The sequence below is a fragment of the Sciurus vulgaris genome (genome assembly GCF_902686455.1).
Source record: "Sciurus vulgaris genome assembly, chromosome: 14".
Classification (NCBI taxonomy): Eukaryota; Metazoa; Chordata; class Mammalia; order Rodentia; family Sciuridae; genus Sciurus; species Sciurus vulgaris.
The window spans coordinates 99,024,627-99,167,415 of record NC_136475.1 but is presented as its reverse complement, the minus strand read 5'-3'; the positions used below and the strand labels follow the sequence as shown (position 1 = coordinate 99,167,415).

At 46.6% G+C, this 142,789-nt stretch overlaps 4 protein-coding genes across 6 annotated transcripts; 1 reads left to right on the top strand and 3 right to left on the bottom strand.

Moving 5' to 3' along the window:
- Positions 1-7,775: 7,775 nt before the first annotated feature.
- On the bottom strand, positions 7,776-9,276 carry LOC306644365 (serine/threonine-protein phosphatase PP1-beta catalytic subunit-like). The gene is given in 4 exon segments (XM_079111241.1): positions 7,776-8,231; positions 8,233-8,262; positions 8,264-8,977; positions 9,140-9,276. Coding segments are annotated over 4 exon segments (984 nt in total). The 5' UTR covers positions 9,191-9,276; the 3' UTR covers positions 7,776-8,042.
- Positions 9,277-49,570: 40,294 nt separating this feature from the next.
- Positions 49,571-79,198, bottom strand: SH3YL1 (SH3 and SYLF domain containing 1). The gene is given in 13 exon segments (XM_079109838.1): positions 49,571-49,946; positions 51,337-51,393; positions 61,596-61,656; positions 62,173-62,335; positions 63,471-63,599; positions 64,586-64,698; positions 72,493-72,557; positions 74,513-74,626; positions 76,328-76,438; positions 77,089-77,160; positions 77,163-77,190; positions 77,194-77,214; positions 77,218-79,198. Coding segments are annotated over 13 exon segments (1,179 nt in total). The 5' UTR covers positions 77,272-79,198; the 3' UTR covers positions 49,571-49,755.
- A 7,743-nt stretch (positions 79,199-86,941) lies between these two features.
- Positions 86,942-100,989, top strand: ACP1 (acid phosphatase 1). Of its 2 annotated transcripts, none has more exons than XM_079109837.1 (6): positions 86,942-87,078; positions 92,348-92,421; positions 92,660-92,773; positions 97,867-97,928; positions 99,775-99,880; positions 100,016-100,989. In XM_079109837.1, the coding sequence occupies exons 1-6, from the start codon at positions 87,036-87,038 to the stop codon at positions 100,091-100,093; spliced, it is 477 nt and encodes a 158-aa protein (XP_078965963.1). In that variant the 5' UTR covers positions 86,942-87,035; the 3' UTR covers positions 100,094-100,989. The 2 variants fall into 2 exon arrangements, with proteins under 2 accessions (XP_078965963.1, XP_078965962.1); XM_079109836.1 differs by lacking the exon at positions 92,660-92,773 and adding an exon at positions 92,509-92,622 and having other exon boundaries at positions 86,943-87,078.
- A 1,204-nt stretch (positions 100,990-102,193) lies between these two features.
- On the bottom strand, positions 102,194-110,630 carry ALKAL2 (ALK and LTK ligand 2). 2 transcript variants are annotated; one of them, XM_079109803.1, is made up of 5 exons: positions 109,747-110,630; positions 108,367-108,420; positions 108,210-108,290; positions 105,435-105,500; positions 102,194-102,722 (listed from the first exon to the last, which is right to left on the bottom strand). In XM_079109803.1, exons 1-4 carry the CDS (start codon positions 110,003-110,005, stop codon positions 105,436-105,438), a joined length of 459 nt encoding a protein of 152 aa, XP_078965929.1. In that variant the 5' UTR covers positions 110,006-110,630; the 3' UTR covers positions 102,194-102,722; position 105,435. The 2 variants fall into 2 exon arrangements, with proteins under 2 accessions (XP_078965929.1, XP_078965930.1); XM_079109804.1 differs by lacking the exon at positions 108,367-108,420.
- Positions 110,631-142,789: the final 32,159 nt, after the last annotated feature.

The following is a 142,789-nucleotide window of genomic DNA, read 5'->3' as shown; positions in this document are numbered from 1 at the left end:
TGGAATTGCATTGAATCTGTATAGCACTTTTGGTAGTATGGCCATTTTGACAATATTAATTCTGCCTATCCAAGAACATGGGAGATCTTTGCATCTTCTAGGGTCTTCCTTAATTTCTTTCTTCAGTGTTTTGTAGTTTTCATCATAGAGATCTTTTACCTCTTTGGTTAGATGGTTAGATGGATGCCCAAGTATTTTATTTTATTTTTTTGAGGCTATTGCAAATGGAGTTGTTTTCCTCATTTCCCTTTCAGCTGTTTCTTCGCTTGCATATAAAAATGCTTTAGATTTATGCATGTTGATTTTATAGCCTGCTATTTTGCTGAATTCATTGATGAGGTCTAGAAGTTTTCTGGAGGAGGTTTTTAGATCCTCTAAATATAGAATCATGTCATCCACAAATAGTGACAGCTTAAGTTCCTCTTTTCCTATTTGTATCCCTTTAATTTCTTTGGTCTGTCTAATTGCTCTGGTTGGAGTTTCGAGGACAACGTTGAATAGAAGTGGTGAAAGAGGACATCCCTGTCTTGTTCCCATTTTTAAAGGGAATGGCTTCAGTTTTTCTCCATTAAGAATGATGTTGGCCATGGGCTTAGCATAAATAGCCTTTACAATGTTCAGGTATGTTCCTACTATCCCTATTTTTTCTAGTGTTTTGATCATGAAGGGGTGTTGTATTTTGTCGAATGCTTTTCCTGCATCAATTGAAATAACCATAGGATTCTTATCCTTAAGTCTATTGACATGATGGATTATGTTTATTGATTTACGAATATTGAACCATCCTTGCATTCCAGTAATGAACCCCACTTGATCGTGGTGCACAATTTTCTTAATATGTTTTTGGATACGGTTTGCCAATATTTTGTTAAGGATCTTTGCATCTATATTCATCAAGGATATTGATCTAAAATTTTCTTTCCTTGATGTGTCTTTTCCTGGTTTGGGTATGAGGGTGATATTAGCTTCATAGAATGAGTTTGGTAGGGTACCCTCCTTTTCTATTTCCTGGAATACTTTGAGAAGTATTGGAATGAGTTCTTCTTTGAAGGTCTCGTAGAATTCGGCTGAGAATCCGTCTGGTCCTGGGCTTTTCTTGGATGGTAGATTTTTAATGGCTTCTTCTATTTCATTGCTTGATATTGATCTGTTTAAATCATGTATGTCCTGGTTCAGTTTGGGGGGAGCATATGTCTCTAGAAACTTGTCAATGTCTTTGGTAGTTTCTATTTTGTCGGAATACAGATTTTCAAAGTAGCTTCTCATTATGTTCTGTATCTCAGTGGTGTCTGTCATGATATTTCCTTTTGCATTATGTATTTTAGTAATTTGAGTCTTCTCTCTCCTCTTTGTTAGTGTGGCTAAGGGTTTGTCTATTTTGTTTACTTTCTCAAAGAACCAACTTTTTGTATTGTCAATTTTTTGAATTGTTTCTTTTGTTTCAATTTCATTGATTTCAGCTCTGATTTTAATTATTTCCTGTCTTCTACTACTTTTTCTGTTATTCTGTTCTTCTTTTTCTAGGGCTTTGAGCTGTAATGTTAGGTCATTTAGTTGTTGACTTTTCATTCTTTTCTGGAATGTGCTCCATGCAATGTATTTTCCTCTTAGTACCGCTTTCAAAGTGTCCCAGAGATTTCGATATGTTGTATCGTCATTCTCATTGACCTCTAAGAATTTTTTTTATCTCTTCCCAGATGTTTTTTGTTATCCATGTTTCATTCAATAGCATATTATTTAGTCTCCAAGTGTTGGAGTAATTTCCCTTTTTTATTTTGTCATTGATTTCTAATTTCATTCCATTATGATCTGATAGAACACAAGGCAGTATCTCTATTCTTTTTTGCATTTCTTAAGGACTGCTTTGTGACATAACATATGGTCTATTTTCGAGAAGGTTCCATGTGCTGCTGAGAAGAAAGTGAATTAGCTCGTTGATGGATGGAATATTCTATATATGTCTATTAAGTCTAGGTTATTGATTGTGTTATTGAGTTCTATGGTTTCTTTGGTTTTTGTTTGGAAGATCTATCTAGTGGTGACAGCGGTGCATTAAAAAGGTATATTAAAGTCACCCAGAATTATTGTGTTGTGGTCTATGTGATTCCTGAAATTGAGAAGGATTTGTTTGATGTACAGGGATGCTCCACTGTTTGGGGCATAAATATTTATCATTATGTCTTACTGATTTATGGTTCCTTTAAGCAGTATGAAATGTCCTTCTTTATTCCTTTTGACTAACTTTGGCATGAAGTCCACTTTATCTGCTATAAGGATGGAAACCCCCGCCTTTTTACTGAGTCCATGTGCGTGGTAGGTTTTTTCCCATCCTTTCACCTTTAGTCTGTGGATGTCTTTTTCTATGAGATGAGTCTCTTGCAGGCATATATTGTTGGGTCTTTCTTTTTAATCCATTCTGCCAGTCTATATCTTTTGATTGATGAGTTTAGGCCATTAACATTCAGGGTCATTATTGAGATATGATTTGTATTCCCAGTCATTTGGCTTATTTTTGGTTTTTAAGTTGGCTTGGTTTCTCCTTTGAGTGGTTTTTCTCTAAGGTAGTTCCTCCCTTTGCTGACCTACATTGTTATTTTTCATTTCCTCCTCGTGGAATATTTTGTTGAGAACATTCTGTAGTGCAGGCTTTCTATTTGTAAATTCTTTTAACTTTTGTTTATCATGGAAGGACTTTATTTCATCTTCAAATCTGAAGGTTAGTTTTGCTGGGTATAGGATTCTTGGTTGGCAGCCATGTTCTCTCAGAGCTTGAAATATGTTGGTCCAGGCCCTTCTAGCTTTTAGAATCTGGGTTGAGAAGTTGGCTGCTATCCGTATTGGTCTCCCCCTTTATGTAATCTCATTCTTTTCTCTTGCGGCCTTCAAAATCCTTCTTTATTTTGAATGTTAGGCATTTTCATTATAATATGTCTTGGTGTGGATCTGTTGTGATTCTGTGCATTTGGTGTTCTGTAAGCCTCTTGTATTTGATTTTCCATTTCATTTTTCAGGTTTGGGAAATTTTCTGATATTATTTCATTGAATAGGTTGTTCATTCCTTTGGTTTGTATCTCTGTGCCTTCCTCAATCCCAATAATTGTTAAATTTGGTCTTTTCATGATGTCTCATAGTTCTTGGAGATTCTGTTCATGATTTCTTACCATCTTCTCTGTTTGGACAACTTTATCTTCAAGATTAAATATTTTGTCTTCATTGTCTGAGGTTCTGTTTTCCAAGTGGTCTAGTCTTTTGGTGATGCTTTCCATTGAGTTTTTAATTTGGTTTATTGTTTCCTTCATTTCAAGGATTTCCATTTGTTTTGTTTGAGAATCTCTATCTCTTTGTTGAAATGATCTTTTGCTTCCTGCAGTTGCTCTTTCAGCTTATTGGTATTATCATTCATTGCCTGCATTTGCTCTCTTATCTCATCCTTTGCTTCGCGAATCATCTTAATCATGTATAATCTGAAGTCCTTTTCTGATATTTCTTCTAACATACTGTCATTGGATTCTATTAATACAGAATCTAGATTTGTTTGGATCATTTTCTTCTCTTGTTTTTTCATGTTGTTCATGTATCTTCCCCTCTAGCAGTGCAGATCTGGGGTATTGCAGATTTCCCCCTATAGGCTTATAGTGGCCCTATAGGTTTCCAAAACCCTTTCCTTAAGGGGAGATCAATATTAGCCCAAATCAGACACTATGCAAATCTAGACCAAATAGCCCCTATGGGGTCAATAACAAAATTGTCATAATAAACAAAGTGAGTTCAAATATTATCTCCGGTAAAACAAACAGGTTTGCACCAAGGTCTGCAGTTTCTAATGGAGGACAAAAAGGATGCAGAGGGATGTAGAATGTGGCTGTTAATGGGATAAGAAAAGAATATACAGAAGTTCTAGAAAATAGAAAGTGTGAGAGTGTAATCAAGAGAAATCAGATGTTAGCATGCAAAAAAGGGAGAAAGAGACTCTGAGGGAACAGGTAAATAAAAGGAAAAGAGAGCAAGAAAAGTAAAGAAATAAAAACTTAAATTTTTTCAATAAGGAGAAAAAAGAAAATCTACAGTATAACAATCATATAGTAATGAAACCTCCCAGAGTTCAGTAGCCTGATGCATGAGACGTACCTGACAATGAGCTTCAAGCCCCCAGCAGGCGTCTCAGGATGGGTTTTGCCCCACTTAAGCTACCGCTTCCAGGATTATCCAAGATGTCCGCTCTGGCTTCGAAATGTGTTGGTAAATGGGGAGCTGCAGCTCAGCATGTGGCCATGGGCAGCAGGAGGTCCTGGAGGCGGGATGTGGTTGGTCAGGCAGGGGTCCTGGAGGTTGGGTGTGTTTGGTGTGGTTGTGGGATCCTGGAGTCCGGGTGCAATCATTCGGTCTGGGGTCCTGGTGATAGGGCACAGTCAGTTGGTCTGGGGGTCCTGACGGCAGGGAGCAGTCAGTCTATGTGAGGGCCCCAGAGGCAGGAGTGATGGATCGGGCTAACGGATCCTGCAGATGGGGCTCAGTCATTCTGGCAGGGGTCCTACGGGGCCTGGCTGTTGTCTCAAAATGGCAGCAGCCACGTGTAATCAAACCTGCGGGTACTGTCACAGTGAACGTCCAGGCAACAGCCAGTCTATGCCTTTTGATTGATGAATTCAGGCCATTAACATTCAGGGTTATTATTGAGATATGATTTGTATTCCCAGTCATTTGGCTTATTTTTTTTTTTTAACTTGACTTGGTCTCTCCTTTATTTGGCTATTCCTTTAGGGTAGTTCCTCCCTATGCTGACTTACATCATTGTTTTTCATCTCTTCCTCATGGAATATTTTGCTGAGAATGTTCTGTAGTGCCAACTTTTTATTTGTAAGTTCTTTTAGCTTTTGTTTATCACAGAAGAATTTTATTTCATCATCAAATCTGAAGGTAAGTTTTCTGGGTATGAGTTCTTGGTTGGCATCCATTTTCCTTCAGAGCTTGAAATATGTTGTTCCAGTCCTTTCTAGCTTTTAGGATCTAGGTTGAGAATTCTGCTGATATCCATATTGGCTTTTCCCTGAATATAATATGATTTTTTTTCTCTTGCAGCCTTTAAAATTCTATCTTTATTTTGTACGTTAGGTATATTCATTATAATGTGCCTTGGTGTGGATCTATTGTAATTTTGTACATGTGGTGTTCTGTAAGCCTCTTGATTTTGATTTTACATTTCATTCTTCAGATTTAGGAAATTTTCTGATATTATTTCATTGAATAGATTGTTCATTCCTTTGGTTTGTATCTCTGTGCTTTTCTTGATCCCAATAACTTTTAAATTTGATCTTTTCATGATATCCCATAATTCTTGGAGGTTTTGTTCATGATTTATTACCATTTTCTCTGGTCAACTTTGTTTTCAAGATTGAATATTTTGTCTTCAATGTCTGAGGTTCTGTCTTCCAAGTGATCTAACCTATTGGTTATGGTTTCTATTGAGTTTTTAATTTGGCTTATTGTTTCCTTCATTTCAAGGATTTTTTTTTTTTTTTGAATCTCTATCTCTTTTTGAAATGGTCTTTTGCTTCCTGCATTTGCTCTTTTAACTTGATTGGTGTGATCATTCAATGCCTGCATTTGCTCTCTTATCTCATTTGCTTCTCTGATCATTTTAATCATGCATATTCTGAACTCCATTTCTGACATTTCTTCTACCATGCTGTCATTGGATTTTATTGATGTAGCATCTAGGTTTGTTTGGGACACTTTCTTCCCTTGTTTTCTCATACTGTTCATGTATCTTCCGCTCTAGGAGTGCAAATCTGAGGTACTGCAGTTTTCCCCCATAGACTGATAGGGTCCCTGCAGGTTTCCAATACCTCACTTTGAAGTGAGAGATCAATATTAGCAGCACACTATACAAACAATACGTATCCTTAACTCAAATAGTCCCTATGAAGATATTAACCACATTGTCTTAATAAACAGAGATTATGAGTTCGATTATTATCTACAGCTTAGCCAATAGGTTTGCAATAAGGACCACAATTTCTAATGGTGGACAAAGAGGATGGGGAGGGGTGTAGGATATAACATTAATGAGATAAGTAGTGTGTCTATAGAGGTACTATATCACAGGAGTAGTGAAAGTGGAATTAAAAGAAATTGGTTGTTAGCATGTGAAAAGGGAGAAAGTGTCTCCAAGGAGAAAGATAGAAAAGAAGAAAATAGAGAGGATGAGAAAAATATTAATAAAAGAAAAGTAGGAATAATAGTAAGTATAATAGGAATAATCATAATATTACTACTAATAAAAAATCTATAATAAAATTATACAGTATTGTTCAAACCTCTGAGTCTTTTTTTTTCATATCAATTAGACAACTTTTACTAAATGAGAAAACTACATTTAAAATGTGCTTTAAAACAAAATGGAATTAGGAAAAAAAGACATATGCATTTTAAAGAACTTTTGCACTGTGCTGAAAAATCAAATATTTCTTGCAGTAATACAATGTGCCAATTCATAAAATGTAAGTTAACAGAATTCTCAATTTAACATTTTCAAAGACAATATTAAGATCAAAAATTTCACATCTATGGTAGCATGTATTAGAAGGGTATTATAGAAGGGTATTATAAATATGATGTCCATCCCTGTGAAGCTTACAAATTTGACAATGCTCAATAAAAGATTTTAGAATCACATCCAATGAATCACAAATCTGTGTCCTGTAAGTTCTCCTTCTAAAATCTTTATGTTGCCTTTTCTACTCCTTGCCATTTGTTAATTCTAACCTTTAAAACAAAAACAAAACAAAACAAAACAGGAAAAGAAATGCTGCAATAAACTCTTGATCATGTACAGAAATTATTGCTACTATAGTTCACTACAAGGCATATCTATACAATATCATATGACCTTTGATTATGAAAAACCAGAATAAAAATCTTTAGTGACACAGCCTTACAATCGTATACAACATTCACACAGCAATATTAGACAGTGAAGCACCCAATACCCATAGTTGACAATATGTCCCACTGACCAGCATCCATTTAAATACATCCTTCGTACAGAGGGAGGAAAAGAGTGTCAGCTTTCCAAGGCTTGTCAAAAAAGGATTCTCATGTTCTGTGGATCTAAAAACAAACAAACAACAACAAAAACCCCAAAACAAAACTGATGCAGGTGAGGGTGTTATCAGGAAGTTAGGCATGCCAAAAGGTGTTTCGTGCGAATTAAAACCTAAAGCCAAGGTACCACATAATCACATTACCAACTAGTTGGGTGATACTATATGAGCCTTATCTTAAAATTAAATGAAATGCTACTGCACAATAGAGCATCAATAAGTTAAAAATTAGAGTGCACAAATCCAAATCAGTGGCAATTTCTGTAAAAAGCAAAATATTCACTATCAGCTGTATGTCTGCCCAAACGGTTTGATTAAAAATTACTGGATTGGATAGTTTGCATATTTTTAAAAACTATCAATCTCTAAAATTTCTTTTACTGTAATGAGGCATACGTTTTCCTAGTAAGATCAGATAGGTACATAAGTAGATAAGTAAAGGAAAATAATAGTTGGCGAATGTCTTTAAAGCTCTTCCCATGTTTCACTTTTAAAAATGTTTCAGGAAAAAAATTAAAAGTAGTTGCCATTATTCTAGCAAAAACAAACAAACAAAACAAGCCCAAAATAATTAAACAACCAAGCAACACTAAAACCACATTACACAGATGGATCATCATGCTTTCATCTGATTTAACTATCACATCTAGTTTAACTGGGATGCTTTTCAACTTTAAAAATTGTGATACATGAAGATGTAACTTTAATGGATAATTTTGAATTTGGATTTAACTTCTTTTGTTGAATATTATAACAGAGTATACTTATTACAATACAGTGTAGCACATCTTTCTATTAGAAAAAAATTTAAGATCCTTTACCCTAAAGGTGTGACATCATAAAGGGTGTCAAATGGCTGGATGGTTTTACAGTGCACACTTATATATTATGAAGTATGTCCTTAACAAATCTGATGGTTTCTTTATAGAATTCCTTTCTTCACCTTTTCTTCGGTGGATTAGTTGTTCGAGGTGGAGTGACAGGATGTCCAGAATTCAGTCCACCATACTGGTACTTAGCTTTCTTTTCAGATGGTTTCAATATCTGAAATGAACACATCAATGTTTCATCCACACTCATCATTCCACCAGCATTGGCAAACTCACCACAGTAATTTGGGGCTGAAAAATAGGGTTACCAATTGTCGTTTAGCAAAAAAATTCATACCCATCTTCTACCACCTGAAGAGCTCTACAAATCAAGTCTAAATCATGACGATTCAGAAATTTACTGACTACATCAGCTCCAAAAGTAAAGGAAACACCACGATCATTTTCTCCCCAGCCTTGCACATCCTTATCTGGGTCAGACCACAGCAAATCACAGAGCAAACCTGTATCAGGAACATCAGTGGGTCTCATAATTCTCCGAATCTGCTCCATAGATTGCAGGTCTGGTGATAGTCCTCTATGACAACAGAAGATCTTCTCATCCACAATGGCAGCTGTAGGCAGACAGTTAAAACAATCAGTGAAGGTCTTCCACAATTTAATATTAAATCTTCGTTTGCATTCATCATAGAATCCATAAATGCGATTGATGCTGGCACACTCATGATTTCCTCTTAAGAGAAAGAAGTTCTCTGGATATTTGATTTTATAAGCCAATAGCAAACAAATGGTTTCCAAAGACTGCTTTCCTCTGTCCACATAATCTCCTAAGAAAAGATAGGTGGCTTCTGGTGGGAAACCTCCATATTCAAATAATCTCAGTAAATCTGTATACTGTCCATGAATATCTCCACAAATTTTCAGTGGTGCTTCCAATTCCAAAAGAATAGGCTGGCTGAGAAAGATTTCACGAGACTTGATACATAAGCCCCGAACTTCTGCTTCAGTCACCTGCACAATCTTTCCTGGATGACATCCTCGTACTGATAAACAATGAATACAGTGATCAGTTTTCTAAAATATAAAATAATAATCCCAAACAAGTCCTGCATCTCACATGCTGAGTCATTGGGTTCCATCCTCAGCATACTATGCAGTTTGTCAGGCGGGCTCAAACAGCATTTATAGTCACTGTATATTGTTCACCTCCAGCAGGCGGGTGATGAGGCTGTCCACGTTCAGCTCCCTGTCCGCCATCTTGTGGGCACCAGCTCTCCTTCCCGGCCCAGGGAACAAGGGCTTCTCGGCGGCAGAGGCTGCGGCCACCGGCTCGGTGTTCTCTCACCAGCGCCGCCGTCGGCCCCACCCACAGCGCCACCCAAACCTCTGAGTCTTAATAGCCTGATACCTGGGAGGAACTTGATAATGCAGTGGCCCATGAAGATTGCTCCTCCTCTAGCCTCCAGGTGGTATATAATTCCTGCTAGTGGGCAGAGGCACCTCCACGTGTTGACAGATGCCAACTGCAGCATGGGTGCAGGCTGGGGCCGGGCTGGACTGGGCCTGCTTCTCTGGGCCAGGCCCCGCGGTGTGGAAGTCTGGCAGAGGTACTGGGCTGGGCCTGGTGTCTGCCTCTGGGCCTTGGAGTCCCTCTGGTCTGGGCCTCACCACCTTCACTGTCAACAGAAGTATTACTCACAAGTATCAGTCGTTGTCTTCCCTGAGCTAGGACAGGCTGATGGTCAGATGTAGAAGTTCAATTGTCATTTGGGGATCATTTATCCTTGTCTTCCTGGGACAACCCCAGCTGTGCTGTTGCCCTGAGGTAAATGCTCATACTGCCCTCTGCTCTCAGAAGCGTCTGGGTTTGGATGTGTGGCCACCCTAGTCATACCGCCCATGCTAACCAACCATGTGACTTTGTGCAGGTTAATTAACTCATGAGCTCCATTCCCCATTGATAAAGGAGGCACTTGACCTGTGCAGTGCCTCAGGTCTGCCTGGCTCTGTGTGATGACTTGGAAAGGCACCGGCAGGTTTGAAGGGTAACACTTCTGGGTGTTCCAGGTGTAAAGAAGTTTGCAGAAAGACTTCCTTAGAATCAAACCAAACCCAAGTGCCGCTGTCTGTTTAGACTACGTGCTGATGCTCCTGAGCTCTGCATGACTCATCTCTCCTGTGTATGCCTGCCAGAACATCAAGGCTTTCTCAACAATATATTTCATCCTGTGTAGGTCTTTAAGATAGACAGACCTTACCTCTTTAGTGACTTTAAGCTGGGGAAAGAGGTAGACAGTGGAGGAAGAACAGGAAGAAACAAATCAGAATTGTCAGCCAAATTGTTAAGTGGGTAGCTGAAGATCCCTTCAGTAGCCAAGGGCAGGTGGAGACTCCATGGAAGGAGGCTGGCTGTGTGTATTCAGAACACGACTTCCAGCCCAGGTTTCTAGCATTGGCCCTCAAAACGGGCACGAGGGATCTATTTACTATTTTCAACATTCTGAAATACCAGTTGGTGTTACAGCTTTCTCAGCATAGCAAGAGCACAAATTTCTGTGCTTTTAGCCTGTTATGTGACTTTGTCATGACAGTGATGGAACCTGAGACACAGCCAGACTCCAAACGCCAGTGAAGATGTCTTGCCAACAGGAGACTCAATGCTCTTATTCTGTGCACTCTAGCAAGACGAGTCTAACCATGCAGACTTCATGAGGAGGAAAAAGGCTTTGTCGAGCGTACCTGAGAGTGCCCTGCACTCAGAGTGGTGTGGCGCATGCGGAGACTGTGGAGGCAGACACAGCATTAGGCAGCAACCCGTCTCTCCACCTGTGTTCTGTGGCTGTGGTTCACAGGAGGGTGAGGGCATAGCTCAGCTGTGATGCTCTTCCCTCCCATAAGTGTCATGGCCTTGCCTTTTGCAGCATCTGCCAGAGCACTCGCTTCTTGTCCCAGAGTCTTTAATGGCTAATTGCAGAGAGTCCTTGGGTTTCGCTAAGCATTTTCTCATGATGCAGGCACTACATACAAAATCTTTTCGTTTATTTGTTTGTTTATCTCTTGTCATTTTGGTTTTGTGCAGTGCTGAGGACTGAGGCCAGGGCGTCCTAGGCAAGTGTTCTACTGCTGAGTTGCACCAGCCCTACAACGTGCTGGTCACCTTTCTACCAGTTGTGGAAGATGGCGTTTCTTGTGTATTGAATCTGACAGTAGAAGGGGGCAGGGGTGTGAGAAACATGGATAGCACACTCTGCACAGATGGCATGGGGTGGCCTTGCAGGCAGCACAGCGGAGGCTGGGTGGCACAGGACCCAGGGCTCCTGAGGCATCTCATGAGGGGAGCCACACAGAGCTAGGGATTGCTGTGGGTCCTAGAGCAGCCTTGTTTAAAGCTCTTAAGGGGCTCTTGCTGAGCCTTGGGAGGAGTGCTGCTCCCCTAGCAGCTGCAGAACTATGCTGCAGGAGATGCTCCTGGGGATGCCAGGGGGCAGGCCCTGCTTGAGGCGAGCCTGGCAATTCTCCTCTTCAGCTGTTCGGTTGGTTTGTGATTGAGGTTGCATATGAGAATTTTGAAGAACTGAGAACATCTACGCTAACAAGCTCCACTTAAGTTTTCTTGATACATCACTTCTCCAGCTCCCTGGAGAGGAAGTGCATGCTGCTTACTTGTGCCCAGTAGTCAGACAGTTCCTTCAGGTCTGACCATAGGCCTGCTGGGGGAGGGCAAGGCCATTCTGTTGAATGCCTCTGGACATTCAAAACTACAGCATGGGGATTCGATACTTACTGAACTCTCACTGGGTCAGGGCTGTGCAGCTGAAGGAGACATGGTGCAGCTCAGACAGGTCATGGACGTCCACATCCTTTTCTCTGGTCTGCTGTTTATCTATCTGAATATGCATAGTTCCTCTCACTACTTCACAAATGAGTGGAGAAACTGATGAACATTCCTTTCACAAAGCCATCGACCAGCAAGAAGACTGCTCTCAATTACTTCCCTAACATTTCCTCTCACTATTTATTCACCACTCTGGATCTCTTCAGTTATCTTTCTTTGAACTCTCCCTGTTTTCTCTTCTCCTTCTTATAATTACTCTAGGGCAACTCTGAAGTTCATCAGAAAGCAAGGAACAATGGGGAAATAGGATTCTTGGGCACAGAGAGGCTTCTGAGTCACTGAGGCCCTTCCTGGCTGGCCACAACCTGCGAGGTATTCCAAGGAGCTTTCCCAACTGCCCAGTGGGTGCTCAAGACAGAACCTCAGCTCACAGCTCCTCAGGGGGTTGTGGCAATCTAGACAGAATGACAAAGTGGCAGATTGTTCTTCCTTAACAACCACTCCTTGTGCTGAGGCTTAGGTTCAGTGTTTCAAGTGGTGACATTTTAACCTGAGCAAAAGAAAACACGGGTGTCAAATTATAGTCAGGTGCTCACGATTCTCCCCAGAGCTTGGAGTGTTGTCCTGTCAATCTCAATACCCATGACTTTGCAGGAGAAATTGACAGTTGACGTGCTGCCTGGACTTGACCTGGCCAGGCAGGTGAGGTTGCTAGAACACAATAGCCCACCTCAGGAGCCTCACGGTTTTGCCTGGGGCTGAGTCAGGCAAGGACAGGGCACTGGGACAAGGGCAGTGGTGTGGCATACATGTGCTGGTGGCCACTGACAGGATAGCTGTGTGCACAGGTCAGCCTTGAGCAACAGGTATCCCTGTCTGAATCACAGCCTAGATGATTCCTAAGCCAGTCACCAAGAACAGGTTGTTAATTAAGCAGAGACTAATTAATAAATCACCTATGCCAAGGTACATTTGCAGAGATAATTGCAAAATCGGATCATTTATTTTGCTCTTTTAAGGAGAAAGTTTATTGATTTTAAAGGCCTAGTTGTTGGGAAGCCTGGGAGAAGCAGCCACATGGACACACTGGCCCCAGTTCCTGGTTCCAGAAGACAGTCTGATTCAGAGGGCTTGGGAAAGAACACTGGTTTTGAAGCCAGAAGTTCTGGGGCCTAATCCTGGCTCTGCCACTTACTAGTCATGTGGCCAGACTGAAGGAAGGACTTCTCCCCAGCACAGTATCTGGCGACAGTCCCCCTCACACGTACACTTCACAGGGAATGGGAAGGGCATGTGTGGGGGTCTTTAATGGAGTGGGCAGCTGCTTTTCCTTCTCTAATGCATGGCCTTTCCCCTCACTCACAGATCTTGTCTTTCCCTCAGTTCCAAAACCATGGGTCCCCAGCCAGTGAGTGTGTTTGGAAGCCACCGAGGGCGGGCACTGTGTCCCCACAGCCTCCAGTTGCTGGGGGGAGCTCGTCTAGCAAGAGTGTGGAACTCACAGGCAGTGGTGGAAGTGGTCTGAGGGCTTGCTCTCCCAGCTGAACAGTGGACCCTGCCTTTGCTCTCAGTGCCCACTGTTTTATGCTCGGGTGCTTGGGTCTCCAGGGAGACTTCGTTACAGGTGTGAGGCTGTGCTGACCAATTAGAACATTCCACTTTCTAAGACATGGGTGAGATGGCAGACCTCCCAGTTACCACTTTGACTTCTGAGGAACTCTGAGGGCTGTGCAGGGCAGGTCCTGCACAAGCATGCTGCAGGCTCCACTCCTCTGTCCATCCCCCCGTGGCCTTGCAGCAGTGGGGTGAGATGCCCGCAGGGTCCTGAGTGGCACTATGGCCCACAGAAGGCTGGCAGACCTGGAGTAAGCAGGGTCGAGGAAGCCCTGTGCTCCTGCTGCCTCTGGCTTCTCTAAATCCCTTTCTGCAGGAGACCTCAGGGCAGTGTGGAGTCCTTCAATTACTTTTCTGTGATAATGGTGCTATTCACAGGCAGATAGTAGGAGAGAGAGAGTACGTATACACAAACACATGCATGACTGTCTGTGACTTCCAGTGTGGACCTGTGTCATCCTCCCAGGAAAGGGGGGTAGCATAGCACCATGTCCCTCAATGCCTTTCTGTTTCCAAATACCTCGCCAGGTCCAGGGGCAAGTCTGTGCCAGAATGCCCAGATACATATTGCCTCCAAGGACACTCAGTAACTCAGGTTCCTCTCATTATGCTGGGAATAAGGGCAGATTAGTGCTATCCAGAGAGTTGCTTTCTTGCTGGCATGCCAAGTTCCTTGGGGTGCTAGGCACATGATGGTACAGAGCAAGCTGAGCTGCTGCTGCTGCTGCCACCTAACCTGCCAGCCCCTCCTTGTGGTATGGGGTGTGCAGCAGAGCAGCACGGAGGGGTAGGCCTCCCCCAGCCTGCCACCCAGGGTGGAGGCTCCAGGAGGGTCAAGAGACCTCACTCGCTGGTGAGGTGCTGCAGGCACAGTGAGCTGCACCTGGACCTCCCGTAAGCACTTCTCAATAACCCTGTATCTCATATCCTGTCTCCAGTCCTCTTGGCAACCTACCACACTGCCCTAGCGCACAGGGACAGAGTGGACACTGGGGTTCCTTACCCCCAGCCCAGGGCTGCACCTCCTCCCTTTGCTTGACTTTCCAGTTGCCCTCCCAGGTGGGAAGGTTGCCCTCTTGACTCTGATGCTGGTTGTCACAGCTCAGCCTCTCTCAGGTTTCCTGCAAGGACCCAGGTACTGGTCTCTCCTATTGGAGGCAGCCCTCTGCCCTGCTCCAGGCTCCCCTTGGTGCTCAGAGTCAGTTCATCCTTTCTGTTCCAAGGCTCCAGCAGCCCCCTGCTCTGCCATGCCTGGGCGTGAAATAATGCTAGTGCCCCTCACCCTTCAAATCCATCCACCAAATTTTCAAATTCAAGATCAGTGGACAGAAGTAAACTGGCTCTTGTTCTGCCACTGTTCAGCTATGGGACCAACATATCCCACAGCAGCTCTGCCTTCTGAGGTTACCAAGCCCAGAACTTGACTGTCATCCCAGGGAGACAGCAGTGTCAGGAGTGAGGGGTGGGGAAGAAGAAAGACTGTATTCAGTGCTGAACACGAGAAAGGAGAGGTTGGCTCCACTCCAGGGGTCAAGACACTGCAGACACAGCATAGGAATAATGAGGGAGAGAGAGAATAACAGCAATGAGGGCAGGGATGTTCATGCCCCTTCTGGTAATGGGTGGAGAACATCCAGGACCTCGGGAACCACCTCTGCTCACTCCTTTCATGGTCTGAATTTCCATTTTTGGCAGCTGGTGGGTGTCTTTAGCCTCAAAGTGGAGGGCAGAGACTAGGCAAATCTGGGTCAAGTCAAGCCCACATATGGTCTTGCACAGAGCATTTCTCCATGAGTGCACCCAAGTACACAGTGGTGTAAACCTGGCCCAAGGTCAAAGCAGGGAAGGGACAGTCACAACATGAAGACGGAGATGTTTATGAATGTCTTCCTGCCTTCCCTGGGAACCCGTGGCGATCCTCTGCCTTCCTGTGCAAGGTGTCTATGTTTTTTGGCCCTTTTTTCTAAAATCATCATTATTCCAAATTTATTGCAGACAAAATTGAAGCTCAAGGGGCTTAGTTATTTTAACAAGTCCATGCACCATAAAATGAACAGGAACAGAACTGAAGTTTGGCCAATGTTGTGCAAAAGCCTCAGTTTCCGTTCCACCAGATATGCCTCCCAAGAAGGTGATTCCTTTTGTCTGGCTAGCTCTTTGTTGGCCATCAATGACAGGCAAATGTCAGGACAGTGAGTTGGCTCTGACATTGCTTGTGGGGTCCCTTGGTCCCAAGCAAACAGTTTTTCCCTGTGTATCTGAGGGACACCCATCTTGATGCTCCCAGGTATGAACATTCAGAATGTAATAGAGCTTAGTTTGCTCACCCTGCTTCTGCCTCAGGATACCTCAGTGGTCCCTCTACAAAAATAGACATATTTTCTGGGATTTTTTTTTTAGGCATTTATTTGCAGATATTCTGTGATCATATGGGTGAAATAGCAGGAATATAGTTTACCAAAATCTTCCACTGTCAAAAGAAAACAATGTCAGACACTTGTTAAAGGTGGCAGAAGGAATTTATTCAGACAACTTTGAGGAGGAGAGACCCTCAAAGGCAGAGCTCAACTCCTGCTCAGAGAAGACTGAGGTTTCTAAGCAAACAACAGAGATGACTGAAAGGGGCCCCATGGGAATGGAAAGTTAGAGAAGGGGCAACATAAAGTCGCCCAGAGCACTGTTCAGCATGGGCTGGGACAAGGACTCTTGGTGTGCACCTCCTCGACTTCTGGGGCCATCACAGGCCCGCAGTGCCCAAGCAGCTCAGCAAGTCCCCTGCACTGCATGAAGTGAGAGTTCACACCCGGATGCTGGAATCTCAGAGGCACCTGGTCCCACTTTCCATTGCTTCTGCAGCAAACCTCTGTGACTCTGGGACTTGGGGAACATGAGGCATGTGGCCCTAGAGCAGGAACAGGAGCACACAACATCATACAGTCCTGGAGGCCAGAGCCGGAAGAGCAGTCTCCCTAGAGTCCTCAGCTTTCCCAGAGGCCCTGGCTTGCAGCCCTCCCTCTCCAGAGCAGCAGCCTGGCCTCTTCTCTACCTTGTCTTCCCTGGCTTCCACCCCTGCACCTCTTCCTCTTGAGGACCCACTCAAGACTTGACACTTGGCCCTCCAGTCCTGCAGTGCCTTGACTTGATGGCCTCTGGGAGTCCTTTTGCCATGAGAGGCCACACCTTTACAATTCCAGGGCCTGGGACACAGGCATCTGTGGGGGTTTTGTCCTTCTGACATATGGTTATGGACATATGACAGATGTTTGCAGCTGCACTTCTGTGAGATGAGCCCTGACCTCAGCACGTAAGGACTCTGTCAGAGGGGGGCGCTGTGGGAGGGTGGGCTGGCAGTGCTCCGACAGCAGGGCCTCCTAAGGGCGTCCACACTGCCCTACAGCTAGGTATGCTCCCCATAAGAGAGCCACCTGCAGGAAGATGTGCTGGGCCCAGTTGATGGTGTGCACTCTTCCTGTGCTAAGGCACTTGGGAATAACTGTCCTCTAGCCTGATTAGGTCCCTTCTGGTCTGATATTGTCCCAACCATGCCATGAGATGAGATGCACAGCCTTGAAACCCAGAGCCTACGGCAGCTGTGACCTAGAACTACATCTGTTCTCTGCCCAGGTTCAGCTGCCCTGGGAGGCCTCAGGGTCGGTGGCAAGTCTCAGGATGGTGGGAGCTTGCAGCCTTGCTAGCTGCCCACTGGAATGAGGTCAGCAGCCTCTGCCAGGTGCTTACACCCACATGTCTCTCCCGTCCTTGATCAAGGCAGCCTGAGAGAAGTGTGGGGAGCAGGAGCACAGGGCTTCTTCAACCCTGCTTGCTCCAGGTCTGCCAGCCTTCTGTGGGCCCCAGTGCCACTCAGGATCCTGTGGGCATCTCACCCCACTCCTGGATGAGAGGTACTGCAAGGCCACGGGGGAAGGACAGAGGAGTGGGGAGAAGGAGGACTGCAGCAAGTATGCGGAAGGCGTGCCCCACTCAGCACTCAGCTTCCTCAGACATCCAAGCGTAACAGGGAAGCTTGTCATCTCGCCCATCTTAGAAATGAAGTTCTAAGGCCTGACCAACAAGGCTCTCTCTGACTGCGTAGGCTGTGAAGAGAGCGGTGCCCTGTGTCACGGCTCGGATGTGAGGTGTCCCCACAAAGCTCAAGTGGGAGGCGATGCAGGAAGGTTCAGAGGAGAGATGATTAGGTTGTAAGTCTTCACCCAGTCAGTGTATTAATGCCTGATGGGGTTAATCGGAGTGGTGGGGTGTGGCTGGAGTAGATTGGAATTGGGGTGTGGCTTTGGGGTATATATTTTGTATCTGGAGAGTGGAGTCTCTCTCTCTGCTTCCTGATCATGTGAGCTGCTTCCTCTGCCACGCTCTTCCGTCATGATGTTCAGTCTCACCTCGAAACCCAAGGAATGGAGCCCACTTTCTATGGACTAAGACCTCTAAAACTGTGAGCCCTCAAATAAACCTTTCCTCCGCTACAATCATGCTGGTCAGGTCATTTAGTCACAGCAGCGAAACAGCTGACTAAAGCATCCTGCCACTGGCTTCTACAACTGTGAGGTTGGAGGGAGCCCAGCAACCTGCCACTTGGGTTAGGGAAAAGCCACAATTCTGGAGGGAAGGTGGAGTCTGAGAAGCTGCCAGACACACTGCTGGGCCCTGGAAACTGAGGACCCTTGGGGAAGGTGCAGGTTGCAGTGAGCCAGAGACATATGGTCATCAGAACTTGCACTCTTTCCAGGTGGCAACAGGTGTCCAGCATATGCCAAAACCAGCAGGGGCCCACTGTGATGCCAGGCATTCGTTTAACCAGAAATTCTAATCTCTTCAAACATTTAAAAGTCTTCCCATAGGTGCATGTTTCCGATAGCAAATGCAAGGCAAGTAGGTATCAAAGCAAGGGCCTAACTCAAGATCAATTGGCCTTGAGCACTTAGATATTCGGCTTCTGAAAACAACGTAAATAGCTATGACAAGACATTTTTAAAATGGTTACTAGATCTGAAAGAAAACAGGTGAGGAACTAACTCACCCAGGTTTCAGTGGGGAAATCTGGCCCAGCAGAGGGCTTTCACAATTTGGGTTGAGAGGAGCGGACAAAGGTGTGTGTGTGTCACCATGGTCTCCCAGAGGAAGGTCCTCCAACCCCTGGCCAGTGATCACCAGTTCACCAGGAGATAAGCAAACCAAACAAGAGGCAAAGAGCTTTGTTTTGTGAGGAGTGTGAGCTGTAGCCCAACTTCCCTAGGAAGCCACACAAGAGCTTGGGAGAGAGCACACTTTCCTAGCCAGAAGAGTAGAGGCTCTGAGAGAATGGAGACCAAGATAGCAGAGATTAACTGTCATCTTAGTATAAATTTAAACACCTATATGAGCAGGTAGAGCAAGGTTCCATTCTCTAGAGGCAAATGTGCAACAGTGGGGTGAGTGCAGAAGGTGGATCTAGACCATGCCTCACCTCTCTTCACCTGCAGGACATTGGGAACTCCCTGGGCTTCCTCTCTAAAAAAAGAGAGCTCAGATTTCTGCACCTACTAGTGATACCTGAATACTCAGAATCCTTTGACAGACATGTTTCTGGAAATGCACATTCCAGTGTGTGAGGTGTCAAGAATTCACAGGTGGCCACCACATGCTCTTGCCCTCTGACCTTCGGGGTGTTGTTGAGTGAACAGGTTTGCTCCTCCATGGTCTCCTGTTTCCTCATGCTTCACTAGTGCCCTTAGAATCCCAGTCACCTATCTCACTCCCTAGAGGTTTCTTTTGGTTGTTGTTGTTGGTTATTAATAATTTCCTGTGGCTTCTTTATTCCTGAGAACAAGTCCAATTGCAGGACTTGCCCATCATCTCAGAAGAAGCCTTCCTACAGGTGAGCACTGTTTATTCTTGCTGCACAGCAAGCCTGCTTGGAACTGCATCTTATGAGACCCCAGATCACTGCCCCTCCATTGTTTTCCACTGTAGACTAAATGCCGAGGGGCAGCACCAGGGGTGGGGGCCACCGACTGCCTCGGCAGCCAGCTCCTCTGCACCAGAGACCCTGACAGTTTCCTGTTGTGTTTGCAGCTCCCCACACTTAAACCGTTATTCCACCCCAGAACTGTCTCAGTCTTGATATTATCCTAGATATTCATATTTCAAGTGTATCTGCAAGTGATTCTTCTAATATTAATTTGGTGAAACTGTTAAATCTAATATTCATTCCTTTCTTCAGCACGAGGACTATAGATGTCAACTGTTCATACACGCAGACAACCTTTCATAATCAGTCAGTATAACCTGAAAACCTCCACATTACCTTACCTGTTTATACTCTAGGACAGCCACTGCTCTTGGCAATCTACTCCATGTCAAAAACTGGTCTGGGTGCTTTGCCTCCTGTGGCCTGGCACACATTAGGCATCACTGCGCTGAGATGCAGTTAGCCCTCGTACTGTGCACTGTGGAGCCTTCCCTGAGGGCCTGCTGCCATGCCAGAAAAGTCATCAGCCTGTGCATCCGAGCATGTCAGTTCCTGTTTGCGCGTCCCCTCCCCCTGCTGCCCTCCAGGCTTTGGGACCTGACACTGTGTGGGTGCTAACATGCGTGACACGGTGTTTTCCATTGTGGAGCTGTGGAGAGCCTGGGAGAGGACAGATATGTTATGTGCAGTGCTAAATAAACAGCCAGTGGTGGACTGTGGCCAAGAACAAGTGAGAGCCATTCTGAGGAGGTCAGGGTCCCCAGGCCCAACGGTTCTGTGAAGACACCACAGAATGCGGCCAGACTGTGGCCCCAGGGATTGCACAGGAGAGCAGAGAGGGATGGGGCCGCAGTTCCAGCAGTGAGGCGAGGGAGGGGTGGTGAGTTTTCTGCCTCGATGCAGAAAGTGCAGTCCAAGAAGTGGGGAAGTGGCATTGCGTGGCTCAGGTTCTCAGGAACCACGGATGAGCGGCCACATGGTTGCCTCTGGACAGACAGCTTCCAGTCTGAACCTCCATCAGCAGCACATGCACTCTCTCTGCCAGAGGCCCCACAGTTACTTTTCTCTTGTGTACCTGGACACCTTACATATTACCTTGCCTGTCTGTACACCTGGACAACCGCCCATTAACTGTCCATATACACAGACAGCCTACATATAATCTCAGTGTCCTTGGGACACCTGCGGGTCACCTTACCTGTCTACACACTAGAACAAACTACACAGTATCTTACCTGCTTTGATCTTAAGAACATTTAATTTGTAACACAACCTTGACACAACACTATAAGTTGCCATTGACAACGACCAATAACAGTGCACCAAGACCATGAGATCCCCTAGGCATGCAAGTAAGTGTGAGAATGGTCTTGCAGGTGGCCTTGTGTCCACTGGGCTTTTAATGATGGATGTTTCTATAGATAAGAAGATGAAATGGCACATGCCTAAAATCCCAGCTGCTTGGAGGCTGAGGCAGGAGGAGTTCAAAGCCAGTCTCAGAAATTTAGTGAGACTCTGATTCTAAATAAAATATAAAAAAGGGCTGGGGATGTGGTTCAGTGGCTAAAGGGCTGGGAATGTGACTCAGAGGTTAAGTGTCCCTGGGCTCAATCCCTAGTACCAAAAAAAAAAAAAAAGAAAGAAAAAGAAGAAGAAGATGATGATAGATGCTCAGATGGTGACAGGTAAGGAAGGCCTGGCAGCAGGAGCAGCTCCAGGACAGATTCAGGCTTAGAGCTAGGGGTCGATGCCATAGGCCAGGTAAACTCAGAGGAGCCTGGCAAAGGGACAGGCAGCCCTGACTGACCTGGGATCCAAGGGCAGCAACGAGGATGACTTAAATAACATTGATGTGGCACTGACAGAAGCAAAGGACTGGAGTGGGAGGTGAGAGGATGTGAGGGGACAAGCTCCGGGTACTGTGTCGCTTTCTTATGGTAAAGTTACTAATATATTAATGTAATGCTGGAGAGCTTCACTGAAGGACATAGAACATGCATATGGATAGGACAGTTTTATCTTCTTGGAAGATATGAGCCTGCAGTTTAAAGTTTAGATTACAGAACTATTTTTGGTCAATGGAGAAATCATTCCAAAATCACAGGACCTCTTACCTTCAAAGGAAAATCGGGAATCACAGGGAGGCATTATCCCAGGAAATGGGGGAGTTTTGCCTGGTCTACATAGTTTTCATCATTTAGTAAAATACATTGGTAGAACGAATCAGTCTGAACTCTGGCACTGTTATCTGCAAGGACGATATGGAGCCACCTGGATGTTTAGCAAATGCCACTTCCTCTTCGATACAGCATGGCTTGAGCGAGCCCTGTTGAGAGCTGCTCAGAGATTCATCCAAACACTGAAAACTCTGATCTGAAGTCTAATTTGGCTGTAACCCTCATGTTGGATTTCCTCTAAATCAGTAGTTTACCTCAGGAGGCTTTTAACAATACCAGTGCCTGGGGCCCACCCCGAATGGAGTGAAGTGGGTAAGTGGGGAAACCCTGCTGCTGCTTATCAGTGGCAGCTCTTTTGGCCGCAAACAAGGAAGGGGCTTCCCAGACCATGCTGGTTTAGGTCAGTTTTCCTGTCTGTACTGTTCACTGAGGTTCAAGGTTTTTCTTTCCTCAGTCTTTCAATATTTCTGGCAGTGGGTCCTACTATATCTTCCAGGCATTTGTAGAATTCAAAGTGTGTTCCACACTGTGAGGATTCATATTGTGTCAACACCTGGGTGACAGTACAGATATCTTGGTTTCACTGAAAATGGCTCTCCAAGTAAATTGCAATACGATCAAAGTGAAGTTGGGTATTTGGGACATTTGTTCTTGACTTGCAGATGGGAAATAATTTTCTCCTCAGCTCAGCCTGTTTCACAACTACAGCAGCCTCCCACACACAGGAAAAGCTCTGCAGGTTGCTGGGTGCTACTGGAAACAGGTCCTCGCTATCCTGGGGGAGCAAACATCTTGCTGAGATGCTGCAGCATGGGGCGCCAGAGTGAAAGAGGAGGAGGCCACTCCAGCCCATGACGGCCAGTGTCCCCTCCCCGTTGTTGAAGGGACTACTGGTGGTGAGTGCCCAGAGCAAGGCCTGGCTGCAGGCTTCTGCTCACTTGTCTGTATGGCTGGACTCCCTTTGCCCTGGACAGCGGAATGGGCAGAGCTGCAGCAGGGCTTTGTTGGGTGACTTCCTCATGCCACCAACAAACCATTCACACAAAACGCTCAGAGAATCTCTGACTATGAATCACATGTGATCTTTCTGCAGTTTTGATGGGGAAATGGCATAAACATGTGCTGCTGGTCAGAAAGCTGTTTGCAGGGAGCATCTGGTCAGGTCAAAGAAACCTCAGTGCCAACATCACTTGAGACCTGGAGGAAAAGGGCTTTGCAGAGGTCTCAGCATCAGGCTAGAAACTGGTGTAACAGGGAACTAGTGTAACATCTGGGTGGCCTGAGCCTCTAGATCCAAGAAATGATGCTGTTTTGTTGCCATGGTCACTTAGAGGCTCTGGAAAATCCAGCACCTACAACCTGCCTCAACACTCCAGACTCAGACAGATGAAAGGACAACCAGATCCCAAGGAATTCCCAAGGTGTTACTGTTGTTTCTAATAAAAGTTAGATTGGCTCTTAGTGAGCATACCCTTTCTCCTCTGGAGTTGTGTCTGCAGCCCCCAGAGGGCACAAGATGAGACACACTGATGGACTGGCTTGCTGGTCTCCTTGGGCTTGTTCTTCCATCATGTGACAAGATGCAGAAAAATTCCCCAGCATTGAGCAGGAGGACTATCAGCCTTGCAGGGACTGAAAAGGTCTCTCTGCTTCCAAGTCCTGACTAGTGTTGCTGGTAACTTGCTAGCATGGCCCGGAGGAGAAGCAGGCTGCACACGACTCGCCCTGAGTTGGGCACCTCTGTGTGGGCCAGGACTTCCATGAAGGGCATGAGGTTCGACTCTCCAGAGAGCCCAGTGTTCATGACTAAGAATAATCTTAACATACCATAAGCTGCACAAGTATGTTTTTAAATTATGGAGCCAATCTAGCAAAAAAAAAACTTTTAGAAAGAAACTATCTCCCAAATGATGTGTAGCAATGCTGCCAATAAGTTGATCCCAAGCCTCACCCTGGCACAATCTGAGAAGAGCGGCAATATAACCCTGACCGATAAAGAATACTAAGAAGCTTACACTCTTTGGTTTATTAATTCTATTTCAAAATATTGATCCAGGTGAAAGGATGCTATTTGCTTCAGATATATTTGCATCTGGAGTGCTGTGCATTCCCAGTGGTGATTCTGAACCTGTGCTCTCCAGATTCAACCTCCTGTGGCATCTCCTCCCCCTTCTCCTGAATGGAATCCCTGTCTGCCTCTCTCTCTCTCTCTCTCTCTCTTTCTTTGGATACCGGGGATTGAACCCAGGGGTATTTAATCACTGAACCACATCCCCAGCCCTTTTTATTTTTTATTTTAAGGCAGAGTCTCACTAAGTTGCTTAAGCCTTGCTAAATTACCGAGGCTGGCCTGGAACTTGTGATCCTCTTGCCTCAGCCTCCCAAGAAGCTGGAATTATGGGCCTATGCCACCATGCCCAGCTGTTAATCTTGTTTTTGACTCTGGCACATGTATAATTAATTGAATTGGCTAAACGAACCTGAATATATCAAACACATGCTAAATTAGGCAGACACATCAAAGTGGAAACAATGTTTTATTTTGCCATAAGCATTTCCCCAGAGTGAAATGCGTCAGGCCTCTGCCTGCACACTGGCTCTTTCCACAGGCCTTCAGGGTTGGCTCTGCTGTGCCCAGAGGCCGAATGGGGCCCCCTTCCCCAGGAGGGCGTGCCTGGCTGCCACTCAGCCTCCTGACCCTGCTCACCGATGTGCCCGCTGGGGGACTTGGGGCAAAGCCTTCTAGACTTTGACTTCTGCTGTGAGCTAGGGAGGACTAAGCAGAGCCCAGGAAACAAAGGCAGCCTGGAGCCCCAGCCCACCTCTGTGCTCCTGCTGCACGCGCTTTTTGGATACGGCCGGCCCTCTGCCTAGGTGTGAGTGTGAGCTGGGCACAGGCCCACCAGGTCCCCCAGGCTCTGATCCTCTGCCAGCACACCCTGTCCCCAGATCCCACGAGCTGTGCCAACTCTTCCATATGGACTCTGGGGATCCAGGTGCTCTCAGCCCTGGCCTTAGGAGTCCTTGAAATGACGAGCTACTCCACCAGTCTCTGACCAGCAGCTGCTGTTCGTCCTCACCACACTCGGGGATCTGTGCTGCTGGTGCCTCCTGCTCAGTGAGCTTTGCTTCCATTCCATGCTCCTGGCCATGCCCCCTCTCGTCCTCTGACTGCTTATGCCCAGCTCCAACGACCCTGAAATCCCCCTGTGAAGCTTCAGAACTGCTGAGAGCAACAAACAAACCCTTGCTTTGAAGCTGAAGTAGTAACTCTACATGATTTATTGCCTTGCCCGGTGGGATATGAATTCTGAAACTGAAATTCCTCTGGCCATAAATCTGCTACTTTACTTAGTGCTTGGCTTTCCAAAATATTTAACAAACCGAACCTGGGGGATCAGATGCTGTTATGGATTTTGTTAGTTATGGTCTTTGGGTAGTTAAGGAAGCAAATCAGAATTTGATTTGGGAAAGGACATTAAACTAGGTTTTCTTTTTTTCCTCATGATAAATGCAAAGAAAATGTGGAAGCCACTGTGCTTCCTGCAGATTCTGCTGCCTTGGGAATCCTCACCCTGCTGGAATATTCAGAGGTGATGAAATTTCCTATTCCATATTTCCATGCATTTTAGAACAATGATTTTTCATTTTTAATGTACTTGCCCCCTAAATATGACTGATGATGTTGAATATCACAGTAAATTTGAAAAATTCTACACATCAACAAATCAAGCTTCCACCTGCATGGCTGAAATCTGGTTTCACTGTTTCCTCACTGAGATGGATGTCTGGCAACACCAGTGAATGGACGGCTTCTTAGAGCCGTAGAACAGTGATGCTTCTTCATGGGCTGGGGGCACGCAGCCACCTGAGGCAAACCGTAGCCTTGTGGGAACGTCACGTGGACAAGTCACAGGCACTCATCATCCGTGGCTCCCAAGGGTGAAAGGCTAATCAGCAGGCTGGAGCTGGAGGGAAGCCAGTTCAACTCATAAGAGCAACACTCATCGGGAACTCAAGGCTGTGCCGTCCTCCTCTGAAAGTGCGGGTGAGATGCGTTACGTGGTGACCTCAAGCAAGTTCTAAGGAAGTGCCTGCTCCAGTTACTGATCTTCACATTCTTCACATGTATTTTGTGGAAATAAAAAGCCATGTGGCACTTGTGTGCTCCCTCTGCTGATGCTGTCTTTATGGGCTTTGCTGTATGGAATCCTACATGAAGCTTCATGCAGGTCTTAGTACCAGGAAAACTTCTGTATCTAGATGGAAGCCATCCAACTGCAGAACAAAAGCTCAGTTCACGGTTCAGAGATCTAACATTGGAATATTTCCCAACTTTAAGAAAAGTCATTACTTGGACCTGAATGTGGCAGGTTGCAGGTGTCTGGAGCTGTGTGGGGTGGCGTGCCAGTGTGCCATCTAAAGGCTGTGTCCTCCTAAAGTTGGCTAAGCCCAGTGGGCCCTTCATTATTTTATGTTGGCATGCTGCCCAGTTTTCAGGATGATTCTTAAACTGAATTCAATGCAGCTAGTTCCTTTATTCCAGATGGGCTCTCTTTAGGCATCAAAAGCATTGATGTGGATTCCAAATCGGAAACCCTCTTGGGCATGGGAAGGTGTTTCTTTTGATGCAGAAGTAGTGTCTCCTCTTAACATTACAAACAGAGCAGTGCTTGATAAATACCCTTTTAGTTGAAGGAGTGACTGACTGAAAGATCACAGTATATGCTCTTAGTTGAAATGAGAATGAGATATTTTTAATCCTTATTATGATCTCATTAAATTCTTCATGTCCTACCCAACAAGGGTCAGAGTCAGTCTGATGAGTGTTCAGGCTCATGAAGATCCATCATACCAATCCTGTGGGGACCACAACTTGTTGGCAACATGGACATGCCTCCACTTGAACACACAGCAGATCTCCTTTGATGAATGATTGGTCATAATTGCCCCAAACTGGAGGCAACCAAGATGTGCTTCAGTGGGGGAATAGACACTCTGGTACATCCGGACGGTGAAATATTATTCAGCAGTTCAGAAATGAGCCATCCAGACATGAGGAGACCAAACGCATGTGTTCAGTGAAAGAAGCCAGTCTGAAGAGGCTGCATGGGTGTGGTTCCAACTTTACAGTGTTCTGAAAGTGACAGTATAGGTACCAATGGTTGCAGGGTTGGAGGCAGGGAGAGAGGGTGGCTGGAGACTGGAGCTTTTCTTTTGCCATAACACTGCTCTGGGAGATTACAGCGTGGTAGTGGATCCATGATGTCATGCAGACTCAAGGCCATGGAGTATGCAAGCTAGCTCTACTGGAATTCAGTAAATAAGAGAAAAACACCTTCCATTTACCATTCTTTACCACCTGCTTCCTGAATGGGGGTGGAAGAATGCTCTAGACATGCAGGATTGGTTAGCTCTCTCAGTATCATTTCATAATGTTGCTTAAATAACAATCCGTCATCCCTTAGAATCAGGCAGTGGTGTAAGCTGTTACACAGTCCCTTGTCCACCTCCCTGCATGGCCTGGTGCTTTGCTGGGGCTGAGTTCAGTCAGCAAAGCACAAGACTGCATGCCCACTCAAACCCCATGGACCTCTCAGGGTTGGGCATTCTCCAGAGCCACTTGAAATTCTAGCAGTATGACTGATTCTGGACTCAATCTGTGTTTTCCCTTGAAAAGCAAAGGTTTTGTGACATAAGTGGTCTTCACACTCTGCTCCGAACTGGCTCAGATGCTTGATGTAGTGGCATGGGGCTCCCACTGAAGTCCTGCAGCAGGGAGGTGCAAGTGGCCACTCTGCTTCTAATGGACCCAGAAAGGAGAGAGTCAGAATCCATCTCAGAGGGCCAGGTCCTCACTAGCAAGACCTTGCTTCCCACCTTCTGTGGACTGAGATACTCTGGGACTAGCATGTGCCTATTTTAAAAGTGGACTTAATAATTCAGCAAGCATTGTCCAGAGGCATTCTGGACTATGAGTGAACATTTGGCTGCACTCACGTGCAACTGGGTGTGTCCACAGTCTGCAGGACCTTGGGGTGCTGCCCACTGCCACAGAAGACCTTAGGCTATGTCTACCGCTAAAGCTGTTTTAATAGCAAAACATGCTCTTCTTTAGTAGATTAAAGTTTACAAGAAAGCTCAAACGTTATAAAAGATAAGTGACCTATTTATATAATACAGTTATTTTACAGGAAATAAGCAAAACGAGTGATGATTGCAGTTCTGTCTGGCTGCTGCTGGTTCTCTTCCCCATTTTCCTTTATTCTGATAAACCCTGAGGAGGGCAGATGGGCAGTTCCAAAGGGCATATTCTGACTTGTATCTCAAGATGTCCTTTAGAATTTCCTGCTATTTCTCTTGGAAAATTCTAGAAAAGTTTGTTATGTTCTCAAACTAATTGACTCCCAAGATCTAACATTTTTTATTGACCTTTGTCAATAAGAACACATCAGTCAGAAAAGAAGCACATTTGTGTGGCCAGCTGGCTGGTGATACCCAGATCCACAGACCTGAGAAAAAGCCTGTTCACCTCTGACTGCACACATGGTGCACCTGTCAGCAGGGCACATCCTGTGATAGTCCATGAGGGGGCTGCAGGCAGGAATCGCCCCTACTCCTGTTTAGGGGCACAGAGGAACACGATGTGCATAGAGCTCCTCTCGTGGCATGCAGGGAGACAGGTGTGGGTGCTGTGTACCATCATTTCATTGATGACACATTTGCCTGGCATGAGCTTAAATGCACTGTTGCTGCTTTTAAGTCTGCATGTTGCAGACTGAGTTACTAGAGAAATAACCAGCTCATATCTTTTTGATGTGCACTCTGGATATGCCAGGAAAGAATGAAGCACCACTTTTCCCTTGCAATTTATTTCTGGAAGGCCAAGACAGTCTTCTTTCTATAGATCAGGAATCTGACACAGGTGCACACATACACACTACAGTCTTTAAGGGTCACAGGGAAAAGAAAGCATTTGCCTGGACAACTTGCAACAAGGTCTTTTCCAGGAAGATCTAGAATCATCTATGGGATTAAACTGGACTAACCAATGGAAAGGCAGAATGGAAATTTGGGGTAGCTTGCTGGAAGAGGGGCATTCCTGGTGCTCCAAGCCTGAGTCCAGTGCAGTTCCCCAGATGTGGTTAGTTGACCAGGAGTTTGGCATGTGGCTGGGGCCAGTAAGTGCTGAGGAGCATCCTTCCCCCAACTCCAGTGTCCGCAGCCCCATTCCCTCAAAGTGAAGGGCCAGCACTTGGCAACCACAGCAGGAGGGACAGCAGGCTGGCCACACAAGTCCCAGAACTGCACAGGACCTTCGGTGAAGGGGCATTTCCCCTGTCTTGACCTGGAGGAACTCTGCAGAGACAAGAAGCCTTATGAAGAGAAGGAAGCACAACCTCCCTGAATCTGAATGCCATGGAACAGCTAATGGCTGTACCCAGGCTGTTCTGGATCCTGAGACATTGAATGAAAGCTCATTATTAATGTAGTGATCCTTTCCAGAGGAACAGAGGAGAGTTCATCACAGCCAGTGCAGTTTACCAATTGTGAGACGTATTAAAGCATATGCCTAAGAACAAGAAGCCACAGTCCTTACGCTACTCCAACTGAATTCAAACAGGACTTTTGTGGGATCCGGGGTCCTTGGAATTTCCTCGACTCATTTGAAAACTGCTGACTCAGATAACCTCAGAGGCATCTAACCTCTAAACAGTTCGTAGAATCGGACAATTTTCTTTTCCTTTGCCTGACAGCCTGCCTATTTGGAAGGGGATTTGGGGCCAGAGAGCACCAGGCACCACGTCGTCAGGGTGGCGCTGCAGTGCGGAATTAATACCGCCAGAGGGCACCAGGAGCCCGGAGGAAGCGCAGGTGGCCCGCCACTGGGGGGCCCAGGTGACCAGGAAGGAACAGCAGCTTGTTTTAAGCACCTTGATTGCAGAGATGCTGAGCAATTTTTTCCCCATATATTTGTTGGTCAATTGTTTTTCTTCTTTTAAGAAGTGTCTCTTTAGTTCTTTTGCCCAATTATTGATTGGGTTATTTGGTTTTTTGTTGTCAAGATTTTAGGTCTTTGTATTTTAGATATTAATGCCCTGAGGAGCAGGTAGCAAAGATCTTCTCTTATGCCGTAGGATCTCTCTACAAGCTCTTAATTGTTTCTTTTCTTTGTGGAAGATTTTTAATTTGACATCTCACTCACTGATTTTTAGTTTTATTTCTTGTACGTTAGGAGTCTTGTTAAGGAAGTCAGTTCCTGTGCCAACATACACAAGTGTTGGGCCTCGGTTTTCTTCTAGCAGTTGCAGAGTTTCTGGTTCAATTCCGATGTCTTTGATCCACTTTGAGTTGACTTTTGTGCAAGGTGAGAGATAGAGGAAGACCTCCATTCTCCTTCTTGTGGATTTCCAGTTTCCCCTGCTCTATTTGTTGAAAAGCCTATCTTTTCTCTGAGAGTTTGTGGCAACTCGTCTAGCATCAGGTCACTGTATTTATGCGGGCTTTCATCAGGATCATGGCACCTCTTGAATCACATGCACGAGATGGCAGTGAGGGATGAGACAAAGAGTGTGTGGTTAGCCTTGGGCAATGATAGTCATGATGAGCCAGCTTGGGAAAAGGAACCCATGGGGAGGGGATGCTTGGTACAAGAGGAGTTTGTGCACATAATTAAAAATCTGGCCACAAAAAATATTCTGACCCTCTTCGCTCTTCCAAAAAAGGGCACCAGCAGAAACTTCCACCTTCTCCTTTCCTTTCTGTAACAAAGGAGCCCATTCCTCCCAGTCCCAGTGAAGTGCTGAGCAGTAAAAGGTCAAATGTCAGGTCTTTTTTTTTTTCTTACAAAAGAGTTTAAGAATACCAACAAAGACATAAGGACCCCCAAATAACAAATGATTTCTCACAGTGAAATATCTTAATTTTCACAGAGAAACAGAATGCATTTAATCTCAAATAACATTTGGTCACAAACTTAAGACATTGAAGAGCAATTAATTTATTTCTTCAAAAAACCATCAAAATCTGATCTGTACTTTTTGAGTGTGAATATTACCACACAAACTTGGCACAATATGTTTACAACAAAGCAGAAGTGAAATAATTAATTATGCCCCCATTACCTCTTTCAAAAATCTGGAAATGTAAATTTTTCAAATGGGTCTATGGGGGGAGCTAAGCTGTAGCGCACTTGGCTATCAGGCATGAGGCCCTGGGTTCCATCCCCAGTGTGCAAGTAAGTAAATAATTACCAAATAATAAATAAACCCCAACAATTGGGTAACTGAATATTTTAAAACCCTCTCCCAAACTTTGACATTTTTAGGAGAAAGCTTTCCAAGCCAAAGATGGCAGACCAAGGGCTTCTCCTTCCCTCCCAAGAACCACTTCATATGGTCTAGCCATCAGTAAGTGGGCTGGAAAGTGATTTACAAGTAATACTGCAGAGTAAGGGAACTCCCTGGCACAAGAATTCAAGGGCAGGCAGTACAGGAGCTCCTGACCTGAGCAGGCATTTCTGCCTGCCACCCAGACAGTCTGACCTCACACAGTCCCACCTCTCCCATCCCCACGAGCCACCCCAGCCTGCAGTGGAGTCAGGGTGGTGCTCTACAGTCAAGGTAGCGTTAGCTAAACCACACCTACAGTCAAGCACCTGCCTTTCCCTGAGGAGGGGAGACCCGCTCCACAGGAGTGAGCCGTCCAAACCAAGACACAGCCCACCTGTATCTGGGAAATCAATCCCCAGACAGGACTGTGAGAGAAGCTTTGAACCCACATCACAGACTCTACCCTTTAATTACTGTCTACTGCCAACTCAGCCAACAAGGCAACACCAAACGTTTGAAGGAAGGGATGAGGTGGACCCACTCGTAGAACTAACAGCCTCAGAAATAAGCACGCTTTATGTCTCAGTCCACCTATGGACACAAGTGCACCACTGTGATATGTTTTAATTGTTAGGATGTACCGTTCCGAGAATCCAAGATCAGCGACTGATCCAAAATCAGCAGGTTCACATGTTCAAGAGTTTTTGAAAACTCAAAAGAACAGAATTGATTCAGAATCTGGCAGTGATCAAGGAAGAAGCAAGGAGCGGGAGAGTCTGAGGTCATGATAGCAGCAGGACGCTCCACTCTGATCACAGTAGCAGAGCGCTGGGCTCTTATTACAACAGCAAGACTGTACATTTATTGGCTTTAAGGGTTGGGAAACATATTGAGATACCTTATTTTGTTTGATTTTAAAGCAATCTATGAATCTGAAAAATAAAACTGTTGAGAAATCTAAGACCAAACAAATGAAACTACTTGCTTGAACTCTACTTTGGATGCCTGGTGGAGAAAGGGCCAGGACTCAGGTCACCTGGACCCACCAGCTCAGTTACCACAGAGCCAAGGAGACACAGCCTTGCGGGGAATCAAGGCGGAGACAGCGAGAAGAGAGTGGCTGCCAGTATGGCGTGTAGGCAGAGACAAAGGAGGCAGCGACTAAACACAGAGCTCGTCCATGTGGGGTAAGGCACAGGAGCATGTAGCTAGAGAACACCAGGGGGACAGTCTCCAGCTGGCCCAGGGAACATCCCAACACCGAGTCCAGGAAAGATAAACTTGAAATCTTCCAGATGTGAAGCAAAGTCTTGAGGGACGCTCTGGAGACCAGTGAGTGGACCACACACACACATTCCACACTCTCACATGGACACACACGCATACAGTCATACCCACAGGCACACTCACACACACTCATGCATACTCTTGTATGAACATGCATACGCTTGCACACACATTCACACTATCTCACATGAACACATGTGTACACACACATGCACACTCACACATATGCACACACTCATGAACACTCTTGTGTGAACACACTTATACACACATTCACACACACCCTGAAGTGAATGTGCACACACTCATATGCATGTGTGCACACACAGGCCAAGGGCACACAGGGCTGCATGCCACTCGCATGCTAGAATCAAGTGCTGCTGAGCCCAGCTCAGCCCTGTAGGATGCCCTTGGCCCATGCACAAATGATCTTCCTTTCCTTTCTGCCTCTAGTTCCAGGAAGTGAGGGAACAGCTGTAGGAGAGAAAGGAAGCATGCATTGCACACTTGGAGCAGGTGCCTGGGAGCAGCTCCCCTACTCTGGTCCTTGCATGCATGAATGCTAATGTCATGAGGACAGAGGACTAGCTCCCCTCAGCAAACTCACTGCAGGCAGCCAACAGCAAACTCACACAGGCAGCAAAGGCCAGATACCTGGAAAAGCCCAGAGACAGCAAGCATCTATGCGTCCCATGGAGGCTGCACAAAGTTCCACCAAGTCCTGCTCAGACTGAGCACCTTGTGACAGAGGGCAGTGGGTCCTTGCACAGTACCCCTGAGCAGCTGCCTGACGGCCTCAAGATGGTGATTGCAGAGGATTTTCCATGCCTGGTGCCTCCTGCCTACAAACACATTAAGGTCTCCTGGCCAGTGAAGGTGAGTTGCCCTGAGGCTGGCTCTGCCTCCAGTGTGCAGAGCCCAGCTGTTCTTTCCCTGGGCCCGGAGCTTGTCCCATGCTGGGGACACCTTCCAGAGCTGCGCCCAGATGTCCCACCATTGCCCTTCAGGACACAAGCCTCTCCATCTTGCAGATGATCTGTTTTGGAAATATGTAAAAATAAAGCAAGCTGAAATTCTGTGACCCTTCTAGCAAGTTTTCAGCAGAGTTCTGGTGTCCGGAGCAGGTCAGGTTACTAAAGTCCATGGTTTTGAATATGCATGCACTTAACAAGCCCCAACTGGGTAAGAATGAGGTGGAAGCTCCCGACTCCTCTAAAGATCAGACCAGCTGCCTATTTATCCCTTTGCTAAAAGTAGGAGATTCAGGAAGAATGTCTGGAGCCCTTGCCGCAGGGTCTGGACCCGAAAAAGGTCCATGCAAAGGCCGGGGAGTGGAGCCACAAGGCTTCAGTGCTGGCTGAGTTCAGATCCACAAGCGGGGCCTTATTTACAAGCAGACCCCCTGGCCAACTTCCAGGACAGCACAACTTTGCAAGTTCTCTGAACTGTACTGAGGCAATGCAAGGCAGGGCTACAGTCTGTGCAGGTGTGGCTGCCCTGGAAGCCCAGAGTGTGGCCTCAGGCACCACTGCTGCTCTTAGAACTGTGTTTAGCTTTTGTAGATGTTTGCTAGATCTTGTTATGTAAGCTCTATGTACTGAAAGCTCTCCATTAAAGATTTTTAAATGTTGAGTAAAGTGTTCTCTGGCCTAGCTTGTAATACATATAATAATCCTGTCAAGTAATTTATTTTCTTTAAAAACAAGCCTCTTATACAAATTGTCCAAGAAATTTTATTTAGAATTTAAGGTCATTTGGAGCTTGGTGTCATGTAAACAACTTCTCCAGAACACTGGGGTCTTTGGGGGTGTGCATCCCATTGAGCATCAGTGGAGTGGGACTCACAGCTGTGCATCCTGTTGAGTCACAGTGGAGCTCGACTCACAGCTATTGGGCCAGCACATCTCTTGCTTAACTTCGTGAGGGTTGACACGCCCTTGGCTGGGCCATCAGCTCCCAGCACACAGGGATAGAGAACACAGACACATCTTTTCTTTGATGTTTGGAGCTGACAGAGGCACCCAGGCAAGCAGGTGGGGCACAGACTCTTGTGGGGCTCTGGCTCAGGGAGGAGGATCATAGAGAAGCTGTGTTCTCCCTGTGCCCTCAGCTCCTAGAAACAGAATCTCTCCAGAAGGTGGCTGAACTCCCTATGCAAAGTGGACAGAGGAAAGATTTGAGGAAGCCCTCACCAGGCTCCAGGCCCCAGGCCTTTGGCATGGCCTTTCTGAATGTTGATTTCCTTCCAGTTAATTAAAAATCATAGTATCCATTCCCCCATCTCTCGTGTGGCACTGTGCCTAGAAGGAAGCTCAACATCCAATGCACGTCTGCTCAGGCCCAGCAAAAGCACAGTGGGCTAACCCTAGAGGGTCACACACAGCTCTATGAAGCTGAGGATAGTTTACCACAGGAATCAGGAGCTCTGGATGCAGGTCAGGATGGGTCCTGTGGCCCAGGAGGCTGCACCTCTCAACAAACTTCAGTGCCCTCTGTTCGGATCATCTAGCATAGTGCTGTCCTGTATGCCTGATCACCTGTAGGATCACAACTCATGAATTCACTAACAGCTTACAGAATCAGACTACATGAAACAAACAAGGAAGCACAGCATAATGCAGGACAAACGGGTATAGAGAGCAGCCAAGGCCCTTGCTCAGTGACTCCATACTGGGTAGAACAGCAGTCCTCAGGCTGTTCCTTGGGTGGCTCCATGTTTTGTAGAAGAGCAGTCCTCAGGCTGTGCCTTTCCTGGGTGTCTCCATCGTGTGCAGAACAGTAGTTCTTGGGCTGTGCCTGAACCTGAGTTATTCTATTTTGTTAAACAGATGTTTGCCATAAGCTACTTCATTCTGAGTACAAGTGCCAAGGTGGGATGTTTGTACAATTAAACAACTACCATCTGCCCAGCACCAACATAAGGCACAAATTGAAAAATAACTTATATCCATGAACTTATCAAATTAAATTAAAAAGTATCTGGACATGTGGACATCCCAAATAACATCAGGAACACCAGACACCACAGTTTATCACCCTCTCCAGATGCAATCCCCTCACTTAAGACTCATAAAAGGAGGAGCCCTCCAAGACTGGATGTGGTGGCATCCTGACCCCATCAGTCACCTGGTCACTCACCACAAGCTGTGCCAGGAAACTGATTCCTGTCCCATCAGGCTTCAGCAGAGGGGTTTCTCTTGTCCGTGATGACCATGCACGGGCACTCCAAGCTGACACCCTGAAACTAAAAGTGAGCTGTCTGGATCATCTGCAGAACTGATTGCTAAACCCTTATCTGATGACCTACAGCAACTCTTTGACTTTGCTCATATCTCTCCCTATGCTCTTGACTAGCATCCTATAACCATGTGGCCACTTCAGCCCTTTCTTAGTCTTTCTGTGATCTATTTATATATCGTTGTATAAAGCGTGATGTTGACTTGAGAATTATAGATACTGGAAATTAAGATTGGAATAAAAAACCTGTGATTGCCCAGTTTATGACTACCAGGTGACTGCAAGCCACCCCTGGAGAGTGTTGTAGCCTGTGAACGTGTTGTTATTCAATGAGTTCCGTATTCATGTGGATAGACACAAATGTGTGTGGTCTGTTACTGGCACAACTCGCTCTCAACACAGTGAGTCCTGAGCAGGAATGGAGTGCGGGGGCCTCCCACCCTCCAGCAGCCACAGGCTGCTCTGCAAACCAGTCATGCTGTCCAAGTCAGGGAAGCTGCAGGGAAGCCCGAGCCACAGCTGCATCCCGCTTCTTTCAAATACTGGCAGGAAAATGAGAGGGATGATACACACTTTGTGCAAATCACTCTACTCTTTCCAAAGACTCACTGTCCTTGTCAGGGAATGGAAGCTGCAATGAACAAGTTTGTACCCCAGGTCTGCCAGGATTGAGCCTGAGCAAGGAGACCAGCATGCCAGTTAAATAACTCAGGAATAGAAATGTGTCTTATTCACAAGTATTTAAAAGTATTATTAGTTTTTTTTGCTTCTCATAACATAAAGTTCACAAAATCTAATTCTGCAGGATATGTGTGGCCAAAAAAAATGTTATTTGGCTTACATTGGAAGCCCTATGGGGAGTGGGCAGACTGGGCCTTAGAGCTGCCAGCCACTTCAGTTGCAGCTGCAGCAGAACCCTGGAGTCCAGGCTTCTTGGAGACCTTCCCAAAGAGCATGCTGCACCAGTAACATACTTCTAGTGGAGTGTCACAAGACAGCCGGAATATCTTCCCTGGAGAAGTCACAATTCTCTGGGCTTACCTCTGACAGGCCAGCGGTGAGGGAGTAGCTGAGAGCCTGGGGCTGAGTTCAGCCAGACCCTGCCAGGTCTTCAGAGGGGCCCCGTGCAACTCAATGGCAGTGTGGAGCAGGACCTCTGATCCTCAGAGCACAGCAAGTATACAGTGCACTAAGCTGGGGTGATTGTCATGTTGCTTTAGGTAGAATACATCCCTCCAGCCTAAATTCTTACTTTTGAGGAATGTTCACTTAGGGTCCTGAGGGTAAAGTCCCCCTCTGACTCTCCAATGGCTCAAGAAAAGTAATGCACACATCCAAAAATGCATGAAAAGCGGTGAAATGAAATGCTCACTGGGCATATTTGTTTCTACTGGTGTTGAACAAATCTGTGCAACCTGTTTAAAGAAACAATTTGGTCGGTGTTTGTGTGTGTGTGTGTGTGCACAAAGCTGTATGATGCAGTCTTTGCCTTAGTATTTAGAAACTTCTCTTGGCAAGTGGGATCTACAGAAAACTAAACACAAAGATGTGTATAGCAGTGTCTCCTGTAGCAGCAAGAATTGGAAATAAGTTATCTGCACACTAACAAAAAAAAATGGTGCAGCAGAAGGAGGAATATGGAATATTATGTGATATTACTTATGAAGATTTTTAAATGTGAGGAAAAGATAGTTTAAAAATAATATTTAACATTATAATACACAGCATAATCTCACATTTTATTTCATAAAAGACTTGAAGAAGGGCCATTTTTTTCTTTATACTCATGTATTTCCAAACCAGCTGCAAAGTATGTCCTGCATATACGAAGATTATGCAGTGATGTAGGACACTCCCTTATCTTTGTGGAGAATGAGGATGGCTTGCTGATACTTCCTTTAATAATTAAAGCAATTAACAAGACATGTCAGTTGTGCTAAAATAATTGGTAAACTGTTAAGGCTATAGTTTGCTAAAGTAGGCACCAGGGAAAAATAAAAAGAGTTTTTATGGTCATTTTGAAACAATATGTGTTCATGCCAAAATTCAAGAGCAATTACAGGAAGAGTTTATTTTTTTAAGAATATTTATAAGTGGTCTACAGAGAGAAGTTTTATTTTTATATTCTTAGAGTACAGTACACATGTCAAATATAATTCAAATAACAGTAAGTTGTTTTGCAAATAAATTGTATCTGCATGTATGTTTATAAGATTTTAAAGCAGAGATAAAGTTTAAATTTCTCTAAAATATCAACATTTCCCCTTGGAGACATTTGTATCCCAAGAGTTTAACCACTGTGGAATCTTGAGGAATTAAGAGCTCTCTTTCTCTCGACTCTCCCACAAATACTCACAGGGCATACAAACCCACCTTCACTCCAGTGCAGTATTTTGGGGAGAGAAAGAAAAAGCCTTAAGAAACCCAGATGACTCAGCATCATGGACAATACCCGAATTGATTCCTGGGTAGTAGTCCCAGGTTCCTGAACAAAACTGCAAACCAGGGCTTCAGCCCTAGGCGATTCTGCCCCAGAGAGTGGCCTCTGGGGCAATGGCGAGGAACACAGGTGGGCCTCACACAGGACCTTCCAGCTGGGCATGTGGGAGCCAGGTGGGCCTCAAGATGACTTTTCTTCTTTTTACACCTTCTCCTACTCCCATCAGACCCCAGATTGCACACCTATGTGCCACTTAAGGGAAAAAATCACCAGACTTTCATGAGTTACCTGCATGAATCCACAGCACAGATGCCTCCAGGGCAAGAACCACATCACAGAGAGGGCAGGGTCTTGAGCAGGCGACTCGCACACGAGGACCAACAAGCACACCACGCACTGGACCTCACTAACCATAGACATAGGGCGGGCGGAGCCAGGAGACCTGCTTCTCGCAGTAGACGAGTGCAGGAAACCCCAGCAGGAGGCTGTGGGGATAGTGCAACCTGCACAGGCAGGCAGGAGGGTCCGTGGTGCCCCGGCCAGGGAAACAGGCTGTGGAAGGATTTGCAGGGGCACTGAAGGTGGTGTCTGCATGTCTGTTTTTGCCACAGCCAAGTGGAAGCAATCCCAGTGTCCGCGGAAAGGTGAACAGGAAAAGAAACTGCTGTTCATGGGAGTATTACCCAGTCTTGAAAAAAAGGGAGTCCTGCCACCTGCCACCACACGTGTGGTGAGCTTCGGGGGCATCAAGCGGAATGAAATAAGCGGCCTCGAAAGGAAAAAGCCTCTTTACAAGGGCAGTTCATGTTGGTGTCTGCTCATCCAGAGGCTGGACTTTGGTCCTGTGCCTTAGGAAGGCCTAGAGTTTTCTACTCACTCCGGAGTTCACTCGTACGAAGTGTCTGAAGAAGTGAAAATTGCAGAAATTGAAGCAGAAGCCAGTGACTGCTTTGGGTTGGGAGCAGGGAGGGGGGAATTCGTGCTGATGGGCATAAAGTTCTAGAGCTCTGTGTGCAACAACGAAAACATCCTTAGCACTAGTGACATGGTTCAACTACAATCAAAAATCAGGTTAAAATGAAGGAGAAGTGTAAACAGTACACGCGCATACCTAGCCTTAGGACACGAGCACCACGACTGGCAGAAGCTTTGTGATGTCAATTTGAACAAACCACAGTGTAACCCAGGGTCCTCTGATGCCTGACCTAAACCCATGTCGGCTCTTTTGCTCTGTCTGCACCTGTTTTTATCGGCCTCCCCCCAGTCCCCTTCCCCTTCCTGGACACCCTGCAAACCTGCATCACAGCAGCTGTTCTCCAGGAGCAAGGTGGGCAGGCTTGAGGGTGCAGGTCTGTGCTGAACAGCCGGCACACTCAAGGCGTCACAAACGTCCAAGACTAAGATGGGGAGAGCTCAGGTGTCACTGCCACCATGATGGAAGGAAAAGGGGACATTAACTGGGAAAGAAGACGTTCGCCAGCCCTTGCTTTCCCTGATTTCTGGGAAGAACCCAGGCATCTTCCAGGTAGAGGCTTGATGAGCTCTGGCTGCTGAAGTGGGTGCCCAAATCCCCCGGGGTTTTCTTCACACACCAGGGGCCTCTAGCAGTTGGAACACCACTGAGTGACGAAAGGCTCTTGCTCACACTAGGGAGCGACCTGGAGACACGTCTTTCCAGGGGCAGTCGCTGTTGGTGTCTGCTCATCCGGAGGCTGGACTTTGCTCCTGTACCTTGGGAAGGCCTAGTGCTTCCTGCTCACTCCTGGGCATCAGGAGGAGAGGCCACTGGCTGCCTCATAAGCCAGGCAACAGATGACTCTGCATCTTCTGTGCCTCCCAGCGTGGCGGGCACCGGTGTGTTCAGCCCCCACACTGTCAGTGCCCTGCAGAAGCCCCTGGCACCCTGGCACTCTTCATCGGCACATGTGCCAGCAGAGGTCTGTGGAGAGCTGGCCTGGGATGTGTGCTCTGAGTCTGAGGCCTATTGAGCTCCTGCAACCGCTCCCACTTCACCAGCGCTCAGAGCAGCTGAGGGCAGCCTCTCAGTCATGGCCCCCTCCCGGGATGTTTTTCTTCCACAAACATCTGACTCTCAATGTTTCCTAGCTTTGGGGGAAATAGAGAAAGAGAGATGGTTATTTTAGTTTTTTTTTTTTTTTTTTTAACCTTTCAGTTTCTGTGATCTGTGGCTTCTGTGGTCTGTGCGTGTCCCCAAAACCAAAGGACCTTGAGCCCAAGGTGAAGGTCGGTTTACAGCAGCATCACCAAGCCTCCAGACACTGCTCACCAGCTGTGCTGAACAGCAGTGCACCTTCAAGGACTGCAAGGGGGCTGCAGGACTGTAGCTGGGTAGGCCAGGTAAGATCCTGGAGAACGGGTACTTGTCAGAGATGGCACAGCATGCTGCTCAGCTGTGAGAGGAAGAAGCCTGTGGGGCTGGTGGGGACACTCTGAGTGTGCACCCATGGCTGACCTGCCTCACAGCTGCCTGTACCTGCAGACCCCACCATGTATTGCACATGGCCCACAGATCTGCAGGCTATGTCCGCAGACCTCTGCCGGTGTGAAGACAATTACCTAAGGAGGATCATTATTTTTATGTTTTTTGCTGTCATTCTCTCTGGCCTAACAAAACATTTATTTGTATTACTCCACATACTCTTTGTATGTATGAATAACATTTACATTATTTTAATCATTACTTAGAAATAAATACACTGGTATGGCAATTATTTCACTTTTTATTATAAGCATTGCAGTATGTTGTGCCCAAGTAGCAGTTTACTGTGGTTACTGCACAGCATTCTGAAGAGCACCTGCAAGATCTGAATTCCCAGCTGCAGTAGCTGCTTGTCACTGTAATTCATGTTGCACTGAACACTATTGCAATTTCATCTCCTAAATGAAATTTCTCTGAACTTTCTTCAGGTAAACTCCCACATGTCAACATAAAGAAGTAACATCAGAGATAATTGTGGAGATTTTGGGATTGTGTATTTGGCAGGCCTGAACCACAGGAGCTGATGGGATGTGTGCTGGTTTTCCTCTATCTCTCCACGTGTCTGGGCGTGGATGATCTCTCCCCTTCCCCCAGCTGCCCAGGGGATGCAAGTGCAGGGTGTGCTTGTCTCACACCTTATTGAAGGAAGGCCCTGTGGTCTTGTCTCACACTCTACTCTTCAGCTCAGCCTCTGCTTCCCTTGTGAGCAAGACCTGTTGCAAGATATAACCAGAAAATCGGCTTTGCACTGGATTGATCTGACAACCCTAAAAGTGAACAGTGGCACATTTTTCAGAGCCATGGTTAGTCACCTAGAATCTTCCATGGGCTGGAGTCTGGCATCACTCCCTGCAGCTGACCTGTGGGTGTTGCCCATCAGGCCTGAGTCCCTCTGGATCTGCCCCAAATAGCACGAATAACACGTCTAAACTTGGGATTCATGCCGCAGTTCTCACCGTGGTCCAGAAGGGCAGGAGTTCCCAAGTCTGCCTCTTGGTCCCCATGAGGACCAGCGTATGCTCTCCCTTCTCTAGTGAATCTCCTAGTCTCAGAGAGGTCCAGTCTTCTCTGGGAACAGGAGATGCAGACAGGAGTCAACTCCAATAACTTGTTGCATTTGAATGCAGTCGTGGCCCCAGATAGGAGCTGAAGCCGTCCAGCCCGGGTTCCTTCCGGCAGCGCTCCTCTCCACAGCAGAACCCCCTGGAGAGGCCGATTGCTCCAGGGTCCTTGCTTATACTGCCCTGTACAACAACTCTGTCAAGGCCGCCTGGTGTCCACGCAGATCTGGGTGAACTCCCTCCACTTTCACACCACTCATGCCCTTAGTGGGTCTGACTGATCCTCTCCCTGTAATTGCTCTCCTGGATCCATTGCATTAAATATCAGTGTGCCCCCCAGCCTTTCTGCTCAGCAGGTCCAGAGTTGGCCCCAGGATCCAGTCACTTCCTCTCTTTGGGTACTGCAGATCCTGTGCACACACCTGCCCCAGTTGCTTGGGGCTTGCAGACCTTCTCTGCTTCTGAGTTTCCCTGAGGCTTCCCACAGGTGTCAGGGATACCCCATAACCAGAGGAGCATTGCCATATCCCCTGGTTCAGACAAACCCTACACCAGGGGAAGCTCCCCAGCCTCCCTTCCTCTTCCTTGGGAAGGTACAGATCTCCAGGGTGATTTCTCCCCAGCACATTTTCATTCTCCCACCAAGAACCCTTTAAAAATCCTACCTCTCCTTCCTCTCTCTTCCCCTCTACCTCTTCACTCCCTCCTTCCTTCCACCTCTCTTTCCCCATCTGTTCCTCTTCCTTCCCTCCTTCCTGTGCTGGGCACTGAACCCTGGTCCTCTGGGATGTGAGGTGAGTTCCCTCCACTAAGCTGCACCAGCTCTACTTCTGGCATGTGCACAGGTCTCACGTCCTGTGCCAAGGGTCTGCCTTAAGCTGCAGATGGGCACCTGGCCAGAGGGAGCAGTGTTTGCCTAGCTGTGGGGAGGAGTGTTAATGCAAAAGGCCTTCAAACCTCTCAAGGTCAGGCTGGGGAGTGCCCCAGGAGAGAAAGAGCCAGGTGAGGAGTGGGCGAGCAGTGGGCAGATGGACAGTGGGCCAGAAGCACAGCTGGGGCAGGTGGAGGGAACAGTGAGCCCAGGTTCCATGAGATGTCCACTTCCTGCCCTCATGACAGCAATCACTGTTTTTTCTCCATGTTTCACTGCTCTGGAATTAGACGTCTTAGAATGAGCTCATCCACCTTCCTTCTGAGTCCTGAGATTCAACCCATGGACACCAACTCTTCATTGAGTGTGGGTCCTGCCAGGCTGGCACAGTGAGGCAGGGATTCCAAGCTCACTTTTTCCCCAGCCTGGTCCCCTGCATTCCCACAGTTTAAAGTCTATTTTAAGTTGTATCCTTTCCCACATTCTTTATTTCTTTTAGATAACGTGCACGTAATTATGAAAATAAATTCAGAGCAAGGCTGCTTTTATGGAGGTTGGTGCAGAGTAGAACAACAAGTCTGGAGAGGGTGGAATGCAACTCCATCAGTGCAAATTCTGTGGGAAAGGGGCAACATGATCCTTCTAGAGTAATTAGTGGAGATGTGCAAAGCTCAGAGGGCAAGACTGGCAGTGGCTGGCTGGTTCTGTCCTCAAGTGTGCCCCTATGTACACTTGTCTTGTGCACTGAGACTTCTTCCATGGGGCTGAGCAGCATGAACTCTCCTGGTGCACCTTGTGGGGATCTGGAGGGGAGCCAGGTGCAGGGGACAAAGCCCCTGACACCACAGTGCGTAGTCTCTTCCCGTAGGGGAGACAGAGAGTAGGGTTAGTATTTTGAAAGTAAGGCTGACCTAGCACACAAATGAGGGATGCAAAGGTAAAACAAACAAAAGTGAACAGGAAGGATGATGCCTAAGCCCATCGAATGCTGCTACCGTTGAATGTGAAGTGGCCCAAAAGGTCCTCTGTAAATGCAGGCATACTATGATTGGAGGTGAGGTGCCCCCCAATCCCCTCAATGCAGAGACGCTGTGGTTGGAGGTGAGGTGTCCTCCAAGCTCCTGTATTAATGCAGGAAGCTCGGAGATGAAGTGGTTGGTTTGTGGACCTGTAGCCTAACCAGCCCATCTCCGAGTGAATGTGCTGACTGGGTAGTAATTGTGTGCAAGACAGGAGCATGTAGGTTACTGGGGGCCTGCCCTGAAAAGCTGCATTTTCCCTGTGATCCTGTTCCCCCTCCTCTGCTTCCTGACCCCACTCTCTCCTGTGCAGCTGTCCTCCCAGAGGCCTTCCACCATGATGTCCTGTTTCACCTTGGGCACAAAGCAATGGAGTTGTCTATTTATGGACTGAAGTCTCTGAAATCATGAAGACAAAGTAAATATTTCCTCCTCTAAGTGGTTCTTTTTGGGTATTTTGGTGACAGTAACACAAAAGCTGACTAGAACAGATGCAGATGTACTCTCCCTGGAAGGTGCACTGGACTTGAAATGCAAGAGAGAAGGCCATGGCTGCCACGGTGGACAAACTAATATAAGAGCCCCAGCTAGTGTGGCAGCTCAGTGTGGGATAAGTGAGACACCAAGTCCATGCAATGGGAAATAAAGGGAGCTGTCCTGATGCTGTGCCCTGAATCACACATTCAGCTTAGCCCCAGACACCTGTGAGGTGTTCCAAGGCGAAGCATTTCTGGGCTGCTGAGCCCCCAGGAGGTGGGCAGGAACCAACATTCCCTGGATTTCTGAAACTTAAATCCAGACACAGGAAATTGATCCATTTTCCATAAAAAATCAGGAACAAAGAAACCTGCACCATGAACAGGATACCACAAAGGAAGAACAGAGACTCAGTCTGGACTGAGGTGTTTGAAACACTACAGAGGTGAAGGAAAACCCAAGAGCACAAGCAAGAACAGAGACCAGAAAGGAGCACAACTGCAAAGAGACAAGCAGCACATGTACAAATGAAGAAAGGAGTACTGCAGCTGGAATTTAAACTCTGACGAAAGTGCTAGATGCCTGTTATGCACTCAGGAGTAAACCAGAAAGCAGGAAGAGACCTCGAAAAACTCTCCAAAACACAGCCCAGTAAGCCAAAGAGAGAACAGTGAAGTGTGGAGGGTCCCCTGAGCTGTGGCTGAGGGTCAGAGGTCAGAAGGGACCCAGGGAACTCCAGGCCCTCTCTTTCTCTCCTCACCTGGCTATTCATGCCTTATCCAGTCTCGTGGTTTCAAACAGCACACGAACACTTAGTTCCAAATTTGAATCTTAAGCCTCCAAACTCCAGCTCCTGTATCAAAACGCCTGTGCCATATTAGCCCAGGTTCTGGAGCCTGGCCTCCTTCACTCTCCCCCTCAGTCAATGGCAAACATCTTTCAGACCACAGCTGTGTTGTCGCGCCCCCGCCTCTCCTGCCCATGAGCACAGTATTGCATCTACACTCACAACAGGCTCAGACCCCAAATGAGTCTCACCACCTCCAGCCTTCTCTTCTCACAATCCATTTTCAAAGCTGCAACCTGGAAAAATCCTCCTAAAAGATATATTAGGTGATGGTACAACTCTGCTCAAATCCCCCATGGCTATCTCCCTGAAGCAAAACTCAATCTTCTCAGTGGCCTCCCACCTGTCCCTGTTGCCTCCTTAACCTGCTCTCCACACGGGCCTCTGGCTGATTCTGGATGTGAGTTGACTCCAAGCCAGGGGGGTGTCACTGAGGTGCATGGTGGGTGGATGGATGGGTGGTAGGGGACTGATCTGTTCAGAGCTGCAGGCCCTGCTGGAGCACACTTTGTCTTCCCCTGATCTACATTTCTCCATGGAGTCTGTCAGAATCTGATATGCTGCAGTCATGGTTTTATAGCTGCCTATGCTGTGTCTTTCCCCAGAAGACTTGAGCTTTATGGATGAATTTGTCTCCTTTGTTCACCTTTACATTCCCTGTACTGAAAACAGTGCTTTACACACAGTACATGCTCAATATCTAAATGATGGGGATGGGGGGGGTAGATGGATGATGGAGGTTGGTGGACAGAGATGGACAGTGGGTGGTAGGTGGGTGGTTGGTGGGTGGATGTATGATGGGTGGGTGGATAGTGGGTGGATGGATGATGGGTGGTGGGTGGATGGTGGGTGGATGGATGGATGGTGGGTGGGTAGATGATGGGTGGGTGGGTAGGTGGGTGAATGGAGAGTAAGTGGATGGATGGTGGGTAGGTGGGTGGTGAGTAGTTGAATGGGTAGGTGGATGGATGGATGGGTGAGTGGATGGTGGATGGTTGGTGGGTGGTGGGTCGGTGGATAGAGGTTGGGTTGATAGTTGGTGGATGGATGGTGGGAAGGGTAGATGGATGGGTGCAGAGATGGCTGAATGGGTAGACTGATGATGGGTGGGTGGATGGGTGAGGACAATGCCACCTGCCAGCTGTAGGTCAGTGGTATAGGACTACAAAATGTACCAGGACTATAAAATGTACTGGGCCACCAGTGACTGGTTTCCTTGTCTCTGGATTTCCTGTCTGTCTCCCTAATTCCTGTTATTCAAGAAGAAGAAATCTGATAAGTTCAGTGCAGTGTTTGTGTGTCTGCAGCTACTTGCTGCTATTTTCAGTAGCAAAATTGCTTAAACATGGGTTTTCACCATTTAGGAGAAGGATGTTCTGCGAGGCATGTGAAAGTGAGCAAGACCCAGCAGCGCAAGGTGAAGAGGGTGAGGCAAGTGGGATCAGAGCTGTGCCTTCACATCCTGGGTGTGGTGCCAGCTGCAGGGGCCAAACCAGAAGGTGGTGTTTTTCCCTACATGCCATCTTCTGGCATGAGATGTGGCATTTGATATTGGAGCCCAGTGATGAAAGGTAATTCTTTGTCTTCAATTTGCTTTTTATCTTGTTCTTATTTTCTAACAGGCATTTCTTTCCTGGATCTCCTTCTTAGCAGAATAGATAAATTTTCATGGTCTCTTCCAAAGTGCAAACCCTAGAGCATTTTGCAGATTGTTGGGCTGTGGGGTCAGAAAGCTGGGCCATTTCCCTAGAATCTGAAAGCCCCGCCCCCAGAGTCCTGGGCCTGCAGTGGCTTCGTCCGAGCGACCTCATGCCATCTGACTCTGTATCTGCAGGGACCACCAGTGGTGTCTGCATCCTCTGCTGGAAAGCAGCTGCTTAGACAGGATCTGAGGCAGGGCTGGCTCAGCCCACGGCTGCACTGGGCTTAGAGATATGCCCACCGTGGGACTCCTGGCCGTCCATGATGCCCTGTGACCCCTGAGCACTGAGGCGATCTGGAGTTCTGGGGGGGCCTCTGCTTCCTCCAGCTTCTCCTTTCATGTGAGGCCAGGAAGCCTCTGAAGAGAGGACGAGGCACTGCTAGTCCCTGGCCTTCGAGGCTGTCCAGAGACTGGAAGGCCGCAGACCTGCTGGAGGGAGCGTGTGTGTCCTTGGAGTGAGGCAGATGATAAGGGGGCTTCTGTGCTAGCGGCCTGCCCGCTGCCCTCCTCCACCCTGGCAGCCTGAGAGGTCCCCACAGCTCTCCCAGGACCACAGACTTGCCTCCTCCCTCACAGGGTCACAGTATGGGAAACCTGGTTCACGGGTGGCTCAATTTCTATCTTTCTTTAAATAACTGTTCTCGTTCGTAAACGTGCACACCAATCACACTGTGGAGACTTCAGTTTTGACTGGCTATCGGTTTGAGTCTGTTTTCCTTTTCTTCCCTCCCGTCTTATATATTTATTTATTTTTCGTGGTGCTGGGGATTGAACCCAGGGCCTTGTGCATGCTAGGCAAGTGCTCTACCAACTGAGCTATATACCCAGCCCTTATCTACATTTTTTAAATAAAATGAAATTGCAATGACTTACAATTTTGTACTTTGATTTTTAAATTCAGCAACATATAACATCTTTCCAAACTAGGAATTATTCTTCATTTTTAGTGAATAAGCTTTCCTTGTGGCCGTCCTGTGTGAGGACTGTGCCAGGGCACTGGCAGCTCTGCACCTTTGAACTAAGATGATGAAATGAGTCTCAAAGTACTGGTCGGCTGCAGTTGTCAGCTAACCCTCAGCAGAAACAGGGTTTAAATTCAAACTGTCCAACCTAAAGCCAGTTGTTTCCAAAGTGAAGCAGGTTATTTTGAAATTTACTGGTACATACAAATGAGTAATGAATATCTTTGGCACCAAAGTGGGTAATCCATGCAATTCCTAGAGAGCTTTACACCTTTCAGAGTTCTTACAAGTTCTTCAAGAACAGAACACAAAATCAAACAAGCTTTCTTGAGGTTGCAGTGAAAGATTTTGGAGTGGCATGGTTTCACCTATTGATTCTCTAGTAGGATTTACCCCCAGGATTTATTCCTTTACCACAAGGAATGCAAACACAAAAGTCACCCACGACCTACACCTGCCTCAACCTTTGTCTAGCTGGTGTCCTTCGGCAATGCACGCCTGGTACCCACAGCATCTCTTGCTGCTCCCTTCTCTTTTTCTTCCTGCTCCTGTTTCCAGGTCTGTCTCTATCTGGAAGGAGCCACTCGGCCCAGCAAGGAGAGCCACATTCCAGTCCCATGCTCTGCGCAACTTTATTTTCTTCATAGTATTTGTCAGTGTCCAAAACCACTGTAATAGCTTGTTTTTTGTCTTTCAGAAATTTATTGTGCTTCCCTTCCAGCAGGAGAGTCTGAGACTGCCTTGAATAACACAGGTGCTTCAAAAATACCTGTGGGCCAATGATAGAAGTCACCCTCAGGGTGTATCCATTTGACCCGACAGAAGGAAACTCTGGAAGAGCAGACACCCACCATGCAGCCTGGAGGGCCATCCTCTGTGACCCAGTGGAGTTCTCCAAGCCTCCCAGTCAGGTGCCAGGCCAGTGGGCTGGGAGCCCCCTCCTTCGGGGAGGAAGGTCTGGTCAACCCAGGTCGAGGAAGCGAAACGTGGAGCCCAGCAGGACGGCAGCCTTGGTGCAATCTAGTTGCAGGGAGGTGTTCTGAGCTTCATGCTGAAGGGAAGCAGACCTCTCTGTGGTCAGTGAGCTGCTCAGCACTACACACCCAGGCAGCAAACAGTGGAGCAAAGGAGAGCTTCCCAATTCAGCCTGACTTGTCCCTGGAGCCCACACAAGCTTACTGGGAAAAAGTGCCTAAGCCATTGTATCAGTTAGGGCTCTTTCTGATGCAAAGGAAGGCGGTAGTTGCTAAGTTATCGACCTCCATATGCTCAGCACTGTTCTAAGTGCTTTAGGCAGTCACCAAAGGCGGGAAACTGAGGCACAGAGCAGCGAGGGCAAGTTGTTTAGGTCACGGTTGTGGAGGCAGCTCAGGGCTTGTGACCTTAACTACCATGCTGCACGTTCTGCACAAGACAGGGTTTACCATGGTCTGACAAGCATGCTCTGTAGGGGGCAGGTATTCACTGCATCCTCCAGATGCCTGGATCCTGCCCAGAAGCAGAGGAGAGAAGGGTCCCCTTTCTCAACACCGCTTTCCCAAAAGAAAACTTAACAAGAGAAGCATAACAAACTGACTCAATCGTCCTTTTCCACCGGAGCCCTCGGAATGAAGACCCAGAGAAAACTCAAGTTTCATGCTTAGGTTCAATGGAGAGTGGTCAGCTGTGCAGGTGACCACACAGAAGGGTGCCATCTGAGGGCAAGAGATGAGGGAACCCAGTCAGGCCATCTGCTCAGGCTCTGTTGGCCTCTGGTGCAGCATCCCTTCCTCCCAGTTTTCTGCAAGACAATTTCAGTGGAATTTACAGTTGGTAACTCTGAGCCTGGCAGACCAGACCTCTCCATCTTCCCGGTCTTGTGAGGAGCAGCTTTTCCAAGCAGGCAGCCTCCCTCCCTTGGGGCCAGCACTGAGTCTGCGGCAAAGGTGGGTGAGCATATGGTCCAGGTGTCCACAGGAAAGAGCGAGTGCCCCCGTCTGGGCTCCGCAGCCCCGTGGGGGTGGGGTGGGCTGCTGCTATTCATGTTCACCAGCTCGTTTGACCCTCAAACTGTGGTCGACCAACAGGACCCAACTTCGCCAAGGCTCAGAAGTTCAGGGATTGCTCCAGTTCCCCCGACTCGAGCACGGCTGCCGTCTCAGCACCGGTCCTAAATGCTTCAGGCAGTCGCCAGCTACCCTGAGGCAGTTCTGGTGACACTGGCCAGTCAGACAAGATGTCTGCTGATGTTGGAGAGTGAACACAAAAGAACATGACCACACAGACTGTGGCTGTTGAATGTTCAGTGGTGCACACAAGTCAGTGCAAGGACTCGCGGGTCAGCTCTTTATTTATAGAGAGAAATCGCTTGCACACTGGATCAAAATTTTTCAGGAAAGAAGTATTTTAAAACCTATATTGAACAAAGCTTAGATGAAGAGTAAACCCTGCTAGACAGAAATAATATACGTGTGTGCGTTGGTAATTGTAATTGTCAAAGGAGAAAATAACAACACTTTAATTCATGGTTACATAGTTGGCTGGAAAAATGCCAGTTTGGCCATGAAGCTTTCCTTCCCACCAATCAAAATGTGAATCGGTTTTTGATATAACTGTAATTTTGTCTCCAGCTTGAAAATTCAAGTCTCCCGGCTGCTGCCCTTCAAAAGAATACAGTGCTGTCACTTCTACAGGCCGATTTGAACCATCTGAAACAAGAAAAGGCATTCAGATAATTCTTGCTTTTGAGGGGAAAGTAGCAGTGTATGCAGGTAGGACAGAAGCTAATCACTCCAGGTTTAGGGTCTGCTGCCGGGCACGCAGTCCATGGAACACGCGCACCACGAAACTTGAGTTTTTCTCCTTTGCAAAGAGCAAGTGTGTGGCAGTAACGTTTCCCAAATCCACGTAAGTCATAACTACACACTATCACATACATTGTCAAATGTATGTTCAGGAAATGTGTACGGCTATGATTGTTTGGATTCTGAATGACACATAAAATAACATTATTCATACTTTGCCCATTTTAAAGGAATGGTCGTTGCCATGGCCTGAATGTTCCCCCCAAATTCCCTCTGCCACACTCTTCCTCCATGATGGTCAGCCTCACCTCGAGCCCTGAGGAGTGGAGCCGTCCTTCTGTGGACTACGACCTCTGAAACTGCGAGCCCTCAAATAAACCTTTCCTGCTCTACAGCTGTGCTGGTGGGTCACTGAGTCACAGCAGCGAAATGCTGACTGAAACACCAAGCGCTACATGTTTTCCCTCACGTGGAAGCTAGAGTGAAGAGTGGGGAAGGGACCTCATGAGAACACAGCAGGGAGAGCAGGACGGCAGTGGAGGGGCTGGGGGGGGGGGGGGGGGAGGGAGGTCCTGAGGGTGACGTACGTCACGTCGTGTTGGTGACATGAAACCCAGCCTCACCAGGAGACTCTACACACAGGGCCTGCATGACCACCGTCTGGGCACCTGGTTCCTCGACACTGTATTTACACGAGATGGCGAATTCCTCACGGGTGTCTGACCTCGTGACCTTAGTTACAGGAGTACAGGATAACAGGACTCTCTAGACCTCACCGTTCATTTTGATCCACTCACTTCTATAAATATTTGCTTAATTCTTGCAAGGAAAACTTCTAAGGATTATTTAAGTAAGATGGGTTGAAGGGTTATTTTTACTACGGAAAATCTTAATAAGTCTTATGAAATAGTTCCCAATAATAGCAAAACATCTGAAAGGAAAAAAAATCTTAAAAATATGAAACTCATGGGGCCCAAGCCCACAGAGACGGCAATAGTGATAGCTGCAATGCAAAAACACCAAGCGTGCACTCGGCCTCCGTAGGCAGCAGCTGGCCCCGGGCAGGAGAGACTACAGGCAGGGGCGGCACTCCTCAAGCCCAGGCAGAAGCTCAGGTTAGAAGCCACTGGGAGCGCACAAGCACAGTGCTTCTTATGAAGCACTTTTGAAGGGAATGTGGACATCCTAAAAACCACAGGGGAGGGAACATGCTTCTGAGATTTCCCAATCTACCAGACTGATTAGATAGTCTGATTATGAGTATGAGTCACTTTTAATAATTTTTGTCACTTACCAACTGTCTCATGATAGCTGGAAAGCTCAGGATACAGTTTATATTCATTTCTGTTACCTGCAAAAAAGGGGGACGATTTAGAAAGGTAATTCGTACATACAGTATAATAAAGCACACAGAAAGGCCAAATCCTTCTCTTGTTGTTCAGTCATCTTAAGACACTGTACATGGTAGGAACACCATTATTCAGTCATGCTGCAAATCAAGAGGTACACCTGAACAAGCCCACGAGATATACCAAGTATCTGGTACCTGTGATACAAAACCTACTTCCAGAAGCAGCCATGAAAGACAAGACCTAAGGAAACAGGCCTGTCAGCCCATGCCAGTGACTTCTGACCATCCCACTGGCTTACCTCCAGAGCAGTTTCAGACAGCGTGCACTTGTGCTGTTGTACGATTTTAATTGCCCTCTAAAGGTCAAATAAACTTAGTTACTTTTCAACATATTTTGCACATCGATTATTTAAGTATTCATAATTCCCTGAGTAAGAAATCTGTATACAACAGTGACCCAAATTCTACTATTCCATGTTCAAGAAGGTCAACAAGCCATTTCCATCAGAACACACAGCACTCACTTCAGAATTCAGATTGCATTTCAACCTTGACGCTATTTGTCTCAAAATTTTATAGTAGTTAGTATTGTACTTTCATGCAGCATTTCCTACAAGAAAAATCTGTATGTAAATTTACTTTTTAAATTTTAAGCAAGCACGGCTTGTATAAGATAACTTCTTGTAGATTGAGTTATATCATCATAATCATTATTTGTGGATGACTGGTCAAAATCTTAAGCATATTCTGAAGTTTGTTAGCTTACTAAACATAAAAGTAAAATTGTATTTGAAAATCATCTGAACAGATGAATGAGACTTTAAAATTAGTTCATGGGCACAGGATTGCAGTTTCTTATTGTTGGAATGACACAGGCTCATCAGTTCATGGTTTGGAGGGCTTTTCAACAGACACAGGTGCTGAGGTGGTTTTTTTTTGTTTTTGATGATGGGGGCCTCACTATGTTGCCCAGGCTGGCCTTAAACTCCCTGGGATCCATGATCCTCCTGCCTCAGCCTCCCAGGTGCTGGGACCACAGGTGCTACCACCCCCATTAGGAAAAGTGGTTCATATAAAAACTAGAGAAGACTAGAAGGAGGGAATTTATAGCGCTGTAACTGAATTATTTTATAGTCCTCACACAGAAGCCAAAAAATTATTTAAAAAGCTCACATTTATTGATCATCAAACAACATATTTGTAGATAATAAAATGTAATTATAACTTTTGTTTAGGTAATAAATAGCTATGTGATTTTTTAAAAATTTATTTTTATTGTAAACACATGGGATACATCTTGTTTCTCTGTACATTGAGTAACAGCACACCATTTGTGTAATCATACATCTACACAGGGTTATGGTGCTTGATTCATTCTGTTATTTTTTTCCTTCCCCACCCCTCCCACCCCTCTTTTCCCTCTATACAGTCCCTCCTTCCATTCTTGCCTCCTTCCCACCCCTCATTTTGTGTCATCATCCGCTTATCAGTGAGAACATTTGTCCTTTGGTTTTTTGAGATTGGCTTATCTCACTTAGCATGATATTTTCTCATTCATTCCATTTGCCTCCAAATGCCATAATTTTATTATTCTTTATGGCTGAGTAATATTGCATTGTATATATATACCACAGTTTCTTTATCCATTCATCAATTGAAGGGCATCTAGGTTGGTTCCACACTCTGGCTATTGTGAATTGAGCAGCTATGAATATTGATGTGGCTGTATCTCTGTAGTATGCTGATTTTAAGTCCTTTGGGTATAGGCCGAGGAGTGGGATAGCTGGGTCAAATGGTGGGTCCATTCCAAGTTTTCTAAGGAACCACACTGCTTTCCAGAGTGCCTGCACTAATTTGCAACCCTACCAGCAATGTATGAGTGTACCTTTTTGCCCACTTCCTCGCCAACACCTATTGTTGCTTGTATTCTTGATAGTCACCATTCTAATTGGGGTGAGATGGAATCTTAGTGTAGTTTTGATTTGTATTTCTCTTATTACTAAAGATGTTGAACATTCTTTCATATATCTGTTGATTGCTTGTAGATCTTCTGTGAAGTGTCTGCTCATTTCCTTAGCCCATTTGTTGATTGGGTTATTTGTATTCTTGGTGTAGAGTTTTTTGAGTTCTTTATATATTCTGGAAATTAGTGCTTTATCTGAAGTATGAGTGGCAAAGATATTCTCCCACTCTGTAGGCTCTCTCTTCACATTGCTGATTGTTTCCTTTGCTGAGAGAAAGCTATTTAGTTTGAATCTATCCCAGTTATTGATTCGTGCTTTTATTTCTTGTGCTATGGGAGTCCTGTTAAGGAAGTCTGGTCCTAAGCTGACATGTTGAAGATTTGGACCTACTATTTCTACTATAAGATGCAGGGTCTCTGGTCAGATTTCAAGGTGCTTGATCCATTTTGAGTTGAATTTTGTGCAGGGTGAGAGATAGGGGTTTAGTTTTAGTCTGCTGCATATGGATTTTCCCAGCACCATTTGTTGAAGAGGCTATCTTTTCTCCATTGCATATTTTTGGCACCTTTGTCTAGTATGAGAAAATTGTATTTATTTGGGTTTGTGTCCATGTCCTCCATTCTGTACCATTGATCTACCTATCTGTTTTGGTACCAATACCATGCCATTTTTGTTACTATTGCTTTGTAGTATAGTTGAAGTTCTGGTATTGTGATACCCCCTGCTTCACTCTTCTTGCTAAGGATTGCTTTAGCTATTCTGGGTTTCTTATTCTTTCAGATGAATTTCATGATTGCTTGTTCTATTTCTGTAAGGTACGTCATTGGGATTTTAACTGGAATTGCATTGAATCTGTATAGCACTTTTGTTAGTATGGCCATTTTGACAATATTAATTCTGCCTATCCAAGAACATGGGAGATCTTTCCATCTTCTAAGGTTTTCTTTCTTTCTTTAGTGTTCTGTAGTTCTCATTGTAGAGGTCTTTCACCTCTTTTGTTAGATTGATTCCCAAGTATTTTATTTTTTTCCAGGCTATTGTGAATGGGGTAGTTTTCCTAATTTCTCTTTTGAAGATTCATCACTTATGTATAAAAATGCATTAGATTTATGAGCATTGATTATATCCTGCTACTTTACTGAATTCACTTATGAGTTCTAAAAGTTTTCTGGTGGAATTTCCTGGTTCCTCTAAATATAGAATCATGTCATCAGCAAATAGGGATAGTTTGACTTCTTCTTTTCCTATTCGTATCCCTTTAATTTCTTTGGTCTGTCTAATTGCTCTGGCTAGAGTTTCAGGGACAATGTTGAATAGAAGTGGTGAAAGAGGACATCCCTGCATTGTTCCAGTTTTTAGGGCGAATGCTTTCAGTTTTTCACCATTTAGAATGATATTGGCTATGGGTTTAGTATAGACAGCCTTTACAATGTTGAGGAATGTTCCCACTATCCCTACTTTTCCTAGTATTTTGAGCATGAAGGGATGCTGTATTCTATCAAATGCTTTTTTGGCATTTATTGAAATAATCATGTGATTCTTGACTTTAAGTCTGTTGATATGGTGAATGACATTTATTGATTTCTGGATGTTGAACCAACCTTGCATTCCTGGGATGAAACCCACTTGATCAGGGTGCACTATCTTTTTAATATATTTTTGTATGAGATTTGTTAAAATTTTGTTGAGAATTTTTACATCGATGTTCATTAAGGATATTAGTCTGAAATTTTCTTTCCTGGTTTAGGTATAGGGTGATATTGGCTTCCTAGAATGAGTTTGGAGGGTTCCCTCCTCTTCTATTTCATGGAATACTTTGAGAAGTATTGGTATGAGTTCTTCTTTGAAGGTTTTGTAGAACTTGGCTGAGAACCCATCTGGTCCTGGACTTTTCTTTTTTGGTAGGCTTTTGATGACTTCTTCTATTTCTTTACTTGAAATTGATCTATTTAAATTGTGTATGTTCTCCTGGTTCAGTTTAGGCAATTCATATGTCTTTAGAAACCTGTTGATATCTTTGAGATTTTCTATTTTATTGGAGTATAGATTTTCAAAATAGCTTCTAATTATGTTTTGTATTTCATTCGTGTCTGCTGTGGTATTTCCTTGCTCATTCCGAATTTTAGAAATTTGAGTTTTCTCTCTCCTTCTCTTTGTTAGTGTGGCTAAGGGTTTATCAATTTAGTTTATTTTTTCAAAGAACCAACTTTTTATTTTGTCAATTTTTTTGATTGTTTATTTTGTTTCAATTTCATTGATTTCAGTTCTGATATTAACTATTTCCTGTCTTCTACTACTTTTGGTGTTCCTCTGTTCTTCTTTTTCTAGGGCTTTGAGCTGCAGTGTTAGGTTGTTTATTTGTTGATTTTTTCTTCTTTCATTGAATGCACTCCATGAAATAAATTTTCCTCTAAGAACTGCTTTCATAGTGTCTCAGAGATTTTGATATGATGTATCCTTCTTCTTGTTTACCTCTAAGAATTTTTTATTTCCCCCCTGATGTCTTCTGTTATCCATTCATCATTCGATTGCATATTATTTAATCTCCAGGTGTTGGAGTAGTTTCTGTTTTTTATTCTGTCATCTATTTTTAATTTCAATCCATTATGATGTGATAAAATAAAAGGTAATATCTCTGTCTTCTTGTATTTGCTAACAGTAGCTTTGTGGCATAATATATGTCTATTTTAGAGAAGGATCCATGTGCTGCTGAGAAGAAAGTGTATTCGCTCTTTGTTGGATGGCATATTCTATAAATGTCCGTTAAATCTAAATTATTGTGTTATTAAGATTTATGGTTTCTTTGTTCAATTTTTGTTTGGAAGACCTGTCCAGTGGGGAGAGAGGTGTGTTAAAATCACCTAGCATATTGTGTTATGGTCTATTTGATTTCTGGAATTGAGAAGGATTTGTTTGACGTACATGGATGAGCCACTGTTTGGGGCATATTTATGATTGTTATGTCTTGCTGACTTATGCTTCCCTTAAGCAGTATGAAATGTCCTTCTTTATCCCTTCTGACTAACTTTGGCTTGAAGTCCACATTATCTGATATGAGGATGGATACTCTGGTTATTTTGCTGAGTCCATGTGCATGGTAGGTTTTTTCCCATCCTTTCACCTTTAGTCTGTGGTATCTCTTTCTATGAGATGAGTCTCTTGCAGGCAGCATATTGTTGGATATTTCTTTTTAATTCAATCTGCCAGTCTATGTCTTTTGATTGATGAGTTCAGGACATTAACATTCAGGGTTATTACTGAGATATGATTTGTATTCCCTGGTCATTTGGTTCATTTTTGTTTTTTGACACGACTTGGTCTCTCCTTTATTTGGCTATTCCTTTAGGGTAGTTCCTCCCTTTGCTGATTTACATCGTTGTTTTTCATCTCTTCCTCATGGAATATTTTGCTGAGAATGTTCTGTATTGCCAGCTTCTTTTTGTAAATTCTTTTAGTTTTTGTTTATCACAGAAGGATTTTATTTCATCATCAAATCTGAAGGTAAGTTTTGCTGGGTATAAGATTCTTGATTGGCATCTGTTTTCTTTCAGAGCTTGAAAAATGTTGTTCCAGGCCCTTCTAGCTTTTAGGGTCTGGGTTGAAAAATCTGCTGATATCTGTATTGGTTTCCCATTGAATGTAACTTGGTTCTTTTCTCTCGCAGGCTTTAAAATTCTGTCTTTATTTTGTATGTTAGGCATTTTCATTATAATGTGCCTTGGTGTGGGTCTGTTGTAATTTTGTATATTTGGAGTCTTGTAAGCCTCTTGTAATTGATTTTTCATTTCATTTTTCTGATATTAGTTCATTGAATAGATTGTTCATTCCTTTGGTTTGTTTCTCTGAGCCTTCCTCAATCCCACTAATTCTTAAATTTGGCCTTATGATACCCCATAATTCTTGTAGATTCTGTTCATGATTTCTTACCATCTTCTCTGTTTGGTCAACTTTATTTTCAAGATTAGATATTTTGTCTTCAATGTCTGAGGTTCTGTCTTCCAGGTGTTCTATCCTATTGGTTATGCTTTCTATGGAGTTTTTAATTTGGTTTATTGTTTCCTTCATTTCAAGAATTTTTTTTTTTCAGTATCTCTAACTATTGAAATGATCCTTTGCTTCCTGCATTTGCTCTTTCATCTCATTGTTTGCTTCTCTGATCATTTTAATTATGTACATTCTGAATTCCTTTTCTGACATTTCTTCTGCCATGCTGTCATTGGATTTTATTGATGTAGCATTTAGGTTTGTTTGGGACATTTTCTTCCCTTGTTTTCTCACATTGGTCAGGTATCCACCCCTTTAGTAGTGAAACTCTGAGATATTGCAGATTTCCTTTATTGACTTATAGTGTCCCTATAGATTTCCAATAACTCACCTCCTCGCCTTCAGTGGCCTGAAGTCTTGGAGGAACTTGATAATGCGGTGCTCCACAAGGAAGCAGCCCTTCTAGGGGTGGTGGCCTTCAGGTGGGGTATATTCCCTGCTAGTGGGCAGAGGCGCCTCCACTTGTTGACTGATGGTCAGTCAAAAGGGGGACTAGACTGTGGGCTGGGTCATGGCTGGTCTGGGCCTGGGTCTCTGGTTCTACCGCCCTAATGGGAAAGCCTCGCCTGGCAGGAAAGACTCACCAGTGGGGAAGTCTCACTGGACAGCTCTCCTCTGAGAAGTTTCCTTTGGTCCAGAACTACCGCCTGAGCTGGGCAGCCCTCCTCTGCAATGTTCCCAGGGGTCCGGACCTACCTCCTGGGCCAGGGAGCCTTGCCCTGCGAGTGAGTCTCTCGCTGGGCAGCCCTCCTCTGTGCCGTTCCCTGGGGTCTGGAACTACTGCCTGGTCCTGGGACCCTCGCTCTGAGCCGAAGCGTCTCACTGGCAGCCCCTCCTCCGAGAAGCTGCCTGCGGTCTGGTCTTGCCGCCCGTCCTGGGACCCTCGCTCTGTACTGAAGCCTCTCGCTGAGTGGCCCCTCCTCTATAATGCTCCTGGTTGTCTGGGTTCACGGCTCCAGTGGGGGAGTCTCACTGCACAACTCTACTCCACAAAGTTCCCTGCGTTCCAGGACTACTGCCCTGTCCGGGTAGCCTTGCCCAGTGGGAGAGACTCACCTGGCAGCTCTGAGCTGGTCCCGAGTCTCTCAATACCTCCCCTTCTTGAATCCTGAGTCCTGGAGCGACATCTAGCTATGTGATTTTTAAAAATAATTACTAAATAATGAGAATATGAATTACTATTTTCATTATAAATGTAAAGATTCAGTTGGGTCCTTCCTCAATTTTGCTGTGCATAAAGCAGCAGAAATCACTCCAAGGAAGATCGGCTGCCTACCAGAACCACTTGCTCAGGACACTGACATCACGTTCATATTTCAGAGTGGCCTTCTCTACTCAGGGCTGCAGGCAATGTCACTTAGTGAGAATCAGAATGTTTTGGGGTTTGCTTCTCGTCTTCAAGCACAGAAGACATGGCAGAAGATGCAGAGGGAGCCTGTATGCCATGCCTCAGTAGCTGGCTTGGGGGCAGAACTCTAGAAGCGAGGGTCTGGAAACTACCCTGAGAGCTGCCTGAGAGACCACACATCCTGGCTCTAATCTCTGTGTAACACGGTGGGCAGGAGCAGGGCAGACAGGCCAAGGGGTTGGCTTTAAGAAACTGACTAGAAATAATTTGGGGTGGATGATCAGACCAGCAAAATGTGTGCTAATTGTGATTTCCTCCACACTGATCTGGAAATGGAAAAGTGTACTGCAGTCATCGGAAGGGCATAGATCCATGAAAGCCCACAGGGACACACAGCACCATGTTCCAGCCATGGAAAGCACAGCAAGGCAGATGGTGACACAGGTCTCCAGGTGATTAATTTATGATTAGCTTACAAAACTGTGGCATGAACATGAATTCATGGTATAATTTCAAATAGAACTGCAAAATGGCAGAGGAGGGAATGCTTCGTAAATTATTTACAGAAAGAATAAGTATCCAGGAATTAGAAATAAAAATATCACAAGAATTCTTGGAGAATGCAATTGTGTATCAGATACAGGATACATGGTTTCCTTCATAACCATAACTAAAGCACATAAATTCATAAAAACTAGATGGTAGGCACAGTTTTATACAAAAATTAAAGCTCTCAATTAGTAAGATATATGAAAAACAAAATCAAGACACATAATAAATGGAAAAAAACTACTACAACCCAATGATAAAGCCACTGATACATAAATCATTTTCAAATATTGAGAAGGCAACAAATATTCCAAGAGCATTGATCTCCATGATATAAACTCAAAAAACTTAACACCAAAAACAAACAATCAAACAAACAAACAAACAAAAAACCCCAAATAACCCAGTCCTCAGTCTATACCCAAAATATTTAAAATCTGCATACTGCAGTGAGGCAGCCACATCACTGTTCATAGCAGCTCAATTCACAATGGCTAACTATGGAACCAACCTAGATGCCCTTCAACAGATGAACAGATCAAGAAAATGTGGTATATATACAACAATGGAATATTACTCACCTTAAAGGAGAATGAAATTATGGCATCTGCTGGTAAATGGATGGAGTTGGAGAATATCATGCTAAGCAAAATAAGCCAAACCCAAAAAACCAAAGGCCAAATGTTTTCTCTGATATGTGGATACTGATCCATAATGGGGGAGGCAGGGATGAATGGAGTAACTTTGGACTGGACAGAGGGGAGTGAGGGGAGGAAAGGGGGCAGTGGTATGGGAAAGATGGTGGAATGAGATTGACATCATTACCCTAGGTGCTTGTATGTGGCACCGATGGTATGACTCTACATCATATACAACCACAGAAATAGACAGTTATGTTCCATTCATGTACAATGAATCCAAAATGCATTCTGTTGTCATGTATAACTAATTAGAATAAAAAAAATATAAAAAGAAAGAAATGGACCAAAGAGACGAAAAGACTACTCATACACGATTAATTCCCCAACACTGGCAGTGATATGAAGAGACCTTTGACTTCACCAAGATGGGGATGAAAACTTCCAGTCTTGACTTGCAAAGACTTGGGAATGCTCCAGAGTCAAGAGCAGTAGGAGGGGGTGTGCAAGGAATGTTATGAAGACCATGTTGTGGTGGGAATGTCGTGGTGGGTGTGTGTGGGAAAGCGCAGGTTGGGAGAGCGCACGGGGAGAGCAGGTGGGGGAAAAACCTGAGGGGAGAACATGTGCAGCGGGGGTGGGGGGAGAGGAATATCCCGGGAACATGCGAGGTGGAAGGCTCAAGGTGGAGGTGTGGCAGGTGGACTGTGTGTCTGACGGGGAATGTATATGATGTGGAATATGTATATGATGCGTGTTTGTGGTGGGAAATACCAAGAACCCAGATCGGGGAGCTGGGCTGAAACTGGAAAAAACAGAGGTAACACATGACCGAAGAGGGTGGGAATGAGCTTCCTGCCCTCTGCAGAGCTTCAATGCATTTTCTATTCCTCTTCCCATTAGTAGCAGTTACATTTTTACATCAAGTCTCTCTCCTTCCATCGTCAAATTCATTAAAGGCAGAATCTAACTTAGAGTTGTGCTCCCAAACACAGTAGCACAGGTCTCTTACATAATCATTGCCCATTACGTGAAAGATCATCAACTTTAATATATTTCTATTTACAGATAACATGTGTATACGAAAAATAGAAGTCCCAGAGTGCCTATCATAAAAATGACTGATAGAGAGGTAAAGACTCAAATTGGATGTTTTATAAACTTCATCTAGTTTAAAAACCACCTCAGCAGGCCCTGAGATCCCAGGAATGGGTGATAAAGTAATATTCAAAACGTAAGTTTGAGAATATGCACCAGAACAGGTCTACGTGTTCAAAGCAGGAAGCCTGACTGTGAGGAAGCACAGGAAGCCCCACTGTGAGGAAGGACAGGAAGCCTCACTGTGAGGAAGCACAGTGGCTTCTGTGCTGCAATCAGCAGCACAGTCACTGCACAAGAAAGGACAAAATCAATAGTGAAACTTGAATGATACACCTCTTTGTAGCTTTAAGAAAGCATCTTATGAGTGAGAACAGAAGTTTTCAGAATCACAGTGGCTGAGAACTTATGATACAAAAGAGACTAGCATGTCCTCTTTTCTTTAAACACCATTATTTCTTGTATTTGATTGTAAAGTGTAACAATGTTGCTGGAAGTCTTAACAAACTACTTATTAATTACTTAATCATAATGTACTTAAATTGCAACAAAAGTATTTACCTTGGGCTGCTGCAGATGACCCCTGTGATCTTGAGGACGGCTTTGGAGGCAATTCTTTAGCCTACGAAGAATGAGAATAGAGATATAATTCTACCACTTGGTTTACACTTAGCAGCACAGAATGCTTTTGTGTCTAACAAGTCTAAGCAGCAACGTTCATCTCACGCACTTATTGAGGAGGCGTGCTAGGAGCTGGCAGGCACTCCTGGGTACAGGGACCACCTGAGCAAGCCTGGGGTGGGACAGGGGTGGGACAGGTGCCCCCGCCTCCCGTGGGGAGGGCAGTGACCTCACGCGCTGAGACAGGGGCCAGGCTGCATTTGAAAGGCTGTCATGGGACATGGTGAAACACCCACAGAGCCTGGGGACATGGGCCTGGCTGGCAGGTGTTCGGTGCCAGCAGCTAGCTTGGCAGTTCTCCACCTCAGGAAGTCTGGTCCTTAGGTGGCATGTCAGGGGCATGTGACACCTTCCCACTCACTATCATGCAAGTGAAGTCACACAGGGAGTCAGGGGGTCATGGGGCCCCACACCAGGAACAGAAGGCTCTGCAGAGGGGATTCCTGAGACCCAGGACCTTGCGCAGCTCCCTTGCTGCCCTCCTGGCGTTGATGCGCTGCGCCTCACTCTGGTACTTTTCAGTGAAGGAATCAAGAATCTCATAAAGATCTTCTGCTTGTGCAGGCCGTGGCACGTCTCCAAATAAGATGTCACAGGCTCGAACATCCTGGCAGTAGAATCTGAGAAGAGTGGGCCATTAAGAACATCACTTTAGCAGGCGTGACCTCTTGTGGGGCAGTGCACCTGTTGCTGCTGTGGGTCGCCTTTCAGGCAGCAACTCCAGCCTTGTCCTCTCCAGCTCTGCAGTCCTCCCCAGACTCACCTCCAGAGGCAACTGTCATGGATATTCTGACCCACATCCTCCATCCATGGGCACAGAAAGCACACAGACACTTACTTAAGAATCCACCACACACATCTACATGGACAGAGTTAACAAACTTCACTCTCCCCACCACCACTACTTTCCGGCTTCTCTGAGCCGCTCTAATGTGCCATGTGCTACTGTGCTCACGGCAGCTGGATGCTATGCTCTCGTCCCCTGCAGTGGCAGGTCTGTCCCTGGCCCTGGCTCTGCCAGCTAGCCCCACCTGGGTCACAGGTTGGTGGTCTGGGCCTTCCTGGGGTTCTGGAAGTAGTCTGCTTTCAGTCTCAGCTTCCTAAGTGGACCTACCTGGATTTCTAGGAGCAGTTGGGAAAATTATCCAGCGGCCAGTGAGAGAAGTAGCCTTCACCCATAAGTACTTCCAAATCCTTTTTAAAAACCAAATTGTATTTCTAATTGCTAATGATCTCCATTTGATAAGAAGGGAGGGCAAAGGCAGAGTGTAATAGCAGGAAATCTCTCACAGGGAGGCACATTTCATTTGACCTGCAAGGTTAATGCTAAACCCTCCATGGATGTTTGCAAATATACTCCAGGTGGGGTCTCCAGCCAACAGGGTGCTGTGTGGCCATCAGCAGATGCTCACAATCCTTAGGGTGCTGGTGAAAAGATATCATGTTGCAACCTTCCTTGACAGGACAAAGGACAAGTATGTGTAGGACAATGTTGGAGGCAGAAAGGCAAATGTAAGTCATGCTAGTACTGGAGCAATGCAGAGTTTTCATCTTCTGTTTCTTTTTAAAATTTTCTATAAGTATATATTACTTTTCTCTTGAATGTTTGAACATAAAATATATGTTTAGAGCCACATCTCATTATGTTTAAGAAAACACATACAGGTATTCTGTAAAATAAAGAGCTATGTCAGTTTTGAAGTATCACCTTCTCATCACCCTTTAAATCAGTTACAATCTGCAGCATGAACTTACTTGCGGTTTGTTTCTTTCCTTTCAATCAGACAGCTCCCTTCTAGAGAGATGCCTGCAAAGAGTCCCCTGGACTTGCAGTATGTGAAGACAGCTGCAGAGCTCCTCAGGGCCACATTTCCTTCCAGGTTCCTGAAAAGCATGGGCCTGTGATGACAGACAGCACTGTGCATGCAGGAGAGGAGCTCCCTTGGGACCCTCACTCCAGGGGCTCTCGCAGGGTCACTTCCTGTTGGCTCCAAGACAGCTTTGAGGTGGCCTAGAGGGAAAGAAGGGCCACCAGAACAGACAGATCTACCAGAGGGTGCCTGACAGGAGCCCTGCTTTGCAGAGGGTGTGTGGACAACTGACGTCTTCCACACATGGAAACAGTTCCAGAGAGCTGAGGAGCTGGTGCAGTGGCGCACACCTGTAACCCCAGTGGTTTCGGAGGTTGAGAAAGGAGAAGAGCAATTTCAAGGTCAGCCTCAGCAACTTAGTGAGGTCATAACCAACTTAAGTGAGACACTGCTTCAAAATTAAAAAAAAAAAAAAAAATTAAAAAGGCTGAGGATGTAGCTTGGTGGTAAAGTACCCTGAGTGCAATTCTAAGTGGAAAAAGAAAAAAAAAAAAAAAAAAAAAAAAAAAAAAAAAAAACGTGAAGTGCTTGGATTCAACTAGCACTAGATCATTTTCATTAAACTACATGCCTTTCAGATGATTTTTCTGTGTGAATTTCTTATGTATGCAATTTTTTACATTGCTCAATTAACCCAAGAATAGTGCTTCATCAACAGAGAAGGAAAATATGTAACTTCAGTGTTGTGAATACACCCACCTCCAGTGCTCAGGACTCAGAAAGAGGTGGCTCTCTTCTGGTCCTCCCTCCTTTGTCACCAGCCCTACCTTCCTCAGATCTCAAGGTGAGTGTTCTGTGCTGGCTCTTTGTGGGTGTTTTTTTTTTGTTTGTTTGTTTTGTTTTGTTTTTGCAATGACCTTGATGACCATTTCTGGCAGATGCAGAAATCATAAGTTTGTCCATTTTAATTCAAATTTCCTCTCAATCCAAAAAAAAAAAAAGTGCTTTTTAAGTCTTTACCTTTTGACATCTATTCTAAAAACACTTGACAAACCTCACCTTCCCAATGGCCCAACAGCCACAGTACAGTTCCCTCCAAGTGTCAGATTCCCGCCTTTTGCAAAAGCTTCAACAGCTCTGTCATAGTTCAGAATTATCACCAGATCCGATACCTAAAATGTGAAACCAATTTATTTTAAAAGTTAAGCTAAATATCATTTAAAATAAGGTCAATTAAAACTCAAATACCCTATGTAATGTAGTAAAATTTCATGCAAACAGAGAACAGGTATGGAAGAACCAGTGTTCTGAGCTGAGATGCCCAGAGTGCACAGGTGGCACTCTGAGGGCCCTGAGCACTGGACCCCACTCCATTCCTTGTTCATGTCAGCACTCAAGCGTGGGAGGTTGCAGGCTGCTGCTCCTGAGGCCAGGACAGGCCAATCGGGGCAGGAGGGAGGGACCAATGTGCCTTCTGATCTCCTCTGCTGCTCTCTTCAGGAGAATTGGAAAGGTTTGCATATGAGGCATCTCTCAAGAGCTCATGTTTGAGCCAGTCCAAGAGTGTGCGGAGGCGAGGTGATTAGATCTCCCCTAATCAGTGCACTGATCCTTGGGTGGTAACTCCAGACAGGCTGGGTATGGCTGGAGGAGACAGGTCACTGGGTGTGTCTTCAGGGTTTTATTTGTCCCTGGTGAGTGGAGCTCTCCCTTTCTGCTTTCTGGTGGTAATGTCCTGAGAAGCTTTCCTCAACCATACCCTTCCCCAATGATATCCTACCTCACTGTGGGTCCAGAGCTGTGGAGTTGGTGTTTATGGATGGAGATCTCTGAAACTGTGAGCCCAAATAAACTTTTCCTCCTTTAATTGTTCTTGTCAGGTCTTTTTGTCACAGCAGTGAAAAAGCTGACTAAAACACAAACCCAGGAACCTAGAAAGGCTGTGGTGGCAGGTCCAGGCGGCTCCCACTTGGTGCTCCTGGGGAGGCTGCATGCCCACCCCCAGGGATACTCAGCTGGGTGCTTGGCCACAGAAGTTCATGGTGCAGGGGTAAGCAGATTTCCATTAGCAATGCCCACTAGTGGGCATTGCTAGAATGAAAGCCAGCTCACTGCTCGCTGCAGGTCCTGCTGAGCCAAAGCCCAAGGTTAGAAAAGTTAATGCCCCATCAAAGGAACCAGGACTCTCCAGGTCCTCAGCAGCCCAGCACATGGGTGCCTCAGACTTCAACCTCCAGCTCCCCACTCTTGACTTCCTTGCAGGACCTGCCTCAGCAACAGCCTCTGGGCAGAGGCATGTGCTACGTGTACTGGGCTGCTGGAGGCAGTGTGATCTTGGGGGAACTACTCTCTGTAATATAGGCATGATCATAGTAGCTGCATTTGTAAGGCCATTTGAGGATGAGTGGGAATCATGGAGTGGTCCTCATATCTCAAAAAGCACAGAAGTCATGCCAACCTTGACAGAGGAGTTGACCTGCCCATTCTTTAATCTTCTTCTCTGAATGTTTTCAAATCAATGCTTTAATTGACCTGTTATAACCAAAGATCGTACTTGAAAGGACCTGATGGGGTTCCTGGTACAAGCAGGTTGCTGACCCATGCAAAAGGCTTTCCTGTGGCTCCTGCTGGCCACTACTTTCACTTCACATATAGATGATCTCTATCTCTGCGGATTGGCCTGTTGAATGACTTGGAGTGAACCGCATTTTTCTCAAAGCTAAGCCCTTTGGCAGTGATCACAGCTTCTGCCTCACAGGCACTTGCAGACAAGGTGGCTTGGGTCTTGCACCGCATGCAGCATCCGCACCCAGAACGTGTGCACCTGCCCAGGACCTTGCAGCTGCTCCAGTTGCCCTGTCCTGCTCAGGACGCATCAGAACAGTTAAGCACAGCAAAGCTCTGAGAGGCAACTTAGGAAAAACATCCACCTCTAATCTTCTATCCGTCTCTGTTTGGTTCCTTTGAAATGGGAGTAAGATGATCCCGTGTTCTTTGGTGATACCACTAACGAGGCAGAGAACCAGGTCACAGCTCCACAGATGGCTCTAGCAGCATGTGAGTGCCAGCAACCCCAGTGCAGAATGAGTAGAACAGGTTTCTGCAAGGACACTGGGCAGGGGCAACACTGCTACAGGGTGAGAAGCCATGGGAGAATTCGATAAGTGTTTCTCAGGCATTAATTAATAAGATGCCAGTTTTTCAATTAAATAAACTCTTAAATGTAAGGATTTAAAAATAACCAACACCAGCAGGAAAACCTGGAGGGATGTTCTCTGAAGACTGCTGGAGACCAGCACCACCTCCCTCTGCCCCTGCTGCAGTCTTTCAGCCCAGTCTGGCTTCCTCTGTGAGGCATGGGGCTGAAGACTTGGGCACCAGGTGAGGCCAGGCCCCTGCATGGCCCTGTGGGAAGCTTCCCGCCCACCAGCACAGCTGGGCTGCCCTCTTTTCCCCACTCTCTCAGCTGCTCTTGGACAGGCAGGAGCCCGTGCCAGTCTCCCCAAGAGCCCCATGTGGGCCCCAAGCTTGCCTTGCTCCCAGCATGTGTCCAGTTTCACTGCAGGACAAACCCGAGGCCTCTCCCAACACCTTCTACTCCTTGTGCGACAGGTCCTTCACACACTGGCCTCTAACAGCATACATTCTCAGCTGTAGCCCAGAGGCCTTCCTCCACAGGAAGGTGGAAGAGTGAATTCGAGTTCTCCCTAGAAGAAGCTGAGTGGTTCTTTCAAACTCCAGTGAAAGTAAGATTGCTCACAATTGCTGATGCAGTGTGAACTCTGACTTTTGGTACAAAAGACAGTCGAACAGGTCCCATGACAGGCTGTGTTGGGCATTCTTGGCACTATTTCCTTCACTTCTCAGAACCATGCCTCTTTACCAATCCTTGCCTACCAAAATAAATTTCCCCTCCCCAGCTGGTCCTTATTCCAGATGTGGGCAGTCATTCATTCAGAGGGCTACTCAGTACGCTCAATGTCCAAAGGAACAGGGAGTCGGGGCTCTACTCCCACCCTGCAGAACCTGAGCTCTGAATGCATGCTCAAGAACTCTGTCCAGACTTGGCCAAGGCAACAGCAGCTAGTGACATTGGGGCCACACACATAGCACAGGTCTGGCTGGTGGGCCACTCTGGAGGAGGGTGGCTCAAGGACACAGACCCTGGCCTCCAGCTTGCTGTTGCAGGAGCTCCATTGCAGGTCAGCGTCTGCAGCCCCTCTACCTGTCATGGTTTGGATGTGAGGTATCCCCCAAAAGCTCACATGACAACAATGCAAGAAGGTTTGGAAGAGAAAGAATTGGGTTGTAAGAGTCTTAACCCAATCAGTGAATTAATCCCCTGATAGGGATTAACTGAGTGGTAACTGAAGAGATAGGGTGTGGCTGGAGGGTAGGAATTGGGGGGCATGGCTTTGGGTTACACATTTATATCTGGCCAGTGGACTCTCTCTCTCTGCTTCCAGATCAACTTGTGAGCTCCTGACCTCAGCCACACTCTTCTACTGCGATGTCCTGCCTCATCTTGAGCCCTAAGGAATGGTGCAGGCGTTCTATGGACTAAGACCTCTGAAACTGTGAGCCCCCAAATAAACTCTTCCTCCTCTACAGTTGTTCTGGTCAGGTCACTTACACAGCAGTGAAAAGTTGACTACAACACCACCTGTGCAGCAGGTGGTGTTACCCAGGAGCAACAGGATCCATCCCACATGGCCTGGCTTATCTGCTGTCAGAAGTTCTACCCAGAAGACAAAAAGCTGTGATTGCCCAGAGTTGCATAAGTGTCAACCTGGCGAAGCACGCCACTATCCCAGTCTCCAGCTCTGGAGCAATGGCATGAAGATTTTGGCCAGGCATAGATGCAGACTTCAAGAACACAGCTCTCGGGAGGCAAGCTGCATTGGAGCAGAGCGGGCACAGTTCAGGGTGTTGTGCTGTGGCAAGATGAGGGCTCTAGAGACACAGCAAGGAGCAGCTGGAGCTCCATGAGAACAATGGAGCAATTTGTTGAGGATGAAGCCATCAGCAGGCTAACACCTGAGTGATGCCAACAGTCAGCCAGACACTCCGTAGAGACCGAGGAGGAACCCTGTTGACCATGCACCCAAGCACACACGTTTCCAGGACAGTGGGACTGAATGCACCGAGATAGCCCAGCTGAACCGCCAACTGCACAAGCCCACAGTATTAGCTGTGCCTACCCTTACTATAAAATAACTGACAGGTATCAGGCATCTGGAGCCTCATCACAGAGTGTACTCACAGGACTACGACAGCTACAGGCAAGGCGAGTACCACATAAGACAACCACATGGGCCATCCCATGTGTGGCTCCTTGACCAAAGTGTCATCAAGTGATGAGGATGTGTTACCCAAAACGTGGGTTCTCAGCGAAAGACCATGAGACAAGCAAAGAAGCAGGAGTATGTGACCCAACCCTGGAAAAAGGAAAGCAAGCAAGAGCAACTGCCTTTCCCATTTAGCAGACAGAGATCATTCAAACTATGTCCAAAGAACTAGAGAACATGATCAAGAGGCAGACTATGGGCAAGGAGGACATTGCCTCAAAGACTGAGCGTTTCATCACCACTCAACTGGTGCAGATGGAGGCCACAGAAAGAGCAAGCAGAAGTCCTAGAAGTGAAAGCAGGTGACAAACATGAAGAACCCCCTAGAGGGGTCAACAGCAGAGCTGAGCAGGCAAAACAGTGTCAGTGAATGTGAGGACAAATTCATACAGAACCTTAAGACTAAGAGGAGAAGGATGAGCAGATGCCGAAAACTCTGGGTCACCTCAAGTTGCCAACAGGGATGCGGGCAAGGTAGGGAGGAAGCAGAGGACACTCTCCAAGAGGCAGTGACTAGAAACATCCCCAGCCAATGACAGGAGCTGACCCATGCCCAGGCAGCTCAGTGAGCCCTGAGCAGGCTGGATATGTGGAGATCTGGCCACACGCACAACCACAAAGTGCTGAAACACGCAGAAAATCTCAGAGGCAGCAAGAGAAAGAGGACTCACCATGAGCATGGAACCTCAGCTAGATGCATGCATGTCTCCCATCAGGGACAGTGGAGACTGGAAAGCACTAAGACGGCAAATCAGTGTGTTGAAGGGAAGACTGTAGGTTCAGAATCCAATCCCAGCAAAATCACCTCTGGAAGTAGAGGTAAAACAAAGACATTCCCAAACTAAAAGGAAGAACCAGAGGGATTCTGTTGTCAGTAGACCTATTTTACAAGTGCTGCCAGTGACAGCTCTTCAGGTTGAAGCCAGTGATCTAGGTGGCAATCAAAATCACATAAAGCATGGCACTAGCAAAGATAAGCACAGAAACAGGAACAGGAGTATAAGTGCCTCTCTCCTCTTATTCCTGACCTGGGTTATAGCATGCAGTTCTAAATGCCTCCTGTGCACAGTGTTCCTAGGCCTGCAGAGAAATGCCACGCACCTGCCCACTGCAGGTCAAAGGAGGAGGTGAGGGCAGGGACAGGGCTGAGCTGCAGAATGGACCCCACAACATTTGGCCACTGGAATCCACAGGAGCAGGCATGCAGAACCACAGGTGGCAAGTAAGAAGGCCCATGGTGGGCTCAGAAAAAAAGCACTTGCTCTTAGTTCTTCATTTCTTTAAAAACATGCAATTATATAACCACCAACTGTAAAATATATTATTGGCCTTGTAAGTATAGATGTAACAGCACAGTCACAGCAAAAAAAGGGAGAAAAAGGGAATATAACTAAATATAACAACAATTTTGCATCTTACAGAATCATGATAATATAAATTTGAAATAGTTTCTGATATGTTGTAAACTACAGCAACCACTAAAAATATGACTCAAAAATAATAAAAAATCATTAAAGGAATTAAAATTCTATCTTACAAAATATTCACTTATTTAAAAGAAACTATAATAAAAACAGAGGGGAAAATACAACTTTATACAGAAAAAGTATAATGTCAGACACATATCCAATGATGCTGATAATACCATTACATGTGAATGGATTAAACAATCCAATTGAAAGGCAGAGACTGTCAGAGTGGATGAAAAAAAAAAAAAAAATCCAACCAAATGCTGCTATACACACTGCAGCTCCAAGCAGACAGCACAAGGGCCCCAGGGAAGCAGGAGTCTGTGCTCTTTCCCAGTCACCTCGTTCATTCCGACCCAAGCACGCAGGAGCACTGTACTGGAGCTGGGCTGTGACCAGAAGGTGAACCTCTCTCATGTCTGCCCTGAGAGCCACCCTGCTTCCTGCTGATGCTGGAGAGTGATGGACAGCTCTAGCATCAATGCACCTTGTTATCTCCAAGGGCTAGGCTTACAGGAGCAGTCTGGCCACACTTGGGAAGCTTAAAGTTGGTTTCCAAACACTGGGAGATGCTTCTTATCTCTATTGAAAAAGACAACTTAAAAAGCTACTATTTATCTTTCATGCCTGTTGTTTAAGTGAAATTTCAGAGTTAATTCCCATTCTTTCATAAGGATAAGCTTTGCAATCAAAAGTTCTACATATGGCAAGCCAAGCAACAATAGAGATGACAGTTTATGCCATGCCAAGTGTTTTTCATGTATAAACCCATATATTTAATCACTGATTTAAAGCCAGATGAAGGCTACTTTCACCTGTTCTACAGATGGAGAAACTAAGGTGCACAGAAGGTTGGCCTCCCAGCATCACAGAGCTGGAGTGTGCTAGACCTGAATTTGAGCCATGGACTCTCTTCTCAGTATTTGCTCCTACATCTCAGCCACCAAACCACATTGCCTTTTCATAGCAAAGTGTACTGCCTTACAAAATGTTTATTAAACTCTTTCTTCTTCATTTGCTGGATGATTGGACTATTTTCTACTCATTTGTGGCTTTCTAGGTTATTACAGTTAAAAATCTACAATTTCCAAAGAACTATCACAGAAATTCTCATTTTTGTCCTCATCTGTTGAAGCTTACTGTAAATCACTATTATTTAGTGCCTCATCATTTTTTAAGTAAATGCTATTTGACAAGATGCTCAAAGCGCCCCCACTGCCCCACATGGAGGCAGAGGATGCAGAGCAGAGGTCTATGTGTGTGATCTATGAGGTAGAGGCCTCCCACAAGAGGGAGGCGTCTGAGTGCTTTGTGTTGACTGTGTGGAATGCAAAATTGCAGTCCTGTTGAGCAGAACTAAAACGGGTTGTTTTTACACTGTAGATTTATGCAGCAGTGAGTATAGAAGGTCAAAAGGAGAAAGAAGAGTCAGCAAAAACACTTCTTCCCACTGAGGCTGAGAAATCTGAAACTGTACAAGAGTCAAATCTTGAAAGATGGCTCAGGAAGAACTGACTAAAATGTGAAAAGAAATGATTTCAGCACATCAGATCTGCTTTACCAATAACTCAGCAATGAAGCACAGATGACACCCTGACAGTGTGGATGAGACAATCTTCGTGCAGTGGACCCCGTAAACAGGGACACCCAGGGTATGATTCCTAGTCACTTGACAGCCACTGTAACTATCAGAAACAAAGTCACACACAGAAATAACATGAAGATAGCATCATTTCCAGAATTTGAAGAGAACACGTTTGACCACAGATGGTGACTCCCTGTGTGGCTCCTGCTCACCCAGGAGTCAGCAGCCCACCTAGGGTGTAAGCAGTTTTGCAGTCAGCAACTCACCACTGCCAATGCCAACAACCATTTGTCAGACTTACCTCCCAATGAAAGGAAAGTGTCATAGGGGAGCCAGGAGAAGGAGGGGTGTGGTTGGGTATGCACGCACAGGTATGTACAAGGCCTCAGGTTAGACCCCAGCACAGGAAAAAGAGAGAGAAGGAGTGGGGAGGGAATGAATAGGAGGGAACCACTGCTGAGTCATTGTAGGCGAACAGAAGCCCTGGGAAATCTCTGGCCTTCATGTGTGAGACTCAGAGGCCTCAGGGGCATGTGGTTCTGCACACACAAGCTACTCACTCACCTCGATTCCTATTTCAAATCCCCCGCCAAGCCCAGCTATCCCAATGGCTGAAGGTGCAGACCACGCTGATAAAACAAAAACAAAAGCATATTGTAAACACCCCTCACATATGAACAACTGTTGAAATATAATAAAATGTAAATGTTTTTTAAATAACGAGAACTAGGCATTTTCTCCATGCATTTTAAAATGTTCTTTAAAAAGCACATGCGGTCTTCTAAAAGCTGAAGAAACCTTGAAAGTGTTAGATGCTCACTGTGGGTCTGAGATTCACAGTTATCCTTAAGCTCCCCGCCAACTTGTGTAACCCCAAACTATCGTGCTGTCTGCTAACTTAAGCTGCCAACATTTGTATCATTTAGCCTCAGCTCTAGTCTTCAGGTTAAATTTAAAAAAAAAAAAAATTAAATTTGTTCTAATTAGTCACAGACAAAAGGCATTGGAAGGATTCAAGAGTTCTTTTCACTCCTAGGGTGCACTGATGCTGAATTCTTTCCATTGTCAGTTTCTCAGGGCAGAAACTCTTGTGCCTAGTAGAAGCACAAGAAATAGAAAACAAGTTCAAGATCATTAGAATATGAACAAGGAAAGTTTCTTTACATTTTGAAATCAAGTGCAATAATTCCATGTGCCAAGGTATGGTACATTTTAGAATTTTTGTGTATTTTCCTCAATATAAAATATTGAGGGGGAGGGAAAGCATGAGAAAGGCATTCTCAGGCTGGCCCTCTGCCTCAGTAGCTGACTAAGGCAGTCGGTGTGATGGTGCCAAAGATACTTTTCACTTCTGTCAGGCGCTGCCCTGGCTCACAGGCCCCTGGGAGGGAACTCGCTGCAGTTTTTAAGTCTCCCTCTGCCTGATATGCAGCCACTGCTCAGGATGGAGAGGAGCTGAGGGTCTGGAACAGTAGATTGGTGTGGTGGAGCTGTGAAGACCCCAGGGCTGGGTATGGGAGGGTCCTCTACCAGCTCTGCCCAGTGAGGGGCCTTCCACTTCCAGGAGCTTCCTGCAGATGCCAGTCCCACCTGGCAGGCGACCCTCAGCAAAGCCCACATTGCTCAGCTTTACTGTTGGTTAAGTCTACCCATGAACACTGGGAAATGCTTGAGAAAAGCTTTCTTTTTTCAATTTTTGAAGATTAGGCTTTTAAGATTATTTTAAAACTTGTGACAGTAAACTTTTTAATTAACTGAACTGTTTTCATTCACATGTTTCTTTGAACTTTCACAAGAAGGGAAGGTGCTGGATGGACACCACACAGGGGCTTGCAGTCTAGGTCTTGCACTGCAGCCCCAAATCACAGACACACTTCAGGGACAGCCTCAGTTTCCCAGGGTGCACTGTGAAGGAAACAGTGAGACCAACTGTCTGAAACATAAAGGATGTATGTTCCATGAACATCTGTATGTATTGTAAGTATAAATTACTGTGTTATGAAATCAGCTCTTGGCAGAGCAAGGTGTTCCCTGTATGATGGAACAGCACATGCCAAGTTGTAATAGAGGCATCTGAGTGGTTGTGACCCCTGCACACATGTTAAACTCTGCTGCAAATGTTGGTTCTTGGAATTCGTGGCAAATATACTTGGATTCCATCTCTGATAAGTAATGTAGATTTTACCCCAAAAAGTTCCAGCCAGTTACACTGCCTGGATAGGTTCTGTGTGGCGGTACTTCAAATGCTGCAGATGTCACCAACTCCCACAGAACCACAGGTGCTTGTGGATGGTCCTCAATTCCAAATCAACTTCAGAAAACACAAAAGAACAACATCCACAAAAGTGGGGAAGAGCGTTCACAGCCAATGACAGACAGCAGATGCTGCCATGTTGATGGGCTGTATGGAAGACCTACAGAACGTGTGTGAAGCAGGCTGGCCCTCAAGTCCCACCCAACAACTCCCTGGCCTCCTTCCTGACAGGCAGGCTACCATGTCCAGCTCCTGCCATACCCTCCACAGAAGCATCCTTATGGAAAGAAGACAAAAAGGAATCGTGATGTTGTACAGAGGTCCACTTACTTCCATCTGGAAGGCGGGCCAGGACGATCCCACTGCCCCCTCTGGCAGTCACCAGGAACCCAGCTTTGATCACGGAGAGAATGGCAAGGCCTTTGGCCTTGGCAATCACATGGGCTACGAGAAGAAAACCAAAGCATGAGCAAAGGTAGAGTAGGCAGAACTTAACCCAATGCCACATAAGAAGTTTCATTAATGTGAAACTGATTCAAGAACACCAATCAAGAGATTTTGCTTCTTTAAAAGGTTGTTTAACATTGTAAAATGATCTGCTGCAGTATTCAAGTACTACCACTTTACTAGTATGCTGACACTGTAACTCAATTTCTAAAATACTGGTTTATTCACATTTCAGAGAATTCTGTGTACAATGAGGGTGTCCAACGTGGGAATCCACTGAACGCAGAGCCTCAGTGTTCTGAGAATCCACACGATGGCACAGCTTCCAAGCCAACAAACAGGCCCACAGATACCCACGAAGCAGCTCCACTGCTCCTGCAGTTGTTATCTGTCACCTCTGCTTAGAAGCAGCGGATACAGCTGAATACTTCTTAGCGAAAAGGGTTCATATGCCACTATGTCTTTCCAGATTGTCCACCAACCAGGGACACCAAATGCCAGCACAGGGACTCTCTGAATAGTTAGTCATTTAGCTTTTCATTTACAGCTTGGGGTGTACAGCAAGATGGAGTCATGCTGTGCGACATCCAGGGGACATGAGCCACATGGGCATCTTGGGCAGGGGAACATTGTCCACCCAAGTTCACATGTGTGGACCCCATGGGCCAAAGAGGCTTCCCGTTCCCTGCTATACCACACTGCTACTGCACACTGGTTTCTGCTTGAATTTCCTATAAGACTGAAATCAGTGCCTCTCATGCATGCCTGTGTATGCAGCTCCCTGAGGACCTTCTGGGAACACAGGTCCCTGAGGCCTGGCAGACCCCTCACATGTGCCTGGGAGGCCCAGCATTTGGGCCATTGGCACCCAGTAGAGCAGCAAAGCTCCAGCAACTCCACTCTCTCAGGGTGAGAGAACTAGCCAGGCTGAAGTAATAAAAATTGACATTACTATTAATGTTATCATACCAACAAACATTTTAAAGCTCATTGAAAGCTGTTAAATAACTTCAGAAAGTCTGAGGAAAAATTAGGTGTTCAATATATGACACAATCATGACTGGGATTAATAATTAGTCTGCCAACCACCTGTGGATCTTCTCTGTAGGAGAGGAATACTCCATGAAACACCTTGCAAGGAACTGGTGACCCACAGGTAGGAGTTCCAAAGCTCACCTGAGCACACAACAGTCCCATGAAAGTGTATTAAATACACATCCTTGGCCCCACTGCTCAGAGTCTGGTCCCGTGAGTCAGAACAGGATTCAGGGCTAGAGTTTTAATAAACAAGGAATAGCTATGCTGGGAATTATTGATAAATGTCTCTTTAAACCACTTTAAAATCTGAATATCTCAGGTGGAATTAAAAAGCACAAAATTAAACCTTGCTTTTGAGGTTGTTAACTTACTTGTTAGCTAGTGAGTTTGCAATATTTTCTTATGCAGCACCTGAGTGGGGAAGGGACAGGAGAACCAAAAAGATTTTGAACCACAAAATCTCTGGCCCAGCACCTTCTTCAGGGCTGGAGGGAAGACCCTGCCCCTGGCTCAGGACTGCTGCTGCCATGCCCAGGAGACCCAGGACACCACCTGGATCAGCCGTGAGAAAAGTGGTGGTCTCTGTGGGATAGCAACCTGGAGAGATGCTGAGGAATGCAGAAGAGCAACATAAAAAAACACATTCAGAGGTTCACCTACCAGGAATAATCTTATCAGGTCCATTTCCAGAAGTTATTTCCGTGAATTCTCTTAGGATTCTAGCAGCCTTCTTTGCTTCTGATTTCAGATTGGAAGGTATAGGGTTATTCACTGAAATAATTTTTTTAAAAGATATTTTAATGAAAGAAGTCTACATTAAGTACTAACAAATCATATCCTCCCAAGGAAATGGCTTGGCAGTCCTCAATTATTGACTACTTTGTCTCTTCCCTGAGGCGTTAAACCTGCTCTGGTTAGAAAACACTACGCTCTCAAAATCTCAGAAATTGTAACATCGTGGGATTCTAAGAATGTTAGAATCTGGCCCACCTTCCCACTTTGTGTCTCTTCCCCATAATTAAGGCACCTTACTACTATCAAAAAGATTCAGAATTTAAAAATCAGAAAGAGGTGCTTTTTGCAATTGGGTGTCCTAATGTAAAGCTAACCTGTTTGGCCACTCTAATCAAAACACTAGAACAGACTGTCTGTAGACTTTCCTACAGCTGAAATTCTGGGGCCCTGGGAACTGGCTCCACCGTGCTCACCAAGGCTTCCCAAAGCTGTGGGGACACATTTGCCCCTGGGCGTGTGTCTCTAACAGCACTCGTGGCCATGGGGCTCTGCAGTATGTGGGAGGTGGCGCCTCGCTTGTCACTGAATCACAGGTCAGAGGAGCCCAGGAAGTCCAGTGGCCCCGACATGTACCATGTGAGTGTGCCATCTGCGATCCCTCACATAGCTGTCTGCAAGGTGCACACCTGGGAAGGTAAAAGCACCCCTGCCCATCATTTCTCTGGTATGACCTGCATGCCACAGAAAGCTCAGACAGGACGATCCAAAGGCCCAGGGAAGGAGTCCTCTTATCCAGCGAAACACCTGTATTTCTAATGAAGTAACATGATACATTTGGGCACGTGGAATGCTTGCTGTATGCAACACATTTTAAAGGTGGAAACTGAGTTAGAGTCATATTGGAATTTCGTTCTGTTAAGAAGTCAGTTTTGTTTTTCTGGGTCAACACAGGATCATCATCCAGACTCAAGCAGTGGGGCATCCGGTCTGCGAACTGTCAGTGAGATTAGTTTGGGTAGAGGAATGCTTTCATAGAATTTGTGCAAGCAGAATAAAACGCACACGTTGGGTTGTGTCCCTCCTGCTTAAGCATCATGCCAGCTGTGTGTCATGGCACCTTTCATTTTCTCCCAGCCTCACTTCAGAATGGAATTCACCTGTTTTAAGTGTAGCACAAGGAGCATGTACCATAGTTCCCTCCTGCAGCCACATCCCCCCTGAGCTTTGCAGTCAGAGAGCCTCCCCCAGTCATGGGTAAGTGCCACTCCAATCTGTCACATGTGGCAATTTCCTCTGTGTGGAGCATCACACAGATGGGTTAGAGTGTGTCTCCTTCTCTGCTAGTTGATCTCAGTTACCGTAGGACTGCTAAGACCTGTGTTGTCCTCATGTGATCAGAAGTCTAACCCTAACCCTCTTCCTGGTCAGAGGGCACCTGATCTGTAGGAACACCTCCTCCTGCCCTCCCTTCTCCTTTTGATGGACAACAGGGCTTTCCCAGTTTAGGGTTATTCCAAATGAAAACTGGTAAATATTCCCATTAAAGTCTTCTGTGCACAGATGTTGTGTTTCTCAGACAAAAGATCCCTGTTCACATGGCAAGCACATATCTAGCTATCTAATGGCTGCCAAGGTGCTATCTGGGACCACCTTGTATGTCTACCAGAACTTTGGGAGCTTTCTACCACTCTGCATTCCAACCAAACCTTGGCATGGCCAGTCTTGTAAATAAGTTATTCCCTTGAATTTCACTGAACTGTTTTCATTTCCTGCATTACTGATAGAGTTGAACACTTCCTTAGGTTCATTTTAGTATCTTGTAGAAAGTGCTAAAATCTTTGCTCATTTTAAAAGTGGATTGTTTTCTACTTTATTTAGTTGTAAAAGATCTTTGCGTACCATGAATTTTGTACCTCTTCAGATATATATCTTTAATGCTTTTCATGGTTTATGGTTTACCCCATCATTTACTTTATTCTATGGGGGGGGAGTGTAATTTTCTAAAACACATTCACAGCTTTCTCCCCAACTTGGTGCTTGAGTGACGTATCTGCAGATCACTTGATTTTTCCTAAGCCTGTCACTGAGGTCTGTTCATCTTTCCCAGCCTGTTCTTCCCATTTTCTCTTTGGATATTTTCCATTGCTGTGTCTTCAAGTTCACTGCTTTGGTTCTAAGTCTGCTATTTGGCCACCAATGACCTTTTAGTCTCCATACCATGCTTGTAGCCTGTGCCCTCTGTTTCCCCGTGCTTCCTGTCTGTGTGACATCTGCTGTCATCAGGTCTAGGAGCACTTTTCACTCCACGTCTGGCCATTGTGTCACCTCTGTGCTTTCTGGGTCTGTCTTGATGGACTCTTTTCTAGTGATGGCTTCTGCCTTCCCGTTTGTGCCCACAGCTAGTGAAGCATGATGGTTGCTAAGTACTGGGCTATGGCCAAGGTGAGTGTCTAGATTTTGTTTTCTCCTTTCAAATGTGTGGATGCATGGGCAGGAGGCAATGCAAGTTCCCAGACCTGGCTTCATGCTTTGCTCTGTGAAGAGCAGCCTCAGGACTATCTTGGCCCACAGCTCAGGTGAGACCCTCCGGAGTGCCCTGGGGTGGTGTGCTCTCTCCATGCTGCCCAGTTGGAATGGGTCCCTAGCCGGTGAGCTCTGAGACTTGCTTACTTGGAAGCTTCACACCAGTTCTTCACCCTGCCTTGAAAGTTTCACCTGCACAAAAAATGCTTATTCCTCACTTGAAGATGCAGGTGATCCCTTTGCAGATCTCTGAAGAGCTGCTGCTTTCATAACATGCACTGCAGCCCAGTCCCTCCCACCCAGTCCCTCCCTTTCCCAGCAGGACCCCACTCTGGGTACCTCCTCCACCTGTGATTTGGAAAGCCACAGGAGACAAAGTAGTCCGCATGGGGTTCTCCTTGCTTCTTCCCCTCCTCTCCTGGATCTCAGACATGTCCCATGTGTGGAGAAAAAGGCCTGCCTGTGTGCCGGTGCCAGCTGTCCTGGTGAGAGCGCTTGCACTTCCTGTGTCCTCTACAGTGAGCAGTCAAGGCCACCTTTCCGTTTCTGCTGAATGCTTTCATACTTCACGTCCGTCCACAGGGGATGCAGCCCTGTTTCTTACTGACTCCTACACAAAGAGCACTCATCTTTTTCTGAAGTCTGGAGTCTGTTTCTCATCTGTCTTTTGTCATGGTCTTTTCTACTTTTTTCTTTAATTAAGTCAAATCTATCTTTTAAGTACCACAAATTTCTTTTAACTAAAACACTAATTCTCAGATTCACATGGAAATTTAAAGAAGCAAGAGGGGCCAGGGAAAACTGTATGAATAGTAAGGGCCAGCTCCACCAGAGGCTGGAGCATGTGAAGAGGCCCCAACTCAGCACCTTGCAGTGGACACAAGCCTAGGCAGAACCAGCTTCACCAAGCAGAAAACCCAGAAGTGACCCAGATACATGAAAGATGTGTATGACAAAGAGCCTCAGGTCGATGTCACAGACAAAGGTTTTTAGGAAATCTGAAGTTAAGGTCCAAAATCATAAGTGAGGAAAGAGGCCCCCTGCTACTAATCCCACCAGGGCTCAGTCCCCCTTCCCTGGTGCTGTGCAGCACATGCAGGCCATCACTGCCTTAGCTGTCAGACACCAGTGTTGGGTGGTGATCATCTTGGCACAGACTCTCAAGTTAGAGCTGCTAAGGAAAATGTCCAACAATCTCGAGGTGCTCTACCACCAAGCCACATGCCCATTCCTGAAAATCTTCATGTCATCGACTTCTTTCCAAACCTACTAGCACACTTAGAGCTGCCAGGCACTGCCACCCAAGTGTCTACTGCTTGAAGGAGGCATGTTGGGAAGATAGAGATGCGTCAGGGCAATTTTATTCCAAACTGTCTGAAGACCAAGGTGCACTGCACAGCAAGGTGTTCTGAGGCAACCAGTCCTTATTAAGATGAAGTAAAGCCATTCACAATGTCGGAGCTTATGCAAAAAATGTAAAAACAATGAGAATCTTTATGAAGGAACTCTACAAACAAGGCACAATACTAAAGGGAACTACAGAGGAAAAGTTAAAAAGATTTGCCCACAGACACTTGAGATGAAAATGTAAGCCACAGCCTGGAAGACATTATTACACACACATGCTACAGATCTAGTATCTGGAACACAGAGAGATTTCTGAGAATCAATGAGACAAATACATGGAAGCTGGGCAAGGCACCCAGGCATCTGATTTGCAGGAGAGGGAGACTCTGTGGTCACTAAGTGAATGAAAGCTGACCAGATGGACCAGGAAGCAGGGAAAAGTCAAACAAGGTAGGTGAGCCTCCATTTCTCATCTGTCAGAGTGAAAAACTACAGGTCTGCAGGAAGCGAGTGCAGGGGCAGTTGGCCATAGTGGTAGTACCAGCTTTCGGCACAGGAGAACTGAGCCTCTTCCTGGGTGTATCTGAGGGAGCTTGCATGGGGAAGGGTGGCCCCAGACACAGGTCCACCTGTAGAAAGGAATCTGATCACTCAAGCAGGATCACAGGAGACAGAGGGTGCAGGGAGAACTGGGGAGGGCTGCTGGCAAGGTGCTCCAAGAGTTACCAGCCGCAGGAAGCAGCAGGAAGGGTGCTACCTGCAGCTTTCTGCAAGGCCCGGCAGACCTGCCCTGTTTAGGTGGTGACCTGGAGATAAGGAAAGGCTGACATACTTGATGCCACTGCTTTCACCTGCAATGGTGAAAATGATGGTGGACATACACAGGAAGATGCTCAGAAGCACCCAGTGTCACTGGATAGGGGCAAGTAGTTCCCTCCAAGTGGGCAGTGTGACCTCGACTTGGCCCATGTGGGTTCTTGACTTACACCCCTGAAAAGATTCCAGGATCTGATAAAAACAGGTCACAAGCTAATATTCAAGGACAGCAGAGGTGTACACATCCAAGGACAGGGTGCAGGTGCCCTCACCTCCAGAGATTGGAGGACAGGAGGGCCAGGCAGAGCTCTGACTACACACAGGATTATCCTGGGAAGGAAAGTGCAGACTCCCAGGAGAGTTTCTGTGAGTCAAGTCCCAGGTCAATCACCTGATGCCTGGGTTCAGAATGTTTCTCTCTGGCTAAGGAGTCCAGCCATAAGCCAGGCATGGTCACGTTGTGAGGTCTGAATGCTGAACATTTGAATCAACTGTTTTGTTCATGTTGATCTGGTACAAGCACATGCCAGAGGGCTTGCTCATCTAACTAGAGGCAGGCTTGGCTGGAAATGCTGGTAGACCTGGCCTTCCATCTGGGAAAGGGCCTCTCTCTCCCTCTCCCAGAGCTCACCCAGCAAAGGAGGAGTCTTAAGGCAGCCACTCAAAAACCACATATACTTGCTGGTGTCCGCTAACACTTTTGTCATTAATGCTCCCATTATGCAGTCTGGATTCAGAAAATCTTAAGAACTGAGAAGGAAGAAAATTCTAGGTGAACACTTGGGCTTTGAGAGCTAATCTGATGGAGGTGAATTTCAGTCATGATTGGAGGTAACTTACTAAAGATGGAAAACTATTTGGTATTCCACAAATGCCCAAGAAAAAAAATACAGTAAAGAGCATTTCCTGTTTTCAGGTTTACAGTGTCCACCTGTACTTATGCAGTTCACAGACTTTGAACTCTCTGGCTACACACTGGCTTCCTATTTTGATTGCAGGAGGGAAGGTATAGAGCTGGTGTGAATCAGCAAGACAAGCAAGCATGTGAGCAGAAAACTGCCTGAGGCTGCCATGTCTGTACACAGGTGCATGCACTGGCTGCAACATGAACCTGTCTGCAATGCACCTGTTCCTGACTTTGCTGGTATAGAAGGCAAGGACAAATAGCCTGCTTTTCATAGAATGAGAGTTCCACCAGAGGGTCTGCGTGCTGGTTGTAGGGCCGTGCAGCTCTGTGTCCACTCATGTGTTTCCTGCCATAGTGTGGGCCATTCCCAGAGACAGTGATATGTGCCTTCCACACCAGGAAGGTTGAGAAATCTGTGTCATCACTTGCTGGATGAGGAGGGAAAAGTTGAGACCCCAGCCACTACAGCAGGACCTGCCCATCCACAACACCCCACCTGAGAGGGGACTCCTGCTGCACTGAGCAGTGGCAACCAGAGGCTTATTTATTATGCAGCTGACCATACCCTATATCCACTGAAGAATATTCCTGATCTCCCCATGGGATTTACTGAAAAATTATTTTGAACTTCAATTTTCTATGTTGGGACTAGATTCAACTGGTCTTTATCTGCATTCTAGTCACTTAGGAGATGGAAAAGTGGATAAAACTCATAACAATTAACCTATATGTTAATGTTTTTATCTCCAATTACCCAGTACTCACAATATATTATTTGGAAGTCCTTCTGAAAAAAAGTACAACCATGGTTTTCCTTTTCATTAAATGCTAAATGGATTGAATTTTACCTTCCATCTTCTATTAGCAAGTTCTTCTATTAGCATGCACACCTTAAAAAGACTTTTTATGGTAGGATTTTATCCTGCACTTCTTCCCTAGGATCCTACTCTGCTGCCTGCCCTTTAGGGCACTTGGGTATGTACTTGAGAGGGATGTTCTCCACTGGGGACCTGGGAGCATAATCATGCACAAGAGCATTAGGCAGAGGTGGAGGGAGAAGCTGGGCACTGTACAACCAAGTTGAATCCAGAGGAGTCCCATTCTTTAAGTCACATGGACAAGGAAAATCCTGTTCTGTTAAGGCCCATTTAAATGAGATTTTCTGATGAGTATAAAAAAGCAGAACAAATGATACATGAACTGTATCCACAAGGACATTCTACTCTGGATGCTCTCAACTGAGTTGTATTAGACCAGTCACACAAGAAAATTTTACGTCAACAGTTGCTGTGCAATGTCCTTCCCTGGGGGAAGGTCAGGGCCAGTACTGTGGACCTGGGCAGGAGATCTGCTGTGATCAGATGGGCCCAGAAGCTGCAGTCCATAGAGTGCTTCACCACAGGCTGCGCAGCTATGGATGGACAGGCTGATGACAAGCTCAAACACAGTGAGGACTCCTTGGCATGTCTGCTGAACTTCAGAAAATACCATGTGTTCTATTGAACTTCCAATAAAATCATTTTGCCCGATCCCAGTTATGCACAGTGAATTTCTCTGTCATAACCAAAATACAAAAATGAAAAATTTAGATATAAACCTCACCTCCTGTTCTCAGCTCTTAACCTACTTTCCTTTCCTCTGTTTCGAGGAAGAGTACATCTGACCAGGATGTTGATATCATCACACTGCTGGAGTTGGGCTGCATCTGAATAGTCACAAAGTCTAAAGTTTCTCAAACTCCAAAGCCAAGCAAATTGTCTTCCAAGGGTCTCCATCAGACTTCAGGTTAAGAAACTGTTGGATGTGCAGTGCTCTATAAGAAAGCAACTGAAATATTTGAAAATTCCCGTACAAAGATTTCTTTCTTTAAGAAGAGTTTATGAGGTTCTGGGAAGAAACTTACTGTGAAAACCTCAACAGCCTAAATGAGCTTAAGTTCTGGAAATAACTTTTACATATTGACCAGAGGTCAAAAACTCAGGACTAGGGCCCCTGGGGGCCAATAGGGACATCAGAATCCTAGTTGTAATAAACTGTGACAGGCTGAGAAAGCTGGCCACTGTTTTCAACCTGGACCCATCCCAGGATCAGGAACAGCAGCCAGCAACCAAAGAACTCTTCCCCTACTGTCAACCAGACTTTCATTCCATCAACAGCATCTATTTTATTCAAAAGACCCTAAATTATGGAGGGGAAACCTATAGGAAAAGTGAGTTTATGACTGGTTTTCCAAATATCCATTAACTATAAAGTAATCAAATTATTAAATCTTATAATTTACATGAAATGGAAGTTAACTTGCTAAACTTATAAAATTGCAAATACAAGATCAAAGAAACTAGAATTTGTCTAAGGATATACAGAATTTAGAACAAACTGATTAAATCTCAGCCAAAATGAACTTTGTGTAATCTCCCAAAAGGCTTTAAATGTTGCCTCTCTCAGTAAGTACAACTCTGAACACTGCTGCCTGACAATTACTGCCTTTGTGTCTTAGACCCATGCCTATCTTTCTGGGCCCTTGGTGGAACTACTTTCTTTGTCTTAAAGGAGACAAATCTTGTTGTTTCTGGAAATCGGAACCTGGGTCCCTGGGTCAGATCACCAACCTCTTTAATTCAAACTTTCAGCCAAACCGACCACGTGAATGTCAACTATTCTCTGTGCCCTGTGCCTCTTTCCCATTCCTCTGACTGCAGGCTGTGCATGCAGGACAAGAGCCAGGAGTGGTGGGTGGGAAAAGGCTTGAACTGGCTCCACTTCTCCCCAGCTCAGACTATTCAGGCCATTCTGATCTGACTGTCTGGTATAAAAAATGGACTCTTCTCAGAGAAAATAAAAATATTCAGCATGTTTAGGTCCTAAATGGCAGGGAAGTATGTCTTGTCAGGATACTATCTGCAAATAAGCTGATGAGCACAAGTACTCAGGACTAGCCCTCAGTGGTCACAACACACAATAGTTCTCTTTAACCCCTATCAACTGTTTAAAAATCAAATTCTTATTTCTGAATATTGAGATATCTCCTGAGAGTAAAGATTTCCTAAACAGAATAAAGGTACCAAAGCACTTAAAAATTGTTTTTAACCTTAAAAACAAGGAGTAGTATTGACTTATTTTACAGAAATTTCACTTAAATTGAACATTAGTAAACCAATAACCAATTCTTAATTTAAATATGATGAAAAGGATGGAGATCATCCCTTATTATTTTAACTTCCAACATAGCAATTTGCAAGCAATCGAACTGCTCAGGTATTTCAATAATAGACCAGCACAGCAGGCTAAACAGCACCTTAAACCAGAGACCTATTATTCCCTGAACCATGTGTGCAAAATTCCTGGCTAAATCATGTTTCATCAAAACACTTCCTCACATCTCAATAACACCCTGAAGTGAACAAGAATGCAGGACAGGCACGCCCTGTGAAAAGAGCCAAGCCAAACCTTCTCTGCTAGGGTGGAACCTTTGGCCTTTGTATCATTCTTTCCAGTTTGGCTGCAGCAAGGCAGTGGTAACGCTGGAAAAATTGCTGAAGTGAAAATGATTTTCAGTCAGCAGTGAAATCCTATTTCCTCACTGTTATCAACCATCTCAGAGTAAGTAATTCCAAACTTTAAAAAAGCAAAACCATCACTATAGGGAGATCCCACACGGGGGCCATGCTCAGCGGCCTGGCACCTTAGGGGTGGCGCACCCGTTTCTGGTCCCAGGGCCAGGAGAGGCCTAGCACCCACCCCTGCTTCCCGCAGTACCCCGCAACCAGAACGTTCAGGGTTTCGCAGCAAAGGCGCTGACTCCAGCCTGCCTCAAGCGCACCGGACGCGCCATTCATAAAGACAAGTTGGAACGAGAAGATAGCAAAAAGATGATTTTTAAGTAAAACAATGAATTTCAGTCATCCAAATTAAAAACGTAGTAAGAGTTTTCCTACGAATTGGAGCGAACGTAGCTAAACTTGAATCAAAACCTCTGTTCTGGTAACTATTAATCCTAAACTTGGACGAAAGGATCCAGTGACGTGATCTTTCCGTGGTCCTTTCACCAACGATAACCGCCGCCGGCAACGCCTTCTTAAAAGTGGAAGGGTGGTCACGATAAAGAATGCGTCCCGTCCCGCTCCAGGTGCGGCTTACCTGCCCCGACACCTTACTCACTTGTGCCCGCGAGCTCCTCGGCTCCGCGCCCCTCGAGGTCCGCACACCTGCCCAGGAAGAGGAAGGGCGGCCGCCTCTCGGTTCCGCCTCCCAGGGCGGGGGCCGGCCCCAGCGAGGGCACACCTGATACAGGTAATGGAGCAAATATATGCGGCCCCGCCTCTGCCAGGTGCCAAGCACCTCAACATTTTCGCGGGACACAACAATACAGCTGCGCTCGACCTCCTCACTCCACGGGGTTTGGAAAACATTCCATTATTTTAAATCGGGGAAACCCAACCGCCGCCACAGCAGCAGGCAGAGCCGCTCCGGACAGCTCAGACAGCGGCCTGGCCGGCAGGGGCGGCCGGTTCCCCAGGTCCAGCGAGGCTCCTCCACCTGGACCCAGAAGGGTCCCGGAAGATGCCGGGGGCCTCACTCTCCCGGAGCGCCGTGCTTATCCGGTCGGCCAGCCGCCCGCCGCCTGGTATCTCAGCGCCAGGGCTGCGCCCTTACTGAGCGCGCAGGCGAGCGGGGCCGCCGCCCACCACACTGCGGAGGTGCGGCCGGGGCGAGGCGGGAGCCGCTCCCATCAGGCCCCGCCCACTCCGCCCCACCCCGATGGGGGTGGAGCGAGACCGGTCTCACCAGACTCGTTCCACCCACCCCCCAGCCCTGACCCGCCCGAGGTGGGGAGCCCGGACCCCAACCCCTCCTTCCGGTCCTGCGCAAGCCTGGAAGGGACTCGCGACCCTGTACCTCTAGGCCCCATCCCCGCCGGCGGCCCCGCGTGCGCGCCGGGCGGCGGACTGCGCAGGCGCGCGGTCCGGGGCTCCCGATGCGCATGCGCTGCGTCAGACGCACGCCGACTCGGCGGTCGGGCGCGAGTGTCTGCGTCGGAAGATGGCGGTGAATGGCCCCAAGTCCGTGCTGTTCGTGTGTCTGGGTAAGCGTTTTCCTTCCTGGAGCCTCGCGGTGTGCCGTTTGCTCTCTGGGCTGCGCCGCTAACCAGGAACAGTGGGCCAGAGGGACCTGGGCGGGAGGCCGGGCCCGTACCCTCGCCTCGATCCCCGATCCTGGGTCCCCTCCCCGGCCCGCGCGTCTCGATCCTGCGTCCCCTCACTTGCATCTGTCCCCCAGCAAGCTTTCCAAGCTGGGTCCTTCTCATTGTACCTGCTGGAATCACTAGTTGCCCTCCGTTGTGCCCAGGTGGACCCCCAGCTGCAGTGTTCTCTGGGGGGCTCTGCACCAGTCACTACATGGGTTCGCTTGGGTGCCCTTGGCTTGCACTCAGTGGATCTCAGCTAGTGGGAGGTGGAGCCCTCTATTCCAGGTCTGGGTTCTCCAGGTTCAGGTCTCTCCAGCGTTGGTCTCCAGACTCTGCCAGTGTCCCATGAAAGTGAAGTTTTAAAATTTTTTACTCCACCTACCTTTCAGATCAGGATCGTTCTCATTCCTAGAATGTCAGCACTTAGTCTCCCTTACTATTTAATTCACTTTCTTGTTACTTTGCAGTGTTTTTCCTTAGTGCCTACACAATAAAAGAGGGAAAGCCCTAAATTAGCAGTAGTCCAGTTACTTGGTGTTTTCTGTTAATTGTTTGCTTTGCTGTGCTTCTGCTCCTCTTTAGGATGGAACTCTGCCAGGCCCACCTCCCTGACTTCTCTTACATCTTCCCACCACATGTGGGTGGGCATGGCTTTTCAGCACCCTTGCTACCCACACTGGAGACACTACTGTGCCTGGACGTATGACTCTTTTACTGGACACTATTTTGTATTTTGTATGGAACCCCTTGTATTTTTGTAATGTCATACTCAAATACTGCCATCTTTGCTTTCTCAGACTGTTAGTTGCTTCCTTTTATTTCTTATAGAGATATCTTATTCCACAAATAATTATTTGACAGCCTTTTGAGATCCCAGCCAGATCTAATGTCCTTGTGGCAATAACTGAAGATTCCCTTCATTACACATTGAGAGTGGACATTATTTGATTTTTAAGGAAGTCAACAAATTAAACAGTAGTTCATTTCAACTTGGGTACCTAATAGTGTCCCCTTGCCATGCTTTTCTTTGCTTAATATTGTTGCTTATGAAGTCATGATGCACAGTGGTGATTGAAAATGGGAAAGTATATGTTTGCATGCATTTGTCTTTCATACAGTTGGGCAATTCTTTTAGTGTCTCCTATGTCTCAGGCACTGGGGATGCATAGAGCAGTGACCCACACAGACAAGCCCTATTCGTTTTGGACCCCACGCTCTCTCAACATTAGCTAAGCAGCATGGATGGGCTCATTCTTTGGTATGAAATGTTAAGAAAAATAAGACAGGAACATTCAGGTGTGTGATCTGGAAGCTTTCACCTGAAGGTGAGCTCTGAGCAGAGACTGGAAGGAGTCAGGAGGCATTCCCGTCCTGGGCCCACAGGCCACTACACCATAGGACAGTTGGTGTGGTTTCCAGGTGAGAGTGCTAGCGGTGTTCCAGAACAGGGAAGCCACAGGGGCTAGTCCTGGAGACCTGGTGGTCTTCTCAGCCAGGAGTCCTCTTTTGTGCAAGACACAGAACCTCACTAGAGTGACTGTTTACTTGGTTCCATGGATACCTAAGTAGTGCCATTCTATATGCATGGGAAGTTCATTCCTTACATGCTGCAGATGATTTAGAGCAGGGATCTGTAAACTCTGTAAGGTGCCACAGTGAATACTTAGCTTCATGGTCCCTGTGAGTGGTATAGTCCGAGATAGCACATAGGTTACGCTTGGCTGTGTTCCAGTAGAACTGTCTGTAGATAACAGTGTTGGAACACTACATAAAAATTTTCACATATCACAATATTTTCTGGTTTTGCATTTTTTTTTCATCTGTTCAAATCTGTAAAAATCATTCTTAGCCTGTGAGCCTTTGTTCTCAGTCCCTGTGCTGAAGTGCCGCTCTTGGGAGGTTATGTGAAGAGGTGGACTCTGAATGAGACAAGCAGTGAGAACTTTCTAGCAGAGGTGGGAGGGATAAGACAAGTTCCAACTGTAGTGCTGAGATAACCTGGAGGAGGGGCTGAACTGGGAGGAGGACACCCTTGTTGGTGCCTAGCTGTTATGGTTGGCCAGAGACTGTGCTAGGATTAAAGTTTCCAGAACACCTGGGGTTCTGTGCTTTACTGATAACCAGTGTGCTGCATTTTCTGGTTTATTTTTATTTATTTGTATTTTGGTGGTGCTGGGGCTTGAACCAGAGCCTCACAATGCTACTTACACAAGTGCTCTACCACTGAGCAAAACCCCCAATCCCTACATTTTTTTAATAACATTAGTATAGTGATGTCAACTTTTGAACTCTAGGGGACAAATTACTAGCATTTGAATCTCTTTTCTGTTGATACATTTGTGGGCAGTATGACTTTACTTCTGATATCTTAGTTTTTATTAATTATAATCTTTACATATCTCCTTTAAGTAGAGCTATCAGGGGGAAACATAAGTATGGACGGATGTGTTCTAAGTCATTAAACAGTCTATGTTTTTGTATTGTGAGAAAACTAAACTGTTATTTTACAGTTAATGAAAATTATGAGTAAAGGGGTGGTCCTAGTCTTTTTATTGTGTCTTTAGATGCTGAGATACTGGGCATCTGTTATCATTTATGGAGTTTCAAAATAACAACAGTTGTCCTAGTGTGGTGAGAGGGTTTACTGTTCCAAGTATTGCCAGGTCTGTGGTAACAAGGAAAGTGATCACACACTCTGAGGAAGCTTTTCAGATATTAGATAATGCTGGTGGCAATACGTGTCTTAAAAATCAACCCAAAATTTGGAGGGTGGAAGGGAAAAACTTCACAGCATAGACTAGCAGATGGAGGCCATCCATGGTGAATTCCTGTCCGTCCTTTCCTGCCTTACAGAAAAGCTTTGTAACTACTGTGCACAACCACATGTGTGTGGAAAAGCTTGGGTCTTGTAACAGAGGCTAAGGGTATAGTGCTCAGGGTGATAGTGGACCAGGGCATCTGTGTGTTTCATCACACTTTGGAAGATTCCATTTCAACATGTTTTACAGAAGCCAGGGTGAAGCCTGTCCTCTGGCTTCATCTCTTCTGATGGTTTCTCTCTGCTACCTTCATTTACTACTAGCATCTCCTTAAATCAGTTATTAACGTAGGGCTCACACGTTACCCCACAATATGGGCTTTGTCTTGAGTAGTTTTTAAAAAAAGTCTCTCTGATCCTCTCTTGCTTTCCTGTCTCTTACTTCCTGAAGTGAAGCAAGTCATGGAAACCAGAATTCCTATAAGACAGGTTATTGAAACTAGAATTATTTTCTCCAAAGAAGCCACCAGACTTAGAAAGAGTCCCTTTCCCTTCTCTTTTGAAGACATTCCTTCCATTAGGTCCTGCCCCAGACCTGGGAGGAAGGGATGTTACATCAGAGGCCACAAAGAGGCTGAACAGATGGCATGACTAGATTCCCTGTCTCTTACCATCAGATAGTAGCCCTTTGTGCAGTCACCCTTTATATAGCTGTCCACTCTTCATCTAACCTAAGCATAAAACTGGACAGTTTTCCCTGAGTCTTTGGGTCTCAATTCTAAAGGCTCCATTGTCACCTAAAACTTTATATCAATCTGCCATGCTTTTCTCTTGTTGACCTATCTTGTTAGAGGAGTGCAGGCCTCAGCCTTTAGGACAGGTGAGGAAAGGGATCACACTTTACTACTGCACTGTCTTTGCTTTCTCATATTCACCTCATACATGGTCTCTCTGCCCTCAGTCCTGTGGTTGTCCATTTTCTTAACCCTGCCAGATGTTTTCCTAACTTGTAGGAATGGTCTGTTGTCTTAAATAGCTCTGTCTGCAGGCCCTGGCTCAGTGCTTGGCAGGCAGCCACTGCTGCCTGTACCTAAAGTACTATACCCACACCTTTTAGTCCTGCACCTCTGACTTAAATGCCTCTACTTCCCTGCCCATTGGACCCTCTTCCCATAAAAATCAGCTTGGTCTCCTTTCTGTCTGTTTTTCTTATGTCCTGCCTCTGTTTTGTAGCATTTTTATTTTCTGTGCTCTTGCAGTATTGTGCTTGTTTATTGGCATTTCTTTCATATTTTTATTATACTGTGTCTCCTCTAAGTATCTGGCTTTGTACATGATCTGTTTGGAGAGGAGAGCTGCTACCTTTTGATTTTCCTTGTGCAGTAAAGGAATTTGGTCCTTGTCCTGGCTCCTGGGAGGTCACCTGTAATCACCTTGGGATTTTCTGTGAATGGTAACATGTCTGTTACTCCTCATGGTGACCCCACAGTTCATGCTGAGGAGACACTGAAGTCAGAGCCATGTGCTCTGTGCGTCACATATGTCAGGGGAGGTCCTGCAGGTTCAGTCCGTCATCCCTACATAATTAGACCCTAGTAGCAACTTTAAGCACTGGTGCTCAGGCAAGGTTGCCATATTGTCACTCATCAGGGGAAGGAGGGTAAAGTGTCCCTGAAGAGATGGAAGCTTCCTGTTTAGAACCATCCCAGAATAGTCCCATGTATTTCCTCCTCTGACTGGTTCCAGTCTGTATTCTCTTATAATGAAATGCTTATAAGGGTAGCACTTCCTGAGTTTTGTAAGTCTTTCTAGAGAATTAGCACGCCCGAGAGGGTCCCAGACTGGTAGCCAGCTGGCCTGGAGTGAGGGTGACCCTGGAGTCCTTGACCTGGCTGCTGATGTCAGTCAGGTGGCTGCTAATGCTGCACCCTGAACTTCAAGATAGCTAACTCCTGATGGCACAGTCCTCTCGGCACAGGGCTTTGCAGCAGTCGTTCAGTAAAAGATTGTGTTCTCTGTTTATGCCTAATACAGTTGTTTATTTGCATATTTTATGAAATGGTATCTTTTTTATGTTTTCTATATTTGAAAATACATACTTTCAGTTCTGTTGTATTTCATTTTAAATTAAGCTGACTGCAACCTACTTCACTGATTTCTTGACTGTTCTGGGTCATTAGTTGCAACCTGTAAAACTGGTTTTGGTTAGAATTGCTTTCTGCTGTCTGTGTACCCGGGCAGTTGGTGTCAGATCACTGAGCCTGTGAGCAGCACTGTCTGCAGGATTCCCCTGCACTGCAGTTTTGGCTTTTGCTCTTCTGCAGGGAAGATGCAGACACTTTGCACCAGGTATGTGAGCCTTTGCACCACAGCTAATACTCTTTTTATGCCCTGTTCCTTCTTTTTAAGGTAACATTTGCCGGTCACCCATTGCAGAAGCAGTCTTCAGAAAACTTGTAACTGATCAAAATGATTTAGATAACGTAAGTACCATTCAGTACCTTAAAGAGGCCAACCTGAGCACCTCTGGGCAGGAAAGTGCCGAAAACATTCTCTTTCTTCTCATGCAGTGGAGGATAGACAGTGCAGCCACGTCCACCTATGAAGTGGGGAACCCCCCTGACTACCGCGGGCAGAGTTGCATGAGGAAGCATGGCATCCCCATGAACCACGTTGCCCGGCAGGTACTGTACTAGAACTCGATTGTGTTCTGTGTTACAGTGGACCATTGACAGCGGTGCTGTTTCCGACTGGAACGTGGGCCGGGCCCCGGACCCGAGAGCCGTGAACTGCCTAGGAAATCATGGCATTAGCACAGCCCATAAGGCAAGACAGGTAGAAGAGATCTTGTTTAATTTCTGCTGCACAGAGACAGACAGACCTGTGTGTTCACAACTGTGTGTATTTGGGGTGAACTAACTTGCTACACGTGCAGTTCTGAAAGATTTGCATGACCTTACTTATTAAAATGCACATAAAATTACTTAAGTATTGAGAGCAGTGGCTGCCAGATGACGCCAGCTAGAGCTGTGGTCTCTTACCACCTCCTAAGTTTTAGTTAGACATTTAGATCTTTATGACTGTTCGCTTATATTACCAAGTTTGTTGCCAGAACACAGTCACATAGTATATACAAAAGCATTTTTCTACTATAAGTGCCTTACATAAATATAGGGTAACACCGATATTATTTTGGGTACCTAATTACACAGTGTCATGCCAGACTTAAGTTTGAAGTCTACTGAGGTTTAACAAACTTCAAATGACGGTAGCTTTGTATTTATATTATAAATCAGAAAATATAGTTCTGTTTTTGAGAGTTCTTTATTTAAACTTGTAATTTTCACTGGTCAGAAGATGAAACATTTTATATCATTTATTCATTCTGATCTTTTCAGGCTTTTGCATATCTTGCCAGTTTCTACGTGCATTTTTTAAAAGTATAGATGTATTTTGATAGTCTTTCAGCATTATGAGAAGACTGTTTTCAGGTCAGTTGCCTTTTCAAGCACTAGGTATGCAACAGAAGTGGGTGTGGATAGGTTATTACAAATACACATACCCTAAAGAGCAAAGCTGGAAACTTCAGGAGCAGTTTTGATTACCAGTTTTAGAGCTGGCATTTCTGGAGTCTAGTTCTGCTTTGTTTTTCCTGTTGTTTTCAAGATTTTTTTTTTTTTTTTTTTTTTCCTGGATGTGGTGATGCACTCCTGTAAGTAGTATCACACCAGGTCTTTTTTGTGTTTACATGTTCTTTGCCAGTTGGCACAGTTTGTGTAATAACTGTTCTAGTATACTTCTGAGTTTTCCCAGTACTTTCAACCTCTAGGTGTAATAAATGGTAGATTTTTAGGGTTCTCACTTCTTTCCAACTCAGTCTCTGGAGACATGTGCTCTTAGTCCAGTTAGTTGGGTAGAGATTTCTTTTTATTATACAAGCTTTCCTTTTTTCAGTAAACTTGTCATTGGCTCATGCTCAGAGTGAGTGTATCCCTGAGGCTCCTTGGCAGCCAGTGCCCATTCCTGCAAAGGTCACCCCCAAAAATATATCCTGCCTTTCAGCCTTGTAGAAGTATGGTCTTAGGCCTGTGTACTCTTGTGCCAGCTGTTTCTATTCTCCTGTGCTGCTGCTGGTCCCAGAGCTCCTCGTCCTTGATGTTTGCTGCATGTCTCAGAGCTCATCTGCCCCTGTGCCCTATTGGATGTGGGCTATTGCTGACTTGGGCTGCACAGGTGGTGGAGGGTGGTGAGCACACAGCTCAGCTCAGCCTTGTATGCCACATGTTCAGGTGTCCAGACTCAGAGCACACTGGGATGTTCCCAATTCTGTTCTTTGAAAAAGATCGATGGTATTTCTGCTTTAATTGTTTGGAAGATTTATCTGATCTGGTGTTCTTTTGTTGTCCTTTAAAACTTCTGTGATTTTCTAAGTTTTCCTTTGGTATTTAGATTCAGCAGCTTTGCTGTGGGAGGGGAAAAGTGTGCTTCCTGAACTGTGGCATGATATTTTCCATCAATTTTGGAAAATTCCAGGCTGTTAATCATTTCATATTTTACTTAATCCTATTTCTCTTCTCTTCTGAGAGTCAGTTTATATTGAACATAAATTTCTTACGATCTTCTCTCCATTTTCCATCCTTTTTACTCTTTTTCAGTCTGAGATTTCCTGCTGACCTGTTTTCTGATATACTAACCCTTTTATACTTAAAGTCTGTGGAATTGTTCATTCTGAGTTCTTAGTGACTTTTGTTTTATTGACTGCATTAAGTTTAGTTTTGTTTTTTTTTTAATAGATGGAATTTCTGGTGAAATCCTTCTTTTCCAAATATGCATTCATTTATTTTGTTTGTTTTTTGGTTTTGAGGTATTGGAGATTGAACCTGGGGCTTTGCAAGTGTGAGGCAAATGCTTTGCCACTGAGCTACATCTCCCAGCCCATTTGAGTTATTTTAAACAGTCTAAATTCAAGCCTATGTCATTTGTGACTCTGCTTTCTTTGTTTCTTCTGTTTTTGCTGGGTGTGCTTACTGCCTTCTTGTTAAATACTGAATGTGGTATGTGGGGCATTGTGGAATCTGTGGGTAGTTGTGTTTTGCCCCCATCTGGTTGGCTGTTGCAGGGAAGCAGGTCAGTGGTTACCTCAGTATGATTGGAGTGGAGCTGACTCGAGGCTGGCAACAACCTCCCAGAGGCTTTTCTGCCTCTCAGTTTTCCAGTCCTTCCTCTAGGAGCCTCAAGCACAGGGTGGGCACGATACCTCCCACGTGGCAGCTTCTGCAGTAGAGTGCTTATCTCTTAGTGTGCAGCCTCCAGGTGCCCTCTTGATCTGCTTGCCCTGGGTAGGTGGAATGCAATTGCTCAGAAAAAAACAGGTGCCAGGCCTCCTTCTTCAAAGACCAATATTCCTCCAGGGCTGTCCCGCCACCCCTAATTTCAGTTTCCTCTTTGGCCCCTGAACTGCTAACAGATCAGCAGTACCCTGCGTTCCCACTTGGTCCTCTGCCTTGGTCTCTCACCTCTAAAGCAGACTCTGCCAATCTGGCTCTTCGTGGAGAACTGTCATGTGCCTTGAATGACATCTGGCAGCACCCTGCCTGGTGCCAGGGCCCCATGTCATGACAGTGAGAATATCTGGCATTGCTTACTGTCCCCTCCAAAGAGAACCCCTATCCCATGGCTAAAATACAGTTCTTTAAGTGTGGTCCAGTGATCCTTGATCCCACAGGGTCCAAGTATGTTTAGGCTGAAGATGTGTTCAGAGGTTGAGACTGAACGGTGGGCCTGAATAGACAGGGTGTGAAACGGTGTTGACAGGGCCTCCAGTTCTGTGTTGTAGCTGACCTCTAAGAAGCTGTCACATTTCAGTTTTGCGTAGTGATCTGCAGGGTTGCCGAAATACTCCTTTAAACTGCAATTTTGGGTGGGGCTGAATTTACTTCGTGTACTGCCACTTGAACAACAAACTGCAACAGAATGCAATGCAGACAGAGATAGGAAAATCCATCCTAACCAGTGGCACCCCCGACCAAGTGCTGGTGTGGAGAGTATGATTGTTTTTCATTAAAAATGAAAAAGTTTTAAATCGTAACATAAGTATCTGTTTAAACATTTTTCTGTTTTAATAACCATGACACATGTTGATAGATGTAACCCCTGTAAATAAATTGCTTAGAGGCAGGGCTGAATAGTTTCTGAGCGTTCCCAGGCTCTTCTACTGACCATGAGCTCCAGTCAGTGCTGGTGGGTCAGCAGATGAGACTCTGCTGTCTTATGTGGGCAGCCTGAGACCAGCTAGCTTGTTCAGTGCCATCTGGTGGAATTGCCACAGCTGCAGAGCTGAGCACACTCAAGAGAACTTGGGGCCACCAAACCGAGTGGTTCCAGGGACACTCAAGACGTTGAGAGGCGTTTGGGTGAGTGAGGGTCTTCTACTTTTGGTAGTAGAGTTAATTTGTCCCAAGCCATTCCATGTCTATCTGCAAACAGAAATCCTCTTCTAGGCATCTCCTATGAGGCATTAAGTTAAAGCTGTTGCTGTTCTTTCAGTTATTTTAACATCTAAAAATCATGTGTGGTTTCACTTAGCAAGTTGCTAAGCATTTCTTTTTTTAGGGCAAATTAATTACAATCAGAATTGTTCATCCAAAATTAACAATGTTTAAACATTAAATCTTTGGACATTTCTCACATAACCAATTTGGAAAAATAATGTAATGTTTAATAATATTTTTATTCTGATATTTTGAAATAAGTTAGGGTCTTGGGAGCATTAATACAGTACAGTTCTTTGTAATTATAATATGCTACTCTAAAAATTGATGGAGTGCATGTGAAGTTATTTTTAACATAATAGTGAACAATGAGCATATTTATTGTTCTTTTGCTATATTCATTATCTGTTAGATTATCACTGTTCCTTTAACCAGGTTTTCATTGTCTCCTATATAGTTTCATTAAATGACATTTTAGAGGATTTTTTTCAACAAGGAAGATAATTATCGAATTACATTCTAGGACTTATTTCCACTTTGATTCTGCAGCATGTTGATGATCCTTTGTTTTTATTTATTTATTTTGGGGATTGGGGTGCCAGGGATTGAACTCAGGGACATTTGACCACTGAGCTACATCCCTGGCCCTAATATTGCATTTTACTGAGAAGCAGGGTCTACAGTGAGTTGGTTAGTGCCTCACTTGTGCTGAGGCTGACTTTGAACTCAAGATCCTTCTGTCTCAGCCTCCTGAGCAGCTGGTGGGATTATAGGCGTGAACCACTGTGCCCGGCTTCCTTTATTTTTTTATTCTCTTATTATTTATAATAGTCACAATAAATAAAATAAACTTAAACTCGCATCCTACGTGGTTCACATTTGTAATTGATGGTGTAGGGTTAGAATCAGGAGGTCCTGAGTGACAGTCCCTCTGGGTCATGTTTATTAGTGGACGTTTGGTCAGAGTCAAGTCCACGATTCAGTTACTTCTGGTGAACCTCCTCTCAACGCCCTGCTGGAAGTTCACCCTGCCTAGCCTGGAATCCCATCCTTGGTGTTTTCTGAGGCATCTGTGCCTCCTGCCTGATTGGGTAGTTCCACGAGGACAAGGCCTATGGCTTCAGCTGGTGTCTGTGACAGGGCCTGGGACACTCAGTGAGGGACTGAGTGTGCACAGATTGTCTCTGGTTTCTAGGGGAGGAACTGACGGGTGTACTCTCTAGTGATCACCTCAAGGAGTCTTACCATACAAAAGTGTCTTGCAGTGTAACTTGGGAAGTAGGTTAACTGTATTTTAACTTAAAAGTGTCCTGAATTGTTTAATTACACTGTTAATTGGCAAGTTCAGAAACATAGTGTTCTGTTCTATTTCTTCTTCTTCTATTTGTGAATGGTATAAGTATAAACACTGTATTTTGACTTCTTGCTCAATTTTAGGTGACCAAAGAAGATTTGGCCACATTCGACTATATATTGTGTATGGATGAAAGCAATCTGAGGTAATCCATTTTTAAAGAGTAATCTGTCCCATTTTTAGTGTGGTAATAGGCCAAGCAGTTTACTGTCCAAGTGACTTATTGTGTTACAGTTTCTGATACACAGTGGTATTACAATGTGCATAATGATTTATTTTAAATAACAGGACTTTCAGAGAATAATCTAGAATTGTCTCCTGGGTCTCTTTAAAAAGAGAAACATCTTGCAGAAGGGAAAGTCCATTTGGCATGATTGAGCTGAACAGTAGGGCTGGGGCCTGTGATTGTAGATGTGTTGATTTCTACGATTGCAACAATTCACGAGCCAGGAGTGTTTGTTATTTCTTGTCTTGTTCCTCCATTAACACTGCTCACACCCAAAGTGAGAGTGGCAAGGCAGAAGACCTTTTTTACTGGATTTAAGGTTGAGCTAGAACTAATGGGCTGAGGTATTATATAGCACCGACTCTGTAAAACCTCAACTCACATGCTTGCAGGCCCCGGCACTTTCTGCAGGAAGTTTCTGTTAATGTCAGAGAGGAAACTGAGGAATGGCAGAACTTCAGTTACTACCTCAGGTGTGCAGTGGAGGCAGTAGATGTAGCAGGCCAAGGATGCAGTCTCCACACCGCAGCCTCCTCACACACCATCATGCCCGCACCCTGTCCACACCCAACCTTGGTATTTATTCTTGCTGCTATCAGGAACTTAGTTCAGTGTAACCACAAGCATTTATTAACTTGCATCACTATTCATTTAAAAATATTTGTTTTTGATGAAGAGAAATTATCTGTGCTTTTAATTACTTGTAGGAATGAACCAGTAATGGTTGTAACAATTTTGCTTACGTTTTTGTATTAATTGGACCCTTGATTAAGATTCAGGTTTTTTTTTTTTTTTTTTTTTTTTTTTTTCAATTTTAGTTCAGTTGTCTTTTTTTTTTTAACCACAGCTTATAGGTATTATAAAAGTTACCCTGTCAGGAGACTATTCCTGAGTGTATCATGTTCCCTGTGGGCTGGCCAGTCGGGTCCCCTCTGGGTGAAGCTCCCCTGGTTCTGGCCTTTGTGTCCCAGCCTAATTTCACTTCTTCGTGGATGTTCTGTTGCCCTGCAGCCTGGGCCAGATTGTCCATTGACTGTGAGGCCCTGCAGGTCCAGGGCCTGTGCCAAATTCAGCACTGAGACTTCAGGCAGGGATGCTCTTTTCTGTCCTGCTCCCAGACTCATCACACGGACTCAGCAGGATTTTGTCAGATACGTGGAAGATTGATAAAAATGTAGCAGTGTGGAAGATGCCAGGAGAGTGGTGTGGGCATCACAGTGCAGTGAGAGCATGGCATGTGCGTTCAGGCCCCACGGGAAGTAGAAGTGAAGATACCAGGAGAGTGGTGTGGGCATCACAGTAGGTGAGAGCATGGCACGTGCGTTCAGGCCCCACAGGAAGTAGAAGTGAGGATACCAGGAGAGTGGTGTGGGCATCACAGTAGGTGAGAGCATGGCACGTGCGTTCAGGCCCCCACAGGAGGAATCTGGCTCTGGCGCTCCCTGGTGTCACCCTGTCTCTGAAACATCACCTGATTGGTGGTGCTTTTCACACAGGCCGTGGAGCTGCTGTCTGCGGCAAGGGGCACCTCTGCATGCAGGAAGCAGTGGGAATGTGCTGGTGCTGCTCGCCCCCTGCCCAGGAGACAGAGCTGTGGCACACGGCTGCACCGAGGGTGTGCACCTTGGTGCAGGATTTGGTTTCACTGTAAATCAGGTCACTTTTGCTGGATTTTGATATGGGTGTTTCATAAACCCCTAGCAGATGTCCCTGTTTAACTTGAAACCATAGATCAGAAAACTAAGTTCATATTTCCATTTTGCAGAGATTTGAATAGAAAAAGTAATCAAGTTAAAAACTGCAAAGCTAAAATTGAACTACTTGGAAGCTATGATCCACAGAAACAACTCATTATTGAAGATCCCTATTATGTAAGTACGGTGCACACGGTGGGCCAATGTAAAGATCCGCAAGTCCAGGCCTATGGTGCTTAAGTGATAGGATGAGGTCCCTCGAGGACACTTCAGGTACTAGTGTTGCTAGCTCTCCTTCTTCCCATCTTCCAGGGGAACGACGCTGACTTTGAAGTGGTGTACCAGCAGTGTCTCAGGTGCTGCAAAGCCTTTCTGGAGAAGGCCTACTAGGACCACAGTGACTGCCACCAGCTGGGGACTCTCCTTATCCATGTTCTGCATCCTCATCCTGTGCTCTGGTGCACTGCCACTCCTCTGCCCGAGGACCCACCTGCCCCTTCAGCTGACCTGTTGTCTCTGATTTGACAGATCACTATAGCTGGAAACCAGCTGTGTCTGCAGAAGAATCAATAAAAATGTTGGACTCGACAGTTTGTGGGGTGTAGTGAGAGTTCTTAGACTAGCGGAGCCTCCACTTTGCCCTGATTACAGGGTAGTGGAGCAAGCAGGTAGAGAGCAACAGCCCCACACTGCAAGTACACACAACCTGAAAGCCCAGGTCAGCCTCTGAGCCCAGGGAGGTTGGATGGCCTGGTCTTCCTGCAGTGCTTGTGTGTGGCTGGCCAGTGTAGGCAGGGCACCTGTGCATAGAGTCACAGTGACTCCCTCCGTCCATAGCAGCTCTCCATGGCTGCAGTGAGTCTTCAGCTCCCACACGCACAGTGCACACAATAGGAGACAGACTGGGAGGATTAATCTTTAGCACCTTTAGTACTTGTTGGTTTTTGTCTGGTTTATTTCATGAGGTCAGCTTATTTGTTCCCATTTGAGCCACTTCGTGTCCAAAAATTTAATTATATCTGCAAAGGACAGATGGTTGGTTGAGGGGTGTGTTAGTTTTATATGCACAGGTAACCCAGATGTCAAATGTAAATTGGCTTAGGTGTGAAAAAAATACGCAGTTATGTTGTGTCCTTAAGTATTGATATGTTAAGTGTTTCATGAGTGTTTAATAAAGCTACAAGTAAATACAGGTAATTTCAGTACAATCTCAAATTCACATGGCTATATGTCAGAAAAGATTGTTTTCAAAATAAATTGGGGAATTATAAAAATGCAACAGATAAGTTTGGTGTCTTGCCTGCTTTTTTATTGACCAGTGAGGAAAGTTTGAGAAACTGCCTGTCTTGTCCCTTTCAGATGGTCTGTGGTATGCATGTGCACATTTACCCTCAGTACTAGGAAGTAAAACGATAAGAACACATGTACAGTGCTCCACGTACACTGGCATTTAGGTATGGAAGACTTTCAGGGTCCTGTGGTGGAAGCATCCTCACCTCAGGCTGTTCTTGTGGAGGAGGTGCCTGGGGGGGCTCAGCAGATGAGTGGCAGTTATCCTGTCCTGATCCTGCATTTGCAGCTGGTGGCCTCTAACCTGTGGAGGACTTTCAGTCAAAAAATCCGTCCTCATTGAAAGGCTGAGCAGAACACCAACCTGAGAACAGGGAGAGTTGGGGGAGGGACACCTGAGGGAGGCTCCTGGTAGAACTACTGGGACATATAGAAAACTCCAGAGGTTAGGTTAGGGATATGAGAACGGTGTCCCCAAGCTAAAGAACTGGGAAGAAAAGGTCAGGTGGTCACCCACATTTGGGAAATAGGATTAAGCGAGCACTCAGTTGTTCCCTGTTGTTATTAGTTTCTTTGTAATCCCATTGTCAGGAGTATTTCTTACTCCTTTCCGTCCCTGTAAATAAAAAAACTTGTAGTTTTTGTTTTTTGTTTTTTTTCCTGATGCTCACACATGCATCTTAAATAGAGACTTTCTAACTGTAGAATGATGCTGTGTCCTTACAGCTGCCCCAGACAACATCTGCTTGCAGTGTGACTAAGGAATCTTGTTGCTTTGTGAATTCAACCTAACTTTTTCATTAGATCCAGTTCTGTTCAAAATATATCCAAACCCACTGCTCACAAGTCTTAAGGTTCCTTTACCTGAGAAACAGTGGATACAACTTATTTGGAATACTTAACTAGCAAAGAGACCAAGCTATCTCCAGAGATCACATCATTGATGCACAGTAACCTCTGCTGTTAGAAAATGCTAATTTCATTGCCCCTTACAGGGATCCTTAGCTGTTGAGTGCCATTCACTTCTGCCTTTTAAGTTCTGTGGCCTGGCAGTGTATGGATCTCTTGACAGGTGTGTAAGCCACAAATTCCCAGTGATGAACCCAAGAGAGGTCAAGGGCCACTCTGAAAACTGTTCATTATAACAATGGTTCATTTATTATTTGTTTATTTACATATTGCACAATAGTAAGTGTGCTGTTTTACATTTATTATATAAGGACAAATGGAATTGGACTGGATATATTCACAAATTTATACTCCACTGTCTTCAAAACATGAATGAAGTTTTTTATTTACTTTTTTTTGTTTTTTAAAGATTTTTCATGCAGGTCCAAATAATATTTGGGGAGTTTAATTGTAAAAGTAATACAAAATATCGAATCATACCATATGCTATATGAAAATATAGTATAAGATTCTACTTATGTTTCTAAAGTAATTTTTTTTGTAATTTCATCTAATCTGGAAAATGAAATATTCTCATAGCACTATACATCAAATGTGAGGTGTTCTCTTGTTTTTTAAGATACAGTGGCAAGGATCTGTCAGGTACACTGATTTACTGAATACGTATCTGTAAACAGTGTCAACAGCTTACAAAATGCAAAGGAATTTTGGAAGAGTCTGTCTGCAAAAATAAACCTCTGTCCACAGGGAGTGGATGTGGAGAGCTGTCGGGCTGGTCTCCAAGGCACTGCTCAGGGTCCTGCTGCATGGCTTCTTCCCGCTGAAAGCAAATGCATCTGGTGTCACATGGCTTGCGCACGTTTCATTATCAATGCAGGAGGACCTGTGACTTCAGCTGTGTAATAGCACACTTACAATCATGGAGTTTCTGGGTGTGTGTGTATCTCTGTGTTCCAAACAGCAGTCTCATTTATTCTGGAAAATAACTCAGTTCTGCAGTTACCATGTGCTCACTGCACCAAAGGATGAAAACCATCCGTGATGTGCACATGGGAGCACTTGGGCTTTAACACAGGAGTGCTGAGCTGCCTGGCCCTGTGTGTATGGTCACAGTCTCATGCTCTTTCCATGGGGTCTGTGGCTGCTGGCAGCTCTGGGAGATGGTTGGCCAGGTTTATACCTGTGTTCACAGGTTAGCAAAGGTAACTTATTCAGGTAACTATTAAAATGCTGCTGTTTCTGCTACTCCATGTTAGGATACTGATTACCCTTAATTTTAAAAGGGGGGACACCTGCAAGGTTAAGAGGCTGTAGTCTGCAGGCTAAAGTAGGTATTCACACACTGCTCAGAACCACACTTTTTTGAAGATAGCCATGAGCTCAGACATTGCATTTAACTACCAGTAAGTCCAATACTGTTTGATGTGGGGAATGTAGTTTCTCTTGGTCTGAGGACAGTGAGCTCCAGAGAAGGCGCCCAGGGTTTGCCCCCTGGCTGCTATAGAGACCTGCCCTCCTGGACTCTGGGCTGAAGCTGGGAGGTATCTACCCTACAGTCTGTGTGGGTGGAGGTGAGGCCACTGGGCACAGTGGAGGGACATGGCATGGCCACTTGGCAGACATTTGCTTAGGGTTCCCAGCATGTCATCTCCACGAGGGGTGTCATGGGACAAGTGCTGTGCCCCGAGGGTCTCACTGACGTCCCAACCCAAGCTACGGAGAGACCAGCCTGTGTCTACACTAGTGACCCAGCCAGTTAGGAGTTGGCTGTTGCAATTTAAAACTTTTGGAAGTAGAATTTAATCTTTAAAACAAAGTCATGACATCATCACAGTCAACAGGAATACCACTGTTTTAAACTGCCCGTTTCCCGGCCATTTGTGACAACTGTGACTGCAGCGTGCAGGTGGCCTTAGGCCTGGAAGCGTGTGAGCATGTGCCTTCATCCTGCAACTGGTGGTGCAGGTGGGGAAGTGACCCAGGGACAGCAGGCCATGCCACTCAGCATGCAGGATGATTTCCCCTAGCTGCTTTCCTATGATCTGACCTCACTGTAGTCCACAGCTGAGCCACACAAGCCTAGTGGCCCTGATGGGGCTGGGAAATGTCCACCTGCAGTCAGCTGAGGAGGCAGCAGCGTGTAGCTGGAGGTCTGTGGATGTGCGAAGGCACCTTTGCCCTCTCCACTTGTAGGTGAATGGCAACTTCCAAGTTTGGCTGGCTAACTTCAACAGTGATGGCAGGCTAAAGGCCCTGTCTTCCCCACACGTTCCCATGGGAGATTGTAGGCTATGCATCTGTTCACGGGTTGAAAGTAAGTATTCTGTCTGCCACAAAGGCAGCTGGTGGGCTTAGGATGCAGAGGGAAGCTGGAGCTGCACTTCCTGGCTTTGACTGGCTTCAAAACACCTCTACCTCCTCCAAATAGCAAGCCTCCGCCACCCTCTGCACCCTGTCCCCAGTACTGCTCTTCTTTCCAGGGGTACTTGGTCTTGATGGGGACAAGAGGATGTGAAGATGGCTCACCATACTTGGCAGAGCCCGGAGTCTGCTGTGCTGCCTTAGTACACTGAGCATGTGTGAAAGCACTGCACTTATACACTGCTGAGACCAGCTGGTGCACCACGCTACTACTACTGCTACAGCCACCTATGCTGGTACGAGATTAGTGATGGTCCTGTAAGTAAAGCCGTACCTCCCAGCCACTGATGGCTTCCTGGCCAACAGCTGGTGCTACTTGTGACACAGCATCCCTTGAGAGGACAATGTAACATTAAATTCTGAGAATGCATTTACATGTCTGCTACTGCAGCTTATGAAAAACATTATGAGAACATTTAAAGAGGATGGCTATTCTACTGAAGCCTCTTGGTACAAAAAGACTCCCAACCTTTTTGCAACATAAAATGCAACATAAAATTCACATGTACACCTGATCACATATGGACATGCCTCTGCTTGGTATGGTCTGACTCACGATGTCTTAACTTTACCCTGGTACAACAGTGAGGTACAGATCATACTTCAGGTTTTGACTTCTGATCTCTGCCTGGGTCAATGTGCCACACAATTTCTTTGTGAGGCAGCAGAAGCCTCTAGCCACAGCTTCCAGCCAGCACACTGTCTAGGTTGCATGTACTAAATGCATGTTTGATGATGAATTTGTTGGGATATAACCTGTTGTAAGTTGGGTAGCACTTGTACTCATTTTTATGTGCCAGTGAATGAGTTAAAGCCTGAAAGGAAATGGGCATGGTTCTAAGTGAGTGCCCTAGTTCAGGCAGTCTTCTACTCTAAGTCAGCCACCAGCCTGCTCCTTGCTGTTTCAAGTTCAGGAAGGATCGGTGCTGGCTGCTTGGATGGCCAGCAGGGGGCACCTGCTTCCCATGGTAGCCTTCTGAGCTACTCTGTGAAGTTTTCTCAGGAGGGCTAACTCCACCAAAGGATGAGTGTTTCTAAGCCTATAAGTTCCTCACGTCCCAAATGGGATTCTGACCCTCAGGGACCAGCAATGCAGCTGTGGGGAGCTTACCTTATCCCTCCATACACACTGGGCTGACGGCAAGCCGGGTAAGAAGCCTAGCACATCTTTTATAGTCTGCAGCAAAAATAAACCACAGACCCTTGTCAGTTATCTGAACAACACTAAAAGAAACAGTAGATTTTTCAATTCTTGGAAATATATAAACTGCTATAACCATTTCTTAAATATTTTGAATTCCCTAGAAACAATAGACTGTCATCGACAATCATGGCTTCTAAGTTGTTGACTTAATAATTTATGGTTCTTCAAGGATGTTAGCATCCAAGCAGAAGTCAGTGCTCATTGAGATGCCTGTAGTGTTGCTTACAAAGAGAACAATCTCAGTATGCCCTTGTGTGACTAAACTTTTAGGTCATTTGCACACTGAGTCCCACCTGAGCTCACCATGTTACAAAGACTTGTATGTTAATGTCCTGAAGAAAGTGGGTCAATGTAGCAGAACACAGACTTGTATTGGACAGAAAAAAAAAAAAAAACAAAAAACCCCAATAAGCTAAGTTTCCTTTTTTTGTTTTTTTTGAGGAGGGGTGCTGGAGATTGAGTTAAACTATTTCTGAGTTCTTGAGTGCAGACTGGTGTTTCCCCATTCCTCTATTCTACCAGATGATATCTCAGAGAATCCATGGAAAGTTTCTGTGACCACAGCCATAAGAGAATTTCCTCAGGATAAATTCTGTGGAAAGCTACAGTAGTTTATAAATTGCTGACATTTCTTTCTCAGAAGCAACCATGTCCAACTTAAAAAGGGACATGTTCATACTGAAGTAAGAAAGAATGAATGGGTAAACTGACAATAATGGATCTGCATGGTATGTCAGACAAGGTACTTACTCTACCTCTAAGAATATACCTTCTAAATACTCAGGGCTCATACCCTTCATGCTCCAAGTGGGGGCACCCACGGGCAGCTGGTCAGCAGCATCCCTACTTTGTCATTTTCCTTCCACGCCTTTTGGAATCTGCTTTCCATAAGCAGAGTAGGTACCATAGGGTGGATTCTGACCTCAAGGATGGTCTAATTGACAAACTTAATACTTCCATTTGTAATTTGTCTGGAGATCCCAGTTGGTGCCTATGCCGCTCAATCCAGATGTGTCATGTCCTGTCCCTCAGACTGTAATGTACAGGGCTCACCTAGGGATCTAGTTAAATGTTGATTCCATTCCTTAGGTCTGGGAGGGACTTGGTTCTGCATTCTACCAGGCTTTCATGGACCACACTGAATAAGAGGGCTCTGAGACCCCTTTCACTTCCAGCATGCCAGGATTTCAGGGACAGGTTTTTATACAGCCTAAAAGCAGCCTAGAAGTGATCACCTTAGCTCTCTAGCTCTTTATAGGCTGAGAAGAGGTGAAGGCAGCCACACATCTCAGTGCACACACCTGTTGCCTTCCACCTTTGGGGATTCAGGGTGAACTGTGATCAGGAATTTTGGTAACTTGCAACCAAATGGAGGTGGCAAACATGGGCATAGCATGGCATCCTGGAAAAGGCTTTGCAGAGAGTGACAGATGATACCTGAGCCCTAGTCTTGCTGACACCTATTGACGGCACATAAGCAATTTAAAACTTTCTCCATCTGTAAATGAAAGGATTAGCACAGTGGCTCCAAGGTCACTTCCACATTTAGAATTCATGATCCTACTCTTGTAAGACAATACCGAACTTAAAATATATACACATTAAACAATAAAAAACTTCTGTGACCCCAGGAAGCATGTAAGTGATTTTGAAACAAGAAAGCAGGGCTGGAGTGGAAATAAAGGTGCCCCGTCCACCTGCCATGAGCTGAGATGAAGCCGTGACTCAGTGCTCAAGAAATGCACCCTGTGAACTTAGGAACTGTGTGCACCATGAAAGGTGCTAGGGAGGCCACCTTGCTGGGTGAGCCCCATGGGTGTGATGTTCTTGGTGCAGGAGGCAGCTCCTTAAACAATGAGCTTTACCACCAGAGCAACTCTGCTGCCCCACAAGGAAAAACAACCTCATGTGACCTAGCTGTTTGGAAGGCAGGACAGTCGCCCTAGTCTGACAGGCTGCTGATCTCTGGTGGTGTCTGAGAGCAGTCTGCATGGTTTTCTCCTGTCAGCCTTGAATGAACTGAAAGTTGTGGTCCCAGTTAAAACACAGCTTGATGAAGAACACAAGGAGCCACTTTTGGGGAAATAAAATATGTTTTGTTATGGCCAAACAGCCAGAAGCATGCCAAAGAGAAAGGAAAGAACCCCCAGGGGATAGCTGTGACTGAGAACTGGAGAGATGAGTGCAAACTACATTTCTCTGCTGGAGAAGAAGGCAGTCCAAAGTGCAGAATTCTGAAACAACTAAAAGATTCTTGGGTGATGAGGTTATCACTAAAGTAAAAAAAGAATCTCTGGTCACAGTGGTGGACAACATCAAGGAATGTGATCTGAAGGTTCCATGCTAACCTGAATGTAAATCCCAGACCTCTGCATGGGCAGCTGGCATTTCAGCAACTGGTGCTTAACCTGTCTGATGGTCACATTTAAGCAGAACAAATATATATGCCACACCAGAATTCATAAACAAAATGAGAAAGGGAATCAAAGCATTCAGCCTACTCCAAGCATGGACTAATTCCAGTGAATTATCATTAATTCCAGAAACTACGTAAATTCTGTTTAGTGTGGCACAGCCTGACGCAGAGGTTAGCTATCTCTTCTGATCTCTGGGATTGACGGCCCAACTCACAGCTAGGGAAGACAGCCCCTGTGCATTTCAGAAGGCAGGCTGATCACTTACACGCAGGGATGGTGCAGTCTCGGGTATTGTGGTAAAGTCTGTGGAAGTGTTTGCTGCACTTCGGACTGAAATAAAGAGGACCTGGAACAGGGAAGAAGAAGGCCATGAAGACACAGAACACAGAGGAGCAGGGAGGGCAGCAGAGTGGGGACCTCACCTGTGAGGTGCTTCAGGAACTTGTCTTTCATCCTCAGGTCTCGAGGGACGATTTCTGTGTAAGGAGAAAATGTCATACTGCCTGAAGGGAGCATGTTGATGTGATCCCCAGTTAATGTTGAGAAAACCATGGACCCGAATCAGCCCCGTCTCCATGCATGGGAGCACCCTGGATCCTCATGTACAATGAAATGAAGACTACTTCAGGGCACATTTTTCCTGGAATAGTGTTACCTACTCATGAAGTTCCAGTGATATCTGTCTACTTTCTACAACCAGTATAGAAACAGGGACCACAGAGTTGCAGAGTGAAGAAAACTCCTGTTTTCTAAATGGTTAGCTGCTAGGAATAAGTCACTTTTAAGTTGCTTCATTTTAAATCAAATCCCACATTTCAAAGTGCTAGAAAGAAAACCTGATCCTTCAAATAAAAGCTGAGTGACAGAATGTTACTTTCTTCTCAACATATATTTAGAAAAAAAGGTTAAATGCCTAGACCACCTGTCAGGAAGACAGCCTGGCCTGTAAGAGAGCACAGGATTCCCAGGAGAAGGCTCCCAAGCCAGCTCCACACTCTGCTATGCACTGGCACCTGCTTCCAGAACTGTTTCCCTGACATTCTTTGATGCCAGCCTTTGCTTTCTAACGGTCCTGGTCACTGTCCGTCCCCTGATGCAGGCTAGGAACTCTGCTCCAATGTATGTGATGCTGCACCAGAAGCACTGATGTGCTCCTTGCAGAGGGACAGCTGCACTGGAGCCTTCCCCATGCATGGGGGGAGACATCTCCCTAGTGTCAGTCTTCATCTACTCCTCACCTGAGTCAGTCCACATAAAACTGAACTTATCATATTTGACCTAATTGTGTCATGAAAGCATTAAAAGCTTGCATGCTTTCCTGGGAAATTCCCTGTGGGGCAGTGCTCTGAGAAGGGCAATGCATAGGGAAAAGCTCTGGACCATTTCTTCTAAGCTGAATTGCTGTGCTTAGAATACTTCCACTTCCAAAATAACAGATGCCAGTTCTGTGCACGTTCCTGACCTAGGCAACAGCTCCACGTCTTATAAGCAAACTTGGGGCAGTCATCTGCGAGCCTCTGCGCAGACTTCCTGTTTTCTTTTTTAAAAAACTACCCCTTCGTTTTAAAAAACAGCCAACTTGATTTATCTTTGAAAATGTGCTCCTGGGTTCTATTTCCAAACAAATATGATCCAGTGTGTCAGACATGGAAGCTAGACAGTTGGGCGCAGCCCCCAGTCCACACTGCCCCTCTCTGTGCCCACTGCCTGCCTAGGGCACTCACCCACCTGTCCCTCAGATCCACACAGCCAGGACCCTACCCCTCTCTACTCCTTGGGGTCCACAAAGCCAGGACACTCACCCACTCTCTGCTCCTCGGAGTCAGTCCCGTAGTCCGCGGCCTCCCTGCGTCCCAGGGAGAAGTCCGGCTCACTGAGGACCTGCAGCCTCTTGGACTCCCCCGAGTGGTATTTCTTCAGCTCCTGGACCAGCTCCACCAGGAGCCGTAGCAACGTCTGCCGGTCCGTGGGCCCCCGGGGCTGCACGCGCCCCCGGCCGGGCCCCGCCGCGCCCAGCACCAGCAGCAGCCCCAGGAGCAGGGGCCGCCCGGGCGCGCGCATCGTCCCGGGTCGCAGGCTTGTGGCGGCGGCGGGACCGAGGGCGGGCGTGGGAGGGAGAGTCCGCGGATCACCCGGACCCGCCCAGGGGGCGACCGCGGCGGGTGCCTGCGCCTCGAAGCCGCGCGCCCTCAACTTTCCCTGCACGCGGTGTCCGCACCGGGCCCGCAGCCCGCACAACTTTCTTCAGCCTCCGGGCGTCTCGCCACCTCCGCGAGGAAGCCGCCGCCCACAGCGGCAGCCCGGCTTCGGGTGGCCCGGCGTCCCACGCTGCCCGGGACCGCGCCGAGAGCCCTCAGCCACCGGAGGCCCGGCCCGCACCTGCCCGCGCCGCCCGCCGCCACCTGCGCCCGGCCGGGTACCCTGCGCCCGCGGTCGCCCGCGTCGTGGGCGTCTGTCCCGCGTCTGCCCGCGTCGTCCCCCGGCCGCGCCGCTACTCCATGGCCCTAGGAGTCCGAGCGCAGGGGACGCGGACCGCCGCTCCGAGGAGACCGCGGCCGCCGGGTGCCCGCGCCGAGCCCTTCGGCCGCCGCGCTTCTTATCCCCGCGGCCGCCGACGTCAGGCGGGTCCCCAGGGCCCGAGCGCGGCTCTAATTAGGGCCGCGAGCGCTCCCAGCCGGCGCGCATCTCCGCCAGGGGGCCCGGCCCGCGCGCCCCCGCCCCCGGCCCTCCCCCGCGTCTCCCCGCCCCTTCCTCCCCGGTCTCCGCGCGCGTCCTCTGCGCTGCGCTCCCCGCTCCCGCCTCCCTGTCCCCTCTCCCGCAGTCTGTTTCCCCCGTTCCTGTCACTCGTGACAGGATGGGAAGAAACGCCTTTACCAGGAACTCGGATCTGTTTTTGTCTAAATGCAGATCTGGCTATTGAAAAAGGAGCTGCCTGACGGCCTCGCTGTTTAATAGTCCATTAGTCTGTCCGTTTTGAAGGAATCTGCCGGCGTGACCAGAGCCGCCTTCGGGACCCTAAAGGTCTGCACCGCCCGCGTTGGGTCCCCGGGCTGAAGAAGGCGATGCTCCGGGCGACGCGCGTGCCCCCGCGGGCCGCTCCGAACTATAGGACCCCGCGCCCTTCCCGGGCCTCGGAGCCGGCCCCGCCGACTGCGCCCCGAAGCTGACCCTGGGCCGCGGTAGCTTGCCCAGGGGCACTTCCTCCAGGGCTTCCTCTCTAAGAAAGTTTGATTCTTTGGATCTAGCCAGGCACATTGTGAGGGTTCGCTTTAACAGTTTACTCCCTGCATTTTTTTTTCTTGTAAAATGTATTATCAATCAATTGCGCACTTTCCCATTTTATTGGTGCTTTCTGGGCAAGAGCTGGACGTCTTCCAAGTCGGCGATCTGATTGGGAAAGGTGTTCTAATACAGTCCCAGAAAGGGAGAGAGTGGGCGAGGATTAAAAGCCTCCACCATTAACTGGCAGCTGCACGCGTCGTGGCGCGAAGATGCTGCCAGGGTGCAGGTGCGCTCGTGCGTACAGACCCGCGCCTCGGCAGGAGGCTGATGGAGGCTGATGTCACTGTCCCCCAGTGATCGCGGAGAATGGCTCAGCTCTGTCTTTCTGTCACCAGCGTGCTTTCGCTAGGTCTGTCGAAGAAGAGAAAGTGTGTGTCACAGTGGGGGTGGGGTAGAGGTGGGAGATACTAAAGTGGGATCCTTGGGCATGTCTGTCTATCTGCTCTCTAAAAGCAAACGATCTGGTTTTCCAGGAAGGGTTTTGTTGTTTTGTTTTGGGTTTGCAAGCAAAATGAGTGACATGTTAACGTTTCTGCTGAAGTACACTCAGGAAAAAAGTAAAGTTTTATGTCAAATACATTAGGCAGATGAAATGAGATATTTTTCCTTTCTCCCTTTCCCCTTTCCATGAATAGGGAGAAATTTAACTTAAGTTCCTCTAGCAAGAGCGACGCCTGCCGCCCAATGCTTTCCCCTGTTGGCCGGGTGAGCGTCCAGGGTAGGGTGTCAGCTGCAGGGTGTGCACACAGCTGGTAAGCAACATAGTGGGAGCTTATGAAGCTTGTTTGTTGGTGGTGCTGTGACTCCAGCCTAAGCATGTGCTATTTCAGACTTACCTAAATAGTATTTTAAAATAGTATTTGACAGAATGAAAAGTTACACTTCTAAAAAGATCACCAGTGGGATCTACTCCCCACGGATTCTACCAACAAGGAAGTGTCAATGAATGTTGCCCTTCTTTTGCAGTTTTTAGTGGGACATGTGGATTCCTTGAATGGCTGTTTCCTGCTACCCACTGTGTGGACACTGCTCCAGCCCCATTCACTACTTGCATGGAACAGAGCCAGCACCTGGTTGGCACTTGGATCCATGAAACCTGACAGGGATCAGAAAGTTCATGTGTTCTTTAACTGATTTGTGCGAAGTTCTATGCTAAAGGCACTCAAGGTGCCCCTCATTTCAGACGAACTGATTCACAGACTTTAAAACATGATTAGAAGAGTATACTGAGTTATTAGTGTTCCCTGGAGTTTTCAGTTCACGGTGTTGCTGGGATGAACTCTGTGGAGTTCTCCAGTTTCCAGAAGTATGTGTATTGTGCAGTCTGATCTGCTGGACTTCCTGCTGTGAGGCTAGAGGAAGGCAGGCGTGGACTAGCTCACTAGAGACTGGAACTCATGTCCACAAGGCACTCAGTCTCTCCACTTCTTTTTGTGTAAAACAAGGAGACTGGATGTAGTCCCTAGTGTAAAACTATGTAATTTTCTGATTGTTACCAAAACTATGTGGGGAAAAAAAATGCAGTGTTGCCTACAAATTAAAAAAAAAAAAAACAAAAAACAACAAACCCAAAACCAACCAACCAACCATCCAACAAACAAACCAAAAACTGAAGGTAATTCACTTGAAGTCATCATTATGAGCTTATCCATTTATTTTCAGGCAAAAAGAGACAATGTATTCATATTAAATAATATAATTCCCTCCTTTAGTAAGTGAACAACTCTACTGTCAAGGGTTCAAAAAACTGAAGGGTAGGAGAGAAAACTAGCAACAAATTATATTCTAAAATTACTGGAAAAAATTGTTTGCTAGAATTGACTTAATTTTTGTGAGCACCCAACCCTTTATTCAAGATGTTTGGCTCATGAGATGAATGTCACTATTCAGTTTTCAACAGTGCGAAGAAAGCTGCAGCATCCCAGTGCAGTCGTCTTTGTCTTAAGAGGTATTTATTTAATTTCAGATGACTATTAGCCTCTACAAAGACTTCTTGACATAGATATGTATTAACAGCTTTTAAGACTATTATGTCACTCATTTAACAACCTAATATCTCTTATTAGAAAGAAAAACAATATTTCATAAAAGATAGCATAATGTGCTATGATGAATCTTGCTTAATATTTGGCCTTTACCAGTTCTTCGGTCTTTACTGTCAGTGACCATCAGTGTGCTAGGTACAACCAAAGCTTTTAGAAAGCCAAGTCTGCTCATAGGACTTTCTCCAGAAGGCACAGGAGCATAGCCTCACAAGCAGCAGCTAGTCTGTGTCCAGGAGGAGCCTCCTCCTCTTTCCCTCCTATCCTAAGGACATCTGGCCTTGAGCCTCTCACATTCTGTGGTTTAACTTTTGCATCTGCAACACTGCATGATGTAGCTCAGAAGAGGTATGAGCTATGCATTTTGCATGAAGGGTTAGGATACCTGACAGTATAATGGCTTTATTCAGATTTTTCCTCCTGTAGGGGAGATGAAGAGTACTTTCACATGGGAAAGACCTGAGGGGAGTGCCGATTTTTGTTTTGTTAGAAGTTCCAGCTAGAGAAGTCTTGAAACACCTTGGTGCTTTGGACTTTTGGAAGTTCCAATATAGCACTTTTTTTGTTTGTTTGTTTGTTTGTTTTTACCATGGATTGAACCCAGGGGTGCTTGACCACTGAGCTACATCTCCAGCCCTTTTTTTTTTTTTTTTTTTTAAATTTAAGACAGGTTCTCTCTAATTTGCTGAGGCTGGCCTCAAACTTGCTATCCTCCTTCCTCAGCCTCCCAAGTCACTGGGATTATAAGTGTGAGCCCCCACACCTGCCCCTGGCATGTTTTGACAGCTGCAGTGAGAATAAATTTGAACATGCACACCCATCCTCAATAGTTAAAATAAAAGAAGACCCCCCATTTGGTATGAAGAGCTGTCAACAGTCAAACTGGTTCATGGGAATATCTGAACAAAGTAGAGTCCTCATGTACTCAGGAAAGACCCCCAAATACTGCATTCCTTATGGTTTTGCAGGAGATGAAATGTCAGATAGGAGCCGAGGCCCAGGTGTGCCTCTGCCCTCTGGCCCTGCTCTCTCGGTTCAGGCGCCTCCCTTTCTGGGACCTGGACGGGGGCCTGAGTGGAAGTGGAGAGGGCTGAGTGGGTTTTCAGAGGGGCAGGCGTGCCGTCTGCAGCCCCTGACTGGCTGTGCTCACTGCCACGCTCGCCTCATCAGTTCTACTCTCCTGGCATCTCCAACTCCCTGAGGTCTGTGACATGCTCACAGCCCCACACACCCCCCAGCAGGGGCTCAACTAACTGGCCTCCCAGGATTCCCTGTGAGACCTTGTGGAAGCCTCTGTGGCCTCAAATCTCTGGCATTCTGCACGTCTGCAAAACAAGCATGCGGTTCATGATGCCAAGGTCGGCTGCCAGGTGGACTGGACCGGGGTCCCCCAGACGACCGCTGCAGCCATGCCCCAGTGCCTGGATGGCAGCACCTGGGGAAGCAGAGCCCTAGGCACACATTTTTTGCGGGGCAGGATACCCCGGGCTCTCTTCTCAAAAGACTCTGCCCTGGACATAATTCTGCATTTTTGCATTTCTGAGCTGTGGAGTCTGGTCTGGCCTCCTCCTGAATGCACTCAGGGCATCTTTCCTCTTGTCCTGGTGCAAAGCACTTGGCTCGTTGTTCTTGGCAGTCATTACAAACCCTCTTTGGTCATCCTTTAAAACTCCTTTTCTCCTTACTCTGTGATTTTTTCCCCCCAAATCTTTCTTTTCTGCTCTTCTTTGCTTCTATCATTGTAAATTTGGCTAAAAGTAGCCAGTAATACCCATACCACAGTCCAAGTGCTGTACTGCCTGGAAATATCCTCTTCCAGACAAATTAGTCCATCACCTTTAAGCCTGAATTCCCACAAAGTCCCAGGTCACAGAAAAAAATGCAACCAGATTCTTTGCCAAGGCCTAACAAGGTGGCCCCTAGTCCAGTCTCCTGTTTACTTTCCCTTGGAAACCTCAGCAGGATCACCTTTGCTGTTCACATTCCTACTGGCACTGGTCTTCAGAGACTCCACCAGATTTGCCTGTTAGGCTCTGCTGTGGCATTCCAAGTTTTCCCAGATTCCTTCTATAAACCAATTCCAAAGGCTTGTCCACAGCACAGGTGCAATTACAGCAACAATCTCCTCCTTGGTACCAACTTTCTAGGCATCCTTCATCTGGGCCAAGTTGATGCCAAAATCAACCATTACAGAAATCTATGCTATGAAAACCAGTTTATAGAAATATAAGGAGAATTTGGACATCTCTTTAGAGGATCTGGTCATTCAGGAAGGATCTGACCACCATACTGTCAATCACATGAGGCTCCCTTCTGGAGCTACCTTGGAAAACCTTGTAGAAATGGGCATTTGAAATGCCCTAGATGAGGGGTGGGATTGCTTACGTTGGTCTGGGGACTGTGCATGCTGGACAGAGAGAAGTGATTAGGCATGCTCCCAAGGGGGACTGGGACCCAGGAGTCCAGCTGCAGCAACAGGCTTGGGGGCAGCACAACTGGACAGTCTGTGCTGGGCAGCTCTCCAGAGTGCAGTGTGGACAAGGGAAGAAGCCCAGAGCTGCTACATTCTGCCCCTGGCCCTGGCTGGGTGGCATTCCCTCTTGGAGCCTCTTTCTGCACATTTAGCAGGGAAACAACATGAGGACCTACTGCCTGAGAGGTTTTGTGAACATTGAAATTTGGTAACTTCTTAGTGCAGTGTCCTAAAGGTTTAAAAACCAGTTAATCAGCAGTAATAGTAGCCAAGTCTTTCAGTGTGTACTGTCTCATGGTGTATTTCTCCCTCCCCCGATGTCATTTCTAACAATGAATCTTGAAAGACAGCATCTTCCAAATCCTATGGAGTGTCTGGGGCATCAGAATCTGTGACGTGCTTGCAGCTGCATTGAAACTATAGTTAGCAAGTGGACTGAAATATCCTGAATTAGTACTTTTTCATGTGACCAGTCAGCAATCAGGATGGTGACTGAGGGCTTAGATCAGTCAATGGGGACTCAGGACAGTAAGCAAGGGTCCAGGCCAGCGACTCAGGGTCCAGGCCAGTGAGTGAAGACTCAGAGTAGTCGCTGAGGGTCCAGGCCAGCGACTCAGGGTTCAGGCCAGTGGGTGAGGGCTAGGAGTAGTGGCTCATCCAGAATGACACTGATCTCATCATTAGGCTCTACCCCAAAGGCCCCATCTCCTAATATCTTCACATTGTTGATTAGGTTTCAACATGTGCATTTGGGGGAGACACAAGATTTAGACTAGCAGCACCAGTCACTAGGGTCTGATTTCCCGTCCTGGTAGAACTCAGGCTTTAAACAGAAATTAGACAGAAGCACATCTACACCTCCACTGGAGGGCAAATCCATGCTGAGGATATCACTTTTATACCCCATTGCCATTGCTGAGTCCTCAAGTGCTCATTGGTGAGTATTTCTACCCTCAAGTTAGTTGTGTGTTCAAAAACACTAGACAGAACATGATGCATATGTTTTGAGGCTTGGTTTGTGGAGAAGGAGGAAGGAAATTCATGTGTAAAGAGTATTGAAGTACAAAAGATCATGGCTTGTTTGGAAACTTCAACTTACAGAGTTCCTTTCTGGAGCAGAGTGTGATGGAGGAAATGAGTGAGGAGAAGTCATTCTAAATGCCATTTTAAGTTCTTTGACCCTTACACATGGTGAAGTTTGAGCAGGGGGTTAACATGGTCAGATCTGTTCTTTGGGGTAGATATGGAGAAAGTATCAAAAGGACTTATGGAGAGTGGCAGTTAGGTCAGTGAGGCATCTTCCACCCACCCATCCATCCTCCACCATTTATCCATCTGCCCATTATCTACCCATCCATTCATCATTCACTCACCCATTGGTCCATCATCCATCATCCATCCACCCATTCACCTAGCACCCCATCCATTTTCCACCATCCATCCAAACATCCTCCACCATCCACCCATTCATCCATTCAATCATCTATCTATCCAACCATCCATCTGTCCATTCACTCACCCATCCATCCATCCTGCATCATCCAACCATTCACTCATCTACCTATCCATTCACTATTCACACATATGATTCTTTGTTCTGTCATTCAACAGATAAAGTGCCATATGAGTTATTATAGATATAAGAGGGAGCACAGAACCAGGTGTGGAGATGAGGATGGAGAGCAGAGAAAATCTTGGCTTCCTAGGAAGATCACCTCTCTATATATTGTTTCATCCTAACAATGGCATTCCCAGAGATGTACACTTCCCAAAGTTCACTTAAAACTATAGTAGGATGGGCTGAGGTTGTAGCTCAGTGGCAGAGCACTTGCCTAGGACACATGAGGCACTGAGTTCAATCCTCAGCACCACATAAAAATAAACAACAACAAAAAAAGGTATTGTGATCATCTACAACTACAAGAAAAATTTAAAAATAGTATAGTGGGAAAAGGAATGCAAAGTTGAAGTGGGAACTGTTTATAACCACCACAAAGTAGCCATTTGTGCAGTCAGAAGATACTGTCCTGGACCACCACAGGCAGCACAGTCCTGGTAGTTTAGCCACACTGCAAACACAGTTCCCATTACTTGGCCTTTTAAATATAGAACTCAAACCTACTTAGAAAAATAAATAGGAAATTTATAACAAGAAATGCAATACAGAAGTAAGCTCTAATAAGAGCAGAGCACCTAATTCTGCTTTGGGTACTGAGGAATGAGGACGACAGCTCTTCAGTCAGGGTATCTTACTGCGATGGATGGATGCACGGGTGGATGGCACTGGTCTTCTCAGAGGGGACCAGGCTGAGGACCAGTGTGTTCACAACTGTGCACAGGTGGACAGGCACTGGGATCGGGATAGCTCTGGGCATCATACAGAGGTCTGGGCCATGGGAAAGACCCCATGTCCACAAGCTCTGTGTTCTTGCCTTCGAGAAGTCTTGTGGTGCCGCTGCCGAGGCATGCTGCTTGTTCTTCGGTGCTGACCTTGGGGTGACCCCACATGTGGTCTGCCGCCTTCCTTGGCTTCTGTCAGCGAGGAGCCGAGCTCCTTAGACTCTTCAGGCGTGTCTCTGCGGACCATGCACCTCCCTGCCACACGTTCTGGAAGCTCACCACTTTACGTGGAAAATCCTTCCTTTAATTCGTCTTTAATTTAGACTTTCCTAGACATATCTCTGAGGTTTTCTCTTTGTTCCTATATGCCTGGATTGAGGGTGAAGCTCCTGAAGAAGGAACAAATTAACTTCTGAAGACAGGGAGAAGCTTGAGTCAGAGGAGCCAACGGGCGATGGGGTCCACGCTGCACTGTCACTGTGCCCAGGACCAGTCCCATCAGCCCCTGTTTCTGTTCCCTTAAGTGTCCAGGGGAGGTGCACCCATTACTTTGTAGAATGTAGGGTATTTTAAAGAGGGTCTAATGTTCTTTGTAAACTCTGCCGCAGGCAGCATCGTTTTGCATGCTGTTCGTGACTTTGAACAAATGCACCTGGCCTTCCTTTCTGTGCTTCATTCTGGGGACTGTTCCTAGATGTGGTCCTTAAAGTGGAGGTGAGACATCCCGCGTGCTGCAGGTTCCCCCAAGTCAGTGGTGCTGTGCTCAAGTCAGTGAGTGGAGTGGCTGTGTTCCGTGTCCAGTGTGTGGGGCCCGCCTTTCCCAGGCCCAGGTCTGCTAGGCTCCTGGTTTCCGCTGCTGCATGGTCAAAAGTCAACCAAGTGCCTCAGGTGGGTTTTGGATCATTTTCCTCTCTTCGTGCACAAGTCGAAGAGCACCATGTTTTTCATCACAGCTTGAGGCGCCAGTCTCTGATGTACTTATGAACTCAAAAGCCTGACTTTCGATTGTGTGCTGTCCTCACTGGCACATGGATTCATGCCTTGTCACTGGCTGGACTGAGGTCCCCCTTTAGAGGACCTGCAGTGTTCAGGAGGGGGTCCATGTGGAACCCTCCCTGTTGTCCTGTCTATGGACAGAGGACCACAGCCACAGGTCATTACCATGTCTGCACTTGGTCCTGTGCACAGGCCTTCAGGAGCTCTCAGGAGCCTGTCAGCTTGCTCTCTGCACACGAGGCTGGCCCTGGGGTTGGCTAAGAGCTCCCTTGGTAACCCCCCTGATTACTGAGCTGTGCTGTAAAGCTAAATTTTGTAACTATGAGTCTTGATGATGTACAGTGTTGTTTTTATTTCAAATATAATCATTACTACATATTTTAAAAAATGAACTTTAGAAAACAATCAGGTTAGAAAATATCATGCTAAGTGAAATAAGCCAAACCCAAAAAACCAAAGGCCAAATGTTTTCTCTGATTTGCAGAAGCTAATTCACAATAAAGGTGGGGGTAGGGAAGAATAGAGTTACTTTATATTAGGTAGAGGGGAGGGAAGAGAGGGGAAGGGGCATGGGGAAAGGAATGATAGTAGAGTGAAACAGACATTATTACCTCATATACATATATGACTGTATGACTGATATGATCCTGCAATATGTATAATCAGAAAAATGAGAGATTACACTCCATTTATATGCTCTATGAAAATCTATAAATGCATTCTACTGTCATGTACAACTAATTAGAACAAATAAAATTTAAAAAATTAAAAAAGGAAAACAATCAGGCTAGGTATAATAATGGTCAATTCTAACAGTTCTATGTTTAAAGTTTGAACAGTATCTTGCACAAGTGAGGTTTCGACAGAAGATAATGGGTAAATTATTGTTTCCCCATGTGGGAACATTTGAATATGAGAAGGAATCCACTCTTTAAGAGGGACGATTTATTGTAAAGTCTGTATCTTTACATAATAATAACTTTATAAGACCAAATATAGTGTAATTGCCTTACACATTTTAATAACTGACCCTTTGTTGCATTTATGTTTCAAAACAACAACGGATGTAAGGGCAGAAGGTAAGTGCCACCCGCAAGGTTCAGAGCCTTGGAGGCTGGCTTTTTTGATAGACCTGGCTGGTACCCCAGTGACTGTGATGCTCATGGATGCGCCTCCTGTGCAGATGGGCCGGGAGGCCTGCCTACTCCTGCCCCTGGCAGGCCCAGCTGGTGAGCTTCGGCAGTGGGCAGTTTAGAGGGGCTTTTTTGGCTGCATGTAGTTAACAGTTCTCCCTGCCTATGATTGTGTGCTTGTCCAGACTTTGATGAGTATTCCTAATGACTGATTTCATGTACATACCACAGTATGAATAAATTCCAATTTTACTGTCAGCAGGTTGAAATCACAGTGACAGAAAACACTGAAAGCAAATTTATGTCAACTTCAAGTCGTAACTTTCAATGGGCCCAGGTTTTCTCTGATATGTACAAGAAGTGAAAGTCTCTACAGCTTTGACTTTTATTTGAACTTTTATGATTAGTAGATTTGTGAAAGAATAGTCCCATATGTAGGGGTTTGGTAATTCTAATTTCCTCCATCTTTTAAAATGTGTTCAGTGTTGAGAAACTGCTGTATGTCAATGTCTACTTCACAACATGCGAGAACAAAAGGATGCAGAGCAAGGCATGGAACCACAGCCCTGCGGCCCTCATCCCAGGACTCCCTCTGCAGAAGGCACAGCTCCCTGCAAGCCGTCTTGCTGAGCTGGCCCAAGCGCGTTCTTCTGATTACTGACTTACATATCCTGAGGATGTTGGTGAAACTTAAGTTGAATAAATCTTAAATGTGCTAATGAGGTTAAGTATTTGAAGAACCTGTGGAATAATTTGTTTTTGAAGCAAATAAGCACTTCGTAAGGAAAATCACTGTCCATTATTGTTGTTTTTTTTGGTCAGTCTAAATTTATGCCACTATGTAGAAATGAATCTTTAAAATAATGTGTGAATGCTTTAGACTTATTTTGATTATTTCTGTCCACTTATTTCACCATGATTATTTTAATATTAATATGTAAGACTTTCTGGCCGCAGAGAACAGACTTGCTGCTGGTGCTGTGGAAGTGGCTTCCCCAGGCCTCAGCAGGGCCAGGCAGGCTCCAGCTGAGCTCGAGGGCGACTGGGGAGCACATACCACCCACTTCTGCTGTCCCGAACGGTGCATCTTCTTCCTCTCCCACCATTGCTGTTTTCTCTGAGACCACCCCAGACGCACAGTCGCCCTCTCAGTGGGTGTGCACTGCTCTTCCAGGGCATGTGGATACAGTGGTCAGTTCAGGCCAGGAGCTTGCCCAGATCTCACCCTGCACCTCTGTCTTCAACCTTCCTTGGCCTTCAGTGAGTACCTGGAGGCCAGCACTGGCAGTGCTGCTGGGATGTGCTCAGGGGTCCAAGTGTACCCACTCAACCTGGCTCAAGGAATCAGGTCTGCCTCTCAGTAAGTCCCCAGGTGCCCAGCGTCCACACAGAAGGTGAGAAGCACAAACTCAGGTCATTGTGAGTAGGCCAGTCTGTTTGAAAACTGCCAACTCCTGTGTGTGAGGAGAGGCAGCTCCTCGTACCCACTCTCTCCTCTCCCCACTCACGTCTGGTGTAGCTGTCCTGTTACACATGGCAAATCCTCCTGCATGTTAGATGATGCCACCTGTCCTTCTGCTCTCCATGCCCCTCTCCTCTCTCACTCTCTGCTTCTAGGATTATGTTTTCGTTCTGAGGTTTGACAATGCACATGTCATATCCAAACTGCAAATAAGCCTCCAGCTCAGGCCAATCAATGCAAATGCTGAAAATGAATGACTGAGCAGTGACTCAGAAATGGCTTACAATTACGTTTAAAGAGCACACTGTGGACAGGCAGTGGGGGTGCTGCAGCTGCCTGTCATCCTGGGAGACACACCTGGGCCACAGGCTGAGGGTTGGCCCCTCCCACCTTCACAGTTCTCTAGCAGCAGCTGCCTCGGGTCCACAGAGGGCCCCTACTCTTCCTGACTGCAGACTTGCTGCTGCCCTAACCCACCCCTGTGCCTTCTCTGCCAGGCACATTGGTCCTGCTGACGGGCAGCCTTCAGGCTTGACCTGGAGGAACCACACAGGGTCCTCATGGGACCACATCCCGTGGCCTGAGCCCTGGGCTCTGGATGGGAGGAGCATGTGGGCGGGGCTGTGTGAGGGTGGAGAAGAAACATGTATGGGTGCTGCCTGGCCAGCCAGGGATAGTGATGCTCTGCTTGGTCATTGGAATGATCAGGAGGGACTGCTGATGGCTGGGAATGGACCCAGGAAGCCCCAGGACAACTGCAACAGCCCTGGAAGTGTCCCCCACTCCCAGGGAAGGGCAGTGCAGAAGAGATGACCTCTGGTGGAAGGACATGCTTCTCCGGGCTCTCCAGGCAGGGGACAGGGACAGAGCAGCATGCTTCTCTCCCTTGATACTCAGGAGCTCTTAGGAGACTGGATGCAGGGAGCAGAAAGGGTAGACTCCTGCCAATCAAGGTGAAGGTAGCTGGGCTTGCTGCCCGTCACGGGCTCTTTCCTCTTCTCACTGATGGAAACCCAGTCAAGAGCAGGTGGGAGCCTTGGCCAGGCTCACACAATGTCCAAGCAAAAGCCCCTCAAAACCATGAAGACGAAAACTAACCCATGAGTCAGCAAGTGTGGGACTCGAAGGGCACATGGCCCCTGCTTCAGGGCTGGCTGCTGGCCACGCACATCTCGCCTCATGAGAAAGTTCGTTGTCTGGTTGTGAAGCCACAGCAAGGGGGTTTCTTGGTACCTACTATCAACCTTGACCCCAGTACACTACTTTACCTGTCAGTGAACTGCCTGCTGCCCATCGGCTGTGACCCGGGCTGCCTGCAGGTGTGGCTAGGCCACTGCTGTGCAGATGGACCCTTTTCTCTTATCCTCCAGGCAGCAGAGCTGCTCTGTCTTACAGGCAGTGGGGTGTTTTCATGCTTGACAGTCTCTGCATGAAGTCTGCATTGGTTTCTCTTGCTGTCTTGTTAGTTGGCATGATCAAGAGAGCCACTCTGGGGCTGAGGTAGTAAAACAAGTCTCAGCAGGAGTCTGAACAGCCTGGCATGAGACCCTGACCTTGCCTGATCTAGGAAACTGCCTCCCATCAGCAGGGCCTGCCTATTGTCACACTTGGGGAAAATGATATGAGTTTTATTGCCCAGAAACATGTTAAAATTATTTACCTGTTCTCAGTCCTCAGAGAATCCAAACCCTGAAATCAGTTATCAGAGCCGAGGCCAAGGCCAGCTCTGGAGGGCTCTGTGCTCTTGCCTCCTGACTAGTTCCTCATGTACACAAGGTCAAGGGTGCCTACTGTCAGGAGGGCAAAGGCGGATGTCTGCAGGGTGACCTCCCTTGGGAAAGGTCAGGGGTCAGGGCAAGAGCAGAGCTGGTGCACCTGAGGACCTGTCATGGTGAGTTTGCAGAGCATGGCAACACATCCGTGTGTTGCATGTTCTCTGTCAGTTTATTTCTTAACACAATTTGTGCAAATGCTTCCAATAAGACTAAGACTTTCTGAAAGAGGATAACAGGCTGTAAGTGAGAGTGTGTCACAGACTGTCAGGAGCTGACATTCCGCAAGGCTCTCACCTGCTGGCCTTGCTGCAGCAGCCACCCCACTCACGCTTCTGTTAAAGGGCACTTTCATTCCAGTTAGAATCTGGTTGCTCGACTGACCACAAGACTTGGATCTGGGCATTCTGTAGCCAGCTCTTCTGCTTCATATTCCTCTTCTGGTCCTTTCCCCCTCACTTTGCAGTCTATACAGTTATTTGTTGTGCCATGTCAATGGCTAACTTAACCAAGAAGCATCTGAGGGAACACAGTGCAATACAGTGCTTCTCTCTGTATTCTATGGAATGACACCAGGAAACAGAGACGACACTGCAGCTAGAGTCCACACCATTGCTTCCACAGGAGAGGTCGGGCACCCACTCTGTGGGGTCAGGAGTGCGTCCCTGGAAGCTTGCTTCTCCCCTTTCCCACTTGGTACAGACAGGTGCAGACAGCTCCAGTCTTTCTGCCCCTCTCCCTCCCCAGCTTCCACCTCATACTTTGCTGACAGAGACAAACTCACCTATTTTGCCTGAGGATTTCTGCTGAACATTCTTTGCTCATCTGAGATTGGTGCTTCCTCTTGGCGGTTTTGCTGGGAGCCTGATGCAGCCTGAGGCTGGCCACTTAGCCGAGTTGCACACCTCTGTGGTGAGTGAAGGCTTCCTCCTCCAGAGGCTGACCCTCTCTTTTGAAATAGTAAATGGAAGTGAATCAACTACTCTAAGACTGCCTTGCTGTAGTCTGTGGGCTTGATGCAGGATCAAACCCTTAGAGGCATGTCACTGCTCAGGGGCTAGGACAGGACCCCTGTTCCAGGACGCTGAAAGCATTCTGCTCTCAGCAACACATGAGCCACCACAAAGGTAAGGAGAGAATGGGAGTTTTCCCTAAAGTGAATTAGAAAGCGCCAATGCTAGTCTTCAGGATGACCCTCTCAGTGCAAAGCAACACCAAGGTCAGCTCAAGCAGGAGAGACATCAGAGCCAAGTTCAGAGTCCCACCTAAGCAAGTCCCTCTGCTGAGTCCATAGGACTCTTGGGACCACCCGAGTATGTTAGACTCTGTGTAGGTGTGCATACCTTGACATGTGTGGGCTGGGAGGAACACGGGGCTGCACAGCTGGGCAGCTCCTCTCAGGGCTCTGTGAGGTCCCTGCACACCAGGGCAAGCAGCCTTCTGCAGCCCCATGTGCACAGGCAGCAGTGGCTGGTCTGGATTCGAATCCTGCCAGTCCAAGAACTCAACATCCAGGAATAGGCACAAAAAAGACTTGTGATGCATTGTGGGGGAAGACTCACAGGCAATGGCGTGGCAAGACAGGTGTCCCAGCACTTGCAGCTGGCTCCGGAAGGAAGCCAGCCCAGGGCTCACCAGAGTCTCATGGATGGTCCTGCTCCCAGCTACCTAACTGAGCAGGTGACCTAGCTCCTGTATGGACTTCCACACTGCCAGCCGCACTGCACGCCCACAAGAACACAACTCAGATCTCGTGCTTGTGAATTTCGAGCTCAATTGGGATGGAAAGAAGAGGCTTCAGGGGGGCATGCACACCCAGGGCTGTGTTCAGCGCTGGAGCTTGTCAGCCAGGGAGCGTAGCTGTGGAAAGGCAGCACTTGGTGCAGTTCAGAGATGCATAGCTGTCCTGTCCCAAGTGAATCTAACGAAAACACCAACATCACAAAGGCCAGCAAGACCAAGGCGATGGAGTTGAGGGAGGGGATCTGGCTTCCCCTGCTGTGGGAGCTGCTATTCCTCTGGTCTTCAGCGCTGGATTGAACCTGTTTCTCCCCTGAAATCTCTGGCAACAACAGCTTCTCCTGGGAGGGATGTCCAGAGGCTCAGCCTCCTGCTGGCGGCCGGGGGAGGCCATCTCTATTTACAACCTCCAGGAGATTCTGTTCCCAAATTGAAAATACATTGATTGAGGCTTTTGCAGCCCAGGATTCACCGGGCAGGCCGCACACTGCTGTGGCTGGTCTCCTCTGCCTCTCCTACCATCCTGGCAGAATCTCCTTGAGAGGGGAGGTTTTGCTGGTGCAGGGACTGCTCCCTCCAAATTGCTCCCTGTGTCCTGCGGAGGTGTTGCTTAGTTCCTCACTTGTTGCTAAATTCATTCACTTAACACTCACTTGATTTGCCCCTTGGGTTTTATGAACAGAATGTGTCTGAAGTGAGGAGAGGAGAATCAAGGAATAATGATATGTTATTAGTTTTTGCACATAAAAATGAGGACATCCAGTGCTTTCTACAGTGAATCTTATGAGTTTCTGCAACAGGAAGCTCATGCAGGGGTGACCTGCATGGCAGAGGCTACTGGGCAGTGCTGCTGCTGCTCAGCACCTGGAATGGGCGCCTGGGGTGTGGGTCCATGCAGAGTGTGATCCAGCACACCCCCATGATGCTCCACAGGGTTGTGCTTCTGGGTTGGTGGGGTGCAGCAGGCCTGGGTGCACGCTGAGCTGCCTGTGATAAGCTCGACCATCAAGGCCAACAGCTTCCTTCCAGATCGTAAGCATCATGAAACATGGGCAGACCTGTGCTGCCCTTAGCAGACCTCTCCAATGGCTGAATGATCACACCTAGTCGGCATCAACAGGGGTTCCAGAGTCAGTGGATCAGTGCCTCACTGTCCACCCAGAGTGCAGACTGCAGACAGGTTCGGGGGAAAAGACCAGGACTGCTCAATCGGGGGTGCAGCTCTGACCCACAGGAAAACTGCTGGACAATGTGCAATGGTCATTCTGAAGAACAGTCAGATGAAAACACCTGCTGTTCCCAGGAGCAAGGTTTTTGATGAGGCCACTAGCAAGTTCAAAATGACTCTTATATCTGTAGGAAGGACCAGACAGCATTGCTCACACCAACACTGAACAAGGCTTAGCCTCGGTACCTGGGTGTATTCCTGTAATGTTATCCAATAGAGTTCAAATGCAATTTTTTACTCACCAGTAATGAGGTATTACAGGACAGCAATAGGGGGTTGCTTGGTGGGTCCCTTCCTTCTGCCCCACCTGGGTCTGAAAGTGTCATAGGAAACATGGATGGATGAGGAAATTGTGGCTGCTCCTAAACCACCTTTCAAGGGCAGCATGGCTGGAACCAGGGAAGAAAGCTTGGTTTAAATCCCTGAATAAGGACATACATGTGTTCAGCTGAGTCGTCAGTTGAGAATGCACTGGGACACGAACCCAGGGTGGGAGTGGAGCTGGAGACCAGGGATCCTCAGCTGGGGCTTTGTACCAGTCACACTGGGCATGGGCTGGCCTCTGCCCCGGGCAACAATCTGTGCTGTGGCCCCTGCTCTCAATGTGAAATCCAGGCTCTCTCAGGCTCCCACGTGTTCCATGCACACTTAGAAGTGTGGCAACCATGATTCTCTGCTCACCTAAGCTTATGCCATGTGGCCAGAGCTGCGACCCCCACCAGAGTCCGGGGTGGAGTCTCGTGAGTGCACTCACTGCAATGAAACAAAGCCAGAGCCCTTTCCTGCTAGCCGGTGGCGGGGTTCTGGGCAGCTCAGGCTGGGCCACCCAAGGTCTGTGTGAGGACATGAGGACACAGGCGGGAAGGGGAGGCACTGTGACTGCTTCCATTATGCTCTGGGCTGCTGCCCCCAGCTCCTGTGGTCCCTGCTGTCTCTGCTGCCTGATGACTTCCTGGCCCCACCCAGTATCTCGGCAACCTCTGGATGTCTCCACTGTGTTTTGGTCTTAAACGAGAACTGCTGTGAAGAGGTTGCTGAGCCAGAGAGGTTGCCCTAAACCCTCCTCAGCTCCTCAATGACTTGTCTGTCATTGACAAAAAGTTTTCCTGTTTTTGTGAAGCCATGTTTTTAGGGCGTTGCCCTGTAGTGTTCAAGTTTCCCTGCCTCCCGACTTACTGGCTTTGTTTCAAAGAGGTAAGCCTTCAAGCTTGCTAATGCACAAACTTAGATTCAAGTCATGTTTGTAATAGTGATAAAAAGATGAAAAAAGATTGAGAAACCTGATTTTAATTTTGTCTTCAGAGCAGAGCAACAGCCAGAAGTCTGTAGGATCTGGAGTCAACCAAGAGGCAGAGGCTGTTTCAAGAAGCAGGAATTACCAAGCCCTGGCTTCTGCCCACCTGTATAAGGCGAGCGAGCAGCCACACCGAGGAGTCAGGACTCCTGCTTGCTTGACACACCCCAAGTGTAAATCACCACTAGTGTCTGTGGCGACAGAAGGGACGGGCTGCCGAGGATCTGGCTCCCTTATATGTCCATGTTTAATGAACGCCCATTAGACAAGCCTCATGCCACGGCACTCTGCTCGTAATGCGAGACATCTGTTGAGCCTGTGCAAGGGCCAGGAAGCCCGGGCTCACAGCACTGTCCTTCCCCTGCACCAGATCTTTAGGACAAGTCCCTGGGTCCTCATGTCCAAAGGGAAACTTGGGTTTTTCATGGAGAAGGATGTCCTTGCTTCCATTCTTCCTCCCTGCTCCTGTTCCTTCTTCTGGTACCAAATAAAGGCAGAATCTGTGGTGGGTTTTGCATGGCAGCCCGCTGGCCGCGGGCTTGGCCTCTGGCCAATCACTTATGCACCACCAGCACTAGTTTTTCATCTTCTGTGGTGGCTTAGCAAGTGACAGGGAAAACACCCAGATATAAGCAGCGGCACCGGGCAGCGGCTGGGCTGGAGCGAGGCCAACCCCCTGCCACTGCCAACAGGATGGGCCCCACTCCATGGAGCCCTCACCCTCCCTCTGCCCTGGACATGCTCTCTCATGAGAGGTCGAATAAAATGTGGGCTTCACTCTGCCTGGGACCTGGCACCCCAAGACCCTGGAGAGGCTGTTTGTAGAGGGCTCTGGATTGGGCTGAGCTTGAATCAAAGGCAGGTGAAGCAGTTCCCCTACCATGTCGGGAAGCTCCCTCCATAGCAATGAAACAGGAGATCTCAGAGGGGAAACGCAATGCTCTGCATTGGTGAGGCCAGGGCACAGCACTACGATGGCCCTCTGGGAGTTTCGAATCAGCAGAGCGGAGCCTAGGAACCCGGCTCTGCTCTGTAGCTTCTTGGGAGGTGGCTGGGGGCCGCCAGAGTTTGCCACACCACTTTGCCCTTTATGAATCCCACCCGTGAACAGTTTAAAAATTTCTATCATTTTTTCTTTTACAAAAGAAAGAAGAAAGAATTTGCAAACCCTGGGACAACAGGAACCCCAACTCTTTCCCATGAATGTGGGTTTGCAGTGTACAGTCATAAAACGAGGACACAGGAGCAGAAACCAGTTCCCAGTCCCTGTCTCTGTACTTAACCTGGGGTGCTGTGTCTGTGTGCTGTGCGCACAGGTGCGCTGTGTTATCGAATGGTGTAGAGCTGAGTCTTCCTCCTCATTCTAATCTTCAGCTCCACTGCTTTCACAGTGAGGTTCCACACTGAGACTCCTGCTTTGGTCACAGCCAGACTTAATCCACGTCACATGTACAAGAATGAATTCTACCTGCTTTTGCAGACACCCTCTCAGGAAAGGATCTAGGAAGAGGTGCTGTGGAAGTTGCCATCTTTGGAAGATTAGACCATCTGAGGTCAAGTTGCAATAGACAGTTGAGACTAGACCTCTCTTAAATGATACCCTCTCTTAAATTTGTCACTTTGGAAGTCTGCACATTGTTGAGAAAGGCTGTGGAGGGCCAAACAGGACTGTGAGGCAGAAGTGCTGTGTCCTGCAGTGCAGATGTGCATTGTCACCCCCACCCAGCAGCAGAATTGTCTACAGCAGCTGCCAAGCACTGAGCTGTTATGGATGGTGGTCAGTTCCACACGTCCTCACATCTCTGGCTGCCAGCACAGTGCCAGACACAGGGCTCATAGATGCTGGGTGATCTGCTACTAGGCACCTTGTGGAGGCTCCACACAACCTGGGAATTAGGTGGAGTGGCATTTTCAGATCAGGATGTGCAAGGCACCTGAGGCAGAATCATTTTTTATAGAGAATCTTTAAACAGATAAGGTAAAAAAGCTAGTGTCATTCAGTTGACACCTGCCAACATGTGTTCTACTGATCTGGGGAAAGTGCTCTGTCTGTGAAGGTACTTGACCCCTTTATGTGGCTGGAGTGACAGCTTACAGCTGTCACAGGGGGGTGCACTGTGGTGTGGAGAGAGCCCGGTTTTGCACTGGCCAAGGGGCAGGGCAAATTGCTTGCTCTCTGTAAATAGACCTTGGTTTTTACATCTGTGAAGTGGGAAAGTGTGTACAAGTCCCACTGGGCTTGCAAGTCACAGGGCATGTCCATGTCAGGGTTTGTTCTCACAGTCCTGGCCCACAGAGATTTGTATGTCCCACGTAAGGAAGCCATGGACAGGTAAAGTGTGTTCTTGGGAGGTGGGGTTGGAGACAGGCTTGCCGGGCATGCAGCCTCACATGGTCCCCAGCCCCAGCATCCTTGTCCCCACGAGGGCATCATGTGGACGAAATCACTCACAAATGCAAAGGGCTCCTCAAGGAGTCTGGAGATGTCTTCCTCCAACTCAACTTGGCCCGGCATGACTGGTCCAGGCTGAAAACTGTCAGAAAAGAAACTTCAAAATGTGCTGAACATCTACCAGGATGCCAATTTTTAAACACTGCCACACTCGCTCTGGGTCTGAGTGAGGAGGTCAGTGTGGAGCTGCCCATCACCATGCCCAAAGTGAGCAAGGAGCTATGGTGGGGGAGGCCGCCTGTGAGCACAGGTCATGCCAAGACCCTCCCCACAGCTGCACAGCATGGTGGACTGCAGCTGCTCCAGCGCATGCTGGTTCTCAAAGAGCTGGAGGAAGGGGGACAGGCAGCTTCTCAGGCTTTGGTTTTGAATCCCATGAAACAGAAAGACAGGAAACATGCTCCACCTTGGGAAATTGGTGAGAAGCAAGAGAATTCTGAGTTGGGGGCAATTGCTTTACACACTCATTTTGAAGGGGTTTATCCTGAAGAAAGGACCCCCTGACCTCTTCGAAGCTGCAAGACCCTTGCCCGTGCCCAGCTGTCACTACAGATGTGCTGGACTCACAGGAATAGCTTCTGCTTTGAAGCCTCCAGTGCCCAGGCCCCTGGTGTTCCATGACTGGTCATCCTGGGCTTTTTTTTTTTTTTTTTTTTTTTTTTTTTTAAAGCTCACAGCTCCAGGTGCTTCATAACTGATTTCTGTGTGTTTCAACCAGGGTTCTCAGCTTCTTGTCCACAATCTTCCCTCAGTGTTTCGTGGAAAGAACCTGTGAGGCAGCTTCTCAGGTGAGCACCCTGGTGGCAGCGAGAGGAAAGGCATCGCCCTGCTTCTTCCGGTGGACGGGTGGACTCTGGCAGGGTGGATGTGGCCCTCTGGCTGCTCCCAGGCTGAGGCAGGATGGACACACAGGTTTTGAGAACTGAAGCCCTGAGAACTTGGGGACAGCTTACAAACCCTAATGCCCCAGCCTGGGAGTCCAGGGCATGTGGACTCTGCAGGGGAGGAGTCTGACCTCAGGACTTGCAGAAGCACAGGGTGCCACCTGCACAAGCTCCCAGTCAGCCGAGCTGGCCTGAAAAGCCTCTGACTCCAGAGCTATGGAGGTTTGTGTGGAGCCGTGGTGCCATCTCAGGGTTTCCTGGGGCCAGGGTTTGGTCTGTGAATTCTCTCTAGATCTTAAAGGGAAGGGGAGAAGAGAAACACGTTCAGAGCCAAGCAGGCAACACACGGAGGAGGTGCAGGCTGAGGTCTGGTGCCTGCCTGCCGAGACGGGAAGCATTTTCGCCCAGCAAGCTTCGGCTTTCCTGCGTGGTATTTATCAGCACGATGTGGTTCTCACACTCCGCAAGTTTTGCAGCTTGGCACTTGATACCTAGTGCAGGCTTCTAAAAGTGGTGCCCACAGGCTCCACATGTCCTTGGAAGGCTGTGATGCCTGGGTCCTGTCGGCAGGTCTGCAGCCCACAAGGTCACACAACAGTGAGAACCCCTTGGAACATCTGGGAGATTGGGATCCACAGGGTGGATGTGAAAGTCACACTCTGGTTGCCCTCCTGGCTGGAGTCACAGGTCATGCCCAGAGGCCACTGTGAGCAGCGGGGTGGGGAGACAGTTCTTCGCAGAGCTGGCTGGCAGGCAGGCTGCTCTCTGCTCTGGCTGACTTTCCACAACTTGCACAATGTCTCCAGAGGTACCAAGTCCATGCTTTGCAGATTCAGACCTAGAAGCAATCTTACTTTCCACAAACTTGGGACACCGTTGGCAAAACCTGGAACCCTCACTGTTCCTGTCAGATCCAAGAGAGACAAGGTGTTTCCCAGAGGAGGGTTGCATGTGAACTGGGGCATGGCTAGCAACCTCTGCAGGTCTGCCTTGAGTCCTCAAAGAGGTGTGGCTCAGAAAGGTCCTGGGGCCCAGTTCCAACTCTCACGACTCCAGAGTAAACCATGTCTGTTTTTGTTTAATTTCCAAGTTTTATATAGCATTCCCATAAATACAACACAGTGCTTTGAGAGTGAGTGAGCACAAAAACAAACACAGCCCAGCAAAGAGCAGTGCTCACTAGTCTAGTCTCTAGATTGTTCTTTAGGAATCCTGCATTTTACATTAGAAGATGATTCTCAGACTGCAAAAATGATACCAAAATAAGCATTTCACTTCTTTTTAAATTTATTTGTGAAATGTGAAAGACACCTTGTGCAAACTTCTTCTATGTGGTGATCAGAAGTGGCAGGTGCTCCCCAGTGTGGACAACGTGCCATCTGTGCATGACAGGGTTCTCAGCACACTGGCTGTGATGGGTGAGTCTGAGGATCTGCTATTCATCAGCAACACCTGTTGATGCTTGCGCTCTTGAGATGGCACAGACTTGTCATGTTTTTATGTTTGTAGGTTAGGGACCAACAACTTTTTAGTGGGTTCCATTCTTTCCCTGGGATATTTTCAAGTTCTGCAAGAACAACTTCAAGGAACTGTATGAAAACATGCAGACATTTCCATGCATTCTGACTTGAGCATCATTGATTTTTCACAACAGCATCATAGTCCCTAGTTAAGGTGCTGATTCAGTAGTAGACATGGGCAAAAATTTTGCTTGTCTGAAGAAGGTGCTTGGAGACACTATTGCAGATTTCTCTGTTTCTGAAAGAAGGGGAAAGACTGAGACTAGATAAATGCATAAGAGGGAAAACAGGGATCCTAATGACCAGAATGAAGGTTCACAGGGGTGACCTGGGTCATCTGTGAAGGCACATCATTCCCTGAGGGCAGGCAGAGATCTCAGAAGTCAACAACTCAAACTCAAACACAATCATCCCCTGGAGTGAAAGGCAGCAAAAGTTTAATTAGTGAGAGCTGAGCTTAGCAGATCCTGAATGGATACATAATCTGGGGAAAGTACCATGCGAGGAGATGTTCGGACTTGAATCAAAGTGAGGTGGACAAGCAGAGGAAGAGGGGGTCAGTGCCATCTGTCAGTCAGGCAGCAGCCCTTGAGAACTGTTGGGCAGTTCAGACCCTGTAGGAGAGGGCCTCGAGGCTTACGAGAGAGAGCAGTGCACAGCTGGCCTGGGCTCTGGCCTGGGATCCTCAGCTGGCCTCTCACTCACCAGTAGACAACTGCAGGTCTGGCTGGTAGGGACCTAGGAGGTCTCACTGGGTGGTTGGTGGGCTGTGGTCAGGCCTGAGTTCAGTGGAGGACCGGGGTTATTCTCCCTCTGGGCTTCACCTGCCAGGATAGCCCAACCTTGTTGGCATGCAGCCTTCAGGTTCTGAGTGGGCAATTCAGCCACATCCAGGAACAGGTAAACAGGCAAGGTTCGAATGGGCCCTGCATTTCAAAAAAACGCATCTTCAGACTAAGTGAAAAGTGAGCCTTGCTATATGAGGACTCCAAGAGACTTTCCTTAAGTATAATGCAATATATGTTGAAAATAAAAGGATGGAAAAAAACATACCAGAAAGTCAGCTAAGAAGGTGATGTGGCTACATTAGTACCAGACAGTGTAGACCAGAGGCTGGTCATAACACAAGCCTGAGAAAGGCTTGGTTCTCCTTTGGGCCTGGAGTGTTGAAGCCTTGGTCCCTGGGGCAGCAGTGTCCACGGGTGACTGGGCACGATGGGTCTGCTCTTGTCAAGGGATAATCCACTGAGGATTCACAGCTGAACCTGGGAGGCGGTGGAAACAGGAGGAGGTGTGCGCGGTTCAAGAGGCAAGTTGGAGATACGTCCTGGAAGGCCAGGAGCATCCTCTCCTGCATCCTGGCCACCATGAGGGGAGCAGCCATGCTTGGCCACAGCCCCACAACACGCTGTCTGACCTCAGGGCCACAGCAGCAGGGCCACATAACAAAGGACAGAAGCCTCTGAAACCAGGAGCCACCACGAACCTTTCCCCCTTGAACTGTTTTCCTCAGGTATGTTGTCACAGAGACAGAAAACTGACCAATACAGTATTTCACAGTAATAAAAAGGCCAAAGAAATGATGATTATTACCAATGATTTAGTTCAATTCAGAGCCTCATAATAAATGGGGTGAACATGGTGCAATGAAAGGGAGAATCAGACAAAGCCAGAATTATAGTGGATATTTGTAACATTCTTTCCTCTGTAATGGATGGAAGTGAACAAAAAAGTCTAACCCAACTCCCAAACACTTGGATTTGAACACTACACTCCTGAACAACTCATGGGAAAAGGGTGGACCCATTGGGAAGTTGGAACTTATTTTTGCTCCATGAAAATAAACACAGAAATACTAGTGTTTAGGGGAAATTCACAGCTTCAAATGCTGACATCAAAGAACACAAACTTAAACTTGTTCTGTATTTCCTCCTAAGAATCTAGAAACTAACCCCAAATTAATAGAAAGAAGGGAATAGTAAGGAACTGAAGATATAAAAAATATAAATTTGAAAAAATAAAAATCAAAGCTAATTTAAAAAGCTGTTTGTTTTTTGAGAAGAATAATAAAATTTATAAATCCTCACAAATTATCAGTATGAGAAATGAAAGGGGGCTATTAATGTAATTTTTATGTAATTCAGAAATATTATAAACAAAGTTAATCGAATAAATTTGATAACTCAGAGGAAGTGGAGAAGTTCTTTGGTGAGATAAGCTTACTAAAATTGACAGAAACAAAGTGAGGCACTGATTAGCCTCCAGTCAAGGACTCTGAGCTGCCGTGCTGTCTCCGGAGCTCTCCGGAGCTCTCCGACACCTCACCACAGTGGCACCTGGAGCTGGAGAGGGGACCTAGGAGCGTGGAGGGAGAACAGCAGGGAAACACAACTTCTCAGAGCAGGGACAGGGGACCGTGTTCCCCACATCCACACGGCCCTCCTCACAGGGCTCAGCAAGGGCACTCTGAGAAAGAAGCACTGCCCTGCTCACAGTGTGAGCTCAAGAACCTCACTTAAAATAGGAGAGCAAACCATGGCTGGGGTGATAGGTTCCAGGAAGCAAGTTCGGCTCAACATCCGAAGAGCATCAGCGTAAACCTGTCAGCAGAGAAAGAAGATGCCGAGGATCACTTCAATAAACAGAGAATATCTGACAAATTAAACACTCATTCATAATTTTAAAGCTGTCAGAATGGTGTGAATCTACATTGTGTAAACCATAGAAATGAAAAGCTGTACCCCATTTGTGTACAATGAATCAGAATGCAGCCTGTAAAAATAAAAGAAGATTTTAACAAAAAATAGAAAAAGTTAAAAAAAAAAAAAAAAGAAGCTGTCAGCAAACACGAACAAAGGATGCAAAGGAGCATCCTCCCTCAGGTAAAGGTGTCCATGAGCAATACACACAGTGGAGAGCAATTGGGATGAGCTGGGAGACAAGGCAGTCAATCAGAAAGCAAGAAACAAAGTGGCAAGCTGTATGCAGGAAAGCCCAAGGGACTACAAACAACTACCAGATCAAGGAGGGGCCAGGCCACAAGACACAAAACAACCACAAAGATGCTTTGTGTTTCTGCAGAGGGTCTAAAGTAAAATGACAGATAATCAAGAAGAGACATGAACAGTGCCATCTTCACTTTCCCGAAAGTGGTCACAACATGTTCAGAGAAGTCGAAGAGCCAAGTAAACGAAGGTATGTACTGTTCTTTTAATTCTTAATTTTATTAAGAATTCAAATATACAAAAAATCATTTTTAGAATTAATACAGCTCTAACCAAAATTTCAACAGGCTTCTTTTGAGAAGGATTTACAAGTTAATTCTAAAATTCAGGCAGAAATGCAGAGAACCCAGAATAGCCAGTACTTTTGAGGAGTTCAAATAAAGCTAAAGCATCATCCTAACTGGCCTCAGACTAGCCCTGGGGCTGCCACACTGGCAATGGGGCAGGGGACCCCAGGGGTGCTCTGAGACGTTGCAGGAGCACAGCCAGCAGCTTCACCTGGGGCTGCCTCTGCAGGAGAGAGACATGGCCTGTGCCCAGACTCCCAGGGGACAGGACGCTGTAGAAGTCACAGCCAGGGCAGAGATGGGGCCCGAGGGACCTGGGGCAGATCCTGACCTGGGCAGGTGTGGTTATAGGGGTTGATCAAGGAACATGTCTATGCCTCCCCTACTCAGGTGTGCCCTCCCCTCACTCAGGCGTATCTTCCCCTCACTCAGGTGTGCCCTCCCCTCACTCAGGTGTATCTTCCCCTCACTCAGGTGTGCCCTCCCCTCACTCAGGTGTGCCCTCCCCTCACTCAGGTGTATCTTCCCCTCACTCAGGTGTATCTTCCCCTCACTCAGGTGTGCCCTCTTCCACTCAGGTGTGCCCTCCCCTACTCAGGTGTGCCCTCTTCCACTCAGGTGTGCCCTTCCCTCACTCAGGTATATCTTCCCCTCACTCAGGTGTGCCCTCCCCTCACTCAGGTGTATCTTCCCCTCACTCAGGTGTATCTTCCCCTCACTCAGGTGTGCCCTCCCCTCACTCAGGTGTATCTTCCCCTCACTCAGGTGTGCCCTCCCCTCACTCAGGTGTATCTTCCCCTCACTCAGGTGTATCTTCCCCTCACTCAGGTGTATCTTCCCCTCACTCAGGTATGCCCTCCCCTCACTCAGGTGTATCTTCTCCTCACTCAGGTGTGCCCTCCCCTCACTCAGGTGTATCTTCCTCTCACTCAGGTGTGCCCTCCCCTCACTCAGGTGTATCTTCCTCTCACTCAGGTGTGTCCTCCCCTCACTCAGGTGTATCTTCCCCTCACTCAGGTGTGCCCTCTTCCACTCAGGTGTGCCTTCCCCTCACTCAGGTGTGCCCTCTTCCACTCAGGTGTGCCCTCCCCTCACTCAGGTGTATCTTCCCCTCATTCAGGTGTATCTTGCCCTCACTCAGGTGTGCCCTCTTTCACTCAGGTGTGTCTTGCCCTCGCTCAGGTGTGCCCTCCTCCACTCAGGTGTGCCCTCCCCTCACTCAGGTGTATCTTCCCCTCACTCAGGTGTATCTTCCCCTCATTCAGGTGTATCTTGCCCTCACTCAGGTGTGCCCTCTTTCACTCAGGTGTGTCTTGCCCTCGCTCAGGTGTGCCCTCCTCCACTCAGGTGTGCCCTCCCCTCACTCAGGTGTGTCTTGTCCTTGCTCAGGTGTGCCCTCTTCCACTCAGGTGTACCCTCCCCTCACTCAGGTGTATCTTGCCCTCACTCAGGTGTATCTTCCCCTCACTCAGGTGTATCTTGCCCTCACTCAGGTGTATCTTCCCCTCACTCAGGTGTATCTTGCCCTCACTCAGGTGTGCCCTCTTCCACTCAGGTGTGCCCTCCCCTCACTCAGGTGTATCTTCCCTTCACTCAGGTGTATCTTGCCCTCACTCAGGTGTGCCCTCTTTCACTCAGGTGTGTCTTGCCCTCGCTCAGGTGTGCCCTCTTCCACTCAGGTGTGCCCTCCCCTCACTCAGGTGTATCTTCCCCTCACTCAGGTGTATCTTGCCCTCACTCAGGTGTGCCCTCTTTCACTCAGGTGTATCTTACCCTCACTCAGGTATGCCCTCTTTCACTCAGGTGTGTCTTGCCCTCGCTCAGGTGTGCCCTCCTCTCTCTCAGGTATGCCCTTCTCTTTCTTTTCCCAGCCCAGAGGCGTATCTTCTTGGTGGTGCCTCCTTGTTTCTTCACAATTTGTAGTGTCTTTTCATTTCCAAGTTTTTTTTTTTTTTTTTTGCGGTGCTGGGGACTGAACCCAGGGCCTTGTGCTTGCAAGGCAACACTCTACCAACTGAGCTATCTCCCCAGCCCTTCATTTCCAAATTTAATAAGAAAAGGTTTAAAAGTGCCTCTCTGCAGTGAAAGGACAACACAAGGTTAAACATGAACCTTCACGTGTCTGGAGATGCAGCTGCTTTGGATGCACAACCCGCAGCCCTCAGCCTGCTCAGTGGGGCGCCAGGACTGCAGTCCCGGCCAGCATGGCGGTATTCTCTCTCACCCAGAGCAGGGGCAAGTGGGCTCATGGCCAGTCCCTGCCACGTGATCGCCACAAAGCATGAGGCTTTTGCTGCATGAATGCACATTTGCAGGATTTATTCTCTTGAATGTTCTACCTGGATGTGATTCAAAATCTGCTTGTGTGCATATTGAAACTTATATAAGATTAGGCAGTTTCTCATTTTATTTTCCCTGATGTAAACTGGGCACCTCGATCTTCCTGTAGCAGCGCCTGCAGCAGGTGCTTGCTGGGCTCTGGGGAAGCTTCACGTGGACCCTTGGTGAGGTGGGGGGCCAGCCTGCCTGGAGTTCTTCCCAGCCATGCTCTCTCCCTTCTAGAGGGGTGCGACTTGTGGTTTTTCCTTTTTTGTCTTGTCCTGTGAGCCACAACGTAGACTACCCTGGCACAGAGAACCTAGGAGTCTCCAAACTGGCTGTAACTGGTAGCCTTGGAGGTGACTGTTTAGAGAGGGTTTCATGCCAGCAGCCTGCCCCTCAGGGAGCCAGCCAGTCACTACATGGGGAAGCAGGCACCGTGTTTCCACATCTCGATCTGGGGATTCCCAAGGAGCAGCAGGCTTCCTGGGGCTCAGAGCCCTTGTTAGCAGCGGAAGCAAAGCTTGTTCCTACCTCTGACGCCAACTGTATCCAGGAAGGGGAAGACAGTGCCACAGAATGGGTGTGCCCACACACAGCCACATGCTGCAGCAGATGCAGCAGTCACGAGGGCTGCCTGCCCCGGCTGGTCCCACAGGCCGAGCTGCCAGAGCGTCGCGTCTCGGAACTCTGCATCACAGGAGCACAGTTTATGGCACTGGTGCAACAGCAACTTGCCCTCCACACTGGGCTCAGCACTCCTCCGTCACTAGGTTGTTAGTGAGTTTCCCATCAATCAGTTGTTGAGGGCCTCTTTCAACTGGATGAATTATGGAAATTTCTGATAGGAAAGGTAAGAACAAAACCCACAATAAGAACAATTAAAAATTGAATACTTTATAAGTAGAGGAAAAAAATCATGAATATCCTGAGGAAGATTGGAAATGGGAGCACAGCCATCGAATGAGCAGTGCTATTGGACAGGAACATTGGATCAGCACTGTGAACCCTTGGGAATTAAAAACACACAAAACTGGAAGGTGGGACTAAGGAATTAAGAGTTGGAAAAAGTTGTTGAAGAAGTATTTTGGAATTATTGCTAAAAGACAAGGTTAGAAAAGTGTGAGAGGAAAGATACAAAACTTAGACCACCTGTCCGAGAGGATCATTTTGTTAACACATGAGACTTTCAGAGTTGGAGGATAGAGGACAGGGGCCTCTGCGGTCCCTGACTGCCTCCAGGCTCTCTGTCTCTGTGGACGTGCCTGCGTGGGATAAATCCTGCAGAAGGAACGGAGTGCCACTGGCCTCCGCCAAGGCTAGCCTGCTCCAGAGGGTGCTCCGCAGCAGGGCACCACATGATGTTTCCATCAGGAACGTGCTTGGGGTCTGTTCCCCACACCCTGGTAGAACTTGCTGTTTTGTATTTTCTGGACTGAAGCCATTCTTGTGGGCATGAACGGAACTCTCAGTGAGACTCAGATTTGTGATTTTCTAATGCCATCTTTGTGATACCTCCACTTTGATTATAGTTTGTGGTCAGTTTTGAAATTAGGAATTGTGAGTCCTCCTTCTTTGATTCAACAGTTTGGGGCTCTTTGCAGTTCCATAAGAATTGAGCATCAACTCTTTCATTTTTGAAAAAAAAAAAAAAAAAGGAAAGGAAAATACCATTGAAATTTTGATAGGAATTGCATTGAATTTAAAAATCACTTGAGATATATTTCCATATTAACAACATTAAAACTCCCTGTCCATGGACATGGGATATCTTTCTATCTGTTTAGATATTCTTTAATTTCTTTACACAATGATACTTTGAGCATACAAGTCTTTCAGTTCATTTGTTAACTTTGTTTCACAGTATTTTGTTATTCTGGTTGATGTTGTAAATGGAGTTACTTCTCTGGATCATTGATGGCTGGTGCACAGAAGCACAACTGATTTGTGTGCTGATTTTGATTTTTTTTTTTTTTTTTTTTTTTTTTTTTTGTTACCAGAGATTGAACCCAGGGACACTTTACCACTGAGCCACATCTCCAGCCTTTTAAAAAATATTTTATTTAGAGACAGGGTCTTGCTAAGTTGCTTAGGGTCTTGCTAAGTTGCTGAGGCTGGCTTTGAACTCACATCCTCCTGCCTCAGCCTCCTGAGCCACTGAGAGTGCCTGGCTCTGTGTTGATCTTTATCTGTAACTTGCAACCATGCTGGGTCTGTCAGTTCCTGTGGGTTTTCACGTGGTGGGTGTGTGTTCTGCATGTAGAACATGTCACCTGCAAATATAGTTTCACTCCCTCCTTTCAGACTTGGATGTGGAGCTTCTTCTTCTTCATCTTATTTTTTTTTCCCTAATTCCTCTGCTGAGACCTGCAGCACAGTGTTGAACAGCAGCATGAAGCTGTCTGTCCTTGTCTTGCTATGACTTTGGAGTAAGCTTTGTCTCTCACCCCTAAGTTTGACTAGCAGTGTGTTTTCCATTAGCCTTGATCATGCTAAAGGAGTCCCTTCCACTTCTAGTTTGATGGATGCTTTTTAGCATCACAGGGAGTTGTATTTTATACTACTTCTGCATCTATTGAGATGATCTCTGTATGCTTCATGTCACAGTGACTGGTGTTCTTATGTCAAGTTACCCTTATGTTCTTGAAATAAATCCCACAAAGTCTAATTCTTTTACAGTGCATAAGCCTTTTAACATGCTACTGGATTCAATGTGATAAAGGGAAATACTTGTCTTTAGAGATATTGTTGTGCTTGCTGAGTCCCTGAGATTGAATTCTATCTGCTGGGCTCAGGTCAGGGCCCAGAGAAGGAGTTTCTTGGATGAGCATTGTTGCATGCTTGCTGGTTAGGTTTTCACGGAAGTGGGAATTCAGTACATCGGGGTAAGTAGGCTCTGAGCGTCTAGGAAATTTCAGTTCCATTGGGTTACTTGCCATACTTGGTTGTGACCTGCATGTACAGACACATGAGCCTCAGGGGTAGAGGAGCAGAGTGTGCGTCCTTCTGCGGGCCCAGCGACATGGAGAATCGGGTTGGGCATGGGCCCGTGAGGGTGACGCGCAGCTAACTTGGCGCTGGAGGGTTGCTCACAGTCAGACCTTCCCCAGAGCTGCTCCTCATGCTCTTGCTGCGGATGCCTCAGGCACAGCCGTCTCTGACAGGTGCTGCTTCTGCCACTCAGCTAACGCTCATCGTCAGCTTCTTTTTGTCACCTGGGTCACAAAAACTGTGGTTGCCAATGGTCATGTCTTGTTCATAATAGAGACACTTTTATGAAAATGGCATCTTTCTTGAAATGGTTATGTTTTCCCAAGATAGTCTTTAAAGAATTGTGGCAGGAGGGCATGAACTTATGTTCCTCTCCTTCGTGCTCACTTCTCTCTTCTTTCCGCAGGCACTGCTGAAGGTATCACAGGACAAAATTCCTATTTCATATTTTTGAAAATTATCTTGTCCAATACTGATGAAAATCTGAGATAATTTTTTATTTCCTTTCACTTTAGTTAATTGCCTGTAAACGTTTGTTTTATGATACTACATATAACTCTTGCCTTTAAAAACAACGATAATTGAGATCGAGTGGAGACCCTTGAGGCTGTCGGTCCCCTCCTTGCCACAGTGAACTGCCTGCCTCCCTGGGAGGCCTTGGTTGGCTCCTTCCTTCCTCTGTGGCTCCTTCCTCTTTTGGGTCTGGTTTTTCTCCGTGCTCCTCACTTCTTGCTCATTGCTCCTCATCCCTCTGTTCTTTTAACACCTTTCTCTCTCTCCTACATACAGCCTTCAGTGGTGACTGAGTCTCATTCTCACCCACGTGGCCTGATGTCACTCTGCCTTTGGCCACATCCTGCAGTTAATGTCAGACTGAGCGCCACAAGTTCCAAAGCACCCTGCAGGTGGTTCCACATATTGTTTGAAGTACTTTCCCCTTTACAAAATCCAGGCATCCTTCACAAGCATCCTGCAAAGAGTGAACATAACAGGCCTCAGTGACCATGGAAAGGAAGGGTCAGCTGGATGGGGGCTTAGATGCTGTCTGCATCTCACTGTGAGACTGAGCTCACCGGCTCTGACTGCTGGGGGCTGGTGCGGTGTCAGGAGGGGTGAACCCACCCTCACCCCTTCGCACACCCAGACGGGCGCTCAGGAGGAAGATGCTCCTTCAACACCCTGGCTTTTCCAGCAGCCACATGTCCTGCGAGCACGTTCTCTCCAGTCTCCGAGACAGACTGGCGGGTGCAACGTGAGTCGCGTACACTTGACCTTCAGGAGTCACTTGATGCCTAGGAGATCTCCTGCATGCTTTCTCAAGTTGTTCTTAGAACAAAGAATTCACAGGAGTGAGTGAGTCCAAGCCACAGAGGCCAGAGGTCAGACTGAGAGCCCCGAGGGCCCTGTGCTGGTCTCGGCGCCCTCTGCCCCCTGCTCCCACTCACACTCCCTGAGGGTCAGGCTTGACATCCTCATTATTTTGTCAGGTGCAATTTACCAAGGCCATAAAAACATACCACCCGTGTGTCTTGAAACAGACCTGAGCTCGTTCATAAAAATGTGCTCTGGAAAGTTGGAGTTATAGTTTGGAATTAAGTATTCAGACTGCAACACCCATATCTAAA

What these genes read in the sequence shown, in the direction of transcription:
- ACP1 (XM_079109837.1), top strand. Translation starts at nt 87,036, where the DNA reads ATGGCGGTGAATGGCCCCAAGTCCGTGCTGTTCGTGTGTCTGG. An exon ending in ATGGATGAAAGCAATCTGAG is followed by an intron (nt 97,929 to 99,774) that starts GTAATCCATTTT and finishes TCCATTTTGCAG; the next exon opens with AGATTTGAATAGAAAAAGTA. An exon ending in TTATTGAAGATCCCTATTAT is followed by an intron (nt 99,881 to 100,015) that starts GTAAGTACGGTG and finishes CCCATCTTCCAG; the next exon opens with GGGAACGACGCTGACTTTGA.
- ALKAL2 (XM_079109803.1), bottom strand. Translation starts at nt 110,005, where the DNA reads ATGCGCGCGCCCGGGCGGCCCCTGCTCCTGGGGCTGCTGCTGGTGCTG. An exon ending in CTCCGAGGAGCAGAGAGTGG is followed by an intron (nt 108,421 to 109,746) that starts GTGAGTGTCCTG and finishes CTCCTTACACAG; the next exon opens with AAATCGTCCCTCGAGACCTG. An exon ending in AGACTGCACCATCCCTGCGT is followed by an intron (nt 105,501 to 108,209) that starts GTAAGTGATCAG and finishes TTTTTGCTGCAG; the next exon opens with ACTATAAAAGATGTGCTAGG.